General features: G+C 44.3%; 4 protein-coding genes and 3 long non-coding RNA genes across 16 annotated transcripts; all 7 read right to left on the bottom strand.

The window, feature by feature from the left end:
• Nucleotides 1-8392: 8392 nt before the first annotated feature.
• LOC144327531 (uncharacterized) lies at nt 8393-30612 on the bottom strand. Its single transcript, XR_013392638.1, has 6 exons — nt 29031-30612; nt 27449-28731; nt 17049-17162; nt 15253-15462; nt 9846-14854; nt 8393-8886 (listed from the first exon to the last, which is right to left on the bottom strand). It is a non-coding gene; the product is annotated as an uncharacterized LOC144327531 (long non-coding RNA).
• Nucleotides 30613-34610: 3998 nt separating this feature from the next.
• Nucleotides 34611-58377, bottom strand: ASB9 (ankyrin repeat and SOCS box containing 9). 7 transcript variants are annotated; one of them, XR_013392634.1, is made up of 9 exons: nt 55340-55459; nt 55055-55217; nt 49301-49380; nt 46748-46855; nt 46014-46164; nt 44905-45039; nt 43866-43995; nt 42571-42762; nt 38864-39031 (listed from the first exon to the last, which is right to left on the bottom strand). XR_013392634.1 is itself a non-coding variant. In XM_028727642.2 (9 exons), exons 2-9 carry the CDS (start codon nt 55146-55148, stop codon nt 39017-39019), a joined length of 813 nt encoding a protein of 270 aa, XP_028583475.2. In that variant the 5' UTR covers nt 55149-55217; nt 55340-55458; the 3' UTR covers nt 38864-39016. The 7 variants fall into 7 exon arrangements, 5 of the variants coding, with proteins under 5 accessions (XP_077783622.1, XP_028583475.2, XP_028583472.2 ...); XM_028727642.2 differs by lacking the exon at nt 43866-43995 and adding an exon at nt 39593-39630 and having other exon boundaries at nt 55340-55458; XR_013392635.1 differs by lacking the exon at nt 38864-39031 and adding an exon at nt 39593-39630.
• Nucleotides 58378-59688: 1311 nt separating this feature from the next.
• ASB11 (ankyrin repeat and SOCS box containing 11) lies at nt 59689-74001 on the bottom strand. 3 transcript variants are annotated; one of them, XM_028727634.2, is made up of 7 exons: nt 72018-74001; nt 68977-69056; nt 67603-67710; nt 66714-66864; nt 65549-65683; nt 63824-64015; nt 59689-62816 (listed from the first exon to the last, which is right to left on the bottom strand). In XM_028727634.2, the coding sequence occupies exons 1-7, from the start codon at nt 72193-72195 to the stop codon at nt 62692-62694; spliced, it is 969 nt and encodes a 322-aa protein (XP_028583467.2). In that variant the 5' UTR covers nt 72196-74001; the 3' UTR covers nt 59689-62691. The 3 variants fall into 3 exon arrangements, with proteins under 3 accessions (XP_028583467.2, XP_028583468.2, XP_077783619.1); XM_028727635.2 differs by lacking the exon at nt 72018-74001 and adding an exon at nt 70603-72006; XM_077927493.1 differs by lacking the exon at nt 65549-65683.
• An 88-nt stretch (nt 74002-74089) lies between these two features.
• Nucleotides 74090-90811, bottom strand: VEGFD (vascular endothelial growth factor D). 2 transcript variants are annotated; one of them, XM_028727630.2, is made up of 7 exons: nt 90116-90811; nt 83967-84177; nt 80390-80580; nt 79643-79791; nt 78350-78447; nt 75062-75257; nt 74090-74766 (listed from the first exon to the last, which is right to left on the bottom strand). In XM_028727630.2, exons 1-7 carry the CDS (start codon nt 90197-90199, stop codon nt 74640-74642), a joined length of 1056 nt encoding a protein of 351 aa, XP_028583463.2. In that variant the 5' UTR covers nt 90200-90811; the 3' UTR covers nt 74090-74639. The 2 variants fall into 2 exon arrangements, with proteins under 2 accessions (XP_028583463.2, XP_028583464.2); XM_028727631.2 differs by lacking the exon at nt 90116-90811 and adding an exon at nt 87427-87887.
• A 212-nt stretch (nt 90812-91023) lies between these two features.
• Nucleotides 91024-119000, bottom strand: PIR (pirin). Its single transcript, XM_077927494.1, is given in 11 exon segments — nt 91024-91414; nt 93001-93067; nt 95775-95857; nt 96828-96872; nt 103171-103255; nt 111899-112105; nt 113436-113519; nt 115919-116011; nt 118624-118741; nt 118743-118767; nt 118961-119000. Coding segments are annotated over 11 exon segments (948 nt in total). The 5' UTR covers nt 118986-119000; the 3' UTR covers nt 91024-91298.
• On the bottom strand, nt 93322-95768 carry LOC144327530 (uncharacterized). The gene is made up of 2 exons (XR_013392637.1): nt 93867-95768; nt 93322-93359 (listed from the first exon to the last, which is right to left on the bottom strand). It is a non-coding gene; the product is annotated as an uncharacterized LOC144327530 (long non-coding RNA).
• On the bottom strand, nt 97757-102933 carry LOC144327529 (uncharacterized). Its single transcript, XR_013392636.1, has 2 exons — nt 100161-102933; nt 97757-100129 (listed from the first exon to the last, which is right to left on the bottom strand). It is a non-coding gene; the product is annotated as an uncharacterized LOC144327529 (long non-coding RNA).
• Nucleotides 119001-131481: the final 12481 nt, after the last annotated feature.

Here is a 131481-nt window from a genome sequence, read left to right as displayed (position 1 = left end):
TTACATAACAGGTGTTTGTGTGAAGTGTGAAGGAGTAACAGATAAATATGTGGCAAAGGTAGGAAGTGTGGTATGGAAATTCCTGCTTTTGTTTTATCCTATACTCTGCTCTGGATAAAGGTAAAGGTAAAGGTACCCCTGCCCGTACAGGCCAGTCTTGACAGACTCTGGGGTTGTGCGCCCATCTCACTCAAGAGGCCGGGGGCCAGCGCTGTCCGGAGACACTTCCGGGTCACGTGGCCAGCGTGACATCGCTGCTCTGGCAAGCCAGAGCCGCACACGGAAACGCCGTTTACCTTCCCGCTAGTAAGCGGTCCCTATTTATCTACTTGCACCCGGGGGTGCTTTCGAACTGCTAGGTTGGCAGGCACTGGGACCGAACAACGGGAGCGCACCCCGCCGCGGGGATTCGAACCGCTGACCTTTCGATCGGCAAGCCCTAGGCGATGAGGCTTTTTCCCACAGCGCCACCCGCGTCCCTTAGAAGGGACTTACCCGCGTCTGGATAAGGTGGGGCTAACTTTTATGAGTGCTGAATGAATACGCTGTCTTCTGCTTCAGTGCAGGGAATCTCTTTCTCCCCTGCTAGTTAAAGACTTCTTGCACTTTAAATAAATCAGAGTAACTGCACAGGTTTGATGTGCAAGATTTTCTGTGAAATATTTATTTGGTGGGTAGCAGAAGAGAATTAGGGGAACATGTTAAGTGGCTGGGTTTTTATACTGAAACGTCCTTTTTTTAAAAAGGTACCGTGAAGTGAGAGTGCTTGAAGTTTTAAAGATTCTGAAATATTTGATAAGGCTCTCAAGAACTTGCAACCATTATATTAATCTTTGTTATCAGTGGCACTTAGGTTCTCCTCCATTCACTCAATGAGTATCTTAAACAAACAGGTTTTGGCAGGGGACAAAACCAAAGCAAAAGCGTCAGACACATTTGGTGGTACGGAGCATGATCAATGTAACCCAGCCAAGTGAAGCACTTTAACACCCCATTGATTTCAGTGGAAAAGTTAAGTACGTACTTAAATCTCTCTCCCCCCTCCCTTTGAAATCGAAAGAGTTCATCTCTGCCTGGTTTCTGCCCAAAAAGGTTTGTTTAATTCTTTTCCTCACTGAGGTAAGAGCTGTTGATGCAATGGAACTTAACTGATGTGGCTTGTATTAAATAAACACAATCCCCTTAAAACAGAATGGCTCCATCTCATTACAAGCACTTACATTTATCACAGATTCAATACCTACTGCGTTTCCTTGCCCACATAGTCTAAATGATATCAAGCTGGTTACTGCTTCATTATCCAATAGGCACACTATGCATGGGCTTAGGACAGAGAGAGAGAGATTTTGGAAAGAATTTGACATTTGATTTTTTTTAAAAAAAGCATCAAAGTAGATATCAAGGGAGAAGTCAGAAATTTGTTGGACTTGCTTACTAAACTTGCTTACACACTACATTTTTCTGTTCTCTGTTTATTACTTATCCCCATCTAAATTAGTGCGCATCTAGCGCATGTTGCATGGGATGCGGGTGGTGCTGTGGGTTAAACCACAGAGCCTAGGACTTGCCGATCAGAAGGTTGGCGGTTCAAATCCCCGTGACGGGGTGAGTTCCCGTTGCTAGGTCCCTGCTCCTGCCCACCTAGCAGTTGGAAAGCACGTCAAAGTGCAAGTAGATAAATAGGTACCGCTCTGGCAGGAAGGTAAATGGCGTTTCCGTGCGCTGCTCTGGTTCGCCAGAAGTGGCTTAGTCATGCTGGTCACATGACCCAAAAGCTGTACGCCGGCTCCCTCGGCCAATAAAGCGAGATGAGCACCACAACCCCAGAGTCGGTCACAACTGGACCTAATGGTCAGGGGTCCCTTTACCTTTACCTTGAGTGCATGTTGCACATGATATACATGGATGTGCATTTCAGAATACATGTAAGTTTTGTGTCATTAAAAAAAAAGTAACATTTCATACTATGACTTAGTATTGTTTTTATTTTGAATTACATTTAGGGAGGCCCCATGTTTTTAGTGCTTACAGCTTCTAAAGGTCTCAATCCAGCTCTGCAGGTGGCGAGCTAACAGTTAACTCTTGGCAATTAGGAATAAAACATATAACATAACAGAGATTGCTGCAGTAGCTTGCTCTACAGGAAGAGGGATGGATGTGCTGAGGTGGAGTAACAGTATCACTGCCATCAGAAGTGGCTCACCAAGGAGGGCATATCCACTTCACCAGTCTCCTGCCAACTGAATCACAGTTACTTACTGTGAGAGGGAGGGGCAAACAGGTAGTGAGCTCAGCATGGTGCAAAAACACTGGCGGAGCCAATCCAGTGCTCCTCATGCCCTGTTTGCACCATGCTGACCTCCTCACAATCTTACTGCTCCACTTCCCTGTAAGCTACAGAAACCCACCAGTCTGAACCTAGCCGAGCAGCTCTGCCCCACCTTGCAAACCACTTCTGACTACCATGCCAATGGGCCTTGAGGAAGAGAGAAAACATACCAAGAAGAGTTTGGATTTGATATCCCGCCTTATCACTACCCGAAGGAGTCTCAAAGCGGCTAACATTCTCCTTTCCCTTCCTCCCCCACAACAAACACTCTGTGAGGTGAGTGGGGCTGAGAGACTTCAGAGAAGTGTGACTGGCACAAGGTCACCCAGCAGCTGCATGTGGAGGAGCGGAGACGCGAACCCAGTTCACCAGATTACGAGTCTACCACTATTAACCACTACACCACACTGGCTCTCAACAAGCCAGTGAACAGGTGGTGGCGGCTCTCGCTGTTCCTTGTCTCCACCTTCATCACCACAAGAGGGGCCCAGAATGGCAGGAAAAGACAACTGTTTAATAGATCAGAAATGATTAAGATCTTGGGAAATGTAGTAAGTTCTTTTAAAAAGTCATCATCATCATCAGACTTTGTGTTTGCAAAATGATGAACTTGGACATACTTGTGTTGTTACCAACTGAACTTGCAGATGATGGTTCTTTCCACTGAGTAAGCAGAGGTGGAAGGAGTGGTGGTGCTTTTTAGTTACAGGACACATGATTGGCCCAGGTGGCTAAAGAGAATAGTGAATTTCATACTATTAGGGTAGGGAAGGAGTGTCTGTTATGAAAGATATATCTGAGTGAACAACTACAACAACAAAGGAGATGACTTTCTCTTAGGAAGCCATACTGTACTGATCAAACGGAAGCTATTTGATCTGCATCTAAATGGCCAGCGCATTGCAGGAAGTAAGAAAATGCAGAATAGTTGAATAATCAATGTGACTGAAATTGACAAGCAGCAGGATTCTGTAATACACGCTGTCCTCAAGAGGAAAATGTGCATATGGCTTTCCTGAATCTCATTATAATTTATGTATTTTCAAGATATAAAAATTGATGAAATACATTTATTTAAATCCCTGGAAAGAAATAATGGGTAATACTGAAAATGAATTCCAGGAGGCAAATTTACCCCCAGGGGATAATAAAATGATTGAAGTTCAAACCATTAGAAACACGATCCTCATGAAGTGCCCCCTTTTCCTTATATAAGAGACTGGGTTCTTTTGCCTGATTAATTCTGCAGGGAAGGGGAGGAGAGTTTTCCCATCACTCTGCAGAGCCTTGGCAGCAAATTGCTGGAAGAAGTGAGCCAAGTGGCTTTGCATTAAGAATACACAGCATGTGCCATTGTGGTGTACACTGTCATGTTCGAAGTGGAGAGAGAGAGAGTGTCATGCTTTGCTTCTATACATGAGGAAGCTACAATTAACCACATAGTAAACTCAATGGCCCATACAGAAGCAAATACCCCCTCCCCACAATGCAATTTCACAATGGAGCATTCACATTAATAAAGATGAACGACATTTGTCATTTTTGTTGGGACTGGCTTGCAATCCAGCAGACCCCAGTTCAGATCAACCCATCCCCACCGCCAGAATGCCCTGCTTTAGAGCTTTCCATGGAGTCCTGCTGGCAAAAAGATTGGTGGGCATCACAATAAACGCTGCACCAGCATCCCGTGGTGGATCAGGGGGTTGGATTGTCTCCTAAGCAAGGCAGAGTGTGAAGCTAGAGCCTTCCATCTTTCTAAAATGATAGTAAACGAAGAGAGGTGAAGTCTATTTTCGTGTGCGTGAAAAAGCCTCTCTTCTCTTATTCGCTAGCCAGGACATTGCAATCTACAAGATAGATAGGCCATCTTAGGGTGCCATCTTCCTCAGAGGAGCGAGGGGTGATGGCCTGGTAAGAGAGTCTTCTCCTTCATGTCTCCCAAACTGTGAAATTTCCCTCTTAATTGAGGATGTATCTCTTCACCTTGGTCTGTGACAGTTGAACACAGGGCAATGCAACCATGTAGTGTGTAGGTTTGCACACAGAGAAACATGGCACATTGCCATACACATCCTGTATCAGATGAACTCTACATCTTATTTGCTGCTTTAGTGCACAACCTGTAACTCATCAAGCTTGATGAGCCCAGCCATGTATGGCAATCCAACAGAGAATTCTATCAACCTCTTTTTGCTGCCCGGTTAAGGTTGCAAAATAAAAGGATTTTCAAGCACTGGCAAACCACTGGTATGCTGCGGTTGTCTTGATAGGCCTGTCTTATGGCATCTGCGTCAACAGTCCAAGCAGCCTACCTCTTTGCTCAGGGGCCATTATATCACTGCAGCCCATGATGTGGCAGAACTGCCAAGATAACTGCAGCCTGTTACATATATTTTTTCCAAAAGCCATTTCATTCCTCCTCCCCCACCACCTCCACTTCAGAGAAGACGCTTTGCCACCATTTCCCACTCATTTCACCCTTTGAATCTTGGATTCATTATAACATTACATCTCAGATGAAATTCAGAAAGGTTAAAGGCATTGATTAAGGAGGTGATTATGCATTTAGGTTTCAGGAGGGGGAGAACCAGACTACACAATCCTGAGGGTACATTAACCTTTGAGATCTTCAACTATTGTACGGCTGGCAATACCGAATCCTCTCGTGAAAATGTCAGCAAAACACATGGCCTCGCTTGGCTGTTCATTTGCTTGATAGAAATGTGGTAATGAACAAAAGGTGGCCATAAAACAGAAAAAGAGAGCCTGAAATCAATCTCTCTCAGTTTAGATTAAGGTCCTGTCAGCGAATCCTCTAGCACAGATGGCCAAAAGGCTCACTTGTTGAAAAATGAAAGGAGACAGAGGATTAACCCTCAGCTATCTGAATGCCAAACATTAAGCTAATTAATGCTGGGAGGACTAGAGTTCTGAGGAGGGGCAGCGGGGGTCTAAGCGCATGAGGCGGCAGAGAAGAAATGGCCAAATGAACAACAGGCAGAGGTGCTACAAAGTCCTCAGCCTGTTCATCTGTTGCTGCATATTTCCCATGACTGCTACAGCACCTCACCATCTCAAGTGTACACATCAGTCCCAACAGCTGGCAAATAATATTCTCTCCTGTAAATCTGAGATAAACATGTCTGTGTACATATCTCATTCCGGCCCTGCATTTGAAGTATCTATTGGACTTCAGGTCACGCAGCTGGCTTACAGGGCAATATTGACAAATGATACATTTTTTCTATTAGTTTTAATTGTCATGACATAGAAATATAATAAATCAAATCAACGATGATTTTCTTGGAAATGTTCCTTAGTGGAGGCTTTGAGAACTCTTTGAAAACAAAGTTCCCAGACTCGAGAACAACAGAATTGGTTCTCTAGGACTAGGTGTCATGTACCCTAAGGCTCCCTTAGCTGTTGCTTTTTTTCTCAGGCCAGCTCCTTCAAAGCACACAAGGCACCCAAGGTAATTGCACAACCTGCTCTGACTCCCTCTCCTTCCACTGTGAATATGGCAGACATGGGAAATGGCTCGCTGTGCCTGGGTGGCACAGTAGTCCTCACAAAGAGAGAAGAAAGGGTGCAAACAGAAGCTGCCTTCATAGGCTCTGCTCAGTGCTGGATTTACGTATCAGCTAAACAAGCTATAGCTTAGGGCCCCACTCTCTTGGGGCGCCCCCCCCAAAAATTCACTATTAATATACTTCTTAATTGTATTTCAGTTCCACAATTACTGTGATAAAATACATATTTTGTTATGTGCAAATGGCTTTAGATACCTATTAGGTCCATAAATTACCATATAGCATATATTCAACACAAAAAAACAGCAACAATTTGTTGTTGACCTGGGACAGCTGGACATAATAAAGGGCCCCATTACCTTCAGTAGCTTAGGGCCTCATCAAACCTAAATCTGGCTCTGGCTCTGCTACATAGACTCCCCATGACAAAAGGATAAAGGTTTACCCAATCACATGGAAGAGCCTCCAGCAATACAACTGATTGTCCACTCAGACCTTCTCCCAATATGTGGAGACAGAGCCCGGTTAGTGGACACAACATCAGGAGCAAGGCTTCACTACGCTTGAAGTGAACTAGGCAGGCATTCCAAAGTGGAAGGGAAGTGGTTGAAACAAACCTCCACAGACATAGACTGTGCAGTGGCATATCAACTGAGGAGTTTTCCTCCCCTTGCACACCAGCACAGCCCGTTTTTGACGCATTGTGGGCCAAAGAAAGTCTGAACACAGCAGAAACTTTAGACAAAGTTTCACAACAGTTGCACAAATATGCTGACAGGAATCGTTGCCATGCTATTCTGGATCCCCTTTGCAGCAATAATACTCTTATTATCACTACAGCAAATGTAATTTTAGAGCCAGATTTGAAAGATGGAGCTTCCTGTTTGTTTTGCTCACCCTACTTGGTGATTTGGTTGACTTATTTAAAACTTTCCTTTAAAAAAAATTATACATCAACTTGGTCAGATTTCAGTAGGGAGATGTTGACCTCTTCTAGAGGTTTGTAATAAATGCCTGTCTTACCTTGCCAGCTGGAGATAGATAGATAGATATATATATATATATATATATATATATATATATATATATATGCTTTCGTAGATTTTCACGGGTACAGGAATGCAGGTTTTGGTGTCCTCGGGTATCTTCCCGTGTAAAAGTTGGGGTGTCTAGGCGACGTTTCGACGAGGTCTCACTCGTCATCTTCAGGCTGGTGCTTTCGGCTTCTTGTTACTGGAACAGAGCAGGATCTCAGTGTTTGAGTTCCTATAAATACTGTTGAGGAGGTTCTGGGCAGAGAGGAAGTTCCCAGGCTAGTGTGCCTTTTCTTCTTTTGTTCCTTAATTGCTTGAGGGATATCTTGAGTGATTTCTTGAGTGATATCCTGAGTACCACTTAGGTGGGTCATTAGGTGTGGATTAGTAGCTAAAGCCTTTGTGTCTTGACCTCTTGAACAAGAGGTCAAGACACAAAGGCTTTAGCTACTAATCCACACCTAATGACCCACCTAAGTGGTACTCAGGATATCACTCAAGAAATCACTCAAGATATCCCTCAAGCAATTAAGGAACAAAAGAAGAAAAGGCACACTAGCCTGGGAACTTCCTCTCTGCCCAGAACCTCCTCAACAGTATTTATAGGAACTCAAACACTGAGATCCTGCTCTGTTCCAGTAACAAGAAGCCGAAAGCACCAGCCTGAAGATGACGAGTGAGACCTCGTCGAAACGTCGCCTAGACACCCCAACTTTTACACGGGAAGATACCCGAGGACACCAAAACCTCCATATATATATATATATATATATATGGATGCTTTTCCTTCCTTTTGAAATTTTAGTTGCTTTGTTTTGCCTGCTATTTTCTTGTTGATGTTGTTGAGTTGCTAGTTGTTGACTCTGAATTATTTTCACTTCCCTCTGATCCTCTGGAGTAACATCAGTTGACTGCCATGACAGCTAGTTTAAATGAGGGCAGAGCCAGTTAGCAAACACAGCTGCTGGAGGGAATGGTTAGGTGACTGTACCCAGCTGCTGAATGCTTCAGCAAGCTATGCCAACAGAAGGTTTTTGATTTTAAGCAAGTAGGCACCTTATGGAATACATTTGCATGCTGTTAGCTCCAACTGCAATGAATTCCCATTTGACAAATGAATAGTAACCAATAACCAAGTCCAAATATTATAATTGGATTGGAACAAATTCAGATCCCGCGACACACTCGCTTATTCAATGTACTGCTGATGGCAAATCCTGTGACACTCGCAGCTTTGTTGCGCTCCGCAACAAAGTTTTGCCTCTAGACCAGAATGGGGAACCTGAGGCTTGGAGTGACCCCCAGGTCTCTAGGTCTAACTCTTGGGACTCTCTGTAAGTCAAAAACTCTCACCAGCCCCACTTTATGCCCTTCTTGAATGCTTTTGGCTGGGGAAACACAGCCAGATGGGCGGGATATAAATAATAAATTTATTGTATGTATGTATGTATGTATGTGTTTATTTATTTATTTATTTATTTATTTATATTATTATTTTGCCTGGCTGGAATGTGCCTTGAATTCTGATCATGTTCACTGCTTGTCTTAATGGTGTGTGCAGAAACCAGATTTACTATGCAAAGGTAGACTTTGCATTTGTTGTTGCAGGTTGTGGAAGGCAGTTCTATACACCAAGACGTTTGGAATAAGGTTTGCCGTTTCTGGCATAAGATTTGTAGACATGACGCTATATACCCCTTTTAAACAATATTTAACATCCATGTACTTTTCTCCCCATTTTTGAAAATAACTTCCCTCATGACAAGTGAAATTGTGAACAATTAAAAAAGAAAAATGGCAGGGCCTCTGAAGACTGAATAAAATTGGTTTGTGGTCTGAATTAGGAAAATCCCAATAATATTCATTTTAATATATTCTATGGTTGTCAGCTATGTAGGTATAATTATTTTCCGGAAGGTTCATCTGCCACAGGCCTGATAGTGATCAGTTGCTGTTTGTTCTACTCAGATAAGATCCTTAACATAACAGTGACCTGCAGGAAGAAAAATGGGAGACATTGTTCTCTAAGTCTGGGACCTTACTCAGGAGTAGACAAATTACAAGGAATTCCATTTACAGTGACCTTGTCTGCTATAGTGTATGGCTTTTTCTTCCACTGATAGGGAAGGTGGGCAGGCATGCGGGGTTAAGAACATAGCACCCAGTGACACGAGCCACATCACTTCGGCAAAGATGTCTAGTCTGAGTATCTTTTCCAGGAATTGCTTTTAGAACAGCAGGAGGAAGTGAACCATTATCAGGTAGCCAGAAGCAGTGCTCTTACTTGAGCCCTCAATGCTGCCATCTCCCACCAAGGCCTTCTATTCTCAGACATGCCTCTCATGGACTCAATAATTTCTGGAACCCTTTATATACAGAAATGTGAGGGCAAGTGTGCACCTGCATGACTACAAAGAAATCCCAGAATTAAAAAAAACCACCTCATTAAAAAGATGTCCACGTCCCCAAGATAGTCCTTGAGCCAGATTCAGCCACCCAGCCCTGCTAGCAGAAACTAGCACAATGGCTCCCACTCGTCCAGTGGGGCTTTCCCCACCCTCTTCTCTCCATGTGCACCCTATGTCTCCCCTGAAGGGTTGTAAGACCCCCTCATGGAAGGAGGGGGGAGATGATTCCATCAGACAAGCCAGAAAGAATTCCACGCCTTTTTTTCAAAGTCTTCCCACCACTTGTTGCCAAAATGCCTTTCTCCATCTAATTATTCACTTTGATCCATTCAGCGTAAGGCTTGTCATATCTTTTACATTGACACTTGGATTGGGAACATGGGGCCCTTCAGATGTTGTTGAATTATGTCTCCCTGCTCTTTAGCTATTCTGGCCAAGGCTGAGTGCAACAGTCTCTGGTTTGTTAAATGGTCCCCACTCCCGCTTTACAAGAACCTTGTACTGCAAAATATTCTATGCCAGATCCCGACACCAAAGTACACACCTGACCAGTAGCCACTGGGCTATAGCATGCTTCAGCTAGATGAGGTTGCTTCACAGAAATCCACTCATTCACTGAGCTCTGAGGGAATGAAAAGGAGGGTAGATGGGCTCCATTTGCAGGGATATTGACCAAAAAGCTAGATGAGATGATGAATGGAAAAAAGGAATGAAATGCACCACATTGTAAATTGATTGGATGATACTACCATGCTGTATGATCATCAATAAGACATATAAATCATTGATAATATTTTAAGAGGCAGCAAAGTCACTCAGTAATACTTGGGTTTACCTCTCAAAGGCAAACGTTTGCTTTCATAATGAAGAAATTACAGTGTACACCCTCCAGCATGTGACAGATGAAATTACACGCATTTGTTTAAGATCACTATAAAGGATGAATTTGTATTATAGAAACGAATGAGCAAGCATGACCTGCCAAAAACATTTAAAGCACAATCCTAGGTGTGTTTACTCTGAAATAAATCCCACTAAAGTCAGTGAGATCTACTACCCTCAGCAAGTAATGAATATGGAACTGCAATCTTAAAACGTTCACCTGAAAACCTATTTTTATCTACATTCCTTGTGTCATTAGCAATGGAAATTCTCGCTGTATGTTCCAGATTTTACAGGCTTAAGCCTTACCACCCCACAATGAAACCATTCAGTTTAATCCTCATTTACAGCTGCAAAAATGGAAGTTTGAGAGGCCTTAAAGAATCCCTTGGCAGAAGTAGAAGAACTCATGTTTCCCCAGTTTGTAATTTTGTGATTAACTGAAGCCCTGCTCTGTCATTTCAAGATGGCTGCTGTATTACAACAGTGCCAGTTCCCCTCAGTACCAAGCGCCTCACTATTTCAAGCATCATTTTGCACTGGCATTTTCCCATCACAAGAGGTACTGACATTAAATGCAGAATGATGATTAAAGCAGCAATTCACCACAGCTAGAGGTAAAAGTAAATATTATGCTTTAAAATCGTTTTCTGATGGAGGTAGTAATTAGGTGCCAACCATTCTGTCAACAAACTGAACCTCATTAGTACGAGAAACTCTCCAAGTTCCCTCCACCCCAACCCAATCTACTTCTCCTGAAGTAAACTCATTAGTGTTATCAACTGAAGGCCTGTAAATCTAACACCCTGTAACAGGAAAATAACGGAATTAAAGTGTTTGCTCTTCACTGAAGAATGGACAGATTTAAAATAAGAATGCCAAACACCTGTCATGTGCAAAGCACAGGGGGAGAATGATGTCACAAATGACATATCTCTTCATGTCAGTGTGACTTCCACATCAATTTTTTCTCATGAGATACTGAAAATGGGAAGCTGTCAGAGAGAGTGGGGCAGAGATCTACATTAATGCTCTTCTTGTGCCAACTATGAAGATTTTTGGCACTGCAGATAAATCATCAACATTATTTCTCTGATTTAGAAAGAGACTTTTAGAGTAAGAAAGGTATCAAAGTCTGGTTTCAGAGCGTTCTTCTAAGAAAGCAAAAACACAAAGTTTAAGCAAAGCGAGGGAGGTGCGCTTGAAGTTTTGTAAATCAAGCAAAGGATTCTCATAAGACATTACCCGGTTGATTTAAGGGGTGACTCATGTGCATAGTAGTCAACATTGCTTACAGGCTTCCAAAATGTGCATGGAGCCTCTATGGATACAAGAACCTCTCCACTTCAGAATGGGTAGAGGGCGATCAGAACAGCAACTGTGCCAGAGTTGGACAGACCCACCTTCCCCGCAGCATCTCCTTGCACTTGTAATCATTAATACTGATTGGCATGGGTGGCTTGACAAAACGCGCAGTAATGACTCCATGCTTGAAATAGACTTCCAACACCAGTTTTCCAGGACTTCTATCTCCTGGACTACCCTGGCTATCCAGCTGCTTTACACAGTGTCCCAAAGACCATTTCTGATGTTGCCTCAAGACAAGAGGTGCCCATACCCAAAGACACAGATGTGCTCATTTTTGATTACTTTTCTAAGGTACATCTCTGCAGCTTACACAGATCACAGGCCAACTGACATATAGTTTCCAAACCCCGTGTCCTGGCCCAATAAGATCTGTACTACAAGAGGCATTCAGTTTATGATAGACTGTCCCCATCTCATCCCCAATTTCAGAGCATATCACAAACCTTTTGCAGTGTATCTTTTGGGTTACTCCTCCTTTCTGTCTTAATAGTTATTGTTTATGCCTGTTCTCAGAGGCAAAACAACTTTCGAATGTATTTTTTTTGCAGCTTCATAACAATATCTTTATGCTTGCATGATGGTTGAGTTTATGCATGATTGGATGGCATTATAGTGTACATTATCTGGGCTGGAAAATGAGTGGGGTGGGGGAAGAGTGTCTAGACCTAATTGCTGTCTGTTCTTTCAGTAAAGCACCTTAAGACCGAGGCTATTTGTTGCAATAGTGACAAATGCAGAATGGACACTTCATAAAGAATAATGATGCTATTGATACATTTAAAAAAAGAAAACAGAAAACCAACAGCAACATTAAATAAAAATGTTTTATGTGCTTTGGAACAGATTGATTTCCATGTACAACATCCAGCCCCTTCTGTTTTTCTACGAAGCAATTTTCTGCCTTGACAATTTCAAGGAAATTTACATTTCCAGAAAGCACGGTGGCCTTCCTAACCTTTCCTTTTGATACACTCATCTTCTTAAAGAATTCACAATGCTGAACTCTGAGTTATGGAAACTTCTCCTACATGCATAGATTTGCGATTCAAGTGCAATGGGATTTAGCTACATCAGCCTTTGCCAACCTGGTGCCCTCCAGATTTTTTGGGCTACAAGAAGTAGGAGAGGGTGCTCAGGGGTGATCAATGGCCTGAGCCAGCCAGATGTTCCATATGTCATCCAGGGCTTTGACAGGAGTGCCAGTCATCTCAGCAATGAACTCTTGTAGAGCCATCTATCAACATCTGAGAGCAAACCATCTTCATAGGTTCATCTGCAGAGGGGGAAGGATTCCGAGAGCCTAAATCTCAACAGGATCTGACCATGACAAGGGCCTGATGTCAATATCCCCCACTTTCAGATCATCTTCTTCCTGCCCAGTCAAGAAAACAAGGCCCAGAGTGTGAGCCCTGTGCTGGGATGACTGAAGATAGCCATGACAAAATTATCTTAATCGGATAGTGCACAACTGCATCTTCAATAAGTCCCCCTGAAGTTTATGGAGCTTAAATGTATATTAATTATGGAGGACAGTAGCCAAGAATTTCTGGATCATATCCCAGAATGTACATTGTGTTATTTTATGTTCCCGGAGTAGATCATAAAGCAATTCAATATTTTGGCAAGTTTGATCTCTTGGAAGACTTTAAAGCAAAACAAGGCAAACGTGCAGGCAAAACCTAAAGGGACTGGATATACATTTACTTTTATTGCCACACTTCTGCCATGCCAATGCCCACCACCAACTATGCTGCTGCTGTGCCTTGGCTCTCGCTAAACTCAGTGAGAGCCCAGGCGACCCTCAAACTTTTGTTGCTGGGCCTTTTGCACTTCCACCGCCTGAGGTGAGTGCTACACCCCGCTTTATGAACAGGCCGGCTCTGGCCAAAACACTGGGTTGTTACAGAGAGCAAGTCTGTTTCAGCCCCAGTTTCAAAACAGGGTTGTTTTGTTCTCTTTCTCACCCAGACACTTTGATGGCATCACCTCCAGCCTGTGGGTAAGGAAGGCACATATCGTCCCATAAGGACCTGCAGCTGTTTAACTTCTATTGGCAGCGTATCACCTGTACTAGGACATTTCTTTAGTTATACAAAGGCTCATTCTGCCAACAAAAGGGAGTCTGCCAGGCCAAACCTTTCTACTCCTCCAGACCAGACAGAATACAATAGGATGAAATATTGCCTTTCACAAAGGTAGCAGCTACAGATCACACAGGGAGGCATGCCTGGGCAAATATATTGCCATTCCAGTTCCCATACTCTTGCTCATCCTTGCTCAACCTTGTGCCTTCCAGATGTTTTGGACCTCAGCTCCCATCATCAATAGCCATTGGGCCTGCAGGCTGGTGCTGCTGCAAGTTGCACTCCTAAACAACTGGAGGGTGCCAGGCTAGGAAAGATCACTCTTTATAATTCTATAATTGACACTCATGAAGTTGTGGGGTTACTCACTCATAGCAGTACAAAATAGTGTTATAAAATCATTCCTGCGGAGAGGGCATATTATTTCCCTATATTCAAATGAACCATTTCTGATATGTGGCTTCTGATTGTCCCTGTAGCAGAAGCAGTGCTATTTTTCTAGAAAAAGAGGTGCTGGAACGCATCATGGATGCCTCCCTCGTTCTCTGATAATGGCAATGGCACCCACTCAAGAAGTGCCAGAACTGATTTCTGGTAAATTCTGGCTGGGGGAAAAAGCCCTGAGCAAAAATCTATCTAGAGCACACAGTGAACCATAATTTGTACAATGAAAAACACAGCATTCAGGAATCAGAGGCAGTTTTAATTAAAGTGAGGAACAGCCCCACTGGATGAGAAGTGGGATTAATTATGGCTGTTGGTAGTAATAATACTGTTGGGTGGCGATGTTTTGCTAGATTAAGATGCATACATATCTACAACTCCTAGAACCATGCAGTTGAATTTGAGACAGCCTCATCCCCAGACTGAGGGCAAGATTCTGTAACGTGTGAGTGACTTACCACTACGTGACGAGTAACCAATTCTACTACTACAGTATGTAGCATAGCTCCACTCTCTGCCTGGTACTTTTACTTGGGTCACTTGATTCCGTGTGAATCTTTTTATGCCAGCATCAGCCACCACCAGGAACGGGTCAGATTGGCATGTGAGCTCTGGCCTGATTTAAAACTCTGACTCTGCAGGCAGTGTTTTAATGACCTCCAACAAATACTGGCTCCATGTTCATGGGGGGGGGGATCAGTATGTAGAAAAGAAATGCCAGAGTACTTTTCAGTCTTCACGTGTCAAACGAGTCGATGCAGCAATCTGATAAAAACTGTCAGGAGAAATGTGGAAATTTATCATGACAGGATGTGTGCACTTTTAGAACTTCCCAAAGGAGCACAGAAGCAAATTCCAAATGTCCATCCCATGTGGAACAGGAACACCCATAGGACAGGCAGAAAGCAAGACTGGCATCAGCAGCACTGTCCCAATTAATTCACAGGAGCAAAGCCCTGCAATGCAATTCTCTACAGTAAATCCTCTCCTTGTGCATCATTGTTCCAGGTAGAGGGTAGAGCTATGTATTTAAACACACAAGAAAGATAATATAGACATGTATGAATATATGAAGCCACACTGGAGATTTCTTCTTATAGGACAGCCTATAAACACTACAGATAAATACATGCACACCAAACTTCATTTATAGCCACAGCAAAGCGCATTTACCTTTTGCCGTTAAATGCCTTATCGTGACGTTGTAGGAGCGTGTCTCGTTTCTGTTAGCTTAGCTTTAGAAAGTACACAGTTATAAAGATGTACCAGCCCTTGAGTTGTTAGCAGTTGTTAGAAAAATAATGTAAGAATGGTATGAGGCCACTTGATTCTCCCAGAGACAGTGGATCACTATGGTAACATGTTTTGCTTGAGTTTCTCACACTGCAGAGAAATTGACAAAAGTGTATTGTTATGTATTCACTGATACCAGAATGGCAAGGGATCTCAGGGGTCCCACTGCAAAACTTGGGTTTGGCTTCCTTGAAATGCTGGTCACTGAAGACTATGCCATTTCTGTGATAGAAGGTCGAGTTACACACACATACATATATATACAGTGGTGCCTCGCAAGACGAAAATAATCCGTTCCGCCATTCTCTTCGTCTAGCGGTTTTTTCGTCTTGCGAAGCAACCCTATTAGCGGCTTAGCGGATTAGCGCTATTAGCGGTTTAGTGGCTTAGCGGCTATTAAAGGCTTAGCGGATTAGCGGCTAAAAGGCTATTAGCGGCTTAGCGGCGTAGAAAAAGGGGGGGAAAGTGGGGGAAAATCGCAAGATGTTTTCGTCTTGCGAAGCAAGCCCATAGGGAAAATCGTCTTGCGAAGCAACTCAAAAACGGAAAACCCTTTCGTCTAGCGGGTTTTTCGTCTTGCGAGGCATTCGTCTTGCGGGGCACCACTGTATATATATATATATATATACACAGTTACAGGTAGGTAGCCGTGTTGGTCTGCCGTAGTCGAAACTCTTTGTGACCCCATGGACCAGAGCACGCCAGGCACTCCTGTCTTCCACTGCCTCACTGCCTCCCGCAGTTTGGTCAATACACACACACACGCACACACAGGCTGAGTAGAAAATAGAAGGTCCATGGCATTAACATTCTAGCAAATCCTGCTGCCTCACTAGGTTTCAGGGGGGCACCCAAATCATAACTTTGGATTCTCACAGAGAGCAAGTCATTATTAATTATTAATTATTATTTATTATTATTTATTATTTATTATTTATTATTTATTATTTATTATTTATTATTTATTATTTTTTATTATTATTATTATTATTATTATTATTATTATTTATACCCCGCCCATCTGACTGGGTTTCCACTGCCACTCTGGGTGGCTGGCAACAGAATGTTAAAATACAATAATCTTTTAAACATTGAAAGCTTCCCTAAACAGGGCTGCCTTCAGATGTCTTCTAAAAGTCTGGTAGTTGTTCTTCTCTGACATCTGGTGGGAGGGCGTTCCACAGGGCGGGTACCACTACCGAGAAGGCCCTCTGCCTGGTTCTCTGTAACTTGGCCTCTCGCAGCGAGGAAACCACCAGAAGGCCCTCGGCACTGTCATGTCTCTCTGTCTTTCCAGCCTCAGCTTTCAAGACTAATTGGGCATTGTTCTCCCTCAAGAATGCCTTGTTGACGTCACCTCCAGACATGAAAGTGAACAAGGCATGTGCACTTTGGCTTAATCTCTTCCTTGTCATAGTGGGTACAGTCTTCATCAAGGCAGGAAAGTCTTGACCTGCAGGCTTTCAAAACACCAGTGTACCATCTGTGTGCTGCATGATGATAAACCAAGGCACCCCCAGAGGTTTTATTGGTACACTGCTCAGTAAAAATATTATAAAATAATATCAGATCAAATAAATTCAAACACAGCATGGACCTGCCTAAATCTGCCTGGGCAATGTATCAGTATATAGTTGGCCTCAGTGTTCAATAGCAATTCAAGTGTGCCTTCTTACCTCTCTCTCGCTGTGGGAGAGAAACTCAAAGCTTCCCCAGAATGGAGTGAAGGATGCCTAAAAGCTCGTGCTGTTTTCTGAAGCTCTCTTCATGGCCAACTTCTCTTCGAGACACTGCAACATAATGGAGTTGAGTTGCTTTAATTAACTGCACATTCCTGGGGCCTAAAGTGCCTGTAGAGGATTCATGAAGCCTTTCTGCCAATATTAAACACAGATCAACTCTGTGCTAGTAAAGGAAACTAATGTGTTTTCTGACCTGTCCCAAAGGCTTGGAGTGAACAAAAGAAAGGTCATTACTTCCAAGAGACTCTACTAAAACCTCTCTGCAGTGTCAGTTTTGTTGACATCCCCCCTCATTCCAGCTGGTAATACTGCAGTATCATTGCTGCCGGAGGCCTAAGAACTGCCAGGAAAGAACTGGCTTTCCCAGATATGGATTAATGCAACTTAACACAAGTTGTCCTGTTATTCAGGACGGCCACTTGCCAAAAGGAAACTGTCAAGTGTGAAGAGAACAGGATGCCTTCTAGAAGGACAGAGAGCGATGAAACTCAAACAGAGTGACTATGTTTCCATGGCGATGCCCGCTGGTTATCCACTGTGTGCAAAATAAAAAAATAATAAATGATTTAAGTTTTGTCTTGTCAGTAATATGCATCATCCCAAGAAAAATGAATCGTACATTTGGCATCCATTTTTAAAAGGTCAATGAATGCTGCATTCCTAGGCATGCTTACTCAGAAGTGGGGCAGCAATTTCAAAAAATCTGCTAGCACATTTGCAAAGCTAACAGGTCCAGTATGGTTTCAAACTGGATGGTGGACCATGTTGCAGGGGGAGTGGGAGTCTGTCAGTCCCCCCAACATCTCAGGTAAAGACATGGCCATACATGGGATGGCCCTGTCTGTGCAATCTCTCATGAAGTAAATGGAGCTACAAGACATATGGCTGTTATGTGTTAAATCAATGCTGCAGAAATGGTGGTCCTTCAAGTGTTGTTGAACTCCAGCTCCCCAGTTAGTATGGGCCAGGGATCATGGGAGCTTTCCCCAACAAGATCTAGAGTCCAGTTTCTCCACTTTGCTAAATTCTCACACCGTATAGTACTTGAGGTGTGGGTAGGTGGAAAAGGACACCAACTCTTCTAGCACTGGAAAGGAACAAGTAGTCTATGGTTTGTAGGAATTAGTCTACAGTCTCTCTTTCACAACTCCCATCCACAATAATTAACCTCCAATAGAAGTTTTGAAGAAAGGGTAGCTAAAGACTGCACATATTAAAATAGTCTAGCTAGGACATGTTTATCAGTCCTAGCAGTTGCTGTTGTTGTTTTATATCGAGGCCAAATGCACATGAGAGTTGAGACACAATTATTTCTGGACTGGACCATCGTAAACTTGTATAAAAGTCCCTGCCGTTTTCTATTTGTTTTTGCCTAACCGTTTTTTGGAATCAAGAAGCAATTAAGCTATCCATCTTGTATCCTTTCAGAGAAACTGGGCTAAACTGTGATGGAAACAGCTCATCTTTGTTTCCAGAGGAAAAACCTTTCAACCTTTGGCAGTTCACCCGTCACCGACAGCATTCGGCAGACTGGATTACTTGCAGCCTAGTAGTTCATTATTCACATCACAGCAACTTCCACAAAATTTGCACTGAGCTAAAGTGAAAATGTGCTGTCACGTTTGTCACCGTATAAATATCTGACCTTTCCATATGGAAGGAAAAAACACCAGCTGTCTGTGACAGTCTGAAAGTATTTGGCACAAGCTCACCAGGAGCGATCAGCCCCACTTTACAACACTCCCCCCCCCCATGTTAAATTCTGAAAGAAAGCAGGCATTTAATAGGGATATGCTGGCAGATTTAAATGCCAGTGCTATACAGGGGGTGGGGGTGGGGGAAAACCAACTCAGACATGAGCGCAGCTCTTTGCAACAGGACACAAAAATAAACTAAACGCTCAAAACTTTATGTTGAAGTTTAGCAAAAGATAACACAATAAAAACAAGAGGCTTCCCCCCAACTACTATGCACTGACTGGAAGCATCTCTGAACAGTGGCCAGGCCTGAATTTCTCCATCCCTACCCAAGATACATTTGAAAGACTAAGCTGAAAAACTGAATCACATTTTCTTGACTCAAGACATGGCTAGCATTTCGTCAATTGTAAATGGTAAACTCTGGCGCAAGTGTGAATCACTGCTACTTAAAACTCAAACACCATATGTAACTGATTGTTTCACCCCTGTTTATAGCAGTATCGAAGCGTCACATCATACATTTTTTTATTTTACGAAAGCTTGACATTTATGCAAAGCAGAGCCTTTGACCATACAGTGTTCAGTTTTGTCACATTTTACAGTTAAAATGATAACGACTAAAGCCAGCTCTCTTGCTGAACGTAACCCCGAATGATTTATGATGTGACTTTAAGCAATTTCCCAGCAAAGATAATTCTTGTATCGGTCCCTGAGGTCATAGGAAGAATTAAAAATGGTGTCTCTGCTTTCCGATAAGGTCGACCAAACCTTAGCATTGCTGTGTTTTTCTAGGAATGAGAAGGAACTCGTAATTTTTATAGATCTATTGGTGCAATGTTGCAGGGATCATAGAATGAGTGGGAAGGGACCTCAGGTGTCATCAAGGCCAACCCCCTGCAATGCAGGAATATCGGCTAAATCATACATGACAGATGGCCATCCAACCTCTGCTTAAAAACTTCCAAGGAAGGAGAGTCCGTGGAATTTCCTTTCTTGTAAGTCAAATCCATTGGTTTGTGTCCTAGACTGTGGAGCAGGAAAAAACTTTTTTGTATGTCTTATACTATTGCTGTACTCCCCCCCCCCCTCATTTTTCTTGTTGTATCTTTCTGTAAGCTGTTTTGAGGTCTCTTACAATCAAGCAGTGTGCTGTATAAATTTTCTGAAATAAAATAAAATAAATAAAATATTATTTCCTCCAACACTGAGCTTTAGGGTAAAAGCTCTGTCTGTGGGGGCATTTTTAAGCACAGGATTTTTCCCACAGGCTCAGACATGGCATCGATTGAGAGAGATTCCCACCTTGCAATTATCTGGTCCTCTAATATATTGCTCCATATATTCTCTTATCCTTTAATTTTGCCCTTTGTTCCCATCTTGCCTCCTCAGTTCTTGTTCAGATGTGATCTAGACAGTCCTATGTGTGATGCGAAGCGGCAATGTGATTTGAGGGGTCCGAATCACAAGTCACAAGGCTGCAAGATCAAGTCTGTTCAGGAATATGATAAATCAAGGCGATTCCGAGGCTTGGTGACAATTGATATCTAATTTGGCAGTTAAAGCCATTCAGGATGAAGTCAGTTTGCCAGCTGAACGCAGCGTGGGCGCATGAGACAAAGCAACATTCACCTCCAGCTGAAAGACTCTTGAAGCAAAAATGACACGACTGTCCAAAATATGTGTGCAAAATATGTGTGCCGGGGGGAAAGCAGGGAAAGGTAACCCGAGTTGTGCAACAAAACTTCATAATACCAGCTTTGTTTATTGCAATAGGAAATAGGGATGTTTCTTAGTGGCATATTGCATATGTTGAACTAAATATCAGTGGACAAGTTCCAAATCAGTTACCTTAATATATTTCCTTCCTTTCTAATGGCAGATAAATCACTGTTAGACTTCAACCTAGATGTATATCGAACTTCTGAGGAGTTGCAGCATTACAGGAAGGGGCTGTGGCTTTGAGGTAGCGCATCTGCTTTGCATGCAGAAGGTTCCGGGTCCAATCCCTGGCATTTCTGGGCAGGACTGAGGTCACCCTTCTCTGAAACTCTGGAGAGCTGCTGTCCAAAACGGTGGAGAATACAGAGCTAGATGGACCAGTAGTCTTCCTTAGCAAGTTTCTTATATCCTTCTTGGATAGAGTGGAAAGGGGTTTGTGAATGATTCATGCAATTGCTTCCATATTTTTTGGTTAACTTCTGCATCTTGTGCCAATTCCTGGAGGGCATCGTGCATAGTTAGTTCACCAGAAAGATGAATAATGGATTTATGACTTGCTCAGACTTTCTCTGCTTTAGCCTAAAATGTGGGCCTATGTCAGGGGCAGCTAGTTGTGAGAGGAACATTTGTTTTGTGTTTTGGGAAAATCTGAGGCAGTGGTCCCATTCAGCCTGACAGGCACATCTGAATGCTGAACATTTGATCTAGCAGCTAGAGGTCTACTGTGACTTCTAGAAATGAGCTTACTGTGACATAAAACCAAAGGCAGTTATTTGGCCTCAGAGAATGCACTTGAACAAGCATTCTCACCTGCAAAATATGCCCATTGGGTTGGGGGATTAGTGCAATATGCCAAGAGAAGCAGAGAGAGAGAATTCTAATATGCAAGGTAAAATTTGCCTTCCTCTCAGAATTTTCTTTTTGCCTACCATTCCTTCCCCACCCTTCATATATTTTTTCCAGAACTGCCGCTACCTAAAATGCTAATAGTTAACTGACCTAACTATGTAGATTCTCTGATGCCTAATGCTTGGAATGAACTAGCCCAGTTTAATGAAATTCACTGCAATAGTTCAAAAAATTTTGAACTGCACTTGAAAGTAATTTCCATAATTGCTGGGTGAACAGAATGTAAATTAAGTTCATTGTGGGAGGAGGGAGAACTCTGACCGCTTCCTAGTTGATTGTCAATATCTTACATCTCTTTTATCCTCTTTGGGCCTTTCAACTTAAAGTGGACAGGGATTACACAATTTACATTCCACTGTTTGTTGTTTGTTTTAAAAAATATGTTTTCTTAGTCTTCTTAAGTGTATTTTATACTTCAGCACCATAGCTTCTTCCATTCTGGATGCTAGAGTGGGGATGCAGATGATCATTTCGATTAACTTGAACTGAACTGACTGAACTTAACTAGTTTGTTTTGTAAAGGGATGAGTAGGAACAGAAATTAGTTCCTTTTTCAACATGGTTGAACTCCAGCTACCCTTAGTTCCTTTTAAAGAGGAACTTTCTGAGCTCTGCTAGTGCCAATACATCGTCTTCCTATATATGGAATGGAGCCACATTTGAGTATAACCTCTCTAGTTGTGTGGGCTTTGAAAACCACGTTCTTTTACTGAACTAGGCTAAAGCTGTATTTGTCATCAACTTTGCAACTTAAGGCATTGCTGGCAAGGGGGAAAGAACTAGAAGCCATCTAGAATGACATGTAGCCCCGGAATAGAAAGCTATCTACTTCCCCATTTCATGGATCATCTCTTACTTATGCTAATAATTCGCTAATTATTTAGCAAAATATGTTGTACATTTCCCCCTTAACTATATAATTTGTCCACTGTGTGTGTGTGTGTGTGTGTGTGTGTGTGTGTGTATGTGAATGAGAGTTTCTGTAGGAATTGCCCCTACTTTTTAGGATACTGTTCTTCACCCTAGCTCTTGTGTAACCCCTCTTATGTGGTTTAATATGCACACACATATCAGTAATAAGGTGTCAGACTTGATCTTTGGAATAGTCCTTTTTGGCTATAGAGCATATGACTCTCTCCAGCTGTTAACCGCACATCTCACAAAACAAAGACTAAGGAAAGCTCTCTAAATGGGTTTTGTTTTAGAACCAAGTGTCCCCAGTTATAGAAGCCACTACTCCTATGTTTAGCAAACAGCTTGCTTTCCAGATGTCACATGCAAAAGGGAACACGCTGTGCTAACGGCATCTGTCCTCTTAGCAAAGGTTCAGTGGCCATGCATTGATTTTGTTTCAAAATGCAGGAGAGACTTCCTAGTTGTGCTAGTTGTTCTCAGATATTTGTAAGAAAGTTTCAGCAGCTTGTAGCCTTAGCCTAGGCCATGTTCATTTGGAGCTGAGGCCCATAGATTGCAATGAGATTGGCTTCCTAGTAAATATACAAGCAATCAGATATATATATTTTTTAACCTGTAAGTAAACCCTATTGAAAGGGATGCGGGTGGCACTGTGGGTTAAACCACAGAGCCTAGGACTTGCAGATCAGAAGGTCGGCGGTTCAAATCCCCGCGACAGGGTGAGCTCCCATTGCTCAGTCCCTGCTCCTGCCCACCTAGCAGTCTGAAAGCACGTCAAAGTGCAAGTAGATAAATAGGTATCGCTCAGGCGGGAAGGTAAACAGCGTTTCCGTGCACTGCTCTGGTTCACCAGAAGCGGCTTAGCCATGCTGGCCACATGACCCGGAAGCTGTACGCCGGCTCCCTCGGCCAATAAAGCGAGATGAGCGCCGCAACCCCAGAGTCCGCCATGACTGGACCTAATGGTCAGGGGTCCCTTTACCTTACCTAAGCCCTATTGAACACAAGTTCATGCTGATCCTGCACATTGGACCAACAGAAAAATGTAACTGACTTTTAATTTCTATTTCATCCTTCATCTAGTTCTAGGTACGTTTATTAACAGCTCTACCCAACCCCATATCACCTGTAAAAATACAGATCTTGAGGGTTTTTAAACACTCCTCTGTTACTTAAACAGGGTTCACAGAGTAGGAGGAAGAGGCCAAGGGGGCATTTCCTGTTTCGCCTCAAGCGGCAAAACATCCTGGGCTAACCCTGCATACTTCTTCCTAAAATGACACGGGAAAAGCCTACCGGAATAATCCTGGAAAAGGTATTCAAATGTGAAGACTTGTGCATACATCTAATCACTTTTATTATGTTTCATTGTTCTGAAAACCATTTGCCAAGATCAAACGCTGATGATTATGGTAGCTGACCAAATTGTGTCAGATGTCACGATATTCACAAAATTATTGGGAATCCCGTATTGGGGAAACCCGCAGAAAGTTGCTGCAAAGACTACTATTTCGCAACGACAGCAAACAAGTTAACTACAGGCTAGTTCTCTGCTCAGTCTGCTTGCAGCCGATTTCTCTACCATGCCTGCTGTTGACCTAACAAGAGAGTCACTCACGTGCTTTTATATGAACTTTAGTTTTAATATAGGAAGCAGCCATAAGAACTGTCCTAATAACTCCAGGGGCCCTGAAGAAAATGGCTCTGGGAAATGATGGCTGATATAACTAGCATTTTCCCGCCCCTCCTCTTTACTGTAAATTCCAAGCCCTACTTTTCAAAGACCGCTTTCTAACTCTCAGAATGTGAAAGCCTCATTGTTGGGTTACAAGGAGATTGGATGCCTGTCAACCATAAGTATTATGCTCGGTAATAAATGCTTCTAATATTAAAAGTCAGTCATGGCCTTAAAACCAAATCTAATCTCTCTCTTGTGATGTCTTGCTGCTGTTATGAAACCTAATTCCTGAGAGTTGGCAGCGGGGTTCCTTTTCTTTCTTTCTTTCTTTCTTTCTTTCTTTCTTTCTTTCTTTCTTTCTTTTCTTTTTTGTTTTACACTAAGCTCTTGTTTTTCCCTTAAGGAGTCTGTATTTTAGTGGGATGCGAGGAAAGGTTAAAATTATGTTTATTTGCATATTTATATGTTACCCTTCTAGTGTAAAATAAACAACCCAGGGCAGCTTACAAGATAAAAGCATTCCATACAAAAGAGACAAAACACAAAAACTCATAAAACACAGAAAGGGCTGTCTCAAAGTTTAAATCTCTTCAGATTTTACATACATCTGGTATGTCTTTCATTGTTCAGAGAAGCTCTTCCTAAAAGAGGTTGCCAAGGATGTTCTTGGTTTCCAGAACTCTCCCTCTCTGTCATTAAGAGGCATTTGCTAAGGGTGCTCTGGGATTTGGGGCTCATTGCCCCTTCCTTCTCTTTTCCCTTTCCATTCTCTGGAGACACTGGACCCTTTAATTTTTTGACAGCGCAGGCTTTATGATTATGTAGAGATCATTTGGAAAAAGAGGGGGAAATCCCGGCTCCAAACCAGGCAATAACTGGAAGTGAGCTGTTCAACAGTTGCAAACTACTTAAAAACTGGTGAGGGTGGGCTGTATGGAAAGGAAGGAAGGGGGATGGGAGGAAATTGCCCATGCCTGCAGATACAGGGAAACTTCAAAGAAAGCTGTTCTCAAGCCCTTCTAAAATCAGCGTATCAAGTGGGTCAAATCTCTCTTCAGCTTTTCCACACACTTGGCACGATCAGATTTTCACCGGAAACCTCTGGCACAGCCACAGAACATCATGAAAAGCTCTTGAACACAGGGAATTAATCGGCACAGAAGCCAATTAAATATGGGTCAAGCAAGGGTATGGATGGGCCCTTTGTTGTGTTCACTCGTTTCAAGAGGTCTATGCTGACTTGGACTGGCTTTGAATACAGCCCCAAAGGTCTACAATAACCCTATTGGGGAAGGGAGGGGAGAAATATATGAATACTTAACTCACTGCTCTCTCACCTGAAGCCCAAAAAGGCTTCAGGCTTCAAGCAACAGGTAGAGAAATCAAAACATTTAAGTGGCAGTAGAGAGGCTGAGGTTGGCAAAAGTTGTTATATCAGGAGCAAAACACAGATCACCGCCTCATATTAAGCCAAGCCATTGATCTATCTCAGTGTTGACTTGTGGCTGCTCTCCAAAGTTTCGGGGGGTGGGTAGCTTTCCCATTCTTACCTGAAGTTGCCAGGAACTGAACCTGGGAACTTTTGCTCTGCCACCAAACACACAACATGGCCTAGCTGCCACTGTGCCATCAGAGGTGGTTTTAGGGTGGCACACCGGCACAGGTGCAGCGCTGTAGGAGGCGCCACAACAATGCTGTAGAATGGAGCGTGAGAGGAAGGGGTGCAGAATTTTAATGTTGCACAGGGCACTGCTGAAATGTGAAAGCCCAAAATCCACCACTGGAGCTGTAAACTCCGACTTAACAAGGGCGAAGTCACTCTCCCTCTCTTGCTCTAGCCCTCTGCATGCAGAGTATATGGATTCCTGTTCCTTTGGGGAATGGGGGATGTCATGATCTCTGGTCCTTGAGGGCAATGACAGCAAGTATTCCAAAGCCAGCTCTGGCAGATCTGTGAGATTATCCCCTTAGGAATGCTCGGAATTCTGCTGTTTGGCAATCTTAGATTGGCAGGGTCTTGGTTTATTTCCCCCCAGGCTCATCTGTGCGATCTAAAATTCCTTTCCACTGCAGTCTTTTATGGAATTGCAATCATATTGTTTTGAGTGCTTTTTTGTGAGGGGATGAAGAAGACAACAGAAAGGTCTGTGCATTCTAGGGAAGAAATGACCATCTTCTAATTCCCAGTCAACTGATGGATGCCATTGGTTTAATTCAGTGCTTCTTGAATTGGGCACTTTTCTCTATCACCCACGGGCTGTATAGGCTGGGGATACAAGATGTAAACTTGAAATTAGGATGTGGGCTGAGAAGAGCTCCAAAATCCAGGTAGAGGGGGCCGGAGACCTGTTTTAGGCATACCTCTGGTGTAGGTAGGTTTCCTCAGAACATTTTCTGATGCCCTAGTCCTAGATAATAATCTAATTTTGCATTGTTATTTTGCTTGAATTTAGGAAAGCTAGAAGCTTTTAAAGTGCTTTCCTAAATTCAAGCAAAATAACAATGCAAAATCAGATGGTCTAAAATGGTATCTGCAGTTGACACCCAATTATTATTACAATATGAAGCAGGTCAGGGGGGTGGGAATCAATTAAAAATGAAGTACTGAAAAAAGAAATTCCATAAAAGTTTCTGACCTACATTACTCTCCCCCCCCCCCCCAATAAGTCTTCGGAAACTAAAAATGCCACTGGCACCAATGGGAAGTTTACCACCAAAGTTTGACTGATAAAAGGTGGAGCAGAGTTTTTTTTGTAGGATTACAGCTGAGGAGAGAAGAGTTAAGCCACCCCTTGTGCTGCAGTCCTGATGAAAATCACACTTTCTCTCTCACACACTGCGCTCTTAGTATCATTACATTTTGTAAAAAGGCCCACAGAGTTTTATGCCTGTGCATTTAATGTAAAGTGCGGTCAGGCCCTCGAACTCTTAAGTCTGTGAATATATCAAGAGATTGACTTAAAGGAGTGCTGTTCCAGAACTGCCTCAGAAATCAGGCCATATCACAATGCGCTTGTGAAAATCTGAGTATGTCCTATGGGAAACCAAACAAACGGGAACCAGAGAATCTGGGGGAATCATTAAGGTGTACATTTTACGCGGCGTTTATCGAGGCTTTAATGAGACACTTGCTCCAAATTACTAACTCTCTCCCACACGCACACCCGACATGTTCTTTCTCATAAAGTTTCCGATATTAAAAAGGCTTTGTCGGGAAACAGCACAATGCACAATGCTCCTGTCCTAACTAACAACATGTTTTTACATTAAAGAAGAAAGACAGCAGTGGGCCTCTTGAAAGCCTTTGGAGGAATATTGTAATGAGATCCATCCTAGTGCTCTAATTCTAGGGAAAGGTTGACTCGGTAGAACCTTTTTACCTCAAATAACAGGCACAATCGATACTCACTCACAATGGATAGTCTCAAGTGATGGCTGCCATTGTTGTCCCATTTTTCCTGGTTGTGTTGATTGATACTTGAGACATGCTCATCTACAGGACAAATGGGACAACAGCATTGGTGAAACAATGCCATCAGCTTCTGGTAGCCTGTACACCTGTAGGTGTACAGCCCTGCGTGAAACTGCCTTATCAGCTCCTTAAGAACAACCCGGCATCAAGGTAGAAGGAAGTGGTAGCAAGAGGACAGACAGTACAATTGAGATGAATCTGGATTTGAGTGAAAGGTAAATGTTGGCAACAGCAAAAAAAGGGAGACCAGATTGGGTGAATAAATGAATAGAGAGGGTATGTCCGGAACCCCTGGCCTACCTGGAAGAAAGTCCCACTGGCGTACACAGTATGTCAAGTCCAGCAGTCAGGAAACACAGTCCAGAGTCAAACCTGAAGCACAGTCCTGTAGAGGTTCTGGAGCATCCAAGCTGAGGTCCATCAATATGGGCAGCTGAGCAGACACAACATCTCAGCTCTACTCTCCTTCCCTCTCTTGAGTCTGGGCTTGATGAGGCATGTGACCCTCACCTGTACTAAGTCTAATCAAGCTGAGGAATCACATACCTCCTCTCTGAGCTAACCTAACAAGACCCACCTGGGCTGTGGGCCCTTGCCTGACTCAGCCTCCCAGAGCATACCTCCTCCTATGCTTCAGGGACATCCTTGTTTGTGGAGACAGGGGCCTCCCTGGCTCTGATTATGGGTCCTGCTCTTCTGGTCCCTGCACACTGACCCTCCATCCCCTTGCTGTCCTCCATCACCTCTTGTGTACTTTCTGCAACCCGGTGGGCCCCAATCGCAGCTACACTCCTCACCGGAATCCTCTTCCTCCTCCCCGTTTTCCTGCCAGTTCATGACAGAGTAAAAGAAGAGGTAATAATAATAATAATAATAATAATAATAATAATAATAATAATAATAATTTATTTATACCCCGCCCATCTGGCTGAGTTTCCCCAGCCACTCTGGGCAGCTTCCAATCAAGTGTTAAAAACAATACTGCATTAAATATTAAAAGCTTCCCTAAACAGGGCTGCCTTCAGATGTATTTTAAAGAGAAGATAGCTGCTTATTTCCTTCACATCTGAAGGGAGGGCGTTCCACAGGGCGAGTGCCACTTCCGAGAAGGCCCTCTGTCTGGTTCCCTGTAACCTCACTTCTCGCAATGAGGGAACCGCCAGAAGGCCCTCGGTGCTGGATCTCAGTGTCCGGGCTGAACAATGGTTGGCCCTGGCATAGTTACTGGAGAAAAGAAAGCAATATATTGACTAGTCTGGCAAGGGGAACCTGTGGCCCTCTAGATGTTGCTGGATTACAATGCCCATTGCTCCTGACTCTTGGCCATGTTGACCGAGGGTGATGAGAGTCATAGGAGTCAACTCCTAGGGGCCGGAGTCCCTGTGCTCATAAAACATTTGAGGAGGCTGGCCCCCCAAATCTGATGGGCATTGCCATTCACACAGTGTGTATGTGTATGAGTGTGTGTGTGTGTGTGTGTGTGCGTGTGTGCGTGCCACATCTTGTGGTGAGGTGTGGCTTACCTGTGCCTCCTCAATATTTTATTCAAGTTGGGACCCCTAATGGGAGTTGTTAGAATCCAGCAACACCTGAGAGCTACATGTTTTCCATCCCTGTGTGGATATGCTTTTAGCCTATCCTGTTTCATGGCTAAGACAAGACAGACATACAAACAGACATTCCCATTAAAAACAAAACAAAAATGAGGATATGTTTATGTTGCAGTATTGAGTAATTGCACTTGGTAGAGCTGGAAATAAGGATGTGTTTGCAACCACGGTACATTCATAAGGATATCAAATGCTTTGGAAGTGCAGAGGCAGTGACTCATACTCTGGTTTCTGTATGTTAAAACGAAATGTTCTCTTGCTCAGAGGAGATTATGGCAGAAATAGCACCTGGGAGAAATGGTTGAAGTACATCCATTTGTATAGGTATTTTGAAAGCTGGCAGCAAAAGGGTTTGTTCCCCGTGGCCAATTTGTTTTATCTTTTTTTAATTGAAACAAAAGACTAGTAGTTCTGGGATCCAGTTTGCAGCTGGGATACAGTGGGTAAGCTAGCAATCTACATCTGTAATACACCCAAGGAAGCACTGCTGATCTTTTAATTAAACCATGATCACCCAGTTTAACTTGTCTCCAAATGAAAGCAAGGTGTGCCGATATATCAGGTGACTTCACAGCACCTGTTGAGAACTAATAGGTGGTTCAACCTTCATCACACTCTAATTGATGCAAAATCAGAGTGAGTGGGAGTTGTTCAACAACACACAATGTTCAATGGAATTCTTTTGCTCAGGTCTATTAGTTTAAATAGAGTACACACAGGAAACTTCCCAATGGGTTTTCCCTAATGGGAATATTATCATAGCTTTCAGTGTGGTGTAAATGGTCTGCACCCATTAGTAATTCTCAACAGATACTGTGAATTACGTTAGTATATCAGTCATGCCTTGTTTTTATTTGGAGACAATTGAAATGGAAATCAGTGTGGAGCATTAAGGTACACATCAAACATTGTCTTCAAAAAAAGTTTGCAATTATCTGAATTTCAGTGCAAATACCCCACACACTAACCTTGAACAGATTAAGCTGTGCCAGCCAAGAAGGACAATGAACAAACTGACAAAAACCAGCCAGACCAATGGATTTCTGAAAAAGAGATACAGACAGGAATTGATGTTGGTAAAGTTCTTTGATCAAAAATATAATTCAAGCATTAGTTCCAGGAAATAAATCTTTGCTAAGGTTAATGGTACAGCAAACCCCATTTGTTTCCCTTAAGCTGTTTTCCATATTTGAATGTTAATTATGAATGTAGTGGTATTGCTTCCCAGAAAGATAGGTGTCAAAAATATCGTGTTTACAATGCAACTGACTTGTCAGAGATAGTCATCAACTATGATCTCCAGAACCGCCTTGTCACAGAGAAAAGACAAATGGTGTATCAAAACTCCATGTCACTACTTTCGGCTGAAAGTAATGTGTATGCATTACCTAAAACACTGCTAGGTCATTCTTTCTCTCAATTTGGAACAAACCTGGTTTGGGGAAAATTGGATCAAAATGCAGTTTTCTCAAGAAACAACAAGATACAGGATAGATATATAACATTCTTATATTACAGGATAGATATATAACATTACAGGATAGATATATAACATTCTTAGTATACTTTGGAGCTAGAGTCAGGGATTGCAGAGTTGTGGTTGAATGAGTGTAACAAAAGTTAAAATCATAGCCTGTTGTGCTGTTATGAAAAGATAGCCCACAGAACACAAATAATTGTATGTTAATGCTGTATTGTTTTTAACATTTGATTGGGAGTCGCCCAGAGTGGTTGGGGAAACTCAGCCAGATGGGCAGGGTATAAATAATACATGATGATGATGATGGTGGTGATGATGATGATGCTTTATGCAGCCAGCGTGCCAGGTTTCCAGGGCAGGTTTAGCCAATGTGGTGCCCTGTTGTTGGACTCCAACTCCTATCAGCCACAGCTGGTATGGCAAATGGTCAGGGATGATGGATCTTATAGTTCACCAACATTTAGAGGGCACCACATTGGCTAACCCTGGCCTAGGGGCTGCCATGTCCTCAAATTTAACACAGCCGCTATGCCCCAAAACTCATGTGAACCGTCACTGCTGTGAAGCAGGATGGGGAAAGAACCTCCATCTCACCATCTGACTAATGGAAAGTAATTGGAAATCTGTCTTGGGGTTTTCAGCAAGTGTCTTATCACATTTACCATCTCATCGTACACAAGACCAGAGGTTGGCAACTTCTTGGCAATGACTTGCTGGTAAAAACTAATGACTTTCCATACAGCTCCAGGTATATTTGCCACCTGGAGTTGCCTTGAAGCATTTAGGGAATGAATCATTCAGTTACCGATTTAGCTGCCTGTACCTTAGATACAATTATAATTTTGACTATATCTGTAAATAACATATTATGCTAGTGTAATGGTTGCCAAGCAATTACAGGATAATTTATGGTGAAATGTACTTCTCAAAGGCTCGAGATTTCCATATGCTCCATTGCAATGCATGCTCTTTGCACAGCATGTGAATGACTTGTGTTGCTCCCCAGCCCAGCCCATCTCACCGCATCTTGTTAACAGGAGCTTTGTATTAGTCATGTAATACTACATACTGGCGAGTGGACATAATTTTCCATGAACCGAAGCAGAATCGAAACTAATTTGGTGCCTTCTTCCAATTAAGTATTATAGAGATTTCCACCCTGCCTTTCAAACAAATCCCCAGGGTGGTTTATGCAACTTCAGAGATGCAATAAAAACAAAAACAAAGAACAGGCAAACAGTATGTTTCAAAAAGCAGAAAAAGAATGGAAGAAGTGATAGAACGTCAGAAAGCAAAGCACTGTGCTGGTCACAGCAACCATTTTAAGTTACTCACCCCAAGTTGAGACCATGACAGTGGGTTCAGACAATCCAATGTCTCCTTTGGGATAGAAGGGCCAATGCAGGTATCAGAGCACTAAGGGGGCTGGGCCATTATATTGACATGTTGTACATGTGATGCTCATATTCTCATGATGGGGTGTGCAGGTGGAAAGAGTGTCTCTCATTACATCTTGTACTCACTCAATGGCATCCCTATTAGTAGAGTCCAGGCCAGGCATTGCTCCCATTGCAATATCCCTACTTCCTCTTCATATCAGTGAATGGCAGCTAGTCATTTATGTAAAAGAAATATAAAAGGGTTCATCTGGTGATTTGGCTAGGATGAAAGCCATTATCTCTGAGATAAATAGTTCCATAATTATCTGTAATCAAAGCTAGAGACACAGTCCCTTTCTCTTCTGCACATCTACAGAAATCTTCCTTTGTCTGTAAAAGCAGACTTTAAAGTTCAGAGTCCATCTTCCCAAACTCAAGTAAAGTGCCACATAATCTCAGAACAGTAGGAATAGCCTTGGCAATCAGGGTTCTTTTCAAATGTGGACTTGCCAAAGCATTTGTATAGCTAGAAAGAACAGTTTTGCAAGGTCTTTCTTTGCGCTATACCTTGAATTACAAAAGGATTTGTTATAATAATGTCAAAAGGAACCTGAAAAGGACCGCATAATGGCATGGAAATGCACTTTATCTTGCTGAGATTCATACAATATTCAAGAGGTGCCAATGTGAATTTGGATTAGACTGCATTTGACTTGCCTAAGACTTGCTGTGATGTAGATTGCCAAATAGTGATATGCAGCATCTGAGTGAATTACGTGCATGGTCTGTGTGCCAGGCCAGTGTTTGCAATAATCCAACTCATGTCATGATTGGCAGTTATTATACAAGCATCTATTGTTAAGAAAAAGAGAGAGAGAGGCAACTTCACACTACTGTCTTTGAAAGTGGTTGTCAATTGAATACTTCAGAGCTGAACAGTGGTCAGACTTCAAGAATATGTAGATCTACAGAGGTGAAAGGAATCGTGGTTCCAATTTTTATCCTATTAACAACATTACTAGTAGAAAATGTATTAAGATTCAATAAAATTCATTCCTCTCATGTTGAGTATTAAAATAATGATATCCCTTATAATTTCTAAATGACTATGGATCAGCTATAGTGTTGTGAAGGTGCTGCCATGACCCTTTCATTTTTAATTCTCTTTTATGCAAGTTTCTGACTTGCATAAATTTGACAACCCCAAGGTGTTTCCACAACTTTCATATTAATTCTACCTTAATGGGACTCTTTGGCTTAACTTTCCAGGTTTGGTCATTTAATATCCTAGCCATAGAAAGAATATATAACATGTGTAGCTGATAGATGGCCAGAAGACTGCATTTTACAATATTTAGTAGGCAGAAGGGATAATCTCAGTTTAAATCTGTTTGAAATATAACTTTAATCATCACGTTGCCATAAGCCCATAGCCTTCTGGCATCTTCAACATATATGATAAAAGTGTTTTAAAATTAATGTATTAGTCCCAACAATGGCCTGGCTCTGATACATTCTCACTCATATATTTTAACAATGTAAAGTGTTGCTTTCCCACTTCACTGAATCAGTGGGAAATTAGCTCAAGAACGTAATAGTGCCATCACATCACACCAAGCATCTAGGACCTACATCCTGCTTCCTACAGTGGCCAATCAGATGCTTCTGGGAAGTCCACAAGCAGGGCTCAGAAGCAATGGTCCTCTCCCAATGGTGTAATTGGAGAGCACAGAAAAGTAGACTTCCTGTGAACACAGAGGCTCCATATAACCAACATGGGTAGTAGTCATAGTTAGACCTATCCTTTATGAGTATGCCCAGATCCCTGGTTCAATGGGGAAGCCATGAATTTCTTGGCCTTATGGCTGAGGTCAAATATATGGTGTAGCAGTACAACTGTCTTTGGACTATTGAAGCAAACCCTCCAAGTGTCCCTGTTTTCCAGGGACAGTCCCAGATTTACAGAAGCTGTCCAGGTTTCTAATTTGATCACAGAATGCCCCGCTTTTCCTTAGGACGTCCCTATTTTCATCAGAGAAATATTGGAGAGTATGGAGTTATCCGACCCCTGAGCCATCTGAAGACAGCCCTGTATAGGGAAGTTTTTATTTAATGTTTTATTATGCCTTTATATTATGTTGGAAGCTGCCCAGGGTGGCTGGGGCAACCCTCTCAGATGGGCAGGGAATAGTAAAATTAGTATTAATAATATTATTATGGAACAGGACATCCCTATTTTCATTGGAGAAACGTTGGAGAGTATGCTGAGTTGACACCTGTATGTAACTACACAATACGATGTTCATTTAATCATACCATCTGCACATGAGGAGGTTATTCAATTTTATTTTATTATTTTTAATAGTACAGTGGTACCTCGGGTTACACACTCCACTAACCCAGAAATACTGCTTCAGGTTAAGAACTTTGCTTCAGGATAAGAACAGAAATCGGGCTCCGGCGGCGCGGCGGCAGCAGGAGCCCCATTAGCTAAAGTGGCGCTTCAGGTTAAGAACAGTTTCAGGTTAAGAACAGACATCCGGAACAAATTAAGTACTTAACCCAAGGTACCACTGTATCTGATATGGTCCTTCCTGGTAAAAGGGTTCGGCTCTCATGGTGCTTTATTCCTCTTCAAAGCACAACTTATCTCACATCCTTCCAAAGGACACACTCGGTGTTCTCACCTAAAGAGAGCTACACACCTAAAAGAAATGAGGAAAACAAGGTGGAGTGACTACAATGCTTTTATGTAGGAGGTTGGAGCAGAGACTTGTGCAACCAGTTCTGCTCCCATTGCGGCCAGCCTTAAAAAACCAGGACACAAAATCAAAGCAGATGGGTACGTCCATAGGTGTCATGTGTCAGTAGCCACAGTGGCCAATCTGATGCCTATGGGAAGCTTGTGAGAACTTTCCACAGGGACCTGGTTGGCCATCATGAGAACAAAACTAGATGGGTCTTCGGTCTGGTCTAGCAGGGTTTGTCTTATGTTCTTAAGGAGCGGGCATGATTCATACAGTCCCATTTTCCCAGGTCCAGCATTCCAGGATGGGACTGGGGGGGGGGGTGTCATTTGCCAGTTACAGGGCTTCAGACTCTGTCTAAAATGCCTGCTACTAACAGACTGGCCTGCCCTTCATTCATTGCCCTGAGGACACAAGTGAGGACAACAGAGAGGCTGTCAACTGGCAAACTGCCTTCCTGGTAGCACTTGCTCCAATGTTTACCTTGTGGCATGGTAATGGGGGTTCCAGGGCATCAGGCCCTCAGATGACCTGGTTGGCGCAGGCCAGCTATGAAAGCAACCGACCGAAGGGCCCTCCAAAGAAGCAATGGGGCCTGGCTTTCCCTGAGGAGTTCTGTCAACCCAGATGTTCACATGTCCTCCAACATTTCTCTGATGAAAATAAAAATATCCTATACAATAACAACAACTCGCCCATCTGATTGGGCTGCCCTAGCCATTCTGGGAGGCTTCCAACATATATAAAAAGAGAATAAAACATAAAATATTAAACATATCCCCTATACAGGACTGTCTTCAGACGTCTTCTAAAGGTGGTATCTCCCTGGCTCAGGGGTCACTTAACCCTCCAACATTTCTCCAATCAAATTAGGGATGTCCTAAGAGAAAACAGGACATTCCAGGATCAAATCAGAAATCGGAATGGCTTCTGTAAATCTGGGACTGTCCCTAGAAAATAGAGACACTTGGGGAGTCTGCGTTCATGCACCGTGGTGGATTTTGAACAAAGCCAGCTTGTTTCTAATGTTGCATGCACTGGGTGCATTGCTTGAATGATAGAGCAAAGCAGTTCAGGTAATTCAGTTCAGGCTGCTATCCCACTTAAGTAAGTGCCACTAAACAAAGCGAGACTTATTTCTGAGAAGACGTGCACAAAATTGCATTGTTACCCTTCTACTTTGGGAGGAGTTTTCTCTCTGTATACTAAAATGAGCCTTCATGAGCCTTCACTTCATCTGGCATTTTCCCACTAAGACTTCTGAACTCTGAGAAGTCCATTTGCTGTTCTTTTCAGCAGAAAAGCTAACATTATCACTTCTGAAGGGATTTTGTTTGAGCGCAATGTTCCTGGACGAGTGGAGTGAGCCCGGATGAAAGGCAGTAAGAGAGTGCCATCTTGTGCTTAGATTGGGAAATGTAGTTTAGGAAATAGAGGTGGTTTGGTGAGAGAGAGATCAGCTGTAAATGTTTAATATATGTAATAAAACTCAAGAGAGGCACGCATCTTAACTAACATTGTGCAGTCTACTGGAGACAGGGCTGCCAATTCTGTTCACTCATGTTTCCAGCCGGATAGCTCAGTTAAATGCAGACTTTCTGAGTTTTCCAAGCATTGCCCAAATATTGTAGGTTCATTAGGCGTTTGCCAAGGAATAAGAACATGGGATAGATGCCATCAATACAATGGAATAGTGTGGCCACTTGTATTTGCATAAAATTTACCCTTACTAATATATAGGTAGATATGCAAACTGAGAAATATTTAATTAAGCAGAAATACAATACCTCTCAGTGAGGGAGGTTATGACAGGAGATATGTCTGCTGTCTAAATGCTATCTTCAAGGCATTGGATGGAATAAGTGTCTAATAAATGTGAATAACAACAACATGACTGGGTTACATGCACATGGGGTTGTATATGTCTGGGCCTTGTGTGACAAATTTATTCTCTATACGTATCAGGGTGATGTGCTCAGACTTAACTCCAGTCTCTCCTTATGCACAGACAATGCACCAACAAGCTGCGCTTGTGAACCAGCTCTCAGAATTTCTAAAACTAATGAAAACTGTCCAGACCTTCCCAACTGTAATTTTTGAAAAGCCAGTTCTCCATAAGAATACATAACATCTGCAGTCTAATCTGCTCCAATATCTGCAGCTTTTGTTGTTGGTATCAATCAAAACAAAACACTTCAGAAAGCAGGTATTCACCATGTTTGCATGGGGGTTAGCAGAACTTAAGCTTTCAAAGATAATTTTATATGGAATACTCATTTTATTGTTGTAATGCATACTGTTCAGAACCGAAGAGTTGACATTTGGTAATGCATTACCCTTTTCTTTTCGTGTTAGGTGAGCTTTGTCGGCAGATAATTCCTGTGCCATTTTCTTTCAGTGTTCACTGGGTTCTTCACCTATGTGCCAGAACAAATTTATCATACCTTCTAAGTCCCAGTTTTTCTAAGCACCATCTAGAAGCCTCCCAAGTAAGAACCAAAGCCTGCTTATGTCAAAATCAATAGCAAAACATCAATTGATTTCTATTTAGAACGATTTGAAGTCATATTGAATATACTGCGAGTGGGGTCGGGCAAGTAGAAAAATGGGGATTTTGTCTTACCATGACCTATTATTTCCTTCTTTGTGGACACAGCTGGTCTGCTTATTGGATTGCTCCTCTTCCTGACCACAGACAGGCCTTATAGAATCATAGAACTGAAGAGTTGGAAGGGACGAGGATCACCTAGTCCAACCCCCTGCAGGAATATTTTGCCCAGTGTGGGTGTCAAACCGGAGACCCAGAGTTTAGGCATCTCTCTGGGAGAGGCGGGCTTCCCATGGACCCAAACGAGGCTTGAGCAGTGCACTCCAACCTATCAGAGAATTTAGCAGTCCCACTGAATGGCACTGGGTCAAAGAAGGCTAATCTAGCCTGGTTAAGAGTTCTGGAGACCTCAAGAGCTTGCCTCCACTTTTCGTGGCGTTTTGGTTGGCCTAACAGAGCTGCGAACCTAATATGGATTTCAGGTGTTGTTTTCCAAATGGGTCAGCGCCTACTTTGTTGAGAAACAGCGAGCCTTGAAATATTCAAAATACCCCTTTTCACATTTTTGTGACTCGTTCATAACAGCACTGCACTTCCCGTGGGGAGAACTTTCCCATTGACAACTTTGCAATCCCACTGACTGAAGAGGATCCAGTCAGTTGATGCTGTGCGCAATTGTTGCTTACCAAATTAATTCCCTTTTATCACTATCCTAGGTAAAGATTGCTCAGTGACATCCTGCACCACACTGGGCAACATCAATTGCAACACCCTTTCACATGGTTTAACTCACCACCCTGACAGTTTGATGCATGTAGCCTAGTCTGGAAGACACAGTGCACCAGCCTGAAAAAAAACACGGTACAAGCAAGAGCTGTTTTCTCAAAATGTCAGAGATAAAAATTACATGAGAAAATAGGTGGCTGGAATTTTCAGGGAACTGGCACCCTGATCCTCAAATGGTGGCCACAATCCAGTTAAGAGTTAGTCATGTACAAGCTCCACTGAAAGCAGAGGTGCGCAGTGCAATCTTATGCATGTTTACTTGGAAGTAAGACCCACTGTGTTTAAGGAGGCTTACTCCCTAGTAGGCTTGTTTAAGACCAGAACTGTGTATTTGTCGCTAGTAATATGCTTTATTGGCTTCAAAAGAACTTAACCATTGTTAACTTTAGCTAGATCAGAACCAATGTATGAAAATAAGCCTGCTCATTTTGGTACATGTACTGCTATGTGTACATTTTCCTTCCAAGTTTCAAAGCAAATTTATCTTTCATTATTGGATTCAAAGAGGGGGCAGTTGACCAATTTCTCTTCGTTTAGAGAGGGAGTGACTAAGACCTTTTCAGGGATGAAGAAGAACCTTTTTCAGCCTGACAGCCAAATGTCCTTGTGCACAACCTTTCCCGGGCCATATGTTGATTGTGGGCATGGCCAGAGGCCAACAGTGGGAGGAGCAACAGGTGAGAATCTTACCTTTGTACAGTAGGTGACATTTGAGCTATGTAAAAATCAGATGTTTACACACACACACCAAATACCTCCATAACAGACAAGCACTACGCCTTATCACAACAAATGATATGCCTGGATAAGAAACAACACTTTAATAACCCATCAGGCAAAACAAAACACTTAAAGATACAACAGAAACCGTTTCAGCTCATCTGGTAGCAGAAGTTCACTCATTCTCTGTCGCTGTTTGCATCTCAAGGACTTCCGTATGCAAAGGCGGCACAACTGCATCAAGGAGAAGGGCCCTGGAGGGGGGAAGAGGCCAAAGAAACAAGCAAGGTATTATTGACTTCATAACACTTTCCCACAAAACACCGTCTGCAGCTGCATCACAAGGTCAGCTTTTCTGAGACTCGAAGCAGCTGCACTGAAACAAAACAGCTTTGAGTTCTCTGCTCTCACAGTGCACCTGAAACCTTCAAGAAATTCTTGTGTTTCACTTTTTCCAAATTGAGATATATTGTTCAAGGTCAAAAGCAAATTACTGCATAAGAGAAATATGGGCTGAAACAAAGACAAACAAAGCAACTGACTGTATTACGAAGGCTACTGCTAAATGGGCAATGGAATAATATAAAAATAGATTTGATTGTCTGTAATCTTTGGGTCTATAATCTTGGGGGGGAAATTTGCAGCAACCAATTATTGCCATACGGCTTTAAGATGAAAGTGAAATAGCAATCTTCTGGAATAACATTGATTTTAGTTAAGTGGGCCATTCTACTTTCTCCAGCCCCAAATGGTGATAGTAGTGAGATTTCATCCTTGACCATTATCTGTGGGAAAGAGTTAAATACTGCCTTTACCTCAATGAATTTGCAATCCTTTTCTCCCCTTGCTGAAACTGCAGGGCAGGGTGGAGGGAGAGAGAAAAATAGATACAAAGGAGAAGGTCAGAGTGATAGCGCTGATTTCTAGACAGGATAGATTGTCTATAGAACAGGAAGTTGCTAGTGCAAGTTCTACACAGCTCAAAACCATCTAGGAAGGCAAGTGAATAACTGAACAACAGATCTCCTGGGGAAAATACACAGGAAGTTAATTGGGTTAAAAGAGTAAGATTTTCTGAACTTTTTTTGGGGGGGGAAACAACCTCAAAGCTGAACAGAGGGGGAAATGGGAGGATTATCTTTTGATCACGATATCATGCAGAGCAGATGCTCAGTGTGGAAGCAGCTTTTGTCAGCAAAAAACCCTAAATTTATCCCCTCAGCTACATTAGTGGTTGCAGAGGTCTCCCCTCTGATATAAAGTCAAAAATTGAATTCGAAGGGGGGGGGAGTTATCTCTCTCGGCCCTGACACCCCTCATAGAGTAACATGCACAAACCGTGTCACAATGGATTTCAAGCAGGGAGCAAAACATTACGCAAGAGTAGAAGCAGAATACAGATCTCTAGGTCGCTCAAGTAAATGAACAGCAGGCAGAAAAGGGGAAACTTTCCTCTGCGGCCATGATCCAGTGCTAACAGGGGAAATTGCCTTTCCAGCATCAAAAACTACATAGAGTCTAATATCTGAATATGGGCACAGTATACAGATTTCCCAATGATTTTTTTTAAAAAAAACCCACCATCAAAATACTTATTTATGTACAGCCCAGTGCCGGATTTACGTATAAGCTAAACAAGCTATAGCTTAGGGCCCCACTCTCTTGGGGGCCCCAAGAAAATTTAAAGGAAAAAAACCTGAATGTACATTTCCAAAATATATGGCAATGTGTTTGCATTATTAAGTTTGTTATGAATAAAAAATCATTTTAAATTAGACTTAACAATTATTTCACTATTAATATACCTCTTCTTAATTCTATTTCACTATTAATATACGTCTTCTTAATTGTATTTCAGTTCAACAATGACTTTGATAAAATACATATTTTGTCATGTGCAAATGGCTTTAGATACCTATTAGGTCTATAAATTACCATATAGCACATATTCAACACAAAAAACAGCGACAATTCATTGTTGACAAAGGACAGCTGGACATATAAAGGGCCCCATTACCTTCAGTAGCTTAGGGCTTCATCAAACCTAAATCCAGCCCTGGTACAGCCCATTTCAAATGTTCAAAATGCTTAGTATATATTATATCACTAATTCTAGATGGAATGTCATATTATCCAATAACCGGTTTCTTATTGTGCCAGTCTGTGATAACCCAGAGGAAAGCCAACTCTATCCAAGATCATACGTGGAAAACAACGATGCTCGTTTGTTTGTTTGAATGAATGATGTGTGTTGCAACAGAAATGTTAGAGCTGCCACACTGAAGTCAAACATATCATTATGATTTAACAGAGCTGAGCACAGTCATTCATATCCACTATTTAGCTCTCATTAGCAGCTATGTTATTTATCTGCCAACTGCAAGATGAACGTCGTATTTTCTTACAAAACATGGTAATTAAATATGGCAACAGAGCTTTTAAAAGCCTTTCCTCAGTGAGATTCAATCTTGAGGCCTTCAAAACATTTCACAATAGTATAATAACTATACATAGATAGCAAGAGTTAGGCTATATACATATTTCATCTTTTATTTATCCCTTGAAATGATTCCACACAGATGCAACTATGTTGGCAGGAATAATCTACTGTAGTACATCAGGCCTATACAGCAAACCTTCTAAGGCTTCATATATGACATCTACACTAGCGTTATAAAAAAACACCAACCCACCATCATTTATATCAGGCATAGGCAAACTCGGTCCTCCAGATGTTTTGGGACTACAACTCCCATCATCCCTAGCTAACAGGACCAGTGGTCAGGAATTATGGGAGTTGTAGTCCCAAAACATCTGGAGGGCCAAGTTTGCCTATGCCTGATTTATATCATACAATGCATATCCCCTAGTGTCTGTATATAACATTTTGATCTAAGTGAATATGTGTGTCTAAGTGTGTAGACGTAGATAAAGAGTCAGACTGAGCTTACAGTCTCCTATCCTGGAAAACATAACAAGCAGGATCAATGTGAATTAGTTTTATGCTCATCAGGAAATATGCAAAAGGAAATATTAATTTTGTGTGATAAGGAGGGTCCCCAAATTTGCTTACAGATCTGAAACAATACAGTCCCACTGGTCTGTTTTTCTTTTATACTATCTGCTGTATTCTTTCAGTGCAACAAATAGTATCTAATAATAATAATAATAATAATAATAATAATGAACCACATATGCACAAGAAAATTGAGTCTATTTTGATGGGTATAAATTTGCTGAAAAGAAGTGTATAGCAGAAGGGAACCTGCTATCAAAGCATTCACATGTTATTGTCACACCAGATGATGCATATTGGCAGTACATCCTACAAGACTTTTTTTCCTTCTTGGAGCACTTTCCCACCCAACTTATTTCTGTTTCATACCAAGAAATATGGGCGTGGATACTTGTCTCTGAACAAAAATTGCAAAGAGTAACTAGGATAAAAACCAAGGTTTTGGAGTTACAAGAACACACAGTTCTACTTTCTTCTGAGACCTGGATCCTACAAAGATGTCCTTGAATGTGTAGCAATCGGCATGTGTACTCCCTATCATAACTTCAGGGTCACATTGTGGCATCAGTTGTTGTAACCAAGTCGAGTTATCTGCAAGGTTTTTTTATTATTATTTAGCTCAGATTAACAAGTATAATTAACAATGTGGTATGAGGAGAGAGAGAGAGAGAGAGAGAGAGAGAGAGAGAGAGAGAGAGAGAGAGAGAGTCCTTTTCAAAGCTTGATTCAGCACCCTTAAATACTTTGAATTTGAATGAAACCAAGATTAAGAGGCACCTTCTCTCTGCAGCAATGTCTGCACTAGCGTCTTGTTTGGAGGAACCAGGTCTGCTGGCTTTTTGCCCTCGGCATTCACAGCCCTGATGTCTGCTCCAAACTCAATAAGTAAATGCACTAAGTTAGCATTGGAGGTCTGAGCAGCCACGTGGAGAGGGGAATTCAGTCCTTTCCCAGTATTTGCACTCGCTCCTGGGGGGAGAAAAGGAAAGGAAAAAGTTAAAACTAGCAAAAGCTGCAGTTCCCCATATTCTTTATTACCTCTGGTCAGTTTAAGGATCATTTAAGGCTCACACAATCTCCTCCTATATATGCACATTAGTTGCTGGGGTTTTTTTAGTTTAAATTTCAACTGGCTTCAAGCCTGTTCACAGACTGAGGCTTGCAGCCAAAGCAACGTGGAAAATGAACGCGCATGAAAGGATTCGGGGATGTTCACAAAGACAGATTGATGCCTTTGCACAGTACAGGTCCCAGTGTTCTTGACAATTAACCTAACAAGCAAATATTTCAACCCACGTAGGTTGTCTCAGGCAGGTGTTTGAGTTGGCAGGAGAACACAGAGCAAAACTGCAGAAAGCTGCAAGGCAAAGTTCACTTCTGTCTGCGCAAAATTTGTTACAGTTTAGCCAAACTGAGGTACTCACTCTGGTTTCATTAGGTGCGAATCTCTCAGTTCGGCAACTCAAACGTCCGGCGCGGCTTTCGCTTGAGTTCAAGAAGCTCTTGCAACCAATCAGAAGCCGTGCCTCGGTTGCCGAATATTTCAGAAGTCAAACGGTCTTCCAGAATGGATTACGTTCGACAACCAAGGTTTGACTGTATCTGTTATTCTACTTACAGATAGGTAGCCGTGTTGGTCTGCCATAGTCAAAACAAAAAAAATTCCTTCCAGTAGCACCTTAAAGACCAACTAAGTTAGTTCTTGGTATGAGCTTTCGTGTGCATGCACACTTCTTCTGATACACTGAAACAGAAGTTGCCAGATCCTTCTGTTATTCTACTGTGAGACAGGAACCTGTGCACTCCCCACCACCACAAGGGGACAGACAGACAGACAGACAGACACACACACACACACACACACAGAGAGAGAGAGAGAGAGAGAGAGAGAGAGAGAGAGAGGGATGCTAGACTAGAACTTCCATTATTCCGGATCACTGGCCATGCTGGTTGGGGCTGATAGGATTTGGAGTTCAGCAGGCTTCTCACCCCTGCTATAAGGGTATGGTATGTTCCTAGTGGCCTTAAGTAAATTTGCAATTTTAATGCAATCAGCGCAAGGAGAAGAATACCCTCTGTACTCCTGATCTGAGGAGAGACTGTGGCTCAGTAGGCTTCTCATGGAAAAGGTCCCAGATTCGGTCCCCAGCATCTCCTCATCGGGTTGGGAGGCATCTGACTGAAACCCCGACCACTGCCCATCTATACTGAGACAAATAGAGCTAGATAGACAAAAGATCTGGTTCATATAAGGGAGCTTCCTGTATTGCTATGATGGGGTGGACAGGTTCAAGAAGGGGCGTTGGTGGTTTTGTGTTTACATCGGCCACGGCCCCCTCTGAGTAAGGAGAACCTTGTTGTGGTGGATCTAACTTGTTAAAATATGAGCTTATTTATTTCAGTGGCTGCTGTCCAAAGAGATACCCTGGGATCTGTTAACACCTTAAAAATTCTGCAGGCAAAATTCTTGCATCACTGTTATTTCCCTTTTGGGGGTGGGGATTCATTCTTCCCTTGCTGTTTTTGGAATTCCCTCCCTCTACTTGGGTTTTCTAAAAACTATTATATACCTGTATACCTGAAGGAGCAACTCCACCTTCATCATCCAACCCAGATACTGAGAAGTCCAGGCAGAGGACCTTCTTGATAGTGGAATTCACCCTGCCCTCCCATCAGATGTCAAGCAGATAAACTAATAAACAACTATTTAACTTTTAGAAGACACCTGAAGGCAGCCCTGTTCAGGGAAGTTTTTAGTGGTTGATGTTTTATTGTGTTTTTAGTATTTTGTTGGGAGCTGCCCAGTCAGATGGGCAGCATATTATTATTATTATTAATTATTATTATTATTATTACAGATCTCCTCAGGCTGGCTCATAACCTTTCTTTTGTGCGTGGATGATGTCATTTTGGCTTCATAAGGATCCATCTTTGAAGAGAGAGTTTGCTCTTGGCTTACAAATCAAGGGTAGCCAACATGGTGCTCTCCAGATGTTTTAAACTACAATTCCCATCAGCCCCAGCCAGTGTGGCCAAAGGTCATGGATAACTGGAGCTGTAGTCCACCATGTTGCCTACCCCTGATGCAGGATATAACATTTTAAAAATTACCTGACTCAAGTAATTTTTTGACGCAGTCCTCTTGCTGGCTCTCACAAGCGACGTAGAGTGGAGTACCAAGATGCTTTATGTTGTGATCAATATTGACTCCGTGGGATACAAGGGCTTCCACACATTTGGTATAACCTTAAAGGATTACAGGCAGTTTATAAGTCGTATCAAAACCAACCTGATGACTAAAACATTGTAGCCCTGATAGAAATCAACAAGGCTTTTCAAAAATTTTCCAGTTTCATCCACTCTCTTTGTCTCTAACAATAAGGTTTCTTTTTCTGCCAAATTTTAATGAACCTATTTGGTGGGATTGATGGTTGCTGCTTCTGCACAATGAAATTCAAACAAACATTGTTTCCCGCATTATCTTATTTCCTAACCACCCCAAGAAAACAGGGCTAGCCCTCTTAGAAAGCCAGTGTGGTAGAAGTTGTGCTCAGTGATAACACTAAACCATGGTTTATCATTATGGTAATAAGGCTCCTCTCTTCCAGGACTTGCACCCTCCCCTTCCTCCTTTGGTGCATCTGTGAGGTAGTGATTGGAATCACTTTCTGTTTCAGATTAACTGCAGTTAGGCGTGTCATTCAAACCCAGCACTGTGGTTGATGCTGGTTAATGAAAACAAACTGGCTGCATAAACCATGGTTTGATTAAACATACATACACATCACAGGTGGTTTTGAGTTTATATGCAACCCATGCATTTAAATGAAACAATGGATGCAAAGATTGTGTTGGCATAAAGGCACATCTGATAGATAGATAGATAGATAAATTTATTGTCATTGTCCGTATATACACAGTATACACAACAACGAAAATCAAACACCCACCCCAAGACCGGGTTCACATACACATTTGCACGTATCTCCAACACTCTCATCCTATTCAGACATAATCTATAAAAACATAACATAATCCAGAATATAACATAACCTATTAAAAGCATAACATAACCTAAAACCTATCTCATTCCTTCCTACTCCCTGCTTGCTATTCCTTGCAGCTGGCCCTGAGATCAGGGCTTTCCTATAAGCAGTCTCATCGTTCTCACTAATGAGCCCCACCACTGTTGTATCATCCGCAAATCTGCTGACATTTACCTCGCTTAGCAGCTTCGTGGATAGGTGATGCCAGATCGCACACGGCATGGGGGCTGGCTCCATGCTGCAGTAACAGGTTCAAGCAGTCTACACTGCCACTGACACAAGCATTGAACAAAGGGGTGTTCCAGTCAATGGTAGCCATGTTCACCTGAAAGGAAAAGAGCCAGCAATGTAGATGTTGCCTAAAGCAGTGGAACAAGCATTGGGAAAACAGCCATGTAAATGAATATTTACTAACCACCCCACCATAAGTCATTTTGTTGGCATTAAGCGTGACATTTTCATCAGCCAGAAATAAGCATATGCCACCTAGCTTTCAATTTGAGACCTTCTTGCTGTTTTCAGTGCTAAGACACAGTCCTAAGAATGTTTGGAGCATTATCAGAATGTGGTTTGCTCACACCCTGTTCCCATCCAGCCAAGATCAGGGGCAATGACTTTCAGAGAGATTCCAGCCCCTGGCCTTGTTTTCTATAAACAAATTACTGCAATCAGTCAGCAGCAACCTTGCACATAGCATATGCAATTCTAGAATATTTATTCTATTCTTAATAGATTGTCCTGGCGGTGATTGGGAAGGATTTTTTCCCAACCACAGATTGGTCAGCGACAATGAGAAAGTAGTGCCGAGGGTGTGTGTGTGTCATCATTGGCATGGCTCACTTTCTTGAGCTATCAGGGCATCTTATTTCTGCATGCACCCAAATCCCGGACATCTTCAAGTTACTCACATTGGCCCCGTGTTTTAACAAGACACTGGCACAGGCAGAATGTCCCCCTAAGCAAGCTTCGTGGAGAGGAGACACACAATCTGCTGTCACAAGATTCACACTACTTCCCTGGTTTAAAATAAAAAGAAAGGATAATTAGAGGCTGATCCCTGCATGAATCTGAAATGTTTTATGTTGCCAGCAGTGCAAGTCTATTCACTAATACTCAGAAGCAAGTCCCATTAATTTAAATTAAATGAGGTAAGTGTTGTGTACAGCATCACAGTCCTAAGCACTGGAGCACCCTTGGTCTCAGAGACGGTAGCGATTGTTGTTTCAGTTGCGTAAGTCCCACTGACATGAGGAATGATTGGTTCACTCAAGGGTTATTCTTGATATGCAAACTTACTTCAACAATGATGCATCTGCAGAATGCAGATGTGTTGCTTCGCTATCTGTCTATTCCCAGTTTCCTTAGAAATTGTAGGGACCTTTTCGCTAATCCACCATTATTAAAAGACTGAAAATGAAAACATAGGAACGTAGGACACTGCCTCAGACCATTGGTCCATTTAGTTCAGAATTCCAGACACTGACTGGTAGCTAGTGATGGACAAATCTGTCAGCTTGTTCTCTCATTTTATCCATTTTTCAAATCTTAAATTCAGTGCTCGACATTTCTGCAGCAATGTGGGATTTTTTAATTCTCACAAAAAACCATCAGCATTTTCATGCAAATTTATCCTAATAAACACATTTTTACATACAGTGTCGGCTAATATACATTTCTGTAAGCAATTTCCTCCTAACAGGATACCTTTTATAAATATAGAATTGAACACTTTCATCTAATACATTCATATTCACATTCTTTGGTTGGAGAACTACATTGCAAAGTTCAGAGACTCTGCACAGCTGTTGTTAATATACTACTGCATTAGTCAGCAGTGCCATTCCCCACACCCATGTTCCTTTTGCAATGCCTATTTACAAGTAAATTCCACTCAGGAAGGTTCATCCTGATGCTAATGACAAGCCTCCTGTTTGCAGTTTCAGCTTGTTGATCTGGGCTCTGATCTAAATAGCCTTTGTAAATTTCCGCAATGTCCGTTTCTTTTCCAGAGTGGTGGGGGTGATACCCTCTCACTGTTTTCTCTTTTCTTTTTCAAACGGTAAAATGGCATTAAGTTTCAACATTTAAAAATGAGAAAAAGGAAGTGAGAAGAAATCAGTAAGTAAGGCTACCATCCTAACTTGACAGCAAATCCCATGGCACTCAATAAGACTGATTTCTGACATGGTTAGAATTGCACCGTAAAACTCTGCCCCACACCCTGCTACAATCCTGGAAAGCGAAACAAACACCGGGGGAATTAGATAGGGTCTATTGCAGGCTTATTAACTACTCGCCCCTAGGCCTGGATCAAAAGCAATAAAAAGTTCATCAATAAAATGGACCGAACTTGCAAAGACAGAGTGTTCAGTTTAAAGGCACTGGAGCCCCGAAATACCATAATAGCATTTCACCTGCTCACCCTGGACAAGCTGATGCTGCAACTGCATCTTATTGCAAAATAATCACTATAAATTGAGGGTAGAAAAACTTGGGGGGCTTACCCACAAAATACTAGACTGCAACAGTTAATAACAACATGGGTGCCTATTAAAAAAGTGAGTGGACACAGAAAGAAGTGCTCATATGGAAGCATCCCTGTTCACAGAATTGGAAGTGACCTCAAAGGCCATGTAGCCCACCTCCCTGCCAATGCAGCAAACAACTGTCACAGCATCCCTGGTAGATGGCCTTCAGGCCTCCACTAAAAAAAACCTCTGAACAAAGGAGGATCCACCGCCTTCCAAGGCAGTCTGTTCCAGTACCAGCTAGTGGGGCAGAGTGTCACTCACCTGGCTTCCCAAAACAGGTTGCTACCGATAATCAAGGGTGTGCTGAGGTGGCAGAGAGGTCAGCATGGTTGCAGGAGGAGAAGTGTTGGACTGGCTCTGCTGCTGCATCTGCACCACGCCAGCGTCACCACGGCCTCACCTGCTCTGTTATCGGCAGTGACCTCCACATGGGAAGTCGAGTGAGCAATGCTGCTCCGCCTCACCAGCTGCTACTGGTCTGGTCCATTCAACGATATCCTTCAATACAACTTTCTTAATGGGATTCATGTGTAGCATTCCTCTTAAGCTATATATAATTCTTTTTTTCAGCCCGCTTGTTCAACATTAACATGTAGCTTCCAGAAAGCTCCCGTTGTTGTTCGTGGACTTATGCAAAAGTGAGATGGATAATCACCATTCTTCCTACAAAGAACAACTGAAAGGATCTCTTCCCTTTCCAACTCTCAACTCTTACCTCAACTCTTGGGGTGCTTTTGTTTTGTTTTGTTTTGTTTTGTTTTTTTAATAGCTCACAAGACTACCATTTTCTGAAAATGTTACATTTTAGTCCTTCAGGTCAACACGTATGTCAAACCTTTGCTACCTTACTGCATAAAATGGAGCGTGCCTTCAACAAGAGGCTTAATGAGCAAGGCAAACTCAGTGTTTATCTCCCTAATGGTGCAGTACCTGATGGATGAGTTTCTTCAGAGCAAGCAGCCGCCCATGAATGGAAGCATCATGCAAAGGAGACCAGTCAGAAACAAAATCTGCATTAAGAGGGGAAACAAGGTTTAAGAATCAGAATGTGATTAAATGAGGTTATCTACTCTTGGTTTGGGGAAAGTAGCTCAGTAAATCCGGCACTGTCTAAAAGGATTCTTAAAGGTTAAGCGATATCCATGTGTTTAAATGTGATTACTTCATCCCTGCTTCAGTAAGCAAAAGCAATTGTGTTTTATTACCCGACCTGTCAACCTGATCTCAAGGCAATGAACTTCGAGGGAAGACCAAACTGTTGCATGCTAGAGAAACAGATAAAAAGTCAGTATCATAGCACATCCATTGGCATGTCTTTTCTTTTCTTTTCCTCTTCAATGATGATGCTTGGCTAGTATCCATATATATACTACCTTGATATACTCTCCTTGTTTGCATTACCTAGTAGGCAGAACGACAGATTATGCCAGGTGTGCCTGCCTATACTGTTTTTACTCCCCTTCCTCTGTTATTTCTCTTGGGTCAGATTTTAGCTGGTAAACTCCACAGAATAAGGACAGCATGCACTTTAATTGTTTAATAACAACAGTAGCAGCAACTGCTACATTCTGGAATGATTTAGAGACTGCTATACCATTCAGAATGTCATCATGAGAGAAGGTCCAGCTGCTGGCAATGTATGGTTTTCTGCTCAATTTGATAATAAAGATGCTGCAGTATCTATCTGTGAGAGGAGACTCCTTCTTCCATGTTTTGTCACAGATCATTAACCAAACTGCTAAACAAACATAAATCCTCAATAATGGCTCACTGGAAACACAGCTCAGCAAAGCAGTGAAACCTGAAAAGGTATCAAAATACCCTCCCAATAACTTGTTCCTTAACTATTTTTTACTCCTTTCCATTTTTTTATCTCATCCATGCCCTCATACTTTTCTTTCAGTTCTGCTCATTCTCATTGACAAGAACTCTTCCAGGCCAATCACATTTATGCTTATATCATTGCAACAACCTCTGAGGTTAGACTGAGGCAAAGTGTCCTGGTTCACATACAATATTAAGCCATGGCTTGTTTACCCTAACTGTGGTTTGTTTGAATGTCCAAACCCATCCCAGTAAAATAATAACAGTTTGTTTTCCGCCAAAAAAACCCCATAACTGTTTGTTGACTTATGAACTCTGCCTTGTTTTTACTATGGTTTGGTGTCACATCTGAACCCAACAGCCTTGCTGAACCATGGTGAGTCTGTTCTCCTCACCCCTGACACTTGTAAAGCTAAAACGGCACAAGGCAAGAGTAGTTGGAAAACAAGCCAAAATTTGGAGAAAAGAAGGCATGGCTTGCTTGTTCACTTGCTTGTGACATGACTCATGGTTTGTTGAACAAAGTATGGCTTAGAATTATGTGTGAACACAGCCAGTGACTGGTTTAAAGTAATCAGTGATGTTCATGGGGAATCTGAACCAAAATCCCAGCATTCCAAGAGTAAAGTTGCAATTCTCTACACACTTACCTGGGAGTAAACTCTATTGGACATGCATAGGGTTGCGCTGTAGCACTCTACACATTTGAACTACACCAATTCATTGTGATGTATCTTAATCTGTGACACATTAGTGAGGGGAGTTTAGATGAATTGATCTACTGCTCCATACCTAAATCTTAATTTCCAGCTTTTAGCCACAGACATGAAAAACATCAAATGAATATGTTATTTTTAAAATTATGAATGGTTTAACATTAGAATAAGGGACCCGGGTGGCGCTGTGGGTTAAACCACAGAGCCTAGGACTTGCCGATCAGAAGGTTGCGGTCCGAATCCCCGCGACAGGGTGAGCTCCCGTTGCTCAGTCCCTGCTCCTGCCAACCTAGCAGTTCAAAAGCACCCCAAAAAGTGCAAGTAGATAAATAGGTACCGCTCCGGCAGGAAGGTAAACGGCGTTTCCATGCGCTGCTCTGGTTCGCCAGAAGCGGCTTAGTCATGCTGGCCACATGAGCTGGAAGCTGTACGCCAGCTTCCTCGGCCAATAAAGCGAGATGAGCGCCGCAACCCCAGAGTCGGCCACGATTGGACCTAATGGTCAGGGGTCCCTTTACCTTTAACATTAGAATATAATACCTACAGGATGATCCACTGACGTAGTCCTTAGGGTATATATCTAGCCACCTGGGTGGTATTACCTGGTGCCAGTTACCAGAGGACTATGTTATTACATGCTATGGGTGTCGGACTTGATGGCGGTCTATTTTCATGCATTGCGTCCAGGCCACCATCCTCTGCCCTATCCTCAAAGAGAAGTAGGTTGCCTCTAATGAGGATATAGCTCACCTGTTGCATTACCTATACAATGGAGATGATAAATCAACAGTGCTGCACAACTGATCAGAATCAGGAGAGCATAAAGACTGTCCTTGGAGTCCAACTGTTCAAAGGTTTCAATAACGTTTGCCTATGTAATAATGACAACCATGAGACCACAGTGGAAACACTAGCTCAGACAAATTCATTGAAACAAAACTTTTATTTTCTAAATGGGAGCTGAACTTGCTTAATTTGGGGGACACTTCTCCCTATTTTGCTGCTGTCACTTGCAAATCATAATTGAATAAGTTGATTAAATTTTGTAAGCCCTGGGCACCTCTTCTTAAGTAGCTACGTCAGCAGTTTGTTTTTAACATCCTGAAAAATAATATGTTATCCTAAACTCAGCATCAATGTCTCTTATCCATGTAAAAATCACCACCTCCCCCATCAGATCAACAGGGAAACTAAGAAGGAAATGCAAACAGAATTACTTGTCTGCTGTGAATGATTTTCCAAGGTTACAGCCAGCTATGATCCAATCTGTATCTGCAGAACATCATGTAATAGAACCCTCGTGAGACTGTACCCAAGGAAGACCGTAGCTAAGTGGTAGATCACATCATGCCTTGCAAGGTCCCAAATTCAATGTCAGCTAAATGGGCAAGTGCCAAGTTATGGGACAGGCCTCTTCCAGGCACTCAGAAAACATCCTGCTAGTTAGAGTAGACTGTGACCCTCCAGGTATCATTGGACTCCAGCTCCCATCAGCCCCAGCCAGCAGAGTCAATGGCCAGGGATGATGGAAGCTGTAGTTCAGCAACATCTGGAAGGCTACAGGTTCCTCACCCCTGGAGTACCGAGTTCTATGGACCAATGGTCCCACTCAGTATGAGGAGGCGTCACATTTTCCATTTCAGAATGCAGGGTGGGATTAAATGTTTCCCTATGCCATAAACTTCCTGCATAAAGAAAGCTTCTATATCAGAGAGAAAGCCTGGCCATAACTCTTCTCTTTCATGTGCTAGTTTTTCATGGACAAGGATGGCTTGTTTTTAGAGTGGGGAGCATTCAGGCTTGTAATTCTCCACCTGCAGGAGAAGGCTGCAATGTATGATTTTCTGAATTCGTTGATCAAATATGTGAAATGAATATACTGGGTGGAGTTGAATGTTGCATGAATGTTCCATCGATGCACTGCTGCCTGCCAGACAGAATGATCTTGTCCTCACCACCCCCACATGCTGCTCTGACCCTCCCACGCCATTTTATGATTCCCTCTAGGATTTCTGGTGCAACTGTGGAAAACATGATTGCCGCTGCAATTTGTACACCAATCCTCCATAAACATAACAGGCAGTGTGGTACAGCAGCCAAACTGTTTGCGTTAAGATGTGAGATAGCCAGGTTCCAATCCTCTTTCAGGGAAGCTCCCCCATTACATTTGCTCCAGGAAAACACCCTGGTTACACTGGACTGCCCTGCAAGAAATGCATGTACTGTAGATGCCACAAAGCATTGTGTATGTGCATCCAGGAATTCTCATTTCCCATACACGTGCATGTGGTTGTTTAAAGAGACATGTACATGCCTAGCCACAATTTGCATATTTGCTGCGTGAAATGCTGATGTTAACACCAGTGTTTCCTGCACTGATTGTAATGCACAGCACTGCCCTCAGCCATGAAATTCCTTAGTTGGCATTTGGCAAAGTACCCAGTCTTCTCATCCTGTTCTACCTGACATGACTATTCTGAGATTAAAAAAAAATAAAACTGAGCTTGTAGACAGGGTACAAATGTAATAAATAAAAGTTATATCTAAATTAAGTCTCAGAGAACAGGCTTAAAATAATGACAGATGAATTAAAAGGGGGGAAATGTATATTGCTATGGGACTTGGAAATTAAATAAGCAATGTGGATCTCGTTCCTCCACTAAACTGAATATTGAGGGTAACAGAAGTAGGCCCCTATCTACACTATATATTTGAAGCAGGATCATACTGCTTGATACAGCCACGGCTTCCCTCAAAGAATCCTGCAAAGTTTAATTTGTTAAGTGTGCTGAGAGTTGTTAGGAGACCCCAAATCCCATCATAGATCCACAATTCTCAGATTGGCTTAACAGTCAATTCCTGGTCCCGGAAAACTCTGGGAATTGTAGTTCTGCTAGGGAAATGGGGGTGGTCTCATAACAACTCTCTTAACAAACTATAGTTCCCAGGATTCTTCGGGGGAGGCCACTACAGTGGTACCTTGGTTGTCGAACGTCATGCGTTCCAGGAGTCCGTTCAACTACCAGAACAGTTTGAAAACCACGGCGCGGCTTCCGATTGGCTGCAGGAGCTTCCTGCACTCAATCTGAAGCTGCGGAAGCCGTGTCGGACATTCAGCTTCCAAAAAACGTTCACAAACAGGAACACTCACTTCTGGGTTTGCGGCGTTTGGGACCCGATTTGTTTGGGAGCCAAGCCGTTTGACAACCAAGGTACCACTGTACTTGCTTTAAATCTATAGTGCAGGTGGGCCCTACTCTATGTGCACATAGTGTCACTTCTGTTTACCAAGATGGGTTTGGGGCACAGGTGGAAGGGTTGGTGAAGCCAGGTTTGCAGAGTCACTCTGGTAGAACAAATCCCGCAACACCTCCCGTATACACCTATAGAGTCTCACTTCTATCTACCCTAGCGTCACGTTGTCCCAGTAAGTAGTAGCAGCAACAACACTTGACATGGCACTGCCCCACCACGTCAGCTACTCCTGACAGTTACAATATTATAATATATATATCTTCATAAAAGTAGATCTGGTAAAACAGGAATGTTTGTAAAGCGAATGTCTATATGTATCTTCATCCCGCATACTTCTAATCTTAAATACGCTCTCATTCATTGTGGCAGCATGTTCAGCTCACATGCTGTATCATTAAATCAGTTTCTAAATCAACAACAAGAGCAAGTATCGATTCATCTAACTGCGAAAGAACTCTTCTTTATCACAAATGCCAAATGTTCTATATTTTTAAAAAAACGCTGGTGAAAGCGGTTTGCCAGTTATCTTAACTTATTGTATGCTTGCTCACATCTAGTGGCAATGATTCAAAACAAGTCATAAGTTAGACTGATAACACCTTAACTTTTCCATTCATCTAGGCTTTTTAACTACCTCCCATATGCTTTTAAAATTACATAGATCACTCTGTTATTTTAAGCACTGTGGTGCTTTTCACACTTACATTTGCTTTTTGCTGCATTTTATTGTTTTTTATTTGCATTGCTAAACTATTCTGAAAGGTGGTATAGAAATGTTCTAAAGACATAATTCTATACATTAACTCTCATTGTGCAGCTATGATCCTTCCACCTCCACTTTGAAACAATCTCTTCCCTTCCCTTTTGTAAAAACAGCATTATTACTTACCTCCCATCAGTAGGTTAGGTAGGTATGTTGGATGAGGCTGGCTTTCTGATCTCTGGGATATGCCAGCGTTCGCATTTGCCCCTTCCACATCCATTGCGACACTGGACAGTCTGGCTACTGTGATTTCACTTCACAGCTGAGAAGAGTTCAAATTCCATCTCGCCTGTTAAAAAAATATCCCAAGTTCTATGAGTCATTTATTAAGCAGTGTGTGTGCAAGTGAAGAACATTTTGCAGAAGACCAAGGCTTCAGTGCTAGCATCAAGTTTACAGGAACCCAAATACCTGGGCACTCCAGCTTAACAGAACACCTCTTCATTGACTGGGTTAAAAAGTACATGAAGATTTCGGGCACAGAGAACAAAGTGAGGGATGTGGCTGATGTCATATCCTTTCCAGGACCATGTCCAATCAGCGAGTTTGCCTTCTGTTTTTATAAGAAAGGAACTTCTCAGTTGCCAAAAAAACAAGACAGAAAGAGCCAGTTTTACTAGCTCAGCAAACTGTGCCTTCAGGGGATTTATAACAGAGAAAGAGAGAAAGAGAAGGGGGGGGGGTTAGCGCTGTCTGCAATGCCTTTATCACAAGGCACAAATTAATTTGTTTTTAGACATACCATCACAAACATTCAAAAAAAGCATGACTACACGCAGAAATGGCAAGCTGAATCCTTTCTGCACAGAAGTTTTTGCACCACATACCACAAGAATATTAAAACCACATGTTTGGAGAGCTGTTTCCAACTGCTCCTTTATACTCCCTATGGCATGAAAAAGCACAGTGTTAGGCAGAGCTTCTTTATTTCATTTTAATATCTTGACCACAGATGAACTCGAGACGACACATGATGAAGGGTAAACAAAGCAAAACCCCATTCAAACCAACACACCAGTTAGAATAACTGTTCTATTCACCCCCACCCCCACCCCATCTATCCGTTTCTGTTTAGGGACTTAATATTACACTTGGTAGTTTGCTTTTTTTTTTTTTACCTGAATAGAAACTTATTAACTTAGTGGCCCTTCAAGGAAAAATGGCTGGCAACTCCCCAACTATAATTAAATGAAAACAGAGAGGAGCAACGACCACTCATGAGCCTCTCTAAGGCTCACTGAGCAAGGGGAAAAGGAGGAGACTGGCATATTATAAGACAGTGGTGACTGCAATGTATGAGGATCCTGTGTTCTTCTTTTGGCAGTTTGTTATTATTATTACTACTATTATTAAAGTACAGATAAAACCACTTACCCTATGTGGGCAGTGGCGATTCAGATTGGGGTTGGCGGAGAGCTGGGGTGGGTGGGGTGAGGATCACCTGTGGGGCCGGCTGATGTCAGTAATAGCCACGGCTGGACAAGGGGGGGGGGGATTACCCGCCAAACTTCTAATTTCAAATGGGCCAATCAGTACCCTAGTAGGGCGGGCAGTGAAATAAGTTGTGGTTTGTTTCCTCGTTTGTGGAATGGTTCCTAGTGTGTTGAAGAAACCATGATAATAAAAAAACAGGGCTTTGTGTTGTGGATAAATAATGAGACAATTAAAAGGTAGAATTCAAGGAAAAAAAATAGTTATCTAAACACACTGTAGCATCATCAGTTAATTTAAACGTAAGGTAAAAAGGTAAAGGACCCCTGGATGGTTAAGTCCAGTCAAAGGCGACTATGGTGTGTGGCGCTCATCTCGCTTTCAGGCCAAGGGAGTCGGTGTTTGTCCACAAACAGCTTTCTGGGTCATGTGGCCAGCATGACCAAACCGCTACTGGCTCAATGGGACACCGTGACGGAAGCCAGAGCACACAGAAACGCCGTTTACCTTTGCGCCACAGCGGTACCTATTTATCTACTTGCACTGGTGTGTTTTCAAACTGCTAGGTTGGCAGGAGCTGGGGCGGAGCAACGGAAGCTCACTACGGTATATCGTGGAGATTCGAACCACCTACTTTCCGATCAGCAAGCCCTAGAGGCTCTGTGGTTTAGACCACATGCCACCCACGTCCCTTAATTTAATTAAATTGTAAAGTACATTAAATGATGTATACAAATAAAAGTATTTATCCCCAACCCGCAACTCTGAAATATTTAAGAATATATTTCCCGTTCAAGCTTCCACACACTTGGAAGGGCTTCAGAAATCATGACTCAGTGCTCTTCTCATTTAGGAACTAAGCACAGCCTATCACAACAGCTCTTTTCAGAAAATGTGAACGGACTGAGTAGCACAGGTAGCTCATGCCATTATTCCATTTGTTGGAATAGCTCTTAGCCTCCAGAGTAAAACATCAGCCTTAATCCTACACATTGATATGTCTGACAGTCTGGTCTTTGACCGCGTTTCACATAACTGACAGTAAACTTAAAATGGGAGAAGGGGCTATACATCAGGATTGAGTGATGAGAATTGGCAGAGCAATGTAGGAACAGTTGCATTATGTCTGCTTTCATTATGCTCAAGGTAAAGCTATCCAGTCTTTTCAACAGTCCCTGTTTTTTACTATAAAAAACGGCAAATCAAAGGCAGCTGCAATTTTCACAATTCAGGTTTTGCTTCTGAACATCATACCTTCTGATTCTGATGTGCAGGTGTAAAGTGCCAGCGCTTATGTATGCAAAATGGACCACGCATACACAAGATGAAACTATCAACCGCCTGGTGGAGCCCTTAAGTTTGTAGAAATAGAAAATATCTGGGGAGGGAACCCTGAAAAGGAGGGGAGTCAAAAGACAGCCTAATGAGCCTGCTCAGTTGTCATGGAATGCAAACCAGATGTCAGAATGGTGGCAAAATGGATGAGGAGGGTAATGGAGTATCCTGGGTACAGGCATGGCTGACTGACTGGAATAATGAACAGGAGCATTCCACACTACAGTGGTACTTTGGGTTACATACGCTTCAGGTTACACACTCCGCTAACCCAGAAATAGTGCTTCAGGTTAAGAACTTTGCTTCAGGATAAGAACAGAAATTGGGCTCCGGCAGCGCGGCAGCAGCAGGAGGCCCCATTAGCTAAAGTGGCGCTTCAGGTTAAGAACAGTTTCAGGTTAAGTACGGACCTCTGGAACGAATTAAGTACTTAACCCGAGGTACCACTGTACACTATTCTGTTGCAGGTCCCAATTGTACTCCTAAAATACCAGTCTTTAGCTTCACGGTGTGTATGTATATATAATACATACATAATACACACACACACACCACACTCACTATGGCAGGAAGTCCTTGCCCCAACAACCTACAGTTTTCCAGTTGAAGGATCTAAAACATGTGTGTCGGTTCTGGCCACATAATTGGGCAATGTGATGGTTTCTTTTAGTGTCACTCCCCACATTCAACAGAGCATATATGTGTCAGGGGAAGGTTTGCAATTGCGATCCCCTTCCTCCTTCCATTTCTACTTAGTGTACTTGCACAGAACATGTGAAGAGGATTACAGGCATGTGGAGGGAGGGGCCTTTATAGTGCAGGGACCCCAAAGCAACACATTGACCCAAACCAGCAGATCGTCATTTGGTGACAACGTGGGACAGAGTCTTCTCAGGGACAGCACCCACACCAGACAATTCATGAGGCAGACAATGATATATTCTAAACTCCTCTTAAACACCAACGGTTGCTCCAAGCTTCCACTGATTCAGATTCTTGTGACTTTTCTATTCTCTGTTTTGTACACGACTCCGTTTTATTTGAGCCGTATCATTTTGTTTCAATCTTGTGTTTAGGAAGTTTCACCAAACGCCCTTGTTTTAACATAAACCATTTAAAGCACCATTTGTAAATAAATATACACACAGGAACTCAAATGGGATTTAGTGAGGGATGCCACCCAGTGTCAAGGTGGTGGCACCCCCTAAATAAAAATTAAGAGCACCCAAGTGTAAACACGTCCCAGCATTTTGGACCAAGCTCAGCATAAGGTGCTTACTCATTCGTAGAAAGGGTGCCAGGAAACAGCTTCAACCTGAAATTCAGTTCTTGACCAAACAGCCTTTACTATGGACCATAAACCAATGAATAAATTAGTCATAGTCCGGGGGGGGGCAACTTCCTTTCAGGTTGATATTACATAATAAAGTAACACGGGCAGAAACCCCACTTTTGAAAAAGCAAGGTCATGACAAGATAACAGACTAATGGAATAGGTGCCTGTGGTGGGATGGTGGCTCACCATTGCAAGGGGAAGATAAAGGCTTTAGATTTTAAGAAAGCTCATGGGATCTTACCTCCTCACACTAGGTCCACCCCAGACACTTTCTTTCCAGCTCCAAGGAGGCAGGGAAGGGGCAGGGAAAGAAGGCAGGAAGGAGATCACGCCAGGCACTTGGGAGCAATATTCTTCGTGTTTCCTTTTGTTGCTCTTCCCAGTCTCCTTGCTGCTAGCATGCTGAAAAGGCGTGCATCAGGGATCTAGTATGAATAGGTAAGATCCCAGGGGATTTCTTGAGATGTAGGTTTTCTCTGAAGGGGCCTACCTGCTGGGCATGGCTGGCTGGGGTGGGGCCAGGAAAAGCAAGGCCTTTAGCTTAGCAACCACATGAGCCTGCAAGTCTTCCCTCCCTCCCAGTTTCTGAGACAAAGGAGTAGAGCTGGCAGAGACACAGGCTGTTGGAAGGAGCTGGGCTTTCAGATGCCTCTCATACCTTTGCTTCCTTTTGCCTAAGAACCTCAGTTTTGATGTCCAAAGCCTCGTTAAGACTCATGAATTCATTTATGCTTTTTGCAGCACCAGCCGATACACATTTCTGGTATAACAGTGCCCTGTTTCCAAACTCTTCTAGTCATCTGTATGCATACCAGATCCCAACTCTGGGTTCCTTCCAATAAGTGTGTAAGATCCAGGTACTGTAGCTCTATAAATAAAGCTGTCAAAACATTTAGAAATGGTTTCAGAAATGTCAAACAGTGGAACACACCTAACCCTTTTGAAATCTTTAGACAGAGAGATATTGACTGTTGCTTAATAAGAAAACCTTTAGACTAGTTTGGTGTAGTTCAGTGACCATTTTTTATGTGTGCTAGTCTGAATAATTTAAGTTATAGAAAATATAAATACTGATTTTTTAAAAATAAAAAAGGTTATTCTATAAAAGACAAGGTTTGTTTGTTTGTTTGTTTTAAAAGTGACACGGTGCTGTTCAGTGGTATGTGTCAGGCATTTTATAGGACGTTACAGATGACCCCTTTGTTACTCTCCTGAACTTGATGTAGGGTAAAAATGTTTTTACAACCTGGCAGGATAGCACAGGCTTACTAAACATGCACACTGTGCTACCGCTTAGTAAATGGACACATATCCAGCTTACTGACAAATGTTTGGGGATAGGAGAGATAATATTGGAAAGCTGCTATACACATATTTAGAAGCATTTTCTTCTTCTATTACTACTTCATGTCTTCCAGGCTCAAGGCCTGCCACTGGAAACATTCAGAAACTCAGCACTGGCTATTAGGACTCTCTGTCTTCTCTGAAGATTTCTTGCCATTTCTGGCAGCTAAGAACATAAGAGATGCTCTGCTGACCCAAGGCCCGTCTTGTCCAGCATCGTATTCTCACAGTGGCCAACCAGATACCCATAGGGTGCTTGCAAGCACAGCACTTTCTTCAATTTCCCCCTGCAGCATCCTGCTTATTGTTTTGACACTGAGGTCCAGCGCAGAGGGCTTTCTGGCGGTTACCTCGCTGTGAGAGGTGAGGTTACAGGGAACTAGGAAGAGGGCCTTCTTGGTAGTGGCGCCTGCCCTGTGAAACGCCCTCCCAGCAGATGTCAAGGCAATAAACAACTATTTTGCTTTTAAAAGACAACTGAAGGCGGCCCTGTTTAGGGAAGTTTTTAATGTCTGATGCTGTATTGTTTTTAATATTTGATTGGAAGCCGCCCAGAGTGGCTGGAGAAACGGAACGGAACCTGCTGCTCCAGGACACTTGCATATTTCCCACAGGCATCTGTTTGTCCCCTGTGAAAACAGGATGCTAGACTAGATGGGTCTTTCACATTTTCTTATGTCTCAGACAAGTCACCTTGTCACATACCTGGCTCTGAGCAATGCAACAGTAAACCTGCATTGTTGTGCACTCTGCCTAAATAATAGAGAAATTGTTTGGCACTCAGGTATCACAGGGAATAGTGAATGTGAATTGGCAAAAAGTTTAATACGTGACAAAACGAACTGGTTTTGTGGAAGAGAGAGCAAAACTAGGGGTGCCATATGTCTGGGATTTCAAAGACTGAATTGACATCTGGGGAAATCGCCAAAAGGTGGTGCTTTGTCCTGGATTTTAAGCAAGTTAATTGAAAAATCACATTTTTATTTTTGTTTTTATAAAAATAAAAAACAGCACACACACAACCCTCAAACTTAGGGGTTTGTCTAAAAAAAGCTCAACTTAGGGGTCCTGGTTTTTACTTTTTGGAGTATGTCAACCCTAGCAAAACCGTTTCTGAAATAGATCCACCAAGATTCAAAACGTTCACCTAGTTCCAGAGAACCCTCCTGTGTGCATTTAAGTAGCGTTAGCTTTTAATAGCAAAAATTACAGGTAATTTTCACAGGCAGAAAGATAACTGTTTTCTATAATGGACTAGATGTTACTGATTCAGTGTCATTTATCTTTTCAGAAACTAAGCAATCAACCATTTCCCGTGAATCCATTTGTTCTGCTTCATACAGTATGTGCCTGTGATAACGCCAGCATTAATGGATCCTCTTCCTCCTCTTTTAGAGCAGATGAGAAAGTATGACCTTGTTGTTATACCAGGTGTATTTTCATCTTCTAAGGTAAAGGTAAAGGTACCCTTGCCCGTACAGGCCAGTCTTGACAGACTCTAGGGTTGTGTGCTCATCTCACTCTATAGACCGGGAGCCAGCGCTGTCCGCAGACACTTCCGGGTCACGTGGCCAGCGTGACAAGCTGCGTCTGGTGAGCCAGCGCAGCACACGGAACGCCGTTTACCTTCCAGCTGGTAAGTGGTCCCTATTTATCTACTTGCACCCGGGGGTGCTTTCGAACTGCTAGGTTGGCAGGCGCTGGGACCGAACGACGGGAGCGCACCCCGCCGCGGGGATTCGAACCGCCGACCATGCGATCGGCAAGTCCTAGGCGCTGAGGTTTTACCCACAGCGCCACCCGCGTTCATCTTCTAGGTGTTGGCTAATCCTGCTCTGAATTTTAATGGCCTTTAAAAAGGATGTGGCAATTGAATTATATGCTCTGTTTATCAAAGTACAAAGAACAAAGTAACTTGCAGGTAAGTTTGGGTGTGTTTAATTAAAATGAGAAACATTTAATGGACTTACTGAACATCTACACCAGTTAAAATGTAAGAATATGGATGTGCTGCGGATGTAGTGCTCTAATACAAAGAGGTACAATAAACCATGGGGAAGGTATGAGAAGAACCCTAGAGTCCATTTTGCTGTGATTACATAGAAACCGCTTCATTTTGGCTAAGCATTTGACAAGCAAACTTTCAACCTCCAGAACAAGCTTTGCACAGAAAATAATGCACAGATGCTCTTTTCAAGCTTGCTACATTATGGTTTTAAACCCCATGTGCCTTTGTTAATTTTCACCCTGGTTTTTATTATATTAAGAGTAAACAGTCTTTTTCGTTGATTCTGTTAGCCTACAAAGAACTGTAAGGTTATCGGAACAAAAGAAAATCTTCAAGTCGTTCAGGTAAGTGTAGTTTGTGGACTAAATAAAGGCATGATCGGCCCAAGCATTTTCGGATACACAATCGGCACAGTTGGGCCAGCCTAGGAGGGCCTGGTGGAAGAGAGAAAAAAGAACAGTAGTATTAACTCAATAATGTCAACTCAGAGATAAGTACAGCATATATCAGTGGGCAGAAATCTAGTCTATAAGGAGACTGTGAATCAAGAGTAGGCAAATCCAGGTAAAAAGCTAGATAGAAAAAGCATCATCAATTCAAATTTAGATTTTAGTTTCCATGGGAATAATTGGGAACCTAGATTACACTATATTTAGCTCACTAAATAATTTTTGAAGCACAATGATACAGAACCTGGGCTTTAGTTAAACCAAAGTAATTTAATAAAATTTTCACTATTCTGTAAAAAGGTAAAGGTAAAGGTACCCCTGCCCGCACGGACCAGTCTTGACAGACTCTAGGGTTGTGCGCCCATCTCACTTAAGAGGCTGGGGGCCAGCGCTGTCCGCAGACACTTCCGGGTCACGTGGCCAGCGTGACAAAGCTGCATCTGGCGAGCCAGCGCAGCACACGGAAACGCCGTTTACCTTCCCGCCAATAAGCGGTCCCTATTTATCTACTTGCACTTTAGGGGTGCTTTCGAACTGCTAGGTTGGCAGGCGCTGGGACCAAAAGACGGGAGTGCACCCCGCCGCGGGGATTCGAACCGCCGACCTTTTGATCGGCAAGCCCTAGGCGCTGAGGCTTTTACCCACAGCGCCACCCGCGTCTTCACTATTCTGTATATAGAGATAAATGCTACACTCTTGTCTGGTGGCTTCCCATTTCCATTTTTGCTTTACAATTTAATGAAAGCCCCCAAAATTCTGAAATATTACAGGCATAGGAATTCCCAGATTTTTATGCACAGGCAAAGCAGATCACTTCCTTTCCCCATCTCCATATATCTCATTTGTATAGCCATGATCTAATTGGCTCAAATTCTCTTAAAGTCATTCAAGGACATCCCTGTAACCAGTTAATCCCTAAGAACCTCTGTGGACAACAATAAGACCTGACAATTTGCAAGAAGCATGACAGTGACAAATGTCTAGGCCATTACCTTCCCGAAGCAACAGCACCCGTTCAACAGAGCTATTAGGTGCAGCAAGATCAAGGGCACATTTTAATTCAGAATTTCTACATTTCAAGCTGGCCCCGTAGTCTGTTAACAAGTTGACAATTTCTGCACTGGATTTTCTAGCGGCTGCATGAAGTGGTGTGTCCAGTCCCTTACCCAGGTTGACACTAGCTCCTTGGAGAGAATGTATGGAAAGGAAAACAAACCAGTTAGCATTACATGGAAAGAAGACAAGAAGACAGCAATGTGAATTTTTATTTCCTCCTTTAATACTTTTTCTTAAAGCTGGAATAAATTACTTCTCTAAAAACTATTTCTATGTCAGCAGCTAGGTTTGTTCCCCACCCCACCTCCCAGGGAACTGAGGAACAGATAAGAGAAGTAGGGATGGAGTCTGCATTCCAAGGCAAACTTACTTAACTCACTTTCTGAAACAATATGTGAACTGAAACGCAACTATCCTTTGAAATTCAGACTTCTTGGAATTTTGCTGTGCAGTTCTCCAGACAAGTAATGTGCACAAAATGCATTTACTAGGGTAAAATGTGCATAGAAATGCATTTATTAATGGAAATAACATACCAAAATGCATTTATTAACGGAAATAACATACCAAAATGCATTACATTAAGGAAAATTACTTGCAAAATGACTTTAATAATAATAATCATAAAAATCTTAGCCCTTGGAACCAATACTAGCTCCAGACTCCAAAAGTGGGGTATGCTGACACCAGTCCTCCTTTTCCTTCAGGCAAGGACAATTCTCAAGGCTTGGAGTATAAATATTATTTAGGGAGATGAGGGAGCATCCCAGTGATGCCTGTCCCTCCCAGGCACCAGGGCTGTTGATTTCTTGCAGTCTCCCTAGGCTCGGAGATATAGCACAACAACAAACTTCCCTCAGGATCTGTATTAGAGACTTGGCTGGGCTACATGTTCTGCTTGCTTCTAGGAAATGGAAGCTTAGGAACTAGCCAAGGTCCGCACAGAATGTTCCAGACTTGCATTTATATCTCCCTGTCAGCCATTAGAAGAAGAAGAAGAAGAAGAAGAAGAAGAAGAAGAAGAAGAAGAAGAAGAAGAGGAGGAGTTTGGATTTGATATCCCGCCTTTCACTCCTCTTCAGGAGTCTCAAAGCGGCTAACAATCTCCTTTCCCTTCCTCCCCCACAACAAACACTCTGTGAGGTGAGTGGGGCTGAGAGACTTCAAAGAAGTGTGACTGGCCCAAGGTCACCCAGCAGCTGCATGTGGAGGAGCGGAGACGCAAACCCGGTTACCCAGATTACGTGACTACCGCTCTTAACCACTACACCACACTGGCTCTCAATTTGGAGTATTTATTTTTATTTTTTGAGTTTCAACACTATTTACAAAGATACAGTAAAAACAACTAAAACAGTTTGTTTTAATAGAAAAAACAAAACAAAATAAGATGGACTTAAAAACAATACAAAATAAACACCTTTACACCCAGCTGGAAAAGCTTGTTGAAACAAAAATGTCTTCAATGGTTTCTGGAAATTACAAATAGTGGACAGCTGCCGTATCTCAACAGAGGTGCTGTTCCACAGAACAGGGACAGCTGCTCTGAAAGCCTTGCTCCATCTTACGATAGAGTGTGTTCCTGAAATAGTGTTGGCATGTTGAGGAATGCAGCAGCCCCCCCAATCCCATCCAAGAAAACCCAACACACGCCAGAGTACCTAGTTCTAAAAGTTTCTTGACACAGTCTGTCCTTTGATTCACGCAGGCCACATACAGTACTGTTCCATGCTGTGGGTTTTCTTGGTCCACATCAACACCATTGGCTAAAAGAATTTCCATACATTCCCTGTGGCCTATGTAAACACAGAGGAGAAAACCTTGTTGAACTATAGAGCAGCAAGTGGCCTAAAGGTAAAGGGACCCCTGGCCATTAGGTCCAGTTGTGGCCGACTCTGGGGTTGCAGCGCTCATCTCGCTTTATTGGCCGAGGGAGCCGGCGTACAGCTTCCTTGTCATGTGGCCAGCATGACTAAGCAGCTTCTGGCGAACCAGCGCAGCGCACGGAAACGCCATTTACCTTCCCACTGGAGCAGTAACTATTTATCTACTTGCACTTTGGTGTGCTTTCAAACTGCTAGGTTGGCAGGAGCAGGGACCGAGCAATGGGAGCTCACCCCGTCGCAGGGATTCGAACCGCCAACCTTCTGATTGGCAAGTCCTAGGCTCTGTGGTTTAACTCACAGCGCCACCCACGTCCCTAGAAACCCTCTAAATGCTCTCTAACTAGACACTCCTAAACCCCATTGACCTGAATCCTGCCTCTGAAGACTGATGTGGGATGGACTGCTTAACCCTTCCCCCACAGCCATTTTGCTACTCAAAATCTCCTCCAGCTGCTTCCCTTCCCTTTGTTTATGTATTGTATTTCTTTGTCACACAATCACTGTTTGCCCACCAATTTCCTGCCCAAATTCCACACACACACACACACCTTGTTTCTATTTACTTATTTAGAAAGGTTTTGTTCCCATCCTCTTCCTTGCTGAGTTCTACAATGGTTAACACTGTGACTTAGGTGGAAGATGAGGAAGCTGACAGGCAGGATCCACTCCTGGGCTGGTTGAAGACTGAGGTTGGTGAGGCAGCCTCTAGTGACCCTGAGTCTCCCTGCATCACCAATGAAGCTTAATGCCTCTGATAACTGTTTATGGCTTTCTACCTGCTCTGCTCATCAACTGTGGCCCAGAATTGGGAGGGCAGGGGGAATGGGCTGGACCCACCTTGTTAGGCAGTCAATTGGAATCTCACTTGGGACCGACAAGTTCTGCAGAGCACCTGACATTCTTGTATCTAGTTAAAATTGTCCAAAACCACTACTGTTACCTCTCTTGACAGCTTCATGAATTGGGGAAGCAAAATGATTCTCCAGTTGCGGCCGGGCACCAAATTCAAGCAGCATATCGACGGTAGGGGCACTGCCACAACGGCAAGCATTAAACAGAGGTGTGATCCCATCTAAAGTGACTGCATTCACCTGCAACACAGAACAAAGACAAGACTGAGGGTGTGGGTGGATGCAGTTGGAGAGTCAAGCACTTCCTGTTAGTGATTTCTTTTTATGGTATTTGTGCCTACTTTTAACTCTTCCATTTTGATTATCTTCTTGGACATTCCCAATGATACAAAATGCACACAGTTCCCCTGTTAGCTCCCATTTTGAAGCAGCATCTCTCATACAGTGGTACCTCAGGTTAAGAACTTAATTCGTTCTGGAGGTCCGTTCTTAACCTTAGTTACAGATAGGTAGCCGTGTTGGTCTGCATAGTCAAAACAAAAAAAATTCCTTCCAGTAGCACCTTAAAGACCAACTAAGTTAGTTCTTGGTATGAGCTTTCGTTCTTAACCTGAAACTGTTCTTAACCTGAGGTACCACTTTAGCTAATGGAGCCTCCCGCTGCCACCACGCCGCTGCTGCACGATTTCTGTTCTCATCCTAAAGCAAAGTTCTTAACCCGAGGTACTATTTCTGGGTTAGCGGAGTCTGCAACCTGAAGCATCTGTAACCCGAGGTACCACTGTACAGGAAAGCAGAGGCATAGCTACGGGGGACTAGCAAGGTTTTTTGCCCTGGGTGGATCCTCCAGAGGGGCAACCATTGAAGCTCCCAGCCTGTGTGTGCATCCACAAATGCGCGTGGAGGGTGTGCCAAACTGGGGCTTTGACCCTGTTGAAATAAAGCCTAGTTTAACCAGGAAGTCATGGTAGTACTCACCCGAGCACCATGTTCCAGTAACACTTTTGCACAAGCAACGTGGCCACCCAAGCAAGCCTCGTGAAGAGCAGTAACATGGTCTATTGTAACAATGTTCACGTTGAACCCCTACAGTTGAGAACAAAAGGTATGGATAATAAGCACTTGCAAAAAAAAAAAATAATGTATAGCTACAAAGATTTAATATTGGCTTGAATTAAAGCACCCTTTTCCAGTGGTTAGATTTGTGGTTCGGCAAAATGAAATCTGCAAGAGTTCTCCCTGAACAAGCATAGTTTAAGCAATCCAGTTTCTCTAACTGAAGAGAGATTGGATGCAAGAGGTATAAAATATCGGCCTGCTACTTACCTACTTCATGGGGCTCTTGTGAGAATAAAATAGAGGGAACAGGTATACCACTCTGCATTACTTCAAGGAAAGGTGAAATAAAAATGCAATTTTAAAAATATTTTTTTAAAACTCTTAATACAGCAACATTACTCAGCAATAGAGCCTTCTCCACAATATGAACTAATTAATGTGCTCAGTTCCCCTGGAAACAGAATTTTGTGGGGAATCAGTGTGAAGACTGGTAAGTAGAGAATCTGGTAAGAAATAGATTAATAAATAATAAGAATAATAACAACAACAACAACAACAACAACAACTCTGGGTGGCTCCCAATCAGTGTTAAAAACAGTACAGCGTTACATAATCACCCATTGTCTCCTTATGGATGCTGAACTGGTGTGAGCATGAGCAAAGTTTGTGAAGAAAAACTGCATTGGGAGAAAAAGAACTATGAACGCGGCCAGTGGCCTAGCGTGGGGGGTGCAGGGGGGGGCGGCCGCACCGGGCGCAACATCTGAGGGTTAGGGGGCACAAATCCACAGGTTAGGGGGCGCAAATTACTTGCCTTGCCCTGGGTGCTGACAACCCACGCTACGCCACTGAACGCGGCTGCTTCTAAAGAATTCATGGTTTTGGACTTCTGCTACGTCAACACTTCAAGCTGCAGTCTAGAACTTATCCTTCTCTTGTGTCGTTCCAGAAACTTGACACTTTCACCACTACAATAAACAGATCTGGAAAAGGAGGGGGATTTTTGTTTCTAAATCTTGGTGAAAACACCCTGGGCAACCTGCAGTCATTGTGTGAATTGGCCCTAAGTTTATTCCCTTTCATGCAATCTTTGCAAGCTCTGCTCAGTTCAGTTTTGAATTTGCAAAATCAACACTGAATTTATTTGTGTAGTCTGTATGCATTGTTGTGAATTGAATGTTTGGGGTGCAATCCTATACACATTTAACCTGAGGGCAAGTCTCATTGCTGCTCAGTAGACATGTAGGATTTCATTGTAAAATCAGGGAAGTACGGTATATTAGGGTTTCTTACCTGTGCTATCAAGGTTTTCAATGAGAGGAGGCGCCCTTGAAAGGCGGCTTCGTGAAGGGGAGATCTGTCTGCCCATGAGCCTAAAATAAGATCACTGAAAGATAAGTCTATAGAACAGAGATCCCTGCTCCTGCCAACCTAGCAGTTTGAAAGCACATCAAAGTGCAAATAGATAAATAGGTACGGCTCTGGCAGGAAGGTAAACAGCGTTTCCATGCGCTGCTCCCTCGGCCAATAAAGCAAGATGAGCACCGCAACCCCAGAGTCAGTCACGACTGGACCTAATAGTCAGGGGTCCCTTTACCTTTAAATACAATTATGCCCCTTTTTATAGAGGAATGTTATTTGGGCATTTCTTGAGGGAAAATGGCATCCTCAAGTTCTCTCCTTTGCTACAACATGCAGGATCACTTTCTGCCCAGAAACCTTGGATAGGTAGTATATAGATGATGAAGATGATGGTGATGACCATGCTCTGATATCATCATATATGTGTTCCTCCACTCACCATCATCAGTGGCCCAATGCAAATTATTTTGCTTTAACATGGAGCAGAGAACAGTGTCTGAACCGAGCATTAGGTCGTTATCTCCCGCAGGCCAAATTTAACAAGTAGGCGGGGCCACCCGCCTGTCGATTGCCTGACAACATAATGAAATCAAGCCACGTGGGCTGCACAAAAAGCACTTTTCAAAGCACTCTGCACAACCTGACCATCAGCCAATTGTCATGTCTCGCAAAACCTATTGCAAGACCCCAGTAGAGAGCCATTTGAAACCCTTTGCAAGACTCATCAATCAGAAACTGGTGACCAGACTTCTGTTCCTTCACGGCCCACTTGGAGTCAATAAGAAAGGAGAGAGAGATAGAGAACAACCACACTTCTGTTGTGATCTCGTGCATACATACAGGGCTGTCTTTACCCGGGGGTGCAAGGGGCGCCAAATGTTTACCTCTCTATCGGTGGCAGTGAAAAGCAATGGAGCGTAAGTCCCCACCCCTCCTCCATTGCTCTGTTACTCCATAGCATCAAACAAAAGCAGTTTTTTTCTGCTGCACCGTTGTTACAGGTGAGCAACCCCCCCAAAAGTCAACAACTTTGAGTTCACCCCCCTAAAAAAGGGGGCTCTGGGCGGATCTTTGCACCCCGGCGACGCATATGCTAAAGATGGCCCTATATGCACATCTAGCAGTCAAATCCCACTGAGCACAGTGTGACTTACTTCTGAATAAATAGGTGCACTCAGTAAATCCATGTAATTCTTATTGTGATATATAGCAGTTGGAGCAGGGGCTCCAGTTACATTAAGCAGAACCGGGCCAGTTCTGTGATTAATTGATATCACCTTCCATTTTCCGTAACTGGGGTTTGGCTCTCTTTATACTCTTAAGCCATGAAGCTCAAAGGAGCAAATATTGCCTTACCTGTGATGCTGCAAACGAGAGATGCATTAACGTACAAAATAGCGCAAAATGTGAGGCTTAAATATAACCATGAAAACAAGAACAGGCCCAGGCTATAAATATCTGTACGTGTCCGTCTTTTAAGTACAAGATTTCTACATGCAGCTGCCTAATGTATTTGCACAAAGAGAGCTGTAGTTTTCTAAGCAATCTAGAACGTACCTCCTTGAAACATATGACAAATGTAATTCCCATAAGGTACACCTCTTAAGGCTCCAGGTACTGAAGGCATCCCGGAAACAGTATTTTTCATGAAGCTCTGAGAGTAAATGCAGCAGCACTGGACAGCATTACTTTAAAGCTTAGCGGTAACGGTGTGTAAGTAATCTAATCGAGGTCAGAGCTGGTGGTCAGGTGGTGTTTTGAAAAACGATACTCAGTTTGACAGACTGGCAAAAGGCAACGTGGCAGAGAAAAAGAGCGTAGATAACCAATACCTTTTCGTCTGAATTGTTTTTATTTTATTTTTTTAAGCCTTCAGTGAGGGAAACTGATGTGTTTGAAAATAAACATATGCTACCTTATAGAATTACAGAGATAAGTGGGAACTGCAGGCCATAAAGTGTAGAGAGATTAATAATATCATTCATAACCATTACTGCTTCTGACAGATTTACTGACTCCGACGGGACAGCTCATTGATACTTATGTAGCCTAGACACAGATAAATTATACCTAATAAATAATTGCATCATTTACAGATCATTTTGTCTCCATGACTGATGTTTGAAAAACCACATTGTTGCAATTGTGTATTTAAAAGCAGTTTTTCTCCCCTGTTCATGTTTGACATTGCAGATTAAAATTTGTAGCGTGCACAACTTTGTATTTGCAAGGCTATGAGAATGCCTGGGAAATAAGCCGGCGATAATGGAAGATTTTTGCTAATGTCAGTTTAAATGATGTTAAAAACCCTGCATTCTCCATCGTTTTACTGCCATAAGTAGCCAGGACTGGGATGAACCCAGAAGGACATAAAGTCAACACATCTGGCCAAAGACCCAAGCTTAACATTTTGTGATTCATTCACATATAGTAAAGTTGTAAACTTGCTGCCCTGCTTGGCAGAGAATGCAGGAACAATCCAGTTTCATCCCTCCAATAAAAGCGAGCCAAGCCACGTGCAACTGCTGTTCAAGCAGACATTTTACTCTCCCAGCAAGTGTCTTCTTTCAGAAAAGGCATATTCTAAATCTTTCACATTTTTGTACGCATAATGATGCAACAGACCCACAATAAGACTGTGTTAAATAAATACCGAAATAGTTTAAACAGCAGCATTGTAGAATTCTGGCTTTTAAAATAATAATAACAATAAAAAGAAAACCTTATTTCCTATAACAAAAATAAATATTACCTTATATTGAAGCACATTGGTTTTCCCTGCTAATCTTTAATTCTTCATCTTAGACATATTCATTCTAGCTTATGCTTGTATTAACAAAATCATCCACATATTTATATTTCCAACTGGCTTGATTACAATGCAGTCATGAGTATCAATTTTTGACAATTTCAGTGATTTTTTTATTTTTTAGATCAGTTAGTTTTTTAAATATTTATCTCTACAATTTTACCTGGGGCTATTCCATATATCTCTTCTGCTATCCTTGCAGCCTCTTTCCTGTTCCCTTTCACAATATAGAAATGGGTCAGTAAAGCCAAAGAGATTTTGATTAAGAGCTTGAAACAAAACAAAGCAAAGATTGCAAAATAAATGTTATTGAAAGCATAGAGTATCGTACTGCCTTCCATTTTGTTTTGCCCTTTGTATAACTTCACAAGTCTCCTAAGTTACATTCACTATTATTGGTATCATATGACATCTATTTTAAACTCTCCGGCCGCTAATGTTCCTCTGTTACCAAAAATACACCCTGTTTTTGTCCCAAGCAAGCTATTGATATTAAATAACAATGCTTAGGATTAAAAAAAGCTTAATGCTTTTATCTTCCTGTTCAGATTTGTGCAAATTCATGTTTATTTCATCCATGTTTATTTCATCCCACTGTATTCTATTTGTATATTCCATTTTAATATTTGTTAAAAGAGGAACAATCTGCCCTGTGATCTCACAAGGAAACACTGCATTCAGCATTCCTAAATTTATATAGTAGTTTATTTAGGTTTGAGCTAATTTTTATGGACGTTTGCATAGAACATTTTCTTTTAATTCGTATGTTTCGAAGTTGCAGAGTTTTAGGAACCTGTTAATAATGTCCGGACAACACTAGGTGGAGCTATTGGAATACAACATTTTCCTGTGTAATCTGTCACAGTGTGGCAGGCCAAAAGAAAGGTTTATGCCTACTTACCCGTAGTCTAGATCAATTTACATCCACAAGACATTAATGAAAGTGGTCAGTTAATTGCCCTTAACACTAAAAGGAGATTAGGCCATATATGATAATTTGCTGCAAGCTACTGCAAAAAAATTGCAAGCCATTATCATTGCATGAATTTCTGGCCCCCAAAATTGCCATTCTGCGAAAGCCATTTTCCAAATTGGATTTAACTCCCCCATCTACCTCATCACAAGTGAGTCTTATGGAGAAAGAGAACCATTTGGACAAATGTCAAACCACTTTGTGAGGGGAAAAAGCTAAGTGCTTGTTTTTTCCACAGCCTTCTTTAGTGATGCCAGAATTGAACCTGGTACATTTTATTCTTTATTTATTGAATTTATATATCGCCCTATACCTAGGGGTCTTACTACTGTGCCTTACTACTAAGATACAGTCCTTTCCCTTAAAGAAGCTAGTATTTGAAAAACACAGTACTGGCTTTCTCAGCCGCCAAACCTTTAAACCAGAGGCAAGGAACCTGTGCCCATTCATGCTGGGCTTCAGCTCCCAGCAGACCCAGCCAGCAGAGCCAAAGGGAGATTTCAGTCCAACTGCAAATAGCAGACTTGGGGTTGGGAGTGAGATGCAATTCCGATCATGGCTGGGGTGGAGGCAAAAGGTTCAAGCTCCCATCCCCACATGGCATAGTCCTGATCTAGTGCATTATTCTCCTTATGGCCTCGGCCCGTATATATCCAGTTGATCACTCACACAGGTGAGGGAGGGTCTCCTGTAAATACCACTGTTATCAGCAAGTCCCTTCCACACAATGGAAGAATCAAGCCTTTCGTGCTGTGGCGCCTTCCCTTTGGAATTCCCTCCCCTTGAATATTAGGAAGGTGCCATTTTTGACGCCTTCTCAGCCCCTGCTTAAGACCTTCCCTCCTGTTAAGTTGAGATCTTTCCTCATCTGCATCTGTACTGGAATTGTTTTTAAGGTAATTTTATTGTTGCATCTCTTAGAAGCCATCCTAGGCTCCTTTGGGAGCAGGGTGTAAAGTAATAAGAAGGCTAATTGCAATGCAGATGAGTGATTTTGGAGAGGATTACATCTGGAGGGAAGGGTGAAACCTCCCCTCCTTCTCCCTAGCATCAAATAAAAAAATCCCCTGCCGCAGGGTTAGCATTTAGCTTCACCCCAAGTCTTACCACATGAGTGGTAGAACAGAATTCTTTAAAAAGGAGGAGTGTGGGGAGACTTTTATTCCATGTGTATGGAATGAAAGGATGCACATGAAAACCTCTAGTCGTAGTTCATTCCTTCTGACCAAGCTTGCCATAGAAATTATACACGTCACTGCATATTAATTAATAACTGGTGCCTTTATTTTTCTATATACATTTTAAATATGGCACATCAGACAGTAGTTCTAGGATAAACCCAAATAATAAAACACAGATAGACAGTAGATCGAATCATTCAGTGCTGAATGCATTAGGGAACCAAATTTTAGAAGGTCTGGAAAAGTTGGTCTAAAAAGAAATATGACCAATAAGCAGGCTGAAGGCATAGAACTATTCTCTGCATTTCAAAGTTGCTTGGTAAAGATATCCCCATTGCTGCTAACATGCCACTTTCTTTTTCATACAACATCATTGAACGTAGGTCTTTCTGGTAGTCCGTTACAGAACAAGGATAAAGTTTGTTGTAGCATATATCAGCAGTCAGATGGCAATGTCCTTGCAGATCCATTCGTCATCTTAATAACGAAGACAGACTGGATTTTAATTGTATTTTTTAGCAGTAAAGCCACCCATATCCATGATTATTATTGTTTAACAGTCGATGGATGGTGGGCAGCTACTTTGCAAAGCAGTGTGGTAGTGGTAGTACAGGAGATAACAAAAGCTCAGTCATGGTGTTTCTCTGCTTTGGGACCCGTGAGGACTTCTTCCCCCTCTTGGGCGGCAACAGTGCCTCGAGCACGCCGGCCGAGCGGTTGGGCACATTCTGGCTTGGAATGGGCATTTGTCTTCACAGCTGTTTGAAGACAGTAAGTCAGAGAAGACAATGTGGTAAGTGCACCCTTCTGTTCCATGGAGTATGTACAGGAACGCATGAAAAGACTATGTCCATTATGGTCATGTGAAGGGAGGTACAGAATGGCTCCACATTGCATGGAAGATCTTCATTCATTATCATTTTGTTACATGGGAGATTTACGTGCTACACAAGCCCTATCATTTAGTACAAATCTCAACCCGGGGTGGGAATCAATCAACCTGGCTGTGGACCAAGCATGCCGCATGGAACTCAAATGTAAAGGAAGGCTTACCTGCATGTTTCTGCATTAAACTCCTTGTGTTTCTGAAGGCAGCTGTCTTGGTTCTCCGTACACAAGTAACAGCTGCAGTTCTCTTTGTTCTGAAATAAATTGCCAGTGCATTTCCATTTACAGATGCACTCACAATTTTCCTCATCAAAGTTCATATTTGGTGCACACATCGCAAGTTCAGCAAGTGGAGGGAGTCCTGGCACATGTTTTGGAGGGGAGAGAGAGAGATAAAGGGTGTCACTCAAAGGTAATATCCTGCAGGTGTACAGCAAGACTTGAACTTAACCTATAAAATGCACTATTCATGGCACTGTGAGTCCAGAAATCTGAACTCCTATTAACCTGCCATTAAAATTATGGAATCCACAGCTTGAAAAGAATGTAACTACAGTGGTACCTCGGGTTAAGAACTTAATTCGTTCCAGAGGTCTGTTCTTAAGCTGAAACTGTTCTTAACCTGAGGTACCACTTTAGCCAATGGGGCCTACCGCTGCTGCTGCTGCGCCGCCGCCACACAATTTCTGTTCTCATCCTGAAACAAAGTTCTTAACCTGAGGTACAAGTCAAGTCAAGTTTTATTGCGGCAAAAGCCAGTGACACTAAACACCACAAGATCAAACAAAAAGAAATCAACAACAATTTTGCCTGAGGTACTATTTCTGGGTTAGTGGAGTCTGTAACCTGAAGCGTCTGTAACCCGAGGTACCACTGTATAATGAAGTTGATATTCTAGCAGAAATAAACAGAGTCTGTATGGATGCGGACTTTAAAAGTCGTGACAGCAATATACATACATTTAAAGTGTACCGTACACCCCAAGTATTCTAGGAACTGCAGTTCCCCCCTGCAGCACTATGTGTATGATGTATACACAGCCATATTCTAGGGTGTGTTTTTTTCAGTTGGGATCTAAAGAGCTAGCTTAGCCTGGGTTTGCAGGCTTTTTGCCTTCCCCTTTTGAATAGAAGACCCTAATGACAATTTCACAAACTCCTCCTTAGTTTCTCCCACATGGTTTGCTTTGTGGCATGGGGCGGTGTGGTTGTTTAGGAAAAACAAAGTGCAAAGCACCCTTGAACATCTGGTGCTAGCTGTGCAGCGCTTTTGTTCCAGGTCATTAATTGCAATCACAATTATCTGGAGTTGCTTCTCTTCCTGGGGTGGGGCAGTATTTGTCTCAGCAATGGCTAGAAATCACTTGGTAAGTATTTTCTTCCCACCCGCTTTGAACATCAGGTTCTCAATGCCATACAGTGGTACCCCGCAAGACGAACGCCTCGCGAGACGAAAAATTCGCAAAACGAAAGGTTTTTTCGTTTTCGAGTTGCCTCGCAAGACGAATTTCCCTATGGGCTTGCTTCGCAAAACGAAGCTTGCCCAGGGGACAGCGGGTCTTGTCTTTTGAAGCAAGGGGCGGCGGGGAGAAGCGATCTTCTCCCCGCAGCCCCAGGTCCGGGGACAGCGGGAAGCGCTTCCCGCTGCCCCCGTACCTCTTTTGAAGCAAGGGGCTGCGGGGAGATCGCTTCTCCCCACCGCCCCTTGCTTCAAAAGAGGTCCGGGGACAGCGGGAAGCACTTCCCGCTGCCCCCGGACCTCTTTTGAAGCAAGGGGCTGCGGGGAGATCGCTTCTCCTGGTGCTCCGAAGCCGGGCGGGGGGGGGGGAACACCTGCCCCCACCGCCCGGCTTCGGAACGCTGCCCCGAAGCGGGGCGGGGGGGCGGGAACACCTGCCCCAGCCGCCCCGCTTCAGAACGCTGCCCCGAAGTGGGGCGGGGGGGCGGGAACACCTGCCCCAGCCGCCCCGCTTCGGAACGCTGCCCCGAAGCGGGGCGGGGGGGGCGGGAACACCTGCCCCAGCCGCCCCGTTTCGGAACGCCGCCCCGAAGCGGGGCGGGGGGGCGGGAACACCTGCCCCAGCCGCCCCGCTTCGGAACGCCGCCCCGAAGCGGGGCGGGGGGGCGGGAACACCTGCCCCAGCCGCCCCGCTTCGGAACGCCGCCCCGAAGCGGGGCGGGGGGGCGGGAACACCTGCCCCAGCCGCCCCGCTTCGGAACGCCGCCCCGAAGCGGGGCGGGGGGGCGGGAACACCTGCCCCAGCCGCCCCGCTTCGGAACGCCGCCCCGAAGCGGGACGGGGGGGCAGGAACACCTGCCCCAGCCGCCCCGCTTCGGAACGCCGCCCCGAAGCGGGGCGGGGGGGCGGGAACACCTGCCCTAGCCGCCCCGCTTCGGAACGCTGCTCCGAAGCGGGGCGGGGGGGCGGGAACCTCTCACCCCGCCGCCGGGCATCGGAACGAGGTCCTGGACCTCTTCTGAAGGCAGGCGGGGGCAAAAGTCTTTGCTCCCCCCGCCTGCCTTCCCGGGACAGCGGAGACTTCTCCGCTGCCCCGGGCGATCTTAAAATGCTGGCGGGCGGGAGCGAAGCGTTCGCTGCCGACCCCCAGCATTTTAAAATCTCCTCGGGGCAGCGGAGACTTCGCTCCCGCCCGCCAGCATTTTAAAATTGCCCCGGGACAGCAGGGGCTTTTAAAATGCTGGCGGTCGGCAGCAAAGCCCTCCTGTCCCCGGAGCTTGCGGGGCGGGAGGTGGGAAGAAGGGCTTTTCTTCCCACCGCCAGCCTTCAGAACAGCCTTCAGAAGGCTGGCAGTGGGAAGAAAAGCCCTTGTCCCCCCCCCCCAGCCTTCAGAAGAGGTCGGGGGACAGACTGTCCCCGGACCTGGTCTGAAGGCGGTTTCCCTAGGAACGCATTAATTGATTTTCAATGCATTCCTATGGGAAACCGTGCATCGCAAGACGAAAAAACCGCAAGACGAAGAGACTTGCGGAACGAATTAATTTCGTCTTGCGATGCACCACTGTATCATAAGGGAATTGCTCTTGAAACTTGCCCAGATTTTACTATCCTTCCAGGTGCACATAGCCTAGGATAATCAATGATGATGATGATGATGATGACGATGATAATCCCGCTCTGCATGCGAAGTTGGGTGGGAGAATCTGAGAGGAGGACAAATGCTTTGCTTCAAATGAAGGCGTGTTACTTCTGTCTGACTGAGCTTCTCATTTCAGTTTATTCTAGTAAAAGCAAAATGCTTTTAACTACCAATCTGCCCAGATTTACTCTTTTGTTCCTGGATGCAGAGTTACAGAAGCAAGGGGGGGGGGGGAATCACCTCCGCCCACCTATTTCAGTTTGATAATGTTGTTATTCATAATGTTGTTATGTTGTTCTTTTAACTGGTCCAGATTTCAACATTAAAGTGTGTATATAAGTAGTACTAGTATATACCTTCCCTTCTGCCAGGACGATCTTTGTCTACAACACATTCACATTTATCGCTGTCCCACATCCAGCCACTACGACACAGTTTGTTTATTTGGGGGCAACTAGAAGGAAACAAAAGGCCAAATAAATATGTGAAGAACACATTTAAAAAGTAACTGTTGTAGACACACCGCTTTGTTATATGTTTCTTATGGAAGTGTGGTATATAAATATTCAAATAAATACATGCAAAAATGGCATTTGAGAGCCAGCTTGGCGGGGGGGGGGGGGCTAGTCAAATTAATTAAACGTAAAGGGACCCCTGACCATTAGGTCCAGTCGCGGATGACTCTGGGGTTGGGGTGCTCATCTCAGTTTATTGGCCGAAGGAACCGGAGTACAGCTTCCGGGTCATGTGGCCAGCATGACTAAGCCACTTCTGGCGAACCAGAGCAGCGCACAGAAACGCAGTTTACCTTCCCACCGGAGCGGTACCTATTTATCTACTTGCACTTCATGCTTCTGAACTGCTAGGTTGGCAGGAGCAGGGACTGAGCAACGGGAGCTCACTCTGTCACGGGGATTTGAACTGCCAACCTTCTGATCGGCAAGTCCTAGACTCTGTGGTTTAACCCACAGCGCCACCCATGTCCCTACGCCTAGTGAAATACATTAAACCAGGGTTCCTCAATTTGGTGCCTTCCACATATTTTGGACTACAATTCTCATCACCCCCAGCTGGCACAAACATGCTGGATGAAGCAGGTGGTAGTTACAGCCCAGAACATCAGGAAGGTACCAGGTTGGGGAAAGGCTGAGTTAAGTAGACAGACGGCACATGGCCGTGGTGTATTGGGGCTCAGAGTCTGTTGAGAAGCTTCTGCATTTAGAGACATGTCTTAGGAACTTCGACCAGAAGCCTCATTGCCATCAAAGGAACAGTTCAAGGAATTGCATTTGCTAAGTCATCAAACTGGGGCCTCGATACATTCCAACTGCCTGCTGTTTATTAATTTGCCACAGCTGCCTGTGACAGTTTTGATTCTCTTTTTAAAAAATGTAAATATTAAAGATGCCACAGTAATTAAAAAATGCTGCTAGAAGAGAAGTCTATGTGTTATGTAACATATTTCCACATTGTTTTTCCAAGCAGCCATTAACTTTTCTTTGTAGCATTGAAAAACATACTTTTTAAAAACATCGGATAACCGCTGATCTTAGAACAAAGCATACAATTCATGAACACTCAGAAAAGCTTCATGACTGTGTATCTTTTAAAAAAAATGGGATAGAGAGAAGACTGACCGCCCATCTTACCTATCCTCTTCTGGATATTGAACAGATCTTCGTATGATGGTGTACGATGGACGCTGAGCATTTGTTAAGCACTTGCAACCGGTGTGGTTTGCAATTTTGACTTGAATCGGATCTGGCACATTTGTTAAAGGAACTGAAATCTCAAAGAGCTGGAAAGATGAAATACAGCATTTTTCACTACTCCTATTCAAACTCATCGTTAAATAGCCTCCCCTCGTTGTTAAATAGCCTCCACATTTCCTGCTCAATGAAGCAAAATACCGGTAGTGGACTGAGCTTCATGTTAGGAATCTTCAGTTACAATTCGCCCCTAAGGACATGCGATGGGCATGAGTCTAACATGTACCTGAAATCTTTGATAGCCTGCAGCTCCTTGTCATGTGTTCACGCCATGTCCTCCTCTTCACATTGTGGAGTCTATAGTTCTACAGGCTTGAGTGAATGTGGGACAGCCACACTTGCTCTGCCATGGTGAATAGATTCATAGCTATGGACAACTTTCATGGCCTTGTTCTTCCCCAACATGGCGTCCTCTGCGTGTTTTGGGTTACAACTCCTATCAGCTGGGGTTGATGGGAGTTCAACGCCAGAGGACACCCCATTGGATTGTCTTCCTACACACTTACTTAGGAAAGAGCTATCTATGAGTCTATTCCATTAAGAGGGGCTTGCTTCAAAGCCAACCTGCCTAGGATTTGACGGTTAAGGAGAAACAAACTGCAGAAGAGTAGAAAAAAGTCCAAATACCATTTTAGATATGTAAGATGTGCTGGTGTTCACGCAGCTTAGGCTCTCTTCATTGCAGCAGCCTCCGCATCTGTAGACATTCACACAAGGAGGCTTGAAGAATTTATTGGTGGCCGTGCCCAGCTCTTTGGCAACTTCCACACAGGTCTCCCTCGGCACGCACTGAGTCCTTTGCCACTCCTCATCTATGACTGGAGAACAAAGGAGCCATTCTAAAAGCAGCAATTGCCATCACACAACTGGACTCACCAGCTCACTGGCTTGCTCTCTTGAGTCCTTCGTAGTTATGTGAGATGCAGCACTGCACTTTGACAACATTATGACACCTGCTGTTTATTAATATAAATGAGCCAAGCTAGTTGTGCAATGAAATGCGGCAGAGTGGAGTGCTCCCTCTGCCATGGTATTTCATTCCCACCCAGCCCTGCAACAGCCAGTCAACATTTCATGGCCATGCTCAGTCCTCACTGGGCTGTCTGATAGACATGGCTCTCCCATGAGTTTTCCCTGTAAAAACCTGGCACTGCTGCAAACCAGTTTGTGCTTCCTTTCTGTGTTTGGATGGTCCCCTGTTGGCCTGCAGGGATGCACACTCACCTCTGAAATGGCAGTTTGGAAAGAGAGGGATCGTGATCAATTCTGAATTGCTTCAATAACAGTGAGAGCTTTACCAACTGACCACCATAGCTGATGTAGTTATAATTTTTCCCCTTATCGTTCCTGTGCTTTACAATGTGTTCTGTAAAACCCAGATATGATAGATTCTGGGGGCGGCCGCCGAGACCACATAACACCGGTTTTGAAGGACCTACATTGGCTCCCAGTACGTTTCCGAGCACAATTCAAAGTGTTGGTGCTGACCTTTAAAGCCCTAAACGGCCTCGGTCCAGTATACCTGAAGGAGCATCTCCACCCCCATCATTTTGCCCGGATGCTGAGGTCCAGCGCCAAGGGCCTTCTGGCGGTTCCCTCATTGCGAGAAGCAAAGCTACAGGGAACCAGGCAGAGGGCCTTCTCGGTAGTGGCGCCCGCCCTGTGTAACGCCCTCCCATCAGATGTCAAAGCGATAAACAACTACCTGACATTCAGAAGACATCTTAAGGCAGCCCTGTTCAGGGAAGTTTTTAACATGTGATATTTTACTGTATTTGTGGTTTTTATGGAAGCTGCCCAGAGTGGCTGGGGAGGCCCAGCCAGATGGGCGGGGTATAAATAATATATTATTATTATTATTATTATTATTATTATTATTATTATTATTATTCTGTCATCAGCCCCCTTAGAGGTGCAGGACTGACGTGGTAACTAACCTCATGATCTGCCAGATCCACACAATGCTGCCCAACACTGATGATCCAATGCCATCATTGGATCCAGCTTGGGGTGACAGGAAGCTTATGAATACCAGTTGCAGGGACTCACAGCTGAGGAGAACATGGTGACCTTCAGGCCCTGCTTGTAGGTTTCTCCAAGACATCTGGTTGGGTCACTGTGAGTTCAGGATGCTAGACTACACTGGGCCCTTAGCCTGATCCAGTCAAGCTCTTCTGATGTAACTGGCCAGAAAAGGGGTGGGAATAATGTCTGGCCTTCTCCTGACCTTTTAACACATATCTGATGAGCTCAAAGGGGGCAGGTGAATCTTTTCATAACATGGTGGCAGACATTATGACCTGCTCTTTGGTCACCTGATCAAATGGCTGTTAAAAGGGACAGCTATAAGGGCCAGTTCAGGAATTAGCAACCCTTGGTCTAACTACAAAAAATTCAGATGCCACAGCACACCCGTAGGGTATGACCAGAGCCCATAGCATCCTTTCTAATGTTTTAGTCTCTGTTTCTTCCTCTCTTTGTAAGAACAGATGTCCAGGAAGCTCCTGCCCAGAAAAGTCCAAGCTGATAAAGTGTTTTACATCAGGCCACACCTAATAAAAACAGGCATTTGAATGTTTCTGCATTTCAAGCTGCTGTTGGCACATTCCTTTTAAATATTGCTGTCTGTTTACATTTTTCCCTGCAGTGGAAAAAATGCTTTGTTTAGAGCAGCATTGCTTGAACTGTGTTGTGAGCGGAAACAAAGAAAAATACCTAGTTTTCTGCAGAAAATCTAAAGAAGTCTGTGGCAGGCTTAGAGGACATTCCTCCTCTTTTTGGTCTCCTTTGGTACGTAAGGCCACTGCCCATATTGCATTCAGCACACGTGAGACGGGATGCCTGATACAGATCTTGCAACAATGGGTTTGACACCTGTCTGCACTTCAAACTCAGAACTTTGATCAAGCACCCTTTCAGCACATTGCATTTTTTGTTTTGTTTTTTTCAGGGTGTGAATTTGCAAGTTTGTAGACACCTTTCCAGGTGAGCACATTACCGTAAATCATGGAATAAATGCTCCATGGCTTATGCTTTCCTTCCAGGGATCCATGCAGCTTCTCCCAGGGTAGCACCCCAAGCAAAAAAAAGTCCATTGCTTTATTGCCGACAAAATGTCATTTCCTCCCAGCCAAACAAGCACCACAAACACGATTGTGGGATGCTTTCGGTATAGTGGCTATGCTATATCAATACATATTGGACAGTGTCTGGGAAATCTCTAGACACATGGTGACTCCTATCAGTACCATTTTTGACTTCTTAAAATATTATTTTACTTTATTTTCAAATGGATTTTTTTCCAAAAAAAAATACAGCTTCCTGCTTGTATCACTCAGAGCACTGACATAACCTTATGAACAAGGAACAGACCCATCAGCAAGTGTGTGTGTGTGTGTGTGTGTGTGTGTGTGTGTGTACTTCAGGCACAAAAACAAAATGCATATAACAACCTGCCTTTCACATAAAAACAGGGGTGGCCCGAGACCTTTTGGCACCTGAGGAGAAACATCTCTCAAAAGTATGGATAATTTGGATGGTTAAAATTTGGATAAATATGCAGTTATAAATATTATTATTAGGACCCATGGAAGGGAAGGGGGAAGTCAGGAGATTCAGAGCAATCTCGATATATGGATCTTGAATTATTTTTTATGTGTGTTTATATTTGTTAAAAATCAAATAAAAAAAACTTACACACAAAAAAGAGAAACGTCTCACAGCCGCCACCCCACCACACCCACACACCCCGGATGCGAGCGCAAACTCTGTAAGTCTTCCTCATCGGACCAGGGTATGGGTGGTGGTGAGGAAAGATCCTTTCTTGATTTCCACTTCCTGCCCAGCAGTGGAGTTAGGATTGACTCTTCCAATCAGGAAAAGCCGACCAAAGCCCCACCACACTGCCCGGTGAGGGGGACGAATCTCCCACCGACTTGTCAGCAATGCCTGTCCTCTCGCCAGCTTGGTAGGAGGTGTTCTGCAGAGCTTTGCTGCCAGTCCTTCACAGCTGCTAGAGACCAGGGAGAAGACCAGTGGCAAAGCTGTGGGGTGGAAGAGGGGTGATGCTGTTTGCAGGATGCCACCTGAGGCAGCTGCCTCACCCAGCCTCATGGGTGGGTCAGCTCTGCATACGAACAAGGCAGCAGCCCGACATATGTCACTGTGGATCCAGAAATATTCAGTTCATAAACTGTGAGCCTACCTTTCAGTATCTCAATATCATAGAAAGCAGCGGCAAATCTCGTGGAGCGATGCGAGGCTGATCTGGAATCCAGAGCGGCCATGCCCTTGAGCTTTAGCCGGCACTTCCAAAGCTTCCAGTCTTCAGAGTGGGTGATGCGAAGAAGCTCTTCCAGGCTAGCAGCTTTCCTGATCTGCTGCTCTGACCACTCCAGGGCAGAAAGTGACGTTCTCTGTAAGAAAGGGGGGCGGAAACAGAAGATCAGTCCTGTGCCTACATATATAGACCTTAGGTAGGAAAGAGCACACATTTCTGTTGAATATGCAAATGTAATATAGACTGTAAAAATATAGACTTAAAAATATATATCAGGCTGGGTTAAATAATTACTCTTGGATTAAAGGAGGTGTTATTTTCTAAGGTTTGTAACTAAAGAATTAGTTACAAAGGATCCCAGATATGGGATCACCAGCCCATGGTTTTTCTATTATTTATTTATTAACTAAATTTATATACCACCCTTCATCCTAGCATCACAGGGCAGTTTACAATATAAAAATACAAAAATACATAGCATACTAACAACAAAAGCAATAAAAGCCATTGGTTGTTTAATTAGCCAAGGGTCTGGTAGAAGAGGAATGTTTTTGCCTGGTGACCAAATATATGTAATGAAGGCACCAGGTAAGCTTCCCCGGGGAGAGCATTCCACAAATGGGGAGCCACCAAAGAAAAGGCCTGTTCTCGTGTTACCGCCCTCCAGACCTCTCCTGGAAGAGGCACACAAAGAAAGGCCTCCGATGATGGTTGCAGGGTCTGAGTCGATTCATAAGGGGAGAGGTGCTCCTTGAGATACTGCTGGATAAATGATCCAAAATGTCAGGAGTCCGTGCCTTGTTCAAATCTGATCAAGAATTCCTAATCATAGAAAAGAAATATGAAGAATTCCCCTAGCATACCAAGAAGTGCCTTGGGATAAACAAACATATATCCAGTCAGTAGAATCATGAAGAACTGACTTACAGTAGCCATGAAAAACATTCAACAATGTCCATAACATTTTACACTTAACTTGATGTGTAAAGCATACTGTTGCATGCACAAGACGGAAGTGCTCACAGCATTAACACAGATTGTGTCTTCCTAGTAGGTTCCCAGGGAGACTGCCAAGCTTTTGGCCCAGCATATAACAAGAGAGCAGTGAGAGAAGAACTGGGAGGTAAATTTAGGAACTTATGACTGTCCATTTCAGAAGACCCTATTGTCTCCTGAAGTTGCATCCGTGGTCTTCACACTTTGCAGCATCGACTCACGGGGAATTATGAATTATTTGAGGACATTAATCAAACATGGTTTGCTTTCAAGCAACCCAGGAACCAAGCTGTAGAAGCTCCTTAACCTGGCACACACACACACAGGGTACAGTGCCATGCCACTGGTATGTGGAAGATGTTTATGACCAAGCAGTACCAAAAATGTCAATCCAGGAGATACAAGACCCTGGTTGGTGGCTCCAGCCATTTCCCCCCCAAAATGGAATATATACAATAGCTGAAAGCTACTCATATTTCCTTAGCTACTGTGTCTTGGGATTTTCGTTTTCAATTTATTGTAAGAGCTTGCCACATCGTTAAAAACCAAGTCAAATACACAACTGTATTTCTTGTGAACTTTGAAGCACTGGAAAGGGAGGGCATATCTTTCTACTCATTTTCATGAATAAAAAAGGCCTGGGCTTGATAAAGCTCTCCAAGTTCCCTTTACCTTCCCCACTCCCCCTCAAAGTGATAAGTCCATCAAGGACATGCAGTGGGATGTTTAAAAACATGTGCTTTTTATCTGCTCTTGCCGTTTTAAAAACGTGGTGCATGGTAACAGCCTAAAAGAGAGGGCTCTCTTTCAAGACTTACCAAAGAAGAATGTCACTCCTCAGGGGAATTGACGGGATAAATTTTCCGGAATATTGTGACCACATTTATTTTATGTAGAAACCGTTGCTCATCACGACTTTTAGTCACAGGGAATTGAGAGGAGCAGAGGGTTCAGAAAGCCAATAAATATGTTCATTGACAACATGTGTACTTTACAAAATTTCTTAACTCCTAAGGAAATAAATATTCACAGCACATGCCATGAAATGTAATTTGTGGCGGTAGCCCTGGAACATTGGGCTGTGTTTCCAATTGCTGTATTAAATGAAAAATAACTTTGAACTTTCATCTCTCAAATTTTGCTAATTAAGCAGGCGTGTAAATAGAGAATATCCCCATAGCTAATGGGTTGAGCTGTGTTGAGGTGGCCTGGCTATTTACTGGGTTAGGGCAGGGTTTGATAGCTGGCCACCTAGGTATAGGAGGAGAAATTAAATTCAGTGCACATTTAAAGGTGAATCTATCAAGTTTTCACTTTCTGAAACAATAAAAGAACTAAAACATAGACATCCTTTAAAATTCGTACTTACCTGAATTTTGTGATGCAGCACTCCATAGAACTGTAGAGTTAGAACGGACCACAAGGGTCATTTAGTCAAGCCCCCTGCAATGCAGGAATCTTTTGCCCAAGGAGAAACTCGAACTCATGACCCTGAGATGAAGAGTCTCATGCTCTACCGACCAAGTTATTCTGAGTTCCCACCAAACTATGTTTACAACAAAGCATACTTAAGGGGAAGGTGGGCATAAAATGAATATATTAGTTGGGGGGGGAGACAAAAATGATAATGTGGGGACACTGTTTGCAAAAATGAATACATTAGTCAAAACTGCATACAAAAAAAATGGGCCACTTGACTATCCAAGCCTGGAAGTCAGATTTGGATCCCCAAAAAGTACAGTGCTTCCTTCTCCCCCAGGGCAGAAGAAACATCTTGAAGAAACCGTCTCTTACAGCACCTGCTCTTCAGATTTGGCTTTGCCAAACTTCCCCTCGTAGCTCTTTCTGGAACAGCTGTCTGGGAGAAAAAGGGCTCTCAATAAACAGCCTGAATCTTCTTTGCTCAGTGAACACATCCATAGGGTCAAGTACCTTTTTAAGGCAGATGGAGTCCTGGAGATTTACCGCAAACGTCCTGGCTTTGGTCAAAGGAAAGCCTGGACATTGGCTCTGAACTCCTGCTTGGAACCAGGGAAGAAGCGGGGAGTGAAGAGCGACATTGGAAATGGCGGGTGGGATGAAGATCTACATTGGGATTCTCTGCACCTGAGGCGATCGCCTCACCTTGCCTCATGGGTGGGCCGGCCCTGGGTGTCACTGCCTTTCATTAGGTTCACAAATGCTAAGAGGGGAGAATTGCCCAGACAAGAGCCTCTCCACACACACACACACACACAGAGAGAGAGAGAGAGAGAGAGACACACAGAGTGTTTCTTCTGCCTTGCTGCTTCCTGGAGATGATTAAATTCCACTTTCTCCCACCCGGTGCTTGCTGCCTACTCTCCCTACCCAACAAGAGAGGCATTGTTCTGTCTCTCCAAGCCCTTACCTCTTCCAAAACTTCCTCTGTGGTCTCTCCATCTATTGGTCCAAGCATGTGGGAGGAGCTCTGCTTGAACTGGGCCAAACCAGAGCAGCTGTCTTTACAGGTCAGGGGCACTGCCAAAGCAATGGTTCCTCTTCTTTCCCAGAGGGCACAGTGTCTGGCCTTTTATGAAGTGATGGAGTTGGGTGCCAAGCCCAGCATTTGTGGGCTACAGGAACAGCAACACTACATAAGAGAGAGCCAACTATATAGGCACTCCCGCTGGACTTGACTGCTTCAGGTATGCAGCACTGAGCTGTATTTAAACTCCAACACCTCTCTGGTCCTAACGCCACACACAGAGGCAGATCCTCTCTCTTTGTCTAATGAAACACAGGCTTCAACTTGCTGTCATACTGGGACCAAGCCCATGTTAGTTAGGCAGGCTACAGTCATTGTGTAAAGTTCAGGAAATCTCTCTCTCTCTCTCTCTCTCTCTCTCTCTCTCTCACAGACACACACACACACACACACACACACTGCTGTTGTAATATGATACGGTGAGGGAAACCAACACTTTTTGCCACACACTGCTGGGAAATTTTAAAACATAGGCAGACCAGATGAGACTTGGGGTGTGATCCAGCAGGGATCTTCTTATGTTCTTCAAGGGAATTCTGCACATAGGTGTTTCAAGGCACTTGCCGTACAGAAAGGACATAATTTAAGCTTGGGCTCAGTGGTGTAGCGTGGGGGGTGCAGGGGGGCCCGGCTGCACCGGGCACAACATCTGGGGGGGCGCACTCGAGTGCTAAAATCCACGGGTTAGGGGGCGCAAATTACTTGCCTTGCCCCGGGTGCTGACAACCGATGCTACACCACTGCTTGAGCTCTTCTCTGTAGCATAAAGATCCCTGCCAAGAGGATTGTAAAGCCAGTCCAGTCCATCAATCTACTTCGCACCAAGCTGCCCATAGTTCTATATGAAAGAAGAGCTGCTTGATGTCACTGAGATTTAGAATAACCTGCCACTCAAAATGTTTCATAGCACTTTTGAGCCACAGGCTGCAATTCTGTACTCACTGACCTGGAAATAAGCCCCCTGCAATTCAATGGGGCTTTCTTCTGAGTAGGCAGGTATAGAATTGCATCAGCTGAAATATATTCCAAACTATAGAAAAATCAGCAAATAATAGGTAATTGGTGTAAAAAATAACGATTTCAAAACCTCCGGAGATTTAACAGAAAGCACAAAATAGCCTATTCTCGTTCCTATGTAGAAATCATTGGCAGCCCAATCCGTATGCAAGGACGGTCAACAGAGGAGCCCACTCCCAAGCAATTATGCATAGCATAGGTTTGCAGCCTTAATTTTATTAACAATAAATGCATTTTGATAAGTTAAAAGGAAATCATTTCATGGAGAATACCAGAAAGGCTGACTTCTACTCTAGCAGGAAGTAATGATTACCCTCTCTCTTTTTAGTTTGACCTACACAGTATATCCACGTTGCTTCTGCAATATAATTGGCATTATATCATTGTACTGCAGAAATACCCTGGGGCCTGGCTGATTCACATTTTTTCCAAATGCCAGCAGTTGCATTCCCCGCCCCCGCCCCCTGTTAATTTGAACATAACAGGATTCTTGCTTGAATCTTCAATTCAGTTTTCTGATTTACTGAAGAAGCTAACAGTAGAATGTGACAAGTTAAGGAAATGAGGAACACTGATACCTTTTCTAAACTTTCAAAGTCTCGTAAATATGCTATTTACACAATGAAGTTGTAAGGGAGGCTAGAGTATTATCTTTTGAAAGCTTACATCATGAACCAACCTTAGAAGGCATTTTCCATATCAGATCTGGCAAAGAATTACTTCTCAAACCATGTAGGAATTCAACCTTAATTATTCAGACTGGATTGGTACATTATACAGCAGTAAGGAGTTTCTCTAATCACACACATATACATTTGACAATGTCCTGGAATGACAAAAACTTCTAGGAACTAGATATTAAAGGGTAGTAGCAAATACATTATTTGGGGACAGTATTTAAAACCTAATTATTTTCAAAGTGGATCCGTGCAAAAAGAGAGTGACTGATAGGTCAAAAAGACAACCTTCCTGATCTTGCCAAAGAAAGAGAAGGCTTACAGGTAATGCACAAATTGTTTGGAGAGATGCAGCAAAAGCACTGACTGCAGATGAAACAATTTAAGAGAAGGCTATGTTATTGCAAAAAGTTCTGTCATACTGGAATTCTCAAAAAGGTTCCATTTGGTCATCTGCCACTGCTGAAAATGAATTATCGTTTAACACAATATATTTTTAAGTGGCCCGAAAAGAAAAGTATAAATCAGCTGTGAATGTAGATTCATTACATTCCTGTTTTCTATATACTCCGTAAGGCAGAAGTCAGCCAAAAGTTAAATACTATTTATTTCAATGGGTTAGTTAAACATGCACTTTAGTCTTCCCCTTGGAAATCTGGCAGGTCAGATAAATGCTTAAATTGGCTGGACCGTGCTGTTAAATCTTCTCCGATGGTGTTACACGTGTCAAAGTTGTTTATTTATGTAATACTTAAGAGTCACCCCAGAAAGAACTTAAAAAGGTGCCACTGTAGTCCGAAGATCGTTTCAGACAGGAAAACCCATGTGGTCTCGAGACTCCTACTGATGCAGACAATTCCAAAATAAAGCCCACTTACCTTTACAGATCCATGTTCAGAACCTTGCAGCAGATGTAGAAAAGACACTATAAATATGTTTACAGTTGTCCACGGCTTGTACATCCTTGTGGTTAACGTCCACACTTTGCTACACAGTTGAAGTCACACAGCTGGAGAAGAACGTTTCGAAATTCATTTCTCTACGAACTGCTAATGTTTTTAAAAATGCATACCCAGAATCTTACTCTCCACGTAAACCTAAAGAGTATACACGAGATGTAAACAGCACAGTTAAAAAAGAAGAGTAAAATTCACTTAAACAATGTCATCTCTTTCTTCTAGGTACTTTTTAGATATAAAAATACAAAAGCTTAAAAATGTTTCCAGAAGCAGGCAAATACAGGTCCCAGTCTATTAAAAAAAATAATCAATCCATCTCCCACCTGGACACAAAGAGAAACTCAAAATTAATTCGTGGTCCAGGAAAGGTTAAAATCTGCTGAGGGGGTTTGGTGCTCCATGTTACAAGCTTCCTTTTAAGACGGCAGTAGGACGGCCGATGCTTTGAGCTAGAGAGAGCTGTAATCCAACTCTCTGTATTGAAACTTTTTTTCACAGCCTTCATGGAAGTCTGCAGAAGCCTGCGTCTTAAATCTGATACAGACACTGGCAGAAAACAAGAGTCACATGTTGGCTCCTATCCCATTCTGTCCCTGCCAATGGTGTAGCATTTACTAAACTAACCGATGCAATGTGTGCCACCATTATTTTAAAAGGTATTACCTGAAACATGAAACTTCAGCACATGCTCTTACCAAGTATACATACAGCTACACACAGACACACACACACCTTTCCTTTACGTTTTCTGTGTTGTACGGATTTTGACAAAACCATTTCATTTATTAAAGCAGTGCTTTTACAAAGAAAGGGCATGAGACTGTACGTTTTAGATGAAAACATTTTTTATTACAGATAAACAGAACGTTTATATATCATGTATATCTCAGAGTAATAAAAATGCAGCTGTACCCGTCTATGACACTCTAATAGCTAACTTTGGCTCCAGGCATACTAGAAATATTATTTGGGCTCAATCTGGCAAACCCACATGATCAGTACTAATGAAGCAAATGGAATCAGTAAATGCAGTAAAGATCAAGGTGTACAGCTGCAAATGTATTTTTAAAAAGCCAGTCAGCCTGGGTTCTGCTACCCCACATCATTTGTTTCCAATCTTTGATTTCCAAGTGGTGGCTCTCTCAAATCCATTTCTTGCATTTCTGAAGTCATTAAAGGCTTGTTGAATTTCTTCCTGTGTATTCATCACAAATGGACCTAAGATATAGATTGCAAAATTCAGGATAGTATTTAATTATTCTGGGCTTTAGGCTTTCTGTAGATGAATTCAAATTGCAACTCATTCCTTCTCCTTTCTCCTCCTCCTTTTTGGTCCCCAGATTCATTCCCAAGGGCTCAGCTGCGTTGAAGGTTGGCATAGAGGTTGGCAATCCTGAGTGAGCAAAGGATTGCTGAGTGAGCAATTGAGCAAGAATTGCTCAATAGCATTTGACGACAGGTTCTTCTTTTCCCTTCTTCACATTAAAGGAAAATCTTGGGGATTCCACACATGCTGGTTGTGGAAGGGGAATATCTGACCCTATAAATAAGGGGCAGCTAATCAATACTTTGGGTGCCCCATCTGGCCCCCAACCAAGCAATTTTTTCCTGCCCCCTGAACCCACTGGTTTTGGCCACTGCAACAAAAAGAGGGGGGAATGAGGTAGATATGTGGGTGGGGCACAGTGCCCTGATGGGATGCAAACTGTCCCTTCCCTGGTCATCAGATTGGTTGGTTGATAAGAAGGAGGGCTGTGGGGTGAGCACACCCACTGCTTGTATGAAGCCCCATATGAACTGGCCATGGGTGACTGTGGCCCTTGTACCACAGACTGTTAGCCACCATGCTCTAAATGATGGAGGAGTTTGCCATGGTTTGCATCTGGTGGAGAGGGCAGAGCAAGGCAGAAGGAGGAACATATTGCTATCAACCTTCAAGTCTTCTCTAGAACTGTTTCCACAGACACTCACAGACAAAGGCCTGCAGATTCAGGTGAAGCCCAAGGTACCCCCCCTCAGGCCACAGCACACGCAAGTTCTCAGTCACTTTACACGTGTGTGCATCGAGATCATATGCACTCATACGTCATGTATTTACTTGCAGGAATGCATGGACTCAACCTGACTAATGTATACACAACATTATTCACACTGTCGTTCATAGCCATCCCCACCCATGCATTTATGTGCCATGTACAGCACTGCATCAGTGCAGATGGCTCTATGGTAAGCAAGTTACTGAAATTACATGGGAGTAACAGTCTTGGTTCTTCCCCACCAAACCCATCCTCCCCTTCTCACATTTTACTTGCCAGTAGCTTTGTGCAATGATGGTAAGATATATCTAGCAACAACAGCAAGGCCTGGCAGCTTTGAGTCACTTTGCAAGGAGGCCGGTAACATTTATTTACTTACTTTGCTTTCCAACGTTTATACACTTCTTTTCAAAAAAATTATTTACAAATCTCTTAATGCACAATGTAACATGATACATCCTTCAACTGGGGAAATAATCTGAATGACCTGACTGCTCAAACCCCAGCCTGTTTTTCCAAGAGCAAAACACAACTGTAACAAAAGATTCCAAGCAAGGCCTCTCAAATACAGTGATTTACAAACAGAGAATATCCCTATAAATACCAGTGGAAGGCCAAAGCAGCAAGTCACTGATGTTCAGTTGTGGATTTTTCAACAGAAGGGCGGGGGGAGATATTCCAGAATAAACACCTGAGGTTGAAGATGAAAATACGTTCTGTATGCCCCATTTGTTTAAAAAGAAGATGACTTGTTAAACAGATATTTACCATGTTGCACTACTGGTTCCTTTATGGGCTCCCCAGCCACCAAGACAAAATGGCTCATTTCAGGATCCTAAAAGGATGAGCAGAAAGCATCCATCAGCAGCATATAAATTACATTTTGAGATTTTGAGATTAGATACCCAAAGCAGGAGCAAATTACAATACAGTAGATCACAAGTGTTTTGCCTCAGCATACCTTCCAAGTGTCCCGACTTTCCAGGGACAGTCCCAGAATTATGAAAGCCTTTCAGGTTTCTGATTTGACCCTGGAACGTCGCTATTTCCCCCACCGCTGCCAAGCTCAGGGAGAAGGATGAGCCAGCGCTTGTCCCAAGCGATGACCCATGGCCTCTCCATGTGGGCTGAACAAATGGTTAGTGGGAAGGCAAATAAACACCAAGCAAATCAGGGTGGATGTAGTATAACTGCCCCACAAAAAACCAGAATCAATGCTCAATAAAGACCAGGTACAATCTAACCTCTTGGTAAGTTTTCTGCGTGAAACCCAAATAAGCAGGTCACCTGGAAAGGGCCCTGTGCCTAAAGTGGGATTTGGATCCTATCTAAATATAGTATTATGGACCACATGCAAGTTGTTATTAAATATATGGTGAATTTAAACATGTAAACAAAGGGGGCAGTTGTGTGAATTTTGCTTGGTGAGAGCTAAAGGCCAAAAACAAATAGACAACGCTTCCCCACCCAAGATTTTCCACAAGGGAACTTCCCCACCCCAACTCTTGAGCATCCCCCAGCATAACTGGGCTGAACATCTGTTGGAATAGTTTCCAGAGGGGTAGCAGAAATTGTCACAGCAAAAATAAGTTCTCCAGCTCCTGAAAGAGTAACAAATTCATTATGGCATAAACCTTTGTGGACTAGAGTCCACTTCAATGGTCAGAAAATGATTCCCAGGCTCTTCTGGTGTGTAAGGCCTCCCACTGGAACTGACAGAACTTTTTACTGTGGCAGTTCTCCTAAGGATAAAAGAGGCATCTTAAGAATCCCACTCCTGTGTTATGGCATGTTGTAGCTTTTAAGGTAAACTACCCTGTCAAAGCAGCATTGTCTCTTCAGCAGAGGCTCATAGGGTCTGGCTGCACTGAAGATAAATTGCTGGATATTATGTAAGAAAAGAATTGCGACAGACCCTATTGTAGTCTTAGTATTGCAAAACTGTCTTGAGACATAAGGGTGTAGCCCGTAACGAAAAATAAACAAGACTTTCGAATCATGTCAGGTTCAATTTTTTTTAGGAAAAGCATAAAAGCAGAAGTGACAATATATTTTTTTAGAAAGCAGATCATAACTTCCTATGATTCTGCTCACAAAATAAACTGCTCTTTCCAACAACCTAGAATATAAACCTATTTTTCCAGCCTGGAGACGGTTAAGCATACAAAGAAAAGTTGGATTCAAGGGGCATGCAAAACAAACAAACAAACAAACAAACAAACAAACAAACCATCTTAACTCCCCAAGATGAACTATACAATGCTTTGTTCTTGGCTCACGGCTTTGAGATTCGTCTCTTTGCAATTTGGCAGAAGAAGGAGCCAGGTTGCTGCCATTTGAGTTGTATGTCTGCCACGGCATGTGAATGAGGCCAATGGAAACTGCACTCTCCTATATCAGTAATAACTTGAACAGATTGAAGGAGGTGCTTTTGATTCAACTTGAGCGAACACAGGAAGCTACCTTCTATTGTCAGAACACAGGACTGGTTACATCAGTGCTGGCAAACCTTTGGTTCTTCAGATGTTGCTGGACTAAAACTCCCTTAACTCTTCAGCCAAGCTAGCTGGAGCTGGTGGAAATTCAAAGCCAATAACATCTAGAGGGCCACTGTCTAGGGTTTCAGACAAGAGTCCTTCCCTGTCCCTACCAGGAAGGGGCCAAGGAAAATTCAGCCTCAGTTCTAGGGGATCTGGGGAGCTCTTTTAGTACATACAAATATACAACATTGTTGCTGCCTCTGTTCCTTGCTCACTGCTCATGAGGTCAATAGAGTCCATTGGGCCAGCACTGGGGCACAAACCTTGTGTAGCTAGCTCCTTGCTTCATGTACAGTGATACGTCTAGGAATAAGCCAGGCAGTTACTATGTGCTCAGCAATTCTCAACCTGTTTTGTAGGGATCAGCCAGACAATTTCTTTGCCTGACTGTTCTTTGAAGACGGCTATATCATAACCAGCATGTGAGAGGCTGCCTGGAGAGCTTAGATATAAAAACTCAGCCCCTCCTATGCTCCAGTGTAGCTGAACTGAATATCTGAAGAGAGAGGTGGGCAAAGAATTGATCTGTATTATAGAAGTTGTCGTCAAGACGTTTGTTAGAAGACACACGGCTATTCAGGGCCACCTTGAGTCAGAATGTATCCCAGAATACACCTCATTTCCATTGTAGAGAACACCTGAAAGCACTCCGCAAACTGCAATTTAAGCAGCTTGAAGGGTGCGGGGAGTAAAATACAAAGAGTAAGAATAAATGAAGCCGATGAAATCCAGTCCACTTACTCTAGTTCCACAAGAGTCAATGGGCTGTTGCAGAATAAGAGCTTCTCAAGAATTACAACCAAGCAAAAGACACTTAAACATTTAGTATAGGAAGGGAATGAAGACAGGTTCAGCACTTCTTTTAACAGTTTAATGGGGGTTCTTGCTAAGGCAGTTTATTTGGGATTCATTCTGACCCAGTCTACTATTGTTAAAACCTACTGAAAGCATTCTGGGGGTGGGAGTGATGTTTTGGAGCCAGGCAGATTAGTTGCAGAATACCTTGTTTTCAAACTGAATACAGTCTCCATCGTCCAGCACAGCAGTGTGGTGCGGTTCTATTTTTTGTTGCGCATCGGAAGGACCTGGAAAATGGTGGTTTTTTAAAGAGGTGATTGTGCTAACATTTCTAAATAGGTACTGGCTAATTCACACTGTTTCTGAAACACATATGAATAATTAAACCTTTCATGAAAATTTCCAGGCAGACAGCTGATCACAGAATAACTTAATTGCAAGGTTAGACTTGCGATGCCCAAGCATGCAATGCTATAACCATTTACCTGATTAAGCCCCACTGAACTTGATGGGTCTTCCCTCCGAGTATAGGATTGTTCTATAAGGGGCATTTTAGAGTTCTCCCAGCAATATCTGTTTTCTACTTTGAAATAAATGCTTCAGCTGAGATGGCTCAGCCAGAGCACGAGACTCTAATAATAATAATAATGATGATGATGATGATGATTTATTATTTATACCCCGCCTATCTGGCTGAGTTTCCCCAGCCACCCAGAGGGTCGTGAGTTTGAGCCCCACATGGGGTAAAATATCCCTGCATTGCAGGGGGTTGGTCTAGATGACCCTCACGGTCCCTTCCGACTCTGAATCTGTGAAAGGATATCTAGCATCACTATGGTCCTCTGCAGATCACCGCTTCATTACCCAACAAACAAAGCTTTCTCCAACCTGCCACAACTAAGGCGGCTCATTTGCGCCACGAGGACCCTCAACAAGGGTCAATCACAGATTTATTGTTTATAGATAGGTGGGCTCACAGGAAGAGCAGCAATCTCTAGGAAATACTGTGCAGAGACCATAGTAAGCTTTACAGAGCAACCCAGTGTCATAAACCAATAGGAAGCTACCTGCTAATCTTTAAAAGCTGCAATTTTTACAGAGCAAGCAAATGCTGCCTGTTTGACATTTACAACAGTCTGAGTACCATTTCACCCCTAAAAACAGATCGTACTAGCTTTTGAAAATAAAAAAAATGGTTCTCAAAAACAGAAGCCGTTTCCAGTGATCAAAACAGGGTGGAGACAACAAGCAACTTACCAACATATACATTACCAAAGAGCGTGTAAATAAACGCTGTCCAACCTGAAATGTAAAAGGGGGAAATACTGTCAGATACATAGAAAGTTTAAACATATGGAGGCCTGTATTGGGCCATGCAAAGTTGTAATTTGCAAGGTATAGGTGTGACTCTATCCATGTGTAAAGGTTCCATTTTTTAAACCATATTTTACTTATTTTCGGATGTAACATAACTAATGAAACAACATTATTACCAACCTCCCACACCTCCCCAAAGTAGAGAGACATGCACTACAGCAAAATACATTGGACATTCCAATGTATTCATTAACTGTTCTGTTTAACTATAGGATAAATAAGTAAGTTATTCCATTTTAAGAGGCTTACTGGGAGGCAACTTATTTCTTATAATTTTTTTTATTAAATTTTCTATTTTACAATCTCAAACAAACATTTTACAAACTTTAAAATATCCATTATCTACCCTTCTTCTCTTCCCATGGTTGATTTTACATATCAGACATCCCTACATATTTTACTATAACCATTCAAATCAGTTTTCCACTTTTACATCGATCAAAAATTATTTACTCTGTTGAATTTATCTTAATACTGCCAGCGTTTTCAGCTGTCTTATTTCAGCTGAATACTTTTATATATTCAATAAATGTTTTCCAGTCTTCTTTAAGTGCATGTTCTTCTTGCTCTCTTATTCTATGTGTTAAATCTGCAAGTTGTGCATATTCTGTCAACTTAAGTTGCCAATCCTCTTTAGTTGGGGCCTCACTCACTTTCCATTTTTCAGCTAACAAAACACAGGCCGCAGTTGTTGCACACATAAATAACCTTCTCTGACACCTGGGAATTTCAGTATGGGTTATGCCCAACAAAAACGACTCTGGTTGTTGTTGTTTTTTTGGAAAGTAGTTTTAAACATTTTTTTAAAAAATTCATTATAAATCATTTCCCAATATGCTTTTACCTTTTTATACTGGGAGGCAATTTAAGACCTGTAGGTCACCTCAAGCCCACCAAGGCCTCTCCAACAGGCTGCTTAGCCTTTTACTACTGCCCATTTATCCTTCAGCTGCAGTTCTGTAGGAAGGAGACACAAAATGGACCTTTTCTTGGGAAAGGCATTTAACTGGTGGGCCCAGTCCATTGTTTGGTGGTTTGCTGCTTCTTAGCCCAGGTGTAAATATTTTTTGCTCAGATGCAAATCCTACTTGGTTTGAAGGGAATTGTTTAATTAAAAAGTACACAATGATGCAGCCACCAGAACGCCAGCTAGATAAAATCCTTATTTGCTAAATTTGACCACCAGCTCTGCTTCTTCCAAGCTCAATGCCTAGCATTTTGACATGGATGAAAAAAAATATTGCCATGTAACCTGATTAAAACTCTGCTCTCTTTATCTCAGTTGGCACCTGTATTGGGTCTGAATTGATTTTATCTATGCACGGCTGTTTTAAACGGCTTTTTAAAACATATAATCATTTTTTAATTGTTTTTACATATGCAACTGTTCTACCTGCTTCATAAATGTTTTATTATATTGCAAATTGCTTTGGGATGCCTGATGGGAAACAATTCATAACATAAATAAACGGCGCTCATCTTTTCGTTAAAACGTTACTGCTCAGTCTGCAACAGTTAGTAAATGTGTTCTTTTAAATGCAGATGCACCTCTGAAATAACCACATGGATTTCAGCCACAGCAATTCTACTTTCAAGGTTATATCCTTCTCATTCTCTGGGCACATATCCCAGAACAAGCAGCAAGCCCCATTATTTCGACATGAAAATCCCAACACATTAAGCTCCAGTTAAAGGACCACAATTTTTCTCCATAAATAGACACAGATTGGAAGGTAGCCTTAAAAGGTCGAATTTTGCGGCTATATAGTTATGCTTAAGACTTCTTCAGAAGTTAAACAGTGGGCTGATAACTGATTTTGAGACATGGATAGATTGTACAGCAGCCATTCCAAACCAGTCCCCTTTATTTCTCTGCTTCTTGGGGTAAGTGGTGATACTTATATGCCTAAAACCTCCCACAGAAGCATCCAGAGACTCAGGGGAACACCAGGATTTGCAGGAGTACAAGAAACAAAACAAAAACATGTTAACACACAAAGGAGGCAAACTCCCTTCCAAAGGCTGAAACACAACTGCATATGTGTGCAGGGTCTGCCTGATTCATCCATGTCTGTTGCCATAAAAAATATGTTGGAAGTAGGGCTTGCGTGATAAGTTTCCATTGCCCAGGCTCCTGGCTGTATCTGCTAGGAGGACAATGAGTTTGGGGCGAGGGGGAGAAGAAGGAGAAGGAGGAGGAGGAGGAGGAGTTTGGATTTGATATCCCACTTTATCACTATCCTAAGGAGTCTCAAAGCAGCTAACAATCTCCTTTCCCTTCTTTCCCCATAAGAAACACTCTGTGAGGTGAGTGAAGCTGAGAGACTTCAGAGAAGTGTGACTAGCCCAAGGTCACCCAGCAGCTGCATGTGGAGGAGCAGGGAATTGAACCTAGTTCACCAGATTATGAGTCCACCGCTCTTAATCACTACACCACACTGGCTCAGAGGGAAGGAAAAAGATTAACAAGATGAGGGGGAGCAGACCCAGCAGATTAGAAGTTGATGGTGAAAAATTATAAAAGCAAAAACTGGGTCAGAAGAAAGTGAACAAACTATGAGCAAGAAGATTATGCAGCTGAGAGCAAGAAGCAGGAGAGAGAAGGGAAGGGAGGAAGGCTGATGAAAAAACGAAGACATGACTTGAAAGTGAGGAGAAAGGTGAAGAAGCAAATCCGTGAACACAGGAAAGGAACAGATGTGGAGAGAGAGGGGAATTTCATGGTAACTGACACAACAAAACAAGAGTGTGGGACAGGGAAGGGATGCAAAATGGAGGCACAGCAAGAATGGCAGAGTGGGAGGCCTAGGAAAGTGGAGTTGTCTGCAGCACTAAACCCAATAATTAACCCACATAACGTTTTGTTGCAGGCCCCCACTTGCCCATCACAGATTCCTAAGGAAGACTACTGAATTCAGCTAGAAATCTAGCTTGCATCGGAAAACACCAGCTGATCTGATCTGAGATGACCCACTGGAGCCACAGAATACCAAGCTGGCTTGTTTTCACTAATCATAGTTAAGATTAACCACAGTTGACGGTTTCAGCTAAACTGTGGTAAAACTAAAGCAGAAGCAGAAACTTCTGATCTCTCCTTGTGACTGCACTGAAGAAGAGTAAAGGGAGAACGTGGGAGCTTAGCAGGGCAGACTTCTTCCAGCACATTAAGGACTATGTTGTCTCTGAAATACAGAATGACACAACCTTCAGTACATGCTTTGTGGATCTAACAACGGTTTGCATCCAGAAAACCATGTCCCATTGGTCTTCTCCATTCCAGCAGGTGTCTGTAATGCACACTATATGGTCTCCTCTAAGACCCAGTACTCCTGCTCACAAACCTTGGCGTGGAATCTTTTAGCCTTAGCCTTAGCAATAGCTCTCTCAGGCTATTGATGGTCCATGATGGTTATGCGCTCCCTGGACTTGGCTTCTCCTCATCCATCTTCCCTCAGGGCAACACACATCATCTTAAGCAGGAAGTGGAGAAGGCACTGCTCTCTATAGTTCTCTAGAGCTTCTGCTAATCCCCTCAGGAACTAATGGTTCCTTGTTTGCTGATATTCTGTAGCAGGGGATTGTGATCTCTTTATGCTCATCATATACCTCTTCAAAAGAAGCCAGCTCTATAAATACCTAAGAGAGAAGCCTGTAATTCTCCTGCCCTTCTTAAATCTTCAGCAGCCTTTTAGAAGTATTTACTTGAACTCAGGATATAGTTCAAAAGATAGCAAATGAGTATTTATTGATATATTTATGTGTCAGCTCCTTAACTGTTCAGTGGTTATTAGTATATTGCTTTAAAGGGCCAGAGTTTCCATTAATTTGTTTACATACAAAACACAAATGTGCAGAAACAAACATCCGTCTCTCACAGAAATGGCTGAAAAATCTTATGGAGCAAATTTGCAGCTAATTCTTTGCCGATTACCTAACAGACAAACACGTGTGGCAAATGCCAAGGAATTTTGCAACTCCAGATCCTCAGCTCATTTAATAACAACTATATAGAAAAAAATACCTTGGCAATCTTTATTCAAATGAGCCTTACCAAAGTCAGGATAGCGTATGTAGCAAGATAAGTGTGTGCATAAGTTTTTTGGATCCAAACTCGGATTCTTTGCAACTGAGGCAGAGCATTTACAATGCATAAAAATCTTACTGACTGGCCTCAGTATCTAGCCAGCAGCCATCTGTTTCTGCAAGAACTGGGGCTGAACTACGTGTTCATGGGATTGGATTGTCTGCCATTCTGTCTTTTAATGAAATGCAGCCACGAGAGGCTACCAATCTGATTAGAGCAATGGAAATGTGCGTTTTTCATTCTCCCCGCCTCACCCCAATTTCCCCAATCAGCTGCCCCTAAAGGGTATTGTACTTTTTACCTCACTTGGCAAACCACAGTTTGAGAGTATAATTTAGACTGGGAAAAGGGCACAATGGAGAGAGAAGATAAAAAAAAAATTCCCATTATCCAACTGCTCTAATCGAATTGGAATGTACTAACGGCTGCATTAATAAAACCAGTTCACAGATTTCCCACATACCAAACACTTTGACCCTAAATCAGTGGAACACGTATTTTTCCTACAAGAATGGAAGTGAAGCCATTAACTTGCGAAAGAGCTACCAGGCAATGTGCGTAGTCCCAGGTGCAGAGCATTTGCCTATTTCACTATCATCCTATTCACTTAGTCCTCCTTTCCTTAAATGATTCACGATGCCCAAAGCAAAGGGTGTTGCTGTGCTTGTTGCACTGCCTCCTCGGCTTCTACCCCTGTCATGCGGCCCGGCGGCCCTCTACACATTAGAGGAAATGGTCTGAAATGGGGGGCCTACTCTATGTCTGGAGGCTCCCAGCACAATTCAGAAACTTCACAGGGAGAGCAGGCTGCTGGCTTCAGACCTCACCCCACAGAAATCTGTGTTTGATGGACGGGGCTGCTGGAAATGTGACAGGGAGGGCGGGAACAGCAGCTGCATCCCATGGAGGGCATGAGATGGTGACCACGTGATGGAAAAATGACTGAACAGGGCTTATGGCTATTCCTGGAGGGAAGCCACACGCCATATGCACCAGCACAACAGACGTCTGTGTGCCCAACAGAGATTCCTCTCCTGTCCTCTTCAGTCCCTGCACCCAACCTCCAAATTGGCTCCAGAGGGTTAGGGATGCTCAAAAGCAGATTTTAAAAGTGTGCAGAGGGAGGCAAGAGACCAGAGGCCCTGCTGCACCAGTGAGATTACAGCACTGTAGCTATTAAGTCTTTAAAGTGTACCTATTGGGATGCGGGTGGCGCTGTGGGTTAAACCACAGAGCCTAGGACTTGCCGATCAGAAGGTCAGCGGTTCGAATCCCCACGACGGGGTGAGCTCCCGTTGCTTGGTCCCTGCTCCTGCCAACCTAGCAGTTTGAAAGCACGTCAAAGTGCACGTAGATAAATAGGTACCGCTCTGGCAGGAAGGTAAACGGCGTTTCCGTGCACTGCTCTGGTTCGCCAGAAGCGGCTTAGTCATGCTGGCCACAAGACCCAGAAGCTGTATGCCAGCTCCCTTGGCCAACAAAGCGAGATGAGCACTGCAATCCCAGAGTCGGCCACGACTGGACCTAATGGTCAAGGGTTCCTTTACCTTTATGTACCTATTGGGCGTATGCCTCTGACGTGACTTGGAAATTCATATCAGGAAAATTAAGAGATCAGGACGAGTAGAAGTTTCAAGAAAATTGGAGTAAATATTTGATGTATATAAGAAACAATTGTAAATCTTTGAAGACACTGGTAGGGTTGGAATAACTCTTACAGCGTGTAGTTGATAATAAGATATATAGAGTACGTGATATTAGAACTTTATTTGATACTTACCAAAGAAATGGAGGGAAGTCAGAGGCATGATATAGCCTAAGTTAAATATGTAACCTATATATGTGTAATTTATGAATGTATGTATGTGTACTGAAAATCAACAAAAATTTAATTTGCAAAAAAAAAAAAAAAAAAAGGAAATCCATGTGGGAAAAAGGTGCTATGCGCAGAACAGAACAGACCCTCAGATATTTCCTCATGTAAAAAGGCCCAAGCACATAACCAAAAATGGGAATGGAAGTTAAGCCCACGCTAAGAACTCATCCATTAAGAACAAGGCACCATTAAAGAGATTGAAGCATCACCATTGAAGCAGCTCCAAATTCCATTTTTGACGAGATGAAGGAAATGTTTCCTACCTTTGGGAACAGCCTGGGTGTGTTTTGCTCCTTTGTCTAACTTGAAATCCAGATACAGTGTCGGAGTGCGGGTATACACCTTAGACTGAACAGCAACAAGGAAAATTTACATCTCAGGAGGAGGAAAATGGGCTGGCAGCATAAAACACATCAAAACAAAGAGGGAGTTCACCAGCAGTGCATTTCAATGGAGGATAAGGCTATCAGTTGTAACTTCATGATGACTAAACACTACCTCTAGTAGCAATCCTATACATGTCTCCTCAGAAATAACTGTCTGCCACTGAGTTAATTTAATGCAAGGGCCTGTAGATTGTGCATATTTATATATATTTTAGGCTGCACTCTTCAAATAATTATAATCTGCTTCAGCACAACTGTTCAAAAGAATATTTGAGAGGCTCTTTTTATGCTAGCCACAAACCCTAAAGAAATTGCATGGAGTCAGAACAACAAACAAATGGTAAGGAAGTAAAAACAAAAAAGCGATGGATATTTACATTCAAGAACTGGAAAGAAGGCAGAGGGTTTTTTTTTGGGGGGGGGGTGAAATGCTAACTCAACTCTGAATAAGGAGACCTCCTGCTGGCCTCAGTTCTGAAATTCAAAATTCCCACTCCCACCCTGAATCCAAGGAGGTGGCATAGAAAAGTGAAATGTATGAGCAAGATTCACAGCCTCCCATTCAAATAGACACCATATTCGGACTGTTGCCTTCAAAGAAAATTGTCTCCAGGGGAAACAAAAATGGCATGAGCAAGGCCTCCAAATGCTCATGTGTTATTTTCCCCACATGGTTGCAGAAACAAGATGTCTGAATCCCAAAATGCATAGCCCTTGCATATGTGGTGGGCAGATTGGAAATAGTGCAGGCTGCCTGTGACTTTCAAAGTTGTGTAGAAGAGAGAATTTCAGCTTGCCATTGCAAGCTAAGCTTGCTGAAATTCCCTCTTCTAAACTTCTATGAAAAGAACAGGAGGCCTCTCTTCTTTAGTAATAAAGAAGAAGAAGAAGAAGAAGAAGAAGAAGAAGAAGAAGAAGAAGAAGAAGAAGAAGAAGAAGAAGAAGAATTTATTATTTATACTCTGCCCATCTAGCTGGGTTTCCCCAGCCACTCTGGGCAGCTCCCAACAAAATATTAAAAACATGATAAAATATCAAACATTAAAAACTTCCCTAACCAGGGCTGCCTTCAGATGTCTTCTAAAAATCAGGTAGTTGTTTATTTCCTTAACATCGGTTGGGAGGGCATTCCACAAGGCGGCCGCCACTACTGAGAAGGCCCTCTGCCTGGTTCCCTGTAACCTCACATCTCACAGTGAGGGAACCGCCAGAAGGCCCTCAACGCTGGACCTCAGTGTCCGGGCTGAACAATGGGGGTGGAGACGCTCCTTCAGGTATACTGGGCTGAGGCTGTTGAGGGCTTTAAAGGTCAGCACCAACACTTTGAATTGTGCTCATAAATGTACTGGGAGACAATGTAGGTCTTTCAGCATCAGTGGCTACCTTGCCTGCATTTAACCTAGAACTGGGATTGGGAAACCGTGGCCCTCCAGATGTGACTGAACTTCAACTCCCATCAGACTCAGCCAACAAGGGCAACCATCAGGACTGATGGGAGGTGGAGTCCAACTACATTGGGATGGCCACAGATTTTCCATCACTGACCTAGAAGCTGAGAAGCCAAGTACTGTGAAGTCTCAAGGAAATGCTGAAGAATCGTAAAGCAGGGAAAGAGTCTTTATATGGATAAGTAGCACTGATTAAACCATTTTTAGGATGGGTGGGCGCAGTTCTGCACCATACACATTTGTACTTCAGCAGACTTTATCGTACCATCTTATTACTCCTATTGGAACAGGTTCAGGTATGAACATTTCTCTCGGTCCATATGACAAACAGGGCATTTTCTCCTGACTGTTCTCTTTCTGATAAAGATCTGCAGGATTTAGAGAGCACTTCATTTAGTTCTCCTGCAGATAGGTTTTTAAAGATTTGCTTTGCTGTCAAGCTCGTGGCTTAATGAAGAGAGACTTCTAAACAGAGAAGGGGGAAATAAAGGAATATTCAGTGTGACAGCTCTGAAAAAAGCAAAAGCCATCCTACGGATTATTAGGAAAGAGACTGAATATAGAATTGCCAGCAAAGTTCAGGTCGCTATCTCAAAAAGGACATTGAAGAGCTGGAAAACTAGAATTGGAAGAGAGCAACCAACTTAATTGGTGAATATACGAAAGGAAGTATTTTTTCACCCAAATTATAGAATTGGCTGCCATAAAATGCAATAATATTCAATAGTTTGTCTAATCCAGTTTTAAACTTGTCAAACTCATGAAAGATAAATAAACTAATGGCTACTAACCCCAACGTAACTGCAGAACCTATAAGCAATGCAATTAATTTTAACATTTTAAAATATTATGTGGAAATATTATACTTTTGTGTGTGCAAGTCAGTCCTATGGGGCATGTCTGGAGAAAATGAATTTCCTCTAAACAAATTTAATAGGCAAAGTGAGCACAAAGCTATTTCTTTCTCTGTCTTTGCCAGTGTTTTAGTAACCTAATCCTCCAAACCCACACAGACTCCATGGGGCTCAGCAGGGATACTAGGGATTAATTTAGCAAAGAGAGTAACCTCTCACCCCTGGAGGTGTCCCTTTCGGGTAAGACTTGAATTGCAATCACGCAAGAGGTCTTCAGACATTGTGGTCAGCATTTTTAAAATGAGACACGAGAACTGAGATATATTCTAACACAATGTAAACAAAATCTAGAAATCTCTCTGCTCTACAATCATCTTTACAACTCATAATTTCCATGTAATTCATACTACTATGGTGTGCCTGATACCAACAGCCATTTCTTATATGGCAAGAATGTAAGATCAGCCCTGCTAGGGCACACTTAAGGTCTTTCTAGCCAGTTCTCCCAGTGGTCAACCTGTTGCCTACAGGAAGCCCACAAGGAAATGAGAGCAAAAGACCTCTCCTGCTTGTTGTCCTCAGCAATTGGATTTCAGAGACGTTCCACATCAAATTCTGTACCTAATACAGCTATCTTGGCTAGTAGGCACCAATAGCCTTATTCCGCATGAATCTGTCTAATCTCCTTTTAATGTTGTCCAAGCTGGCTGCCATCGTTACATCTTGTGGCAGCATAGTTTAGGTATGTGCTGTGTGAAGTCCTTCCTCTTATCCATATTGAATCTCCCAACTATCAACTTTATTGGATGCCCCAATTCTGGGCTTACGAGAGAGGAAGGACATCCTCTCGCAATCCTCTTTGCTACATTTTCCCAATGAATTCCCTACATTGCCATCACTCAGATGCCAGGGATTTGGATTATAAGAATTGGTAAAAGCCCTTTATAACTCCGTGCGCAGGCATGCCCTAAAGGCATCAGATGAAAAGTAAAGTAATGAAACACAAACTGCATTCTCCAACGGTGCTTGCTTCCAATTATTTTACAAGATCTCCCAAGACCTCTCCTGCTTGTTGAACCTGCTCTGTGAACCTAAACAACAGTTCATACAACCCAAATCCATGTTGCCTTCTCGTTAGAAAAGGGAATGGCTATTCTTAAAATAAGAAACAGGAAAACCAGTTCCCCTCAAACATGAAATTTCAAGCAGCGGTGTCTCGTACCGGAGTCAACGTACAAATTGCAACCTTGGGTCAGGAAATGAATCAGAAGTGGAAAGGCATCACGTTGAATTTTTAAAAGGGCGCCTTCCGGAAGGCAAAAAGAGGCATTAAATCAAAAAATGCCTTTTAAAACAGCACTGCAAAGTACTTATGGAAAGATTTGAAGCCACATGTTGAAAGAATTTATGACTACTTTGGTATGCAAACCCCACTTTGGCTCATCTTGCCTACATTTTTTTCCAGTTATTCGTGGTAATAAGGCACCAGCATTAAAATGGTTCAACAAAGCACCTTCAACACACAGAAAGAGAATTTACGACCGATCTGAAGGTGGTGGGTTTTTCTGTCTGTTATACCTGCACTAGAAAGGGCAGCAACTTCCCCTTGGTATGGTCATGATTTCCTTAGGCCATACAGCTTACATGTGGCATTGATTTGTCTTCATAATGAATAGCTCGTTTGCTAATAAAAACAATGGGAGGAATGCTAGAAGGTGATAAAATTAAAGACATGCAATTGGAAAAGCTTCAGAAAAGTATGCAATGTGAAGTCATCCCTTGAGTTTGCAAACAACATTTACTGTAACTGCAGGCATTATCTTCTTTTTAAAATGCGGGATATACAGTATGCATATGGTTAGAACTTGTTGCGTAGCAGTAGCTGGGTAACGAGCCATGCTTACTAATATTACTCAGTCTGTATTCACAGACTTGGGGGTCACAGAAGGGACCCCCAAGGCGCATCTAGTCCAGCCCCCCTACAATGCAAAAATTTCAGCTAAAGAATCCCACACAAGTCTAAGTAGGTATTATAATGAAAACGAGTAACTCAAAATATGACCCTGTGATGATCGTAAACATATTTGCTGCTATATTCAGTGTTGACATTTGTGCAGAGGGCGTTTGTGCCGGTGGCAATGCGGTGATGAAGCTCCGGCGTTAATTGGCTGAACTGGTGAGACAATGTGAAATGTTCCCATTGGAGAAGCATTAGAAACTGGAGTAATGAGCAGCCACTGCCTCTCTTTCACAATGGAAGCAGCTTCTAAAATCACTGTTAAAGGTGGAAAGCGAAGTAGAGATTCTTTCATTCCTCCGTCAGAGCTAATGTGTAAAGATAGACCATGATGCCTACCTTATGCCCCCAGTTTATCTGCCATCAGAGTATAATATTTCTGCCTTGCCAAATCCTATCTGTCAACGCTGTGTTGGCAGAGTTTTGGGTATATCCTATCCCAAGCACTTACATCATGCCTGCACAACTGGCTAACCCACCAAGCCAAACACAGCCCATCATCTATAATTGTGGCTCAGCAGTGGCTTGATGAGACCTTTTTTAGCTTATCTGTTTGAGACTATAAAAGACAACTAATAACAAGAAACGCCACATGGCTCATGGATTGTGTTCAGTCTGATGGATCCCAAAATTGAGCACAATGCATTAGTTGTTGTGGCAACAATGCTTTCAGTATGGGCTCATTAAACACATGGAAAATGCTACAAATAGTATTTAACATGCACAAAGTGGATTAAGTATTTACTTTATGGGTGTTATTTACCCCAGGAACTTACAAATGCTGATCTAATACAGTGGCACCTCTGGTTATGAACTTAATTTGTTCTGGAGGTCCGTTCTTAACCTGAAACTGTTCTTAACCTGAGGTACCACTTTAGCTAATGGGGCCTCCCGCTGCCACCATGCTGCCAGTGCGCAAATTCTGTTCTCATCCTGAAGCAAAGTTCTTATCCGAAGGTACTACTTCCAGGTTAGTGGAGTCTGTAACCCAAAGTGTTTGTTTTTTCTAAAGTCCAACTTTAAACATACTTTTTCTATAGTGTGGAATATTAATTTCCAGGCAACTCAGGATTAACTGAGCCACAGTCAAGTGCTCACCCAGGCGCTCTCTATTTTAATTGGCTCCTCACCCAGTTCACACAGCTACAGCAGCCATTCCCAGAATTCATTGCTGCTGGACATGCCCATGAGCATCTAAAGCCAAGTGCTGACATCCTAGGTGGGCATGCCGAGTCTGCAGAAATTTTCATCCAAGTAGGCATCTGCCACCCCTCTGAATCTGAAACTTTGCACCAAACTTCTGATCAACTGACTCCACCCAGAGGTAGGGCACCATCCAGCTGTCAAACTGCCAATGGTAGGTTGCAAATAGGATGCAGATTGTTTCAATGCTTTAGGTTTGCAAATAGCCAAAGCTTTTATTTCCTCATGAAACTTTTTCGAGTTCTTCCACCTGGAAAACTTTCAGCAATTGTTTAAGCAATGAAAAATGCAGTGCAGGTAATAAATGTAAAAACAGAGTAATGTGTCTCTCTGGTATAGCGTGTCTACATAAATTATTTTAATGCACCACAGAATGTGTGTATTTTCTTCATCTTGCCAGGTAATATCAAACTGATAAATCGGCTATGCTCCTCCTAGACGTACCAGACTAGGCTTTGAAAATTGTGGTCCAGGAGGAGTCTGGCCCGACGGGTGCATTTTACACAGCTTCGGCCACAGAAATAGAGCATCACCTAAGAAGCTGTGCTGTTAACTGTTGGGACAACCTTGGCCAACCTCTTCAGATGTGAGGCTGAATTATTGGGAAATAAAAATTACACAGACTCTGGAGTGGGTGGCTGATTAAAAAAGGATGCCTTGTGGGAGGAGAAACCAGATTATACATTATTATTTTATTTGTACCATGCCCATCTGACTGGGTTGCCATATACAAACACATAATAAAACATTAAAAACTTCCCTATATGGGTCTACCTTCAGGTGTCTTCTAAAGGTTGTATAGTTACAACCTTGGCATCTGAAGAGATGGCGTTCTGCAGGGCAGGCCCTCTGCCTGCTTCCCTGTAACCTCACTTCTCACAGTGGGGGAACTGCCAGTTCCATGACGAAAGGTTTTAAGGATACATAGGGTCTACTGGGCCAGACCATTAACTCTAGGTTGGTGGTTCTCCAGGGTTTCAAGACAGGGGAAGTTAGCAACCCTAACCTGAAGTGCCGGTCATTGAGCAAAGCAGATGGCCCTTCCCCATATTGAATCTCCCACTCTAGCCTTGCTTTGACAATGTTCTTCCTAGAATTCTCACCAAATGCCACAACTGAAATGAGAAATAAGGCTGAGCGGCCTCTAAGCTAACAGTGGGCTAGGGAGGAATGCCTGGGCAAGACGGCCCATCTGCTACTCTGCTTCTGCACAGGCAAGGGCTCGGTTAATAAAACAAAGAAGTGGAATGCAGAGGCAGAGCCCAGGGGTCAGGGGTCAGCTCCGAAAGTGTGGGGTGGGCTTAAGTGTTCTGTGTGGGGCCAGCTGGAACTGGCTTAGCAAGCTGTGCGGCTTGTTTTCCCTCTGTAACCTTTCCTGATTGGAAGTGGCTGTTGGTTCACTGCAAGAACAAAGGCGTCCGGCTTCCTTTGCGAGCCACATTCCAGTATATCACCAAGGCATGCCTCGACAGTATATAGGATGAGACTCGCTCACTTATTTTATGTGCTTCTAGATGGGTCACAGCAAGGCAGCTTGTTAAAAAGAAGGCAAAAAACCCAATAAAATGCTTGCTTGAAATACCAAGATTACGACCCTTGAGACTCAACCTCCTCCGACAAGGCCCCAGCTCCTTTTCTCCCTTGCCGTAAGAACAAACCACGGCTTGACTATACAGGCACTGCTTCCTGAAAGTGAGATGCTATTAATAATAATTCATACATCTCACAGCATCTCACTGACAGTAAAAACAGTTTCTAGAAAGGTAAGCAAAAGGGATGATATCCCATACAATTATATCCTCTTAAAACTAAAGGCTGTGTCATTCAGATCCCTACAAATGGCAGATGTAGCACGACTGGCCTGCTTGTTTTCCACTTGTCTGACCCTGAGGGGTTACATAATTAACTAGCTGAAACATGTAACTTCAGTGAATTGGAATTTTAAGCATAGGACAGGTTGAGGAGAAACATACAGCCAGAAAACATTTGCTAAAGACACTGACGGTGCCTGTAGTCTCCACCCCCACCGTTCTGCCCAGACACTGTGGTCCAGCTCCGAGGGCCTTCTAGTGGTTCCCTCACTGCAAGAAGTGAGGTAACAGGGAACCAGGCAGAGGGCCTTCTCAGTAGTGGTGCCCACCCTGTGGAACGCACTCCCATCAGATGTCAAGGAAATAAACAACTACCTGACTTTTAGAAGACATCTAAGGCAGCCCTGTTTAGGAAAGTTTTAAATGTTTTGATGTTTTATCATGTTTTGAATATTCTGTTGGAAGCCACCCAGAGTGGCTGGGGGAACCCAGCCAGATGGGCAGGGTATAAATAATAAATTTATTATTATTATTATCATCTAGCATAAGTCCAGGATAGTCACCCCCAACCTGGTGCTCTCCTGAGGTCATTGGACTCCAACTCCCATCACCCCAAACCATTGGCCATACTGGCTAGGACTGATGGGCCTTGTAGTCCAAAATGTCATGTGGTTGGGGAAGGTTGTACTGTACACATCTCTTTGTGGCAGTAGGGCTCCATTGAAGGAGTACCGTGTGAGAATTGCCCTCAAATTGCCATCGTGAGCAATGTGGCTTTCTTTCCAGCTAGCGGCTCTGTTCAGGAGGAGGAGGGAGAGCACCGCTTCCTCCACCACTGAGCTGGCTGCAGGCCTTTCATGCAAACAAATCTAAGCGCATAGGTCACAGAGTTTCTTTGCAAGCAGATCCTTTTGTATATAAGGGCTCTTTCCATTCCACTTTTTCCTTGCCAACAGATTAGCTTTCCAAGGAAGTGCAGCAGTGTGGACTCCTTCCCCAATAGCATGTGGACTACGTAAACACAAGGAGTACACAGTAACTTGCCCTGTAATCTTACTGCTCCTTATCAGAGAAGGAAAAGTCACTCACAAACACCCTCAATTCGCCCTGCTGTGGCTTTACCTTCCTCTTCCCCCTCCTGAAGGTATAGTTAAGACAAGGGACTCACTTTTTAAAAGGCTGCAGGTTGAATTAAGCCATAAGATAACTATCAGAACTGTTCAGTTAAAAAAAGAGCCCTCTTTTCGCTAGTTTGTCAGCAAATGTGTTTACCTTTACGCCCAGCGCCTCTCCTGAAATGACGGACACACTCACGCCGTTCTGTGAAGGCTTGGGGACTTCTTCCTTTTTGAGTTCTTGGTATTGGGGTTCAATCATTTTCTCAGAGCTTCTCAGGTTGACCCAAAGCTGCAGGCCGTGGGCTGGCTCCTCGGTGCAAGGCATCTCTGCATGGAGAATGCCACGGCCGGCTGTCATCCACTATATGCCAAAAGGTAAAGGAGAAGGTGAGAGAATTGAAACATTTTGCTTTGCAGAAGCTGAAGTGAAGCATCAACTCAATTCCTAGTCCCGTCCCCCCAAATTGCACACACGATCCAGTGTTTTGATCAAAGCTGGCAACTCCACCTTGCATTATTTAGCCAAAGCAGAACAAGATGCAAAAATACAGGTCTAATAATTTTTTATGCTATTAGCTAAAAATAATCCATGAGTTTTAAGCACTTAGGAAACAAAAAGTTTCACGGCGGATTGTGGTATGATGGGAATTGACCCAGAATGTAAATATCCTAGGGCTTCAATAATCCTATGCACGCTTACCTGGGAGTAAGGCCCCACTGAACTTCATGGGGCGTATGTCTAAATCAAGGTTTCCCAAGCTTGGGTCTCCAGCTCTTTTTTGGACTACAACTCCCATCATCCCTAGCTAGCAGGACCAGTGGTGAGGGATGGTGGGAATTGTAGTCCAAAAACAGCTGGAGAGTCAAGCTTGGGAAACCCTGGTCTAAATAGACATGTAGGGTTGCATTAAAGGTCTTTAGAAATGTTGTATTAGAATGAATTGGATTTGGAAGCTTTAACATAATCTGTAACAGGAATAAGCTAACCTGTGAAGTCCAACCCTAACCAGACTTCTCCAATGACCAAGGATGATGGGGGGGGGGAGGTTGTCGCAGGTTAACTACCCCTGTCTACAGTATCGGTCTTCACTCTTTTCAGATCCAGGTCCCATCTTCAATCCCAAACTGAAGCCACTTTAATTCTTTTTCTGTTTAGGATGACCAAATCCAGAGGAAGGCAAAGCTCCTATCTGGCAAAGTTTATACAGAAGAGGATGTTTGAGCTGGGTAGGAAAAACTGCATCTCACAAAACTCCCTCTTCTGCAAACAATTCAAGGCAGGGGAGCTCTCCTCTCCTCCCGGATACCTAAATAGCTCCCCAACCTCATCTCTTTTAAACAAACTTAACAGAGTGGTAGTACCACCACTGTAAACCATCTCAAACTGGGATGCAGGGAATCCTGAAGTCCAATGGTTTGCCCCAGGAGGGAGGATCCTGTGACACTCCAGTTGTTGCTGTACCACAAACTCCCATCATCCCTGACCCATTGGCCATGGGGGGCTGCTGGCAATCCGAGTGCCAACAAATTCTGGATGGGCGGAGATGTCACAGGCTCCTCATTACAGAAATCAGTGTACTAGGAAGACGACAGAGGGGGGGAAATACATTGCAAAACTTCCAGTCTTCAAAACCAATTTCAAAGTGAAAGGGCAAGACAGGGCAACCTCCGTTCTCATCCCTTCAGCTTACCTGCAGATCTCCTGGATTCAGTCTACCTGCGTGGCCACAGAAGTCTTCATGGGCCATGGAGCCACCTGCCAGTAAGTATGTTACCTGAGAAAGAGAAGATTTAAAGCATCAGGGAAGCCCAAGCTCACAGCAGGCTTTATAGTCTCATCTGACAATCATGAAGGCATTTGTTCCAAAGGAGTTTGTAGTCCGAAGCCCAGTGAACTGTAATCTAAATGACATTGTTTCTTTCCAAAGCCTTATGAGACTTACAATAACATTTCCAGTAAAAATACAGCTTAATACAAGCAAGCAAGCAAGAACAATAACAAACCCACAGAGCAAATAAATATTGGGTATAATTCAGCCAGTTAACGTTTTAGAATCTTATTGATTTAAACAGAAGAGTTAGACAGATTGTTAATGTTTTCCCACTGAAATCAATGGCACTACACTGTACTGTATTGATCCCCATGGTATCTCGTGGTACCCCAAAGACAGAGACATTCTGTTTTTAATTTAAACTAGATATGGTAGAATGATATCCTGCATACTTATTGTACAAACTAAAAGCAACACTGGGAAGGGGGGGGGCATAGATGAGGGGCACTGAAAGCGAATAAAATGAATGTACTTTAAGGGACAAATCACGCTGCTAGTGAAAGAATGAACTAGAAAAATAGGTGTGGTTTTTCCCACAAATATTTACTTGGACTGTATTCCTACACAGTCACACTGGTGAAATCCCAATAAATTCCTGGGTGGTTTTCATTTTTTTTACTTTTGTGTACCTATAAAGGTATTCCCTATTACCCACTGGATTTGATAATGCGTCATTCGCTTAAAAAGCAGGTGATCTTTAAAGAGATTTTCCCTGCAAGTCTCGTGTTCACTAAGAAGTCATTTTGCCCTGCACAAACTCATCCTTACCTCTACTGCTACTGAGCAGTGCCGCCTGCTGGCGGGATGTAAGAAATGTTCCACAATCTGTCACAGCAAAAGCATTAAGAAGAGTCTGGCATGACCTTAAAGATGAGCAAGTCTTTTTGTAGCATAGCCTTTTTCAGACTCCAGATCACACAGTCTGGTCATAGTAGAACTGCTAAGCCTTTAAGGTGCTCCAGTGGGAAGGTAAACGTTTCTGTGCACTGCTCTGGTTTGCCAGAAGTGGCTTAGTCATGCTGGCCACATGACCCGGAAGCTGTACACCAGCTCCCTCAGCCAATAAAGCGAAATGAGCGCCGCAACCCCAGAGTCAGCCACGACTGGACCTAATGGTCAGGGGTCCCTTTACCTTTTATTCAGGGAAACCTCACTAAGCGCTGTACATAATAACGTTTGCAACAGGAAGCATCCATTAAAACTTTAGAATAAGACAGCAAAGACAAGGACTAGGTACACACCATGTATTTAAAGCACATGCCCTCCCCCAAAGAATCCTGGCAAAGAATCCTGGCAAATGTTTGCAAAGGGTTCTGGGAATAGTAGTTCTGTGAAGGGTAAACTACAGTTCCCAGGAGTCTCTGGGGGGGAACCATGTGCTTGAAATGTAGGACGTTAAATGTATTTTACTGATTTTCCACTGTAATAATAATAAAGACGGTAAACAGGAATACAGTCTGCCATAATTGCATGCGCATCTGTGGGAGAGGTCATAGCGCTGGGTTCTCAACAGAAAAGGCATAAAAGGGTGCAGCATTTTTATGAAATTTCTTGCCAGACCGAGCTTTCATGTGTTTAGCTAGCCTTTCCATTAATGTGACTTGTCCACACCTTTTGTCTCCATAGCGAGATAATCAGACTTTTCCGGTTTGGGGCTATGAGTTGCCGTGCCGCTAATAAAAGAAAGAGAATTAGTTCATTGTAAAGATGATATCTCTGTTCGTTCAAAGCAAGGTGCTTCTTGAATAGCCCAGGCTTTCCGAGAGGGCAATATAGGCCACTTCAACTGGAATATAGGAATGAGAGACAGTGGGCAGCCTCTGTAGGCTCTTCTGTTTTCTCTCTCTCCTCCCCGCAGGGGAAGAGATCTCACAGAACCAGCCAAACAAACAACTCTTTAATGAGTCTCATGTGAGGCCTGTCATCGGTTGAGGCCCAAGTCAGCTGACCTCAGGAACATAGCAAGCTGCCTTCTACAGAATCAGATCGCTGGTCCAGCTAGCTTAGTACAGTGGTACCTCTGGATGCGAACAGGATCTGTTCCGGAGCCCCATTCACATCCTGAAGTGAACACAACCCATCTCCGCGCATCTGCAGGTCACAATTTGCCACTTCCGCGCATGCGCGTGACGTCGTTTTGAGCTTCTGTGCATGCAGCAAAACCCGGAAGTAACTCACCTGGGGAATGAAACCCGGAAGTAAATGCCATTGGGGACTGAACCTGCTACCTTCTGTATGCAAACCAGAGGCTCTATCCCTTGAGCTGTGGCCCATTCCCAAACTATGTACTATAGCAATGGTAAAAACCAGCAGACATAAGCAAGCACGCCTTAATAACTTACAGTTTCAAAACCTCGGTGAGGGTGATCAGGAAATCCAGCCGGTTTTCCTCCTTTGAACTCGTCAAGCAGCAGAAACGGATCCAGATTTTTCAACTGAAAATTAAAATAGCAAGAATTTTACAAAGTTGTTTTTGTTTTTTTAAGTGACTTGTTTGAGAGAGACCATGTACAACTGAACTTGTGTGGTCCTGTTCTCCAAGTCACACCCACTCAATGAGGATGAAAGTGCTTTTTAGCAAAGCTGTCAAGGCTTTTGGGGCAAGCCTCTCACCCCGACTCAGTGCCAACTCTTGTTCTGACATGCCCCCGTGTTTAATCCGTGCTAGTATTTTGTTGTTATTGGTGTCATTTTAGTGATAATTTATTTTACTCAGATCGCAAGCTGCTCTGTAAAAAATGGGTGATAAATCTGTTGGGTGAGTTCAATGCTAAATCCTATGCAGCAGTGGAACACAAAGATGTTGGACACAGTGGGTTTACATTGTCATAAAATGCATAATAATGATGATGATAATGATAGGCAGAGTTTGTGGCATGGCACAAGGGTCTTAGGTTGCAATCATAACCCTACCAGAATTCAACAAGTTTTATGTCTAAGTAAACATGGAAGTTTATGTCAGTATACTATGCTTGCTCAAGTCAGTCATGCCCCCAATGCCCCAAATAAGTGACATTAAGTTACTGAAGTCAATGGAGAATGCCAAATGATTGCACCCATTCCCTTTATAGCCCCACCCATGGGAGTCCACCTGCAGGCACTCAAGGCACTCCACTGATGTTCACAGCCTTAGCCAGGGAACACCTAACTCCTCTATCAAGGCACACAGCATGGGGTTACCTTATTTTACCTACAGCACCCAGGTAAGCATATCAGGAGAAAGATGCTTTGCTCAAACCATCTGCAACAGCTTCAGGTGAAGGGTCTTAAGTTGCAGGGTGAAAAGATCCTCTGCCTCAAAACCAAGCTACAAACTTGGAGGAAAGTCAAGTGTGTTGTAGTTAGGAAAGTTAGTGTGTTGATCTAGGCCCTGGGAGGACAGGGTTCAAATCTCCCACAGCCATGGAAGCTCACTGAGTTTATCTGGAGCCAGTCACTCACTCTCAACCTAGCCTACTTCGCAGGTTGTTCTGTTCAGAACTCAATTCAAGTTAACTGGTAGAGAATTTGGGAACTACCGACATAATTGCCAGAAGGGGAGAGTACCCATGTTGTAAAAGGTAAAGGTAAAGGACCCCTGACAGTTAAGTCCAGTTGCGAACAACTCTGGCGCTCATCTCGCTTTACAGGCTGAGGGAGCCGGCGTTTGTCTGCAGACAGTTTTTCCAGGTCATGTGGCCAGCATGACTAAGCCGCTTCTGGCGCAACAGAACACCAAAACCAGAGCAGCGCACGGAAACGCTGTTTAGCTTCCTGCCGGAGCAGTACCTATTTATCTACTTGCATTTGGGGTGTGCTTTCGAACTGCTAGGTTGGCAGGAGCTGAGACTGAGCAACGGGAGCTCACCCCATCATGGGGATTCGAACCGCCGACCTTCTGATCAGCAAGCCCTAGGCTCTGTGGTTTAACCCACAGCGCCACCGCACCTTATGTCTTTCAAGTTATCAGTGGACCATGGAGATGACAGTATATAGAAAAGAATCTGCTTTACACAGGGGTGGCTAATCCTTTTTTGGGCCTGAGGTGCCACACACTTGCATGAGCATGCAGATCACCTGAGGCAGAGGCTATGGCTCTGCTCATTATTGATCTGATGACAAGGAGGGTGTGGTCTTCGTATGAACCAGGTTGCTAGGTGGAGAGGTTTAAATCTACTTTTTTTTAAAAAAATACACTTTTTTGCTGCCACTGTGAAACCTGGTAGGATTTGAGGGAGGTGGGGATAAAAATAAGCTGGGGTGGTTTCATCAGGTCCCCGACTTAGCCACCCCTGTGTTACACTCCCCATCAAACACCCTAACATACATACACCAATAGCAAGGTACTTAAAGAACCCAAGGTACAAATTTGTGCCTACTAATTTGCTATTATTTATGGGACTTGTATCCCACCTTTCTTCTCCAAGGAGCTCAAGGTGGCGTACATGGTTCATCTGCCCCTCCTCATCCAATCCCCACAACAACCTTGTGAGGTAGGTTAGGCTGAGAGGTTGTGAGTGGCCCAAGGTCACCCAATGAGCTTAATGGCCAAATGGGCATTTGAACCCTCTAAGGCCGTGGTTCCCAACGTGGGGCACACGACCCACAGTGGGGCAATTTGATTTTTAAAGGGGGCAATTCGAGAATGAGTTATTAACAGTTAATGGCCTTTTAGGCTTCCCCCACATTTATAGTTCACTTTTTGAATAATAAGAATTATATGTCACGGGGAGGGGCATCAGGATTTTAGAGATGCTTAGGTGGGGCATGGCCAAAAAAAGGTTGGGTACCACTGCTCTAAGGTAAGTTTATATATATATAGAGAGAGAGAGTGTGTGTGTGTAAAAGAGGAATGGAAAGGGATGGGCAATGAGGGAAGGGGGTGACACAAAATACCTGGAGCTCAGGTACCCTTAGCCACCCCTTAACACCACATAGGTGCGACAGTTTTGGATGACCAGGAGCTGGCTAGGTTGATGGGAGTTTTAGTCCGAAATGACTGGTGGGCACCAAGTTGGCCAAGGCTGCATTAGGGCATCACGTGAAACAGAAACAACCAGCACCTTACCTCAGGCCTCCCAATGCTTCTGCGAACCCGAGCGCCAACTCCTTCTGCCTGTTCCCTGCTCAGCACGGTTTTGACAACTTTCCTCGCTGTTGCAGCCATCCTTGGGGAAACAGCACTGAGTCCTAAAAAGAAACTTCACACCACCTGCCCAAAAGAAGACGTGCATCTTAAATAGCGTCCAGCCACAATCTCTCTCTCTGGGCCGGAAGGCATCAGAGTCAGGTAAAGGGGCGACACGCTCCCTTTAGAAAATGGATTCTATTTTAATCTAGTCAATGGTTTTAAGCTGGCAATCCTATGCACACTTTACCTAAAGAGCTAGCCCTACGGAACTCACCGGGACTTAACCCTGAGGAGGACATGCATAGGATCGCACAGTTTCTTTGCTCCCCTTTGCAAATATGCCCATCAGAAGTTTGCTTCGCTTTCTTAATTTCCTCCCTCCCACAAATAAAGTGACCTTTCTCATGCTCCCGCAGCTGTTCCCTTTCTTACTCTCCACTATCGGCTTCCTACCTTCTCCCCGATCTGAGATGGACAAACCCGGCAGAAAACGCTGCTTGCCGAAGTGCTGGGGAAAAGAGCAAGCTCGGTATGACTCAGCAAATCACCAGACTTTCTTTTTTACAAAAACATAATGTGTAAAGTAAACAAACACGAGGGCCGGATAGAGCAAATACAATAGCGCTAAGGGCGTGGGCGAGTTGCATGAAGCTGCGAGTCGAAGCAGACTCACAGTGCAGGTTTACTCAAGCGCAAACCCCGCTGTGCTCCAACGGGGCTTACTCCCGGGTAAGCGGTGCATCGGATCCCGGCAGCTCCGATGGGACTAAGTGACATTTACTCCCGAGGAACGAGAGAGGCGTTTGGGATTCCGCTCCAAAGGCGGCGCTCGTGTCCACCTGCCACCGCGATCATTATAAAGCGCAAATATTATGCAAAGACAGGATCGCCCTTTCCAAAGGATAGGAACGCCCGGACAAAATGCTCCCGCCCATTTCTAAAATTGGCTTTGCCCCGCCCCTTATTGTCCAAACGAGCAGGGCAACCACCCTATCGGCTTTTAGGAGGCAGGACCTCCTTTTGTAAACAAGGAAAGGCGAGGCGTGTTTGTGATTCCCTCCGTTGCCCGGGAGGCATTTCCGGTCTGGAAATTAATCCCCCCCCCTCCTCCCAGCACACAGCTGGGTTGCATAAAGGAGACATGCACCAGAAGAAGGGATCTGGCAGGATCAGATCCAGTCGCACGCAGCACAAACGCAGTCCCAAGGCGTAGATGTGGGGTGGGCAGCAGCAGCGCAGTGGTCACGCATTAGTTTTGCGTGCAGACGTTCCCAGGTGCGACCCCTGGCTTCTCCAGCAAGGGCAGGGAAAAGTCTAGGTGGAGAGCCTTGAGGAGGGGGCCACCAGGATTTTCCTGGCCCCAAAGGCAGAGGCACAAGTTCGCATATAATAATAATAATAATAATAATAATAATAATAATAATAATAATAATTAATATATTATTTATACCCTGCCCATCTGGCTGAGTTTCCCCAGCCACTCTGGGCGGCTCCCAATCAAGTGTTAAAAACAATACAGCATTAAATATTAAAAACTTCCCTAAACAGGGCTGCCTTCAGATGTCTTTTAAAGAGAAGATAGCTGCTTATTTCCTTCACATCTGAAGGGAGGGCGTTCCACAGGGCGGGCGCCACTACCGAGAAGGCCCTCTGTCTGGTTCTCTGTAACCTCACTTCTTTCAATGAGGGTTGGCGCCAGAAGGCCCTCGGCGCTGGATCTCAGTGTCCAGGCTGAACGATGGGGGTGGAGACACTCCTTCAGGTATCCTTTGCCCTCTGGCAATTGGAGCCCTCTGGCAATTGGGGGATGCAGGGCCCCAAAGCAAAATGGTGGGCTGCAAAGCCATTAGTAAAATTCCTGGCAGATGGAATGTTGACAGGTGAAGCTTTTGCTGCAATTGCGTTTTCCAACTAGGGGAGGCTAACCCTGTTTCATGGCTACCTTCCACACAGTTGTTAAAGACGCAAGAGTCCTGCACTCCCAACGGTGTCAACCGTAAACCATGTAGATGACTCAGATTTAAGAGTAGAAACAACATAGTTGGGGAATATTTTTAGAGCATATACACGTACGTATTTATAGATGAACATCCGTAACTGTAAATGAATTACATTTACGGGCAAAATCAGGTGATAAACAAATAAAAACCCAAAGCTAGGAAAGGAAGTATCTTCCCTGCCCTCGGTGGTTTGGTTGCTGTGTTCTGTTCCTGATATTTTGCACCAAAAGGCAGACAAACCAGTTTTATTATCTCAATAAACAACAGTCAATTGTTGTTGGGTCAGTCAATAACCCGGCTTAACCTACCTTGCTGCCATTAACCATAGTTTTTCTTTTTAAAAATTATTTATGCTTTTCAGATTTATACGTTTCACTAATTTTACAATCATTTTAACATTTCAAAACTTGACTTCCTTCCCCCCTCTTTCTGCCTTTCCTTAAAATTTATTTTCAATATCTCCTGCATGTCCAAATTAACTTAATTTGGCTCATTTATTCATCTACTTTAAATACGTACTACTATGAAACTGCAGGTTATTACAATAATCCTGCCAATGTTCTTATCTGTTTATAATTTTTTCCATAAATATTCAACAAACCATTTCCATTCTTTTATAATAATAAAAAAGTTTGTTATCTCAATTTCTTACTCTTCTGCTAGCTGTCATTACAGTACTATCAAGGATCAGGCCAGGTAGACCTACACATGACATGAACCTTGTAGGGCGGGACAGGGTTTCATGCATTTTTTGTTTGAGTTTATAACTTTATTCTAACAAGACTGCTGCCCTAGGCCTCAGACAAGCTCTGCATGGGTCTGTCAAGGACTATCCCTTTTGGGGTGGGTGTGTCCCCACCCCCCCCACCCCCTGTCTGCAAATTAGTACAGCTCCAATCTTAATCTGGTTTGATTACTGCAAGCCTACACCCATTACACCTGTTAAGTCGTGGGTTGACATAGCAGCCGGCACAGCGATCTCTTCAAGTAGCTCTTTATTATGGTAAGCTGGAATAGAACTGACTGTGAACAGCTCAGCCGGCCTGTATTTATAGGCAGCCGGCTGTCACATTGTAACCACAACAGCCCAGAGTTCCCGCCTAAAATAACTGCCGCGGACCTGAGTGAAAACTATCTACAGACCTGAGTGAAAACTATATACAGTATCCCCCTGTTGGCCCAGGGTGAAACTACACTACATAACACCCCTCCCCACCGAGATAAGGCGTTAGTTACAATCGTAATGGTTTCCTTATATACAGCACTACGCGTAATGGTTCAATTAGGCACAAAAGCATATCGGTTACATTTCCCATACTTAGACCAACAGTGATACCTGTCCAACAACATAGTCCTTTAAATGAGTTGGGCGCTTGGAAACTCTGCCAGACCGCCGGGGACTGGTAGCCAAGTCCGGAGGGCCACACAGTTCTCGCTGAGGCTGTGGTGCGACCCTAGGTGGCGTTGGAACCAACTCCCCTGGATCCGCTGCTGTGAGTGGAGCCTCCGCAAGTGGAGTGGTCTGAGTCTGTTCTGAGACGGCTTGGTTCGGCTCCACGCTGGCAGTTTGCGAGGGAGGTGTAGGTGGAGCCTCGCCATCTGTACGTGTCTCTTCTGGAGCCGCAAGCGCAGTTGGGGGCACCTCGGTAGTGTCCAAGTCCCCAACCCTGCGCCTAAGTTGGTCTATGTGCCGTCGCCACAAGCGCCCGTCTTCGAGTGCCACCTGGTACGAGCGAGGTCCAGTGACTCCCACTACTGTGGCTGGCACCCAAGGGATGTCCCCCACATAGTTCCGGGCAAAGACCTGGTTTCCTGGGACAAATGACCGTGGTGCGTTGGCACAGCCTGGGGGTTCAGCCACGGCAAAGTCTGGGTGTAGCCGGTCGAGCGGTGACCTGAGGCGGCGGCCCATAAGCAGTTCCGCAGGACTCCTCCCTGTGGCCGCATGAGGGGTGATGTGTTGCGCGAACAAGTATTCGGCGACCCGCTCATGCCAGTCTCCCCGGTCCAGGCGCGCCAGTGCCTCTTTTGTCGAGCGCACCATTCTTTCCGCTTGCCCGTTGCTGGATGGATGAAAGGGTGCCGTTAGGGCATGGCGGATGCCCAGTCCCAAAAGATACCGCTCAAACGTGCCTGATGTGAACTGCGGTCCGTTGTCAGAGACAAGGACATCAGGACACCCATGCGTTGCAAACAGGCCTCGCAGCACCCGGATGACAGCTTCGGTAGTGGTGGAGGGCATCAGGGCGACCTCCAGCCATTTGGAATAGGCGTCCACCACTACCATAAAGGTCCGGCCGTGAAAGGGGCCAGCCAGATCGATGTGCACCCTCGACCAGGGTGTCTTTGGCGTCTCCCACGTGTATCCCTTAGCTGCCGGTGGTGCAGGCCTCGACTCCTGGCACGCTTGACAGGCGGACACCCAGGCAGTGATGGCATCGTCCATATTAGGCCACCAGACGTAACACCGAGCCAACGCCTTCATTTTGACAATTCCCGGGTGGCCAACGTGCAGAGCCTCCAGGACGCGCTGACGGAGTCCCTGGGGAATCACGACGCGGTCTCCCCACAGCAGACAGCCGCGATGAGCTGAGAGTTCATGTTGTCTGGTTGCGAAGGGCTGGAACTCCGATGCAAAGGGCCCTTGTGGCCACCCCCTCCACACCCAGTTGAGCACCCGGCTGATGGTGCGATCCTGGGCAGATGCGGAGGCCACAGTGGCAGCCGACACAGGCGCTGCCGGAAGATCCTCAATCAGAAGGAGCGATGAAGCTGGAGCCGGGTCTTCCACAAATGCTGGAAGAGGGCAACGGCTGAGGGCGTCGGCATGGCCCATCGATTTCCCCGGGCGGTGGATGAGCCGGTAGTGGTAGGCAGCCAGGAAAACAGTCCATCGCAGCATGCGTGGTGAGAGGACCGGTGGAGTTGGACGATCACCGGCGAGGAGGCCCAGGAGTGGCTTGTGGTCAGTGATGAGGTCAAAAGTCCTGCCATAGAGGTATTCATGAAACCTCTTCACTCCAGCCACAAGTGCCAATGCCTCCTTGTCGAGCTGGCTGTAATTCCGTTCCGTCGGAGATAGTGTCCTGGAAAAGTAGGCGAGCGGTGCTTCTCTTCCATCTGGAAAACGGTGACTAAGGACAGCCCCGATGCCAAAAGGTGAGGCGTCGCAGGCAAGGACCAGCGGCCTGGATTCACAGTACTGTACCAGCACACTGTCCGAAGAAAGGAGAGCCTTGACCGCGTTGAAAGCCGCCGTCTCCCGATGACCCCAGGCCCAAGGCGTCTTAGTGCTAAGGAGTCGGTGAAGAGGCTCAGCCACTGTGGCTTTGTGGGGCAGGAACATGTTATAAAAGTTCAGCAGCCCCAGGAACGCCTGCAACTCCGTTTTGTTCTTTGGAGTGGGGGCCTGCTGGATAGCGCGGATCTTGGATGTGGTTGGATGAAGACCGGAGGCATCGATAAGATAGCCCAGGAACTCTACCTGTGGAACGGCGATCTGGCACTTCTCCCTTTTTACCTTGAGCCCGGCCTCCTGGAACCTGGTCAGCACGGCACGGAGGCGCTCGAACAGCTGCTGGTGTGAGTCTGCAGACACCAAGACGTCATCAAAATATGGTACCACGCCCGGAAGCCCTTGCAGGAGACGCTCCATAAGGCCTTGGAAGATGCCAGGAGCCACACTCACCCCGAACTGCAACCGGCGGCAACGGAATGCCCCCCGGTGGGTGACGATCGTCTGGGCTTCAGCAGTGGCATCATCGACTGGCAGTTGTTGATAGGCTTGGGCAAGGTCCAGCTTAGCGAAGACCTTACCCTCACCCAGGGAATGCAGCAGGTGTTGGACAACAGGAACCGGATAAGCGTGCTGCTGAAGTGCCTTGTTGATCGTGCACTTGTAGTCAGCGCAGATTCTCACCGACCCATCTGGCTTGACAGGCGTGACGATGGGGGTTTCCCACTTTGCGTGGTCAACCGGCTCCAAAACTCCTTGGGCGATCAGTTTGTCCAGTTGTTCGTCCACCTTAGCCTTGAGAGCAAAGGGAACCCGGCGTGGCTTTAGCTTGATGGGGGCGACTTGTGGTGTTATGTAGTGTAGTTTCACCCTGGGCCAACAGGGGGATACTGTATATAGTTTTCACTCAGGTCTGTAGATAGTTTTCACTCAGGTCCGCGGCAGTTATTTTAGGCGGGAACTCTGGGCTGTTGTGGTTACAATGTGACAGCCGGCTGCCTATAAATACAGGCCGGCTGAGCTGTTCACTGTCAGTTCTATTCCAGCTTACCATAATAAAGAGCTACTTGAAGAGATCGCTGTGCCGGCTGCTATGTCAACCCACGACTTAACACTGGCGACGAGGATGGGATAGATGGACATCAGAGCACAGCCAGATGCGGCCAGCCTCTGAACTGAGCTGAATCACTGAGCTGAATCACAGAGCGAAATCACTGAGCGAAATCACTGGGCAGAACCAGTTCAGAGCTGACTGTTCTGGCTAGAGCACTGTGTTCCATCCATCGCCCTTCACGCCGGCATCGGAATCATGGCTTCACTTGTGCCTCTACCGCCGTTTGCGCCAGCCTCTGAATCATGGGACTCCTACCTCGCTCGGTTCGACTGCTACCTCCAAGCCAACGAACTGACAGCAGTATCACAGGATCGGAAGCGGGGCCTATTCCTCAGCCTCTGTGGGCCTGAGGTGTTTGCGACGGCCCGAGCGTTGGTTGCGCCTGAAGCAGTCCAGGCATCACCATGGGACACGATCCAAGAGAAGCTCCGCAACCACTACGCACCAAAGCCGTCCAAGATTGCTGCCCGCCATGCGTTCTACCACAGGAACCAGGCAGAGGGGGAGTCAATCAACAACTACACCACCGCCCTGCGACAGGCTGCAATGCACTGTGAGTTCCGAGACTTAGACGATGCCCTGATGGATCGAATCGTCTGCGGGGTCCGGGACATCCATCTGCAACGGCGTCTCCTAGCCAAGCCAGACCTCACGCTACAGAAAGCCATTGAGGAGGCTGTGGCCTCAGAAGCTGCTGAACGCTCCGCTCAGGAGATCCGCAAGTCCAGCAGCCTGCGTCTTGCTAGGGAGCCCGTTCCGGTGCATCATGAAGAGGCCAGCAGTGAGGAGGCATCCTCCAGTGAAGACGATGATGTGCACCAGACAAAGCGGGAGCGCAGGAAGTTCCAACAGAAGTCCAAGGGCCAACCGGAATGTGCTGGCTGCGGAGGCAACCATTCCCGTGCCAAGTGTCGATTCAGAGACGCCATCTGTAGGAGGTGTTCCAGAAGGGGCCACATCGCTAAGGTCTGCCGATCGGCTCCGTCTGACACCCCCCCTTCATCGACTCGCAAGTCCAAGTCTTCACTCCAGTCTGCCAAGGAAAGTTGTTTCGCTCTCACCAACTGCCGCTGCCCGTCTGGAACCACGATTGGCCAAACCGACTCGCCTACGAGACGCAAGCTGAACGTCACGGTGCTCATTGAAGGAGCTCCATGTGACATGGAGATCGACACCGGGTCTGCCCTGTCCATCGTGTCATGGAGCACCATCAAAAGACTGGTACCCAGAGTGTCCAAAAGGCAACTCGACTCTCACCGCGTACACCTGAGAGACTACCAGGGAAACGACGTTCCCGTGGTAGGCGTTGGCCGGTTCCGGATCGCCTTCAAGGATTTTTCGGGCCTGCTCCGGTTGGTGGTGGTCGAAGGTCAGCGGCCAAGCCTCCTAGGGCTAGACTGGTTTGATGCCCTCGGCCTGGAAGTCACCGGCATCAACTGCATCTCTAACGCAGAGACTGAGGGTCTGGTCAAAGACTTTGCCGAGGTTTTTGACGGCACCTTGGGCCAATATACAGGTACGCCCATCTCCTTTAGCCTGGATCCACAAGTCGCCCCCATCAAGCTAAAGCCACGCCGGGTTCCCTTTGCTCTCAAGGCTAAGGTGGACGAACAACTGGACAAACTGATCGCCCAAGGAGTTTTGGAGCCGGTTGACCACGCAAAGTGGGAAACCCCCATCGTCACGCCTGTCAAGCCAGATGGGTCGGTGAGAATCTGCGCTGACTACAAGTGCACGATCAACAAGGCACTTCAGCAGCACGCTTATCCGGTTCCTGTTGTCCAACACCTGCTGCATTCCCTGGGTGAGGGTAAGGTCTTCGCTAAGCTGGACCTTGCCCAAGCCTATCAACAACTGCCAGTCGATGATGCCACTGCTGAAGCCCAGACGATCGTCACCCACCGGGGGGCATTCCGTTGCCGCCGGTTGCAGTTCGGGGTGAGTGTGGCTCCTGGCATCTTCCAAGGCCTTATGGAGCGTCTCCTGCAAGGGCTTCCGGGCGTGGTACCATATTTTGATGACGTCTTGGTGTCTGCAGACTCACACCAGCAGCTGTTCGAGCGCCTCCGTGCCGTGCTGACCAGGTTCCAGGAGGCCGGGCTCAAGGTAAAAAGGGAGAAGTGCCAGATCGCCGTTCCACAGGTAGAGTTCCTGGGCTATCTTATCGATGCCTCCGGTCTTCATCCAACCACATCCAAGATCCGCGCTATCCAGCAGGCCCCCACTCCAAAGAACAAAACGGAGTTGCAGGCGTTCCTGGGGCTGCTGAACTTTTATAACATGTTCCTGCCCCACAAAGCCACAGTGGCTGAGCCTCTTCACCGACTCCTTAGCACTAAGACGCCTTGGGCCTGGGGTCATCGGGAGACGGCGGCCTTCAACGCGGTCAAGGCTCTCCTTTCTTCGGACAGTGTGCTGGTACAGTACAGTGAATCCAGGCCGCTGGTCCTTGCCTGCGACGCCTCACCTTTTGGCATCGGGGCTGTCCTTAGTCACCGTTTTCCAGATGGAAGAGAAGCACCGCTCGCCTACTTTTCCAGGACACTATCTCCGACGGAACGGAATTACAGCCAGCTCGACAAGGAGGCATTGGCACTTGTGGCTGGAGTGAAGAGGTTTCATGAATACCTCTATGGCAGGACTTTTGACCTCATCACTGACCACAAGCCACTCCTGGGCCTCCTCGCCGGTGATCGTCCAACTCCACCGGTCCTCTCACCACGCATGCTGCGATGGACTGTTTTCCTGGCTGCCTACCACTACCGGCTCATCCACCGCCCGGGGAAATCGATGGGCCATGCCGACGCCCTCAGCCGTTGCCCTCTTCCAGCATTTGTGGAAGACCCGGCTCCAGCTTCATCGCTCCTTCTGATTGAGGATCTTCCGGCAGCGCCTGTGTCGGCTGCCACTGTGGCCTCCGCATCTGCCCAGGATCGCACCATCAGCCGGGTGCTCAACTGGGTGTGGAGGGGGTGGCCACAAGGGCCCTTTGCATCGGAGTTCCAGCCCTTCGCAACCAGACAACATGAACTCTCAGCTCATCGCGGCTGTCTGCTGTGGGGAGACCGCGTCGTGATTCCCCAGGGACTCCGTCAGCGCGTCCTGGAGGCTCTGCACGTTGGCCACCCGGGAATTGTCAAAATGAAGGCGTTGGCTCGGTGTTACGTCTGGTGGCCTAATATGGACGATGCCATCACTGCCTGGGTGTCCGCCTGTCAAGCGTGCCAGGAGTCGAGGCCTGCACCACCGGCAGCTAAGGGATACACGTGGGAGACGCCAAAGACACCCTGGTCGAGGGTGCACATCGATCTGGCTGGCCCCTTTCACGGCCGGACCTTTATGGTAGTGGTGGACGCCTATTCCAAATGGCTGGAGGTCGCCCTGATGCCCTCCACCACTACCGAAGCTGTCATCCGGGTGCTGCGAGGCCTGTTTGCAACGCATGGGTGTCCTGATGTCCTTGTCTCTGACAACGGACCGCAGTTCACATCAGGCACGTTTGAGCGGTATTTTTTGGGACTGGGCATCCGCCATGCCCTAACGGCACCCTTTCATCCATCCAGCAACGGGCAAGCGGAAAGAATGGTGCGCTCGACAAAAGAGGCACTGGCGCGCCTGGACCGGGGAGACTGGCATGAGCGGGTCGCCGAATACTTGTTCGCGCAACACATCACCCCTCATGCGGCCACAGGGAGGAGTCCTGCGGAACTGCTTATGGGCCGCCGCCTCAGGTCACCGCTCGACCGGCTACACCCAGACTTTGCCGTGGCTGAACCCCCAGGCTGTGCCAACGCACCACGGTCATTTGTCCCAGGAAACCAGGTCTTTGCCCGGAACTATGTGGGGGACATCCCTTGGGTGCCAGCCACAGTAGTGGGAGTCACTGGACCTCGCTCGTACCAGGTGGCACTCGAAGACGGGCGCTTGTGGCGACGGCACATAGACCAACTTAGGCGCAGGGTTGGGGACTTGGACACTACCGAGGTGCCCCCAACTGCGCTTGCGGCTCCAGAAGAGACACGTACAGATGGCGAGGCCCCACCTATACCTCCCTCGCAAACTGCCAGCGTGGAGCCGAACCAAGCCGTCTCAGAACAGACTCAGACCACTCCACTTGCGGAGGCTCCACTCACAGCAGCGGATCCAGGGGAGTTGGTTCCAACGCCACCTAGGGTCGCACCACAGCCTCAGCGAGAACTGTGTGGCCCTCCGGACTTGGCTACCAGTCCCCGGCGGTCTGGCAGAGTTTCCAAGCGCCCAACTCATTTAAAGGACTATGTTGTTGGACAGGTATCACTGTTGGTCTAAGTATGGGAAATGTAACCGATATGCTTTTGTGCCTAATTGAACCATTACGCGTAGTGCTGTATATAAGGAAACCATTACGATTGTAACTAACGCCTTATCTCGGTGGGGAGGGGTGTTATGTAGTGTAGTTTCACCCTGGGCCAACAGGGGGATACTGTATATAGTTTTCACTCAGGTCTGTAGATAGTTTTCACTCAGGTCCGCGGCAGTTATTTTAGGCGGGAACTCTGGGCTGTTGTGGTTACAATGTGACAGCCGGCTGCCTATAAATACAGGCCGGCTGAGCTGTTCACTGTCAGTTCTATTCCAGCTTACCATAATAAAGAGCTACTTGAAGAGATCGCTGTGCCGGCTGCTATGTCAACCCACGACTTAACAGTCCACCTTAGCCTTGAGAGCAAAGGGAACCCGGCGTGGCTTTAGCTTGATGGGGGCGACTTGTGGATCCAGGCTAAAGGAGATGGGCGTACCTGTATATTGGCCCAAGGTGCCGTCAAAAACCTCGGCAAAGTCTTTGACCAGACCCTCAGTCTCTGCGTTAGAGATGCAGTTGATGCCGGTGACTTCCAGGCCGAGGGCATCAAACCAGTCTAGCCCTAGGAGGCTTGGCCGCTGACCTTCGACCACCACCAACCGGAGCAGGCCCGAAAAATCCTTGAAGGCGATCCGGAACCGGCCAACGCCTACCACGGGAACGTCGTTTCCCTGGTAGTCTCTCAGGTGTACGCGGTGAGAGTCGAGTTGCCTTTTGGACACTCTGGGTACCAGTCTTTTGATGGTGCTCCATGACACGATGGACAGGGCAGACCCGGTGTCGATCTCCATGTCACATGGAGCTCCTTCAATGAGCACCGTGACGTTCAGCTTGCGTCTCGTAGGCGAGTCGGTTTGGCCAATCGTGGTTCCAGACGGGCAGCGGCAGTTGGTGAGAGCGAAACAACTTTCCTTGGCAGACTGGAGTGAAGACTTGGACTTGCGAGTCGATGAAGGGGGGGTGTCAGACGGAGCCGATCGGCAGACCTTAGCGATGTGGCCCCTTCTGGAACACCTCCTACAGATGGCGTCTCTGAATCGACACTTGGCACGGGAATGGTTGCCTCCGCAGCCAGCACATTCCGGTTGGCCCTTGGACTTCTGTTGGAACTTCCTGCGCTCCCGCTTTGTCTGGTGCACATCATCGTCTTCACTGGAGGATGCCTCCTCACTGCTGGCCTCTTCATGATGCACCGGAACGGGCTCCCTAGCAAGACGCAGGCTGCTGGACTTGCGGATCTCCTGAGCGGAGCGTTCAGCAGCTTCTGAGGCCACAGCCTCCTCAATGGCTTTCTGTAGCGTGAGGTCTGGCTTGGCTAGGAGACGCCGTTGCAGATGGATGTCCCGGACCCCGCAGACGATTCGATCCATCAGGGCATCGTCTAAGTCTCGGAACTCACAGTGCATTGCAGCCTGTCGCAGGGCGGTGGTGTAGTTGTTGATTGACTCCCCCTCTGCCTGGTTCCTGTGGTAGAACGCATGGCGGGCAGCAATCTTGGACGGCTTTGGTGCGTAGTGGTTGCGGAGCTTCTCTTGGATCGTGTCCCATGGTGATGCCTGGACTGCTTCAGGCGCAACCAACGCTCGGGCCGTCGCAAACACCTCAGGCCCACAGAGGCTGAGGAATAGGCCCCGCTTCCGATCCTGTGATACTGCTGTCAGTTCGTTGGCTTGGAGGTAGCAGTCGAACCGAGCGAGGTAGGAGTCCCATGATTCAGAGGCTGGCGCAAACGGCGGTAGAGGCACAAGTGAAGCCATGATTCCGATGCCGGCGTGAAGGGCGATGGATGGAACACAGTGCTCTAGCCAGAACAGTCAGCTCTGAACTGGTTCTGCCCAGTGATTTCGCTCAGTGATTTCGCTCTGTGATTCAGCTCAGTGATTCAGCTCAGTTCAGAGGCTGGCCGCATCTGGCTGTGCTCTGATGTCCATCAATCCCACCTTCGTCGCCAGGGTTAAGTCGTGGGTTGACATAGCAGCCGGCACAGCGATCTCTTCAAGTAGCTCTTTATTATGGTAAGCTGGAATAGAACTGACTGTGAACAGCTCAGCCGGCCTGTATTTATAGGCAGCCGGCTGTCACATTGTAACCACAACAGCCCAGA

Source organism: Podarcis muralis, chromosome 4 (genome assembly GCF_964188315.1).
Source record: "Podarcis muralis chromosome 4, rPodMur119.hap1.1, whole genome shotgun sequence".
NCBI lineage: Eukaryota > Metazoa > Chordata > Lepidosauria > Squamata > Lacertidae > Podarcis > Podarcis muralis.
The sequence above is the reverse complement of the archived record's forward strand: the minus strand, read 5'-3'. Positions and strand labels throughout refer to the sequence as shown.

Excerpts from the sequence above, each read along its gene's own strand:
- ASB9 (XM_028727639.2), bottom strand. The coding sequence starts at position 55,148 with ATGGATGTGGAAGGGGCAAATGCGAACGCTGGCATATCCCAGAGATCA. Across the intron at positions 42,763-44,904 it reads CAAAAAATTACTTGAGTCAG|GAGCGAGTGCAAATACTGGG; the intron begins GTAATTTTTAAA and ends TTCTCCCCCCAG. Across the intron at positions 39,032-42,570 it reads GACATTGCTGCAGAGAGAAG|GGCCCTTCTCCTTGATGCAG; the intron begins GTGCCTCTTAAT and ends TCCCCCCTCCAG.
- ASB11 (XM_028727634.2), bottom strand. The coding sequence starts at position 72,195 with ATGGAAGGCAGTACGATACTCTATGCTTTCAATAACATTTATTTTGCA. Across the intron at positions 66,865-67,602 it reads TACTGGAACATGGTGCTCGG|GTGAATGCAGTCACTTTAGA; the intron begins GTGAGTACTACC and ends TCTGTGTTGCAG. Across the intron at positions 65,684-66,713 it reads TCATGAAGCTGTCAAGAGAG|GCCACAGGGAATGTATGGAA; the intron begins GTAACAGTAGTG and ends GTGTTTACATAG.
- VEGFD (XM_028727630.2), bottom strand. The coding sequence starts at position 90,199 with ATGTACAAGCCGTGGACAACTGTAAACATATTTATAGTGTCTTTTCTA. Across the intron at positions 79,792-80,389 it reads CATCTTACATATCTAAAATG|CTCTTTGAGATTTCAGTTCC; the intron begins GTATTTGGACTT and ends TCATCTTTCCAG. Across the intron at positions 78,448-79,642 it reads CAATATCCAGAAGAGGATAG|TTGCCCCCAAATAAACAAAC; the intron begins GTAAGATGGGCG and ends GTTTCCTTCTAG.